This window comes from Callospermophilus lateralis, chromosome 16 (assembly GCF_048772815.1).
Source record: "Callospermophilus lateralis isolate mCalLat2 chromosome 16, mCalLat2.hap1, whole genome shotgun sequence".
Taxonomy (NCBI): domain Eukaryota; kingdom Metazoa; phylum Chordata; class Mammalia; order Rodentia; family Sciuridae; genus Callospermophilus; species Callospermophilus lateralis.
This window is the reverse complement of record NC_135320.1, coordinates 29,388,326-29,532,504: the sequence shown is the minus strand read 5'-3', so window position 1 is coordinate 29,532,504 and position 144,179 is coordinate 29,388,326. Positions and strand designations below refer to the sequence as shown.

At 36.3% G+C, this 144,179-nt stretch overlaps 1 protein-coding gene across 1 annotated transcript; it reads left to right on the top strand.

Annotated features, from left to right (window-relative positions):
* Nucleotides 1-60,528: 60,528 nt before the first annotated feature.
* On the top strand, nucleotides 60,529-143,976 carry Rab2a (RAB2A, member RAS oncogene family). Its single transcript, XM_076835979.1, has 8 exons — nucleotides 60,529-60,668; nucleotides 91,193-91,264; nucleotides 101,991-102,058; nucleotides 109,434-109,516; nucleotides 109,924-110,016; nucleotides 118,625-118,736; nucleotides 141,650-141,718; nucleotides 143,705-143,976. Exons 1-8 carry the CDS (start codon nucleotides 60,623-60,625, stop codon nucleotides 143,798-143,800), a joined length of 639 nt encoding a protein of 212 aa, XP_076692094.1. The 5' UTR covers nucleotides 60,529-60,622; the 3' UTR covers nucleotides 143,801-143,976.
* The last annotated feature ends 203 nt before the right edge of the window (nucleotides 143,977-144,179 follow it).

Sequence of the window (144,179 nt, the reverse complement as noted above, 5' to 3'; positions counted from 1 at the left end):
TGGGGAGAACAAGTGTTCCTAGAAGGATTCACTCTCTCAGGAATCTAACCCACGGTGTATCAAGGGGGAGATTCATTCACATTGTAGAGTTCTTTCTTATTTCTTTCTGTCTTCCCCATTTCCCTTGCTGCTCAGACAACAATTGAAACAAGAAAAATGTGAGGAATTTCCTCTCCCTATCCAGATGCCCACAGCATCTGATTACTACTCAGAAAACCGGTTTGATCTTTATCAAGTAAGGGGATAATCATTTTGTGTATGCCAGGTGTGACACCTGCAGTCTTAGTTACTTGGGAGGCTGAGGCAGAAGGACTGCTTGAGCCTAGGAGTTTGAGTCCAGCCTACCCAATCAACCTAGTGAGACTTTCCCCCCAAAATTTTGTATATAACCCACATACAAAATCCACATCCATATTTCCTTTTTTTAAAATTTTTTATTTTATTTATCTTTTGGTAGCAGGCATTAAACTCATGAGGCACTTGACCACTGAGCCACATCCCCAGCCCTATTTTGTATTTTATTTAGAGACAGGGTTTCATTGAGTTCCTCAGTGACTCGTCATTGCTGAGGCTGGCTTTGAACTCAACGATTCTCCTGTCTCAGCCTCCCCAGCCTATTATAGCCATGCACCACCGCACCCGGCCCATATTTCCTTTTTAAATCATTTTATTCTTGCAAGTATACATTTAAGGAGTTAGTGAGGCTTAGTTGTTGACGTGGAGAGGGTTTTTTTCCCCAATAGTTTTGGTGAGATTATAAGGAAGTTGAACTAATGAAATATAGATGTTGAAGTATGAAGTAATAACTTTTCCTTGGCACAAAATTAACTAAATAAATATGAGTCAAAATTAATCTATAGCATTAAAATCTAATCTGTTTTTAAACATTGCCTGCCAATACTACAATATTGAAATATAAATACAACCATAAATGAACTTTCAAAGTTATTTTCATGTACTTACTTAATAAATATCAACTCAAAAAAAAAATTGCTATGCTGCCAGATACAGTAGCGCATGACTATTATCCCAGTGATTCAGGAGGGTGAGTCAGGAGGATAGCAAATTCAAAGCCAGTCTCAGTAACTTAAGGCTCTAATCAATTTAGTGAGACCCTGTCTCCAAAAAAAAAAAAAAAAAGGTGGGGGGCGGGGGTGTTGTGTGTGTGCATGTGGAGGCTGAGGAAGTGGCTCAGTGGTAAGAGCCTCTGGGTTCAATGCCTGGTACCAAAAATAAGAAAAAAAAATTGCTATGCTGAATTCACTCAGTTATCTTTAGGTCATCTGGTGACAGTTTAATCATCTGTGTGGGGTGTTGGATTTTAAGGGCAAACACCATGCTCACTTTTCCACACATGGTATGCTGTGAACATATGGTGCAGTATGTGATTTGCTAAAGAGCTGCTTGCACATAAGGTCTGTTGAATGAAGATTTCTCAGACATCTATAAGGATTCTGCTAGTCCTGCTGTTAAAATATATTCTGTAGATTTAAAATATATTCATGGAACTGATTCTTCTGAGTTTTCATTTTCTGGGACTGGGCTTCTCAATATGCCAAGTTTTATGGGTTTTTGTTTTTGTTTTCGTTTTTATTTTTGTCTTTTATGCCGCACATTTCAGGAAATCTTTTGATGTCCCCTAAGTTCTCAATAGAAGGACACCCTTCCCATCTGTTGTCCTGTCTATCTCCTCTGTAAGTCCCCTGCCACGTTACCAAGGCAACACTACCTGCTATGACACCATAATGAATGGTTGCCCCTACACTATACTTCTGATAGCAAATGCAGAATTTCAGAATCATGACTTTCAGAATCATGACTCTTTATCCTCTGAATTAAAGCATTTTGTTTAGGAGTTACCTGTCTGGTTATGCAGTATACATTCTCAAAGGACATCTTCATGTTCTTTCCTTAGTCCTTAGCTCTAAGCTACTACCATCCCCATATCTCACCCTAGCAGACAAAATCTCCCACACAAGCATAAGAAATGCTGGGGATAAGAAACTACCAGTGGGAAGACTCATGCCAGGGGTTTACCAACTTTAGTATGCCTTGAAATCCCCCAGAGCTACTTAGCAATAATACACCTTAATCTGCCTCTCTCAATTCTGATTCAGTAGCTGTGGGTTGGTCTATAACAGTTTAAGAAACAGTGGTCTATATTTCTTAATTCAGATCCCCCAGCATTAAATAGACAGCGTTTTTCAATGCATAGGACTTGGGTTTCCTGCATCAGCAATGCTGGGGTATTTGATTGCAAGTGCATGTTTCTGGGCCTCACCTCCTGAAACATAATGAGAGCATAGGGTCTAGGGAGCTGTATTTTACTCAGCATGCTATGGTGATTCTGATGAGACTAGAGAGATCCATCAGACCTCAATCCAGATTCCACTCTGCTACTTAGGAACCATAAGCATGTTATTTTAAACATCTCTGTATCTGTTTCATCTATAAAAATCAGGTGATTATATCTACCTCGTGAAAGGATATTGCATATTAATCAGAAGACATGCATTTTGGGCTGTTTCTATAATGCAGCTAGAGGGAATATTTAATAGCGTAAGGCAAGACTCACCATATACCCAAGAAGCGGGTGTCATTCAGTGGTAGAGCATGTGCTCAGCATGTACAAGGCCCTTTATTAATCCTGAACACCAAAAACAAGGGCACAACAAAACAGAAGTACGTGTGTGTGTGTGTGTGTGTGTGTGTATACCCAAATCCAGCCATCATTTCTGAGTGATGATGGAATCTTTTTAAGGGCAGCCAACTAAAAGGAAGTAACACTTTCTAATCAGGAAATCATGCTATAGAACTCCTACAGTTTCAAGAGACAGAGCGGAGAATCACAGAAATGAGGACATAATTAAAATATTTCAATCCATAAAATATTTTATATTTTATCCAAATCTGGATATTTTGAAAAAGAGTTACACATACATAGTTCCAGAAAGGAGATGAACTGCTACCTTGGAGAATGGCACTCAGGCTGACTTTCTCCTGAGTACATTCTAGGATTAAAAGGAAGAACAATTCTATCAACCAAACTTTTGTTTCCTGTAGTCAATTCAAGAATCTTGTTCCTTTCCAAATGCTATTTTAATGCCACATCCATAACCAAGAATGAGATTTACCCACCATAGAGTTGCACTGGACAATTCACAAATGTGAGTCCACAAAGGCAAGACTATCATCCTGCTTATCTGGAGTTAGGGGAAAAGCAAAGCATAATATTCTGATTCCTCTAAAATTGGAAACCAATTTTAGGGTGGTGGGATCCTGTTGAGTTAAAGGCTGCTCTTCTTTTCTAAATGGCCCTTCAAAAATAAACACCTCACAAGAAAGGACTCTCTGACAGTGGCAGTGGCGACCATAAACACCCCAACCCTGCACACGGACCTACCTCCTCAACTTGAGGTGTGTGGAGAACAGAGAGCATGGCGTTGAGAGTAACACCACGAAGACAATTAAATAACTAAAAAATAAAACCTTTGGGGAAGGACTAAAGGAAATAAGATATTTAGCCTAGAGAAGAGAAGGCTGAGGAATGACCTAATTATAGGCTTCAAGTACAAGAAGAATTAATCTACTGCAGATGGTGACCAGCTGTTTTCAATTCCCATTGAATACAGTACAACAGAAAATTGGCTTAGAGGGTAATAGAAAGGATTTAGGCTAGATAAAAGAAGGAATTTACTGGTTTTTGAGGGTCACAAAGGTTAAGAGGAGATAGGCTCTATTACTTAGGAGGTGACAGCCACTCCTTCTCTGAGGTTTCCAGCCTTGGATTGGTTTGTTCAAGTGCATTGAGGGGGAAAGAGCTTTATTCTGTTTCGGAGAAGGCCAGCCCAATTCTGTGGCTGTTCACTACACCTATGCATTTTAGTCATTTGGCATCATCTGATTATATTTTTTTTTCCATGTGTCATTGCAATCACACCAAGTGGCATCTATCAAGTGCCAAGTGAATGCAGGGCATGATGAAAGAAAAATTCATGGATTCCACTTTTTTACCTTTAAACTTTTGCCATTGTACAATTGTAAATGTTTATTAAGTGTCCTCCGAGTGACAGAGCTATTCCAGACATAGGAGGATAGCCAGATGGATAAACTCTGTCTGTTCTCAACAACAGTGGAGTGTGTATCTTTTGGATATAGCAAGGAAGCTATGTTAGATAGGTTGAGGAGCTTAAAAGACACACAGCCCCTCCAAGAGATTCTGGTATACTTTTAGTGGTATATCATTCTGATACATTCTGCCAAGTTACAATCATCACAAGCAAGTTGAGAATGCTCTTGTGCAAGTTGAGAAAGCCTTTTTTTTAACTCCAAAGTAGAATAAGAAATACACTTCAAGTCACTGTCCATACACTCACATGCACACATATACACATACTCACATATACATTTCTACACACATGACTGGAAAAAGATTTCACATAAGACCACTTCACTACTAATTTTATATCCAGTTCTATTTTTAATGAATTTACTTATTTTTGTAGTTCTGGGGATTAAACTCAGGGCCTTGCACTTGCTAGACAAGCCCTCTACCACTGAGCCACACCCTCAACCCATATTTTATACTTTTAATACTGGCCAACTCCCACTCAATTGATTTCACAACTTTTAATTGATATTGACTCAGATCTTTAAAAGCACTGCTATGGTGAAGATGGCCCCTCTGCTCTCTAGGCCTAAAATATAAGAACTCATATTATCTCTCAATCATGGGGCAATAGGTATCATATGTGTTGACACAAGAAAAAAAATAGGCCAAGGATCTCTCAGCCTCTGTTGGTTGTATAATAAAAGGTTAAAAGGCATCCTACAGGTTTATATGTGTCTCAGATCAAGTCACCAAGGCAGAATTGCTAGAGACAAAAGTCCCTATTAGTAATAAAGCACATGTTTGTTGAGATTGCTTTCTGAACACGAGGAATCCATCAGGGTGCTAGAGGTGAAGAGTTGACTGACAAAAGTTATGGGGATTCAGGGTCCTAACAAATAAGATGAATGGAAGTTAGGAAGACACCAAGCAGTAAGAAGCCTGGCAATACAGAGTTCTAATCCCAGCTGCATGGCTCATTGGTGCTGTGGATCTGAGTAGGTCACTTAATGTCTCAGGAGACAGAATAACAAAATCAGCTACAAATGATAGCAGGTGCAGCTCAGAGCACAAGGAGGACTGAAGGTCTATTTGTCATTTCAACCTGGAATAACGACGCTGCCTGTCAGTGTTTTCTCTTACTCCCTGAGGAACTTTCTCCTTCAAATCCTGAATAAGGGCTGAAAACAGAATATTTTGTAACAGAGGCAACAGCAAAGATTAGGTGACAAGGACCAGCTGATCATCCATCAGTGAGTTGCACATGCATATGAGCCTCAGTTTCCTCCTCTGTAAAATGAAGAGAACCAGACCCATAAGAACAGGAATGATTTTAGCTTAAGATTGGGCCAGGCAGGGGTACAAACATCAGGGTGCATAAAGTCAAAGTTTCTGCTTTATTTTATTACACTTGGTGAGCATACCTAGTGGTCAGAGGGTGGCCAAAGATCAAGGCTTGGCAATCTAAGAGGGAAACACACACACACACACATATACACACGTATATATTATTAAATGGGATTGCACTCAGAGAAGTCATAATTCCTTCTTTCAAGAGAGCTCACGGATTAGAAAAGTAGTCAGTGGAGGGAACAGATAACTAAAACATTATGCAAGCTTTGGTAGAATCACAGACAATAAAAAGTTGGAGGGTCTGTCTCTAACCACAACTTCCTATATTTCCAGTTTGCCCTCTCTATCACTGATTCTTAGTAGTGGGTCACACAGCACATTTTCTCCCAGTGGCGAATAGAAAGGTGTTATGTATTTTTGTATGTTAGATGACAGAGTAGCACTATTGGCATGTCCCTTGGTGACTGTGGAATTTATGTTATAATGGAACAGGTAAAGAATAGACCAGTAAGCAAATAAGTAAACAATATACCAGATGGTGGCAAGTGTTTGAACCAATCATGAAGGAAGGAGAGGAGTCAGAGGATGGTTGCGGGGTGGCAATTTTATATGTGGGATGGTCTTTGAAAACCTCTGTAGAGCAAATGTTTACCTGCATAAAGTAATATAGAGAGACCATGTAAAACTCAGTGAGAAGAGCACTTTAGGAAAAAGGAACAGCAAATGCAAAGAGTCTGAGTCCATAGTGTGCTGGGCAGATTGTAGTAACAAGGGGGCTAGAGGAAGATGAGCAAGGGGAAGAAATGAACATGGAGAGTGTCAGCAAGCGGCAGATCATGGAGGACGTGATAAGCCCCAATAGACTCTGAATTTAATAAAAAGTAAGGTGGAAAGCCATTAGAAGATTTTGAGCCGGGAGTGATGTGATCTCATTAACAGTTTTTAAAGATCATTTGTGGAAAATAAACAGAAGGGGCAAGTCTAGAAGAAGGAAAATCAAATTTAATATCCCAAAAGAAGGATCTGATTGACCAAACGCATGGCACGTGCCTGTACCACAGCTGCCAGGGATAGAGAGTATGGCACCTGGCTTCCAAGAGTCCTGACATTTAGCACATGGTGGCAGAATCCTCCCAAACAATAAGGGGAATCAGATCCTGAAGCATCAAGAAATAGCAAATGTTCACAACACTGAACACTCAAAAGGCCTTGGTGACTGGACAAGGCAATAAAGAGAGGGACAAGTGTAGACCGAGAACAGGTTTCCAGCATCTGTGCTAAGTAGATGGTGATAATATCATTTATTTGTGAAGGCATGGAAACTAGAAGGCAGAGCTACTTTGAAAGGAGAGGCATGAAGTTCCCCTGGAGTCGTGTTAAGTATCCCCAGAGGGGAGTTGATGACATATGTCTAGAGCTCAGGGGAGTGGTCTAAGGGAGATACAGACATGGACACATTGGTACATGGGTGAGAAAAGCAGCTGCAAAAGAGACAGAGACTCATTAGGGAAAGCACACAGCTAGAAGAGAGAATTCTGAGTTCAGATGCTAGTAAATGCCAAAGTTCTAGGAGTAGGCAGAGGAAAAGTTGTAAGCAAAGGAAATGAAATAGAAAAACAGGAGAAGATGCAGGAGGAAAAAGGAACCAGGGGCTGGTCATTAACGTCAAATGCTATAGAGAGAAAGTGGGAGCCCTCAGGAAGTCTCCATGGCTCCCCATATCTCCCACGATGTAATTTTTCACTTGCTATATTCTAAGTGCTTGGCTAACCCACCTGCTGGACTGGTGTCAAGTGGTCAAGCACTGTTTCTACTTTGATTATCACTGAACCCCCCCAGGCCCAACAATACACCTGACAAATAAATATATTGGTCAACCACCAAATGGATTACTGAGCTCCAAGTAGGCAGTCCGTTCATAATCTTTACCAGATAGAACATTTACAGTGGAACTGTGATGGCAAGCTAATCAGAATTAGCTAAAATGTGAACGAGAAAGGAAGAAATAAAGAAATCAAGCCTCTAACTTTCATTAGAGGACAGGTGATTCAAGATCCTCCAGTGTTTAGGTCTCTCTGAAGAGAGGTGGACTTCAGTACATTCCTTCAGTGGGTAAAGACTGGAGAAGGAGAAGAGTTAAAAACTAGAGAAGACACCCATTAATCCCAGTGACTCAGGAGGCTAAGGCAGGAGGATCCAAAGTTCCAGAGCAGCCTGGGAAACTTAGGAGACCCTAGCTTGAAATAAAAAATAAAAAGGGTTGGGTTATAAGAACACGTGCCTAACATGTGTGAGACCCTGGGTTCAATCTCCAGTCCACAAAAATGGTGGGGGGCAGAAATCAAAGTCACTGGAAGGTGAGAGGGCGTGGGCTCAGACAGAAGGAATAACCATAAACTAGAGAAAAAGTAATTCTAATACTTGAGGAAGAGAAGTTTCTGGGGGAAAAGACAACAGAGTTTACAGATATAAAGGCAAAAGAAATGGGAATTATTTCTTCTAACTTGAATTTTGTCTATACTCTAAGAAAAGAGATGCAGAGTTTGAGGCTAACTCTACAATCTAGAGGGACCTGTTCCCCCAAGAGACCACCTTCACTTCTGACACTTTTCCAGCTAAGGGGGGTTCCCAAAACCACTGTCAGTTTTGATTTTTCACTAGAACTCAAAACCCACTGAAAGCTGTTATATTCATGACTACAGTGTACTGCAGTGAAAGGGTACAGATTAAGGCTAGCTAAGGGAAGAGATGCATGGGGCAGAATCCAGGAGGGTCCAAAGGCTAAGCTTCAGTTGTTCTCTCATAGATGGCGCCACTTCCTCCTGGCAGCAGGGTGTGACAACCAATATTCACAGAATATTGCCAATGAGGGAAGCCCACCGAGCTTGGTATCAGAATTTTCCTTAGGCTCATGTGATTGACCTTTAGTCCAGCCTTTCCTAGAGGTCAAACCATTACCTGTAGTCTCCAGCCCTGCCAAAAACAATGATGCACCATGGCCTGAAGCCTCCATCATTACTCACATAGTTAGGCTATCAGGTGGCCACAGTCCTCAGGCAAACAAAGACACTCCTAACATACAGAATATTTGGAGGGTCTAGGGATTTTATCTAAGTAGCAGAGGACAGAGGATAGTAAAGCTAAGTCTTCACATACTCAACATACTATGTTGATACAACCTGGAATAAGAAAAGGGACTTGAAAAGGATGAAGCTTTGAATAGTTAATATAAGAAACAGAAAGAGGGGGCTGGGGTTGTGGCTCACAGTAGAGTGCTCGCCTGGCATGCGCGAGGCCCTGGGTTCCATCCTCAACACCACATAAAAATAAATGAACAAAATAAAGGTATTGTGTACAACTAAAACATAAATATAAAGATTTAAAAAAAGAAACAGAAAGAGTCAATGACAAGGAGAACTGCATAATAGTGAAGGATAACCAGTTGAGATTATTTGCCTTCGGCAGAGAGGAGTACTTAAATAATCCATGACTTCTGTTCAGTCTAGATGTTTCTCAGCCTACAGATGAACAGTGCATTGTATTGTATTTTCATAAATAATGTATGATCTAAATGTCATCCCCTAAGTACACCTGTGCCATCAGTACCTCTATACATAATAAACACGATTTATAGTTTATCTGTTATAAATATCAGGTGTAGCTTGTTTAGGTTATTCTCCTGATTCCTACCAACAGGGATCAAGTCAGATAAACAAACATTTTTGAGAAATAATTCTACAAAGAGAAATGCATTATTCTAAGAGTCTCTGATTGCAAAGATGAAAATTATAGAATAACTATTGACAAAATACAAAGTTAAAACAATTTAGCTTAAAGACATTTATTGGCTTTATTTGTGATTTAGAATCAAGCAACACTTCATTCCATAAAAAAGACCTGAAAGATGTTGACAGAGAAAAAAAGAGGATTGGTTGTTTCAAAGATACTTTCCTCATAAGGTGGGAAGACAAACAACAGAAAAATAACTGATTGACTAAGCTCAAGTTCTTAAAGTTACTTTTTTTAATGTGTGAGAATTAAAGCAGAGGATTTGGGAAATGTGGCTCTCATCTCTCTCTTCTGATATCTTGGAAAATTAGATGATAACTTAGTTTTAGTTTGGTGCTGTGAACGTTAGCACAGACAACTCTATTTTCACTTTTAGTGTGGTCTTTTGGGGTCCAGGGCAGAAGCTTAGTCCAAAACAATGGTCTTCTGTAATTTTTATATAACACCACACTCAAGTGGCTCACAATCTATTGAGAAAGACGTGACATAAACAACTTGGGATTTTATAATGAAAGCACAAGGTTTAACGTTCAAAAAAATTCCCTATGGAATAAGGCAATGTGACAAAATTCAAGAAGAGACTCCCGAGACCATTTTATTCACCACCATATATCCAGCTCCCAGAAAAAAAAATGGCACATAACAGCCATGAAATATGCCCTCATTACATGTTCTAATGAGTGAATGAAATATTTTTTTAAATTCAAATATATACATAAATCTAAAATACAAGTAACAACGAGATATAATTAAAATGTATGAATTCGGTATTTACTGTTCATCCTTTCTCAGTAAAAATTGTAAAAGATCTCAGCCAGAAGTAGTTACATAAGAGTCTGTCCTGATTTGTGGCCAGATCTTCCTCCTTCATACTATGGTTTTTCACCCATCAATTTACAACTGAATTACTATATCAGTCAGCTTTCTGTTGCTGTGACAAAATAACTGAGAAAATCAACTTACAAGGAGGAAAGATTTATATTGGCTTACAGATTCGGGTTTTAGTCCAAGATCATTTGGGAACATGACAAGGCAGAACATCATAGCAGGCAGCCCAAGGTGGAAAAAGTTACGCACCTCATGACAGCCAGGACACAAAGAGACAGAGAGGAAGGCATGTGGGTCTCAATGTCTCCTTCAAGGACACACCCCCCAATGACCTAACTTCCTCCAAGTAGGCTCCATTTCCTAAAGTTTCATCAGCTGGGAACCAAACCTTCAACATGTGAATTTTGGGAGACATTTAAAATCCAAACCATAATAGTTGCACACTACTTTATCATTTCTGCACTACTATTATCATTGCACAAGTTTGTACCATATAATAAACACTGGACACAAAACTTCTCTCAAACAAGAGGGATCTGAATGCCTATGAATGTCTTTAACACTTTTTTTTTTTTGATAATTGACATGAGGGATTATAAAATACTCTGTTTTTTAAAACTAGAAAATTAAGTATTTTGCAGATTCCACATAGCCTAAGAGACCATTTCAAATATGCAAAAATGCTGTCATCTATGGATGTATCCTATACTCTAGTGTTGAAGTGACAGTAATTTAGGATCACATAATTTGGCTCAAAACTTTAGCTTACCATGAAAAGAATAATAACTTCAGAGATGTAAATATGAAGTAATAATACAGTGCTCCTCTCCCCATCTTGCTTTCTGCCCCCAGTTAAGATTAGAAGAAAGGTAGGGAATGATACCATTCCCACTAAAACAATAAGAAAATAACAATAAAATAATAATCCAATATTTTTCTTCACAGTATTGAAAAACTGAATTCAACCAAGTATAAAATAGCAACATTCTGGGGGAGGATGACCACTCCTATATGAGCAAAGACCAGATGCTCTTATTCTCAGGCACAATTTTCTAGTTTAGGCATGGACTAATACAGAAAGCAACCAATGGAGGGACCATGTGCAATACTATGATGGTTCAGAATCACAAAGACTTTTATTTATCTTCCTAACTACCCATTTCTATCACACTAGACTTTGAATAAATTGTGGTATTGGAGGCCACAAACTAAGCTAGAAAGCAGAAAGAAATCTTATAGTCTTACCGCACTTAGATTCCAAAGGCTACATTAGGGAGAGACAGCATGTTATCCTCAAGTTATCAGAAACTAGAGGCAAACAAAAACTAACCAAAGTGGCTAAATATTCCCAACCAAGCTAAATTCCTACTTAAATTATAGAGACTAGCCTTATACCCTAGATCTAAAGGGAAAAAGAGACTAGTCTTCATACACTATAATATGAACTACATTAGCACTTATTATTTTTTATATATACTATCAGGCACACAATAAAATATTTTGAGACATGCTGAAAAATGTAACCCATCATCTAGAGAGAAAAAACATAAGTAGAAGCAGACCCACAGTTTTTCCAGGTATGGGAGTTAGCAAACAAAAACCTCAAAATAACTATTATAAATATGTTAAAGAATTAAAAGAAAAAGCAGACAAAACAACAGAATTTTAAGTGAGGGATGAAAACCATTAGAAGCAATATATATATATATATATATATATATATATATATATATATAATTGAAAAATAAAATATCTGAATTGAAGACTTCATTATACAGGTTTGACAGCAGAAGTATCAATTAAAACAATACATCTTTAGAAATTATTCAAACGGAACAAATGTACAAAGTAAATTAAATTTAAAAGATCAGAGTCTTAAAGGTTTATGGGACAGTATAAGAATCTAACACATCTGTAATTGCAGAGACAGAATGAGAGGATAGAGGAATAAAAAAGAAAAAAATATCTGAGCAGATAATAGGTGAAATATTCCTAATGTTGATTAGACATCAGCCTTAGGTCCAATAAATTAATTGACCCCAAGTAGAATGAATTAACAAACTAAAAAGCAAACTACATCTACACAAATCACAAAAAAGGAATAACCAGTCATTCTAACATTAGTCGAAAGAAAAGAAAAAAGGTGAAAAGATAACCCACAAGAATGAAAAAAATAATTCACAAATTATATATCTTTTAAAGGACTAGTATCAAGAATATAAAAAGAACTCATACAACTCAACAATAAAAAGACAAAATAACCCAATATAAAATACAGGCAAATGATTTGAATAAAGATTTTTCCAAAGTAAATATACAAAGGCCAACAAACACATCACTAGGTGTTCAACATCATTAGTTATTAGAGGAATGTAAATAAAAAACACACAAATATTATATTCCCACTAGAATGGCTATCATCAAAATGACAGATAATAGGTGTTGGAGAGCATTTGAAGAAATTGCTTGTGGGAAACACACTTAGAAATTCCTCACAAAGTTAAACATAAGTTACCACTTGAAATAACAATTCCACTCCTAGATATATACCCAAGAAAGTTGAAAACCCATGTCCACACAAAACTTATACACTGAATTTTTCATTGTAGTAATATTTATAATAGTCTAAAGGTAGAAACAACTCAAATATCCATCAAGTGGTGAATAGATAAACAAAATGCATCATTGAACAATGAACGGTTTTTTAGCCGTAAAAAGGGAAAAAGTGCTGATGTACACTACAACATGGATGAACCCCGAGGGTTTTATGCAAATTGGAAAAAGCCAGACACTAAATGCCACAGATTACATGGTTCCATTTATACAAAATATCTGAAATAGGTGAACCCACAGGGACAGAAAGTAGATTGATGGCTGACAGGAACTGGTGGTTTGGAGAGAGAGATACAATGATACTTGCCATACAAGAAAAAATTAGACATGGGATTTCAACAAAATTTAAAACTTCTCAGCATAATCCCAGCTACCCAGGAAGCTAAAGTGGAAGGATCACTTTAAATCAGTCTGGGCAACTTAGTGAGACCCTGCCTCAAAATAAAAGACAATGGGGATAGACTATGCTCAGTGATAGAGAGCTTGCCTGGTAAGTGTTGTCATGTGTGAGCCCCTGGTTTCAATTCCCAGCATGGTGGAGGTGGTGGATATTTCAAAATACCAGTAATAAAATAAAATGGCATCCTACATATATATATTAGGGATTAAATGGATTAAATTAAATTTAAACCCCTTAAAACTATATGGGAATACCATTTTTACATCTTTATGTATATTTTCCTGGGAAAAAATCTATAACTTTTATTAAACTCTCCTATGGCTCTATGACTCAAAAAAGATTTCTCCTAAATTATGTCCCTCCAAAATTTGCACACTGAAAACTCAAACTCCAATGTGCTATTTGCAAGCAGGTGCCTTTGGGAAGTAATAAGATTTCAATAAATTCATGAGAGTGGTGCTTTCATCATGAGATCAGTATCCTCAAAAGAAGAGGAAGTGAGATGGTCATTCTTTCCTTCCCTTCCCTTCCTCCCCCCAGCTCTCTCAATGCAGATAAATAGGAAAGTTCATATGAGTACAAAATGGAGAAAGCAATTGTTTACAGGCCAGGATGAAGGCCCTCCCTAGGAACTGAGTCTATTGGCATCATGAACTTGGACTTCCCAGCTTCCAGCCCAGTCTATGGTACTTTGCTGTAACACCCCAAGCTAAGACTGATAGGACAAAAATATTTTATAAATAAACAGAGATATAAATATAGATAGACAGACTCATATTCAGAATATATAAAGGACTCCTACAAGTCAAGGAAAATAAAATGCCCAACCAATAAAATACAGTGCAAAGATCTAGAACACACATTTCCAAGAGATGATATCTGAATGGCCAATAAGCATAGGAAAAAGTGGTCAACATTAGAGAATAGGGAAGAACAAATTAAAATCTCCACAAGATAGCAGTGTATGTTTACCAGAAACACTAAAATTAAAAAGATTGATAATGTCCAGGGTTGACTAAGTTATGGATGAACAAGAATTCTCACTCATTATTGATGGAAGTGTTAAATAAATATAATCACTTTGAAAAATTGAAAGTTTCTAATATAAGTTTCTAATAAGTTAAATATCCCCTATGCTGTTTCTCTTATTGAGAAAATTAAATGAGATAATGATGAAATCTCTTGGTTCACAGTAAATTTTCAATAAACACTGATAGTGTTAGTAATAGGACTTTAAAATTGTAAATGTCTTCTCCAGTTACAGCTGATATCTGACCGACTGCCTGGAATGTCGTTGTTCAATTGTTTTGTTTTATTTTGTCTTTTGTAGTACTGGAGATTAAATTCAGGGCCTTTTGTATGCAAGCTCAGCTCCTACTGAGGTCCATCCCCAGACCTTTTGCTTTTATTTTGAGGTATGGCCTTAAACTTGAGACCCTCCTGCTTCAGCCTCCTCAGTACCTGGGATTACAGTCCTGTGCTACCACACCCAGCTCTGTTTATCCATATCTCAACCACCATGGGTTATACCTTCAGAGTGGGAAACCTGATGAACTAAGTTTGTCTGAGTTTTGGAAAACTACCCAAAAACCTGGAACATCTAAAGAACTGATATCATTCCTAGAGTTACACAGTCAACTCACATGTAAAGAGTACATTTTCTTCTGTTGATCTTGATGCAATTGTTTTGATGGAAATCAAACATTTAATTCTTAGAGTATTTTTACTTACTCTTACCAAGAATTAGTCATAACAGATACCCACTTTCAATGGAAGGGTGAGAATGGTATGAGGGAGTGAAAGCCAGCAATATTTGCTTCATGTATTACTTGGTAAAGGACATTTTTACACTTTGGTGCATCCAAATATTCCCCCATTTCAAATTTTTTACACCAAAATGTTCTGTTCTCTTTCCAGTCACCTACTCTGGGAGACATACTTATAAGACACTTATGGATTCTGCAAGGATGTGCAACATTTGTCTCTTACACCAGGAGGCTTAAAATACAGTAAAGAAGGATAGGCTGGTGTATCATTATCTATTCCCCCTGAAAATGAGCAAAGGATCAATATCACATGTGGTCCCAGAAAGTCCCACCATGAGTTTACTAAAAACATATGCAAGTTTCATGAGTCTTCTATGATTGTCACCTACATCTTGTGTTGAAGTCCTCAAGCTCGCCAACAGCTAATACTTTGATTTTACAGTCTCTTCCAAAAATCCTGGAGACTTCAAGGGGACCATGAAACCCCTTAAAAAACTATATGGGAAAACCATTTTTACATCTTTATGTACATTTTCCTGGGAAACAAATCTATAACTTTCATTAAACTCTCCTATGGCTCTATGACTCAAAAAAAGATTTCTCCTAAATTGCGCTTTGAGTATTTCTGTGACCTCTCATTACTTAACTGGCCGTGGTTATAACATCAATGGCAAAAAATGTTAAAATCACAAAGATGAACCAAAGGGTATTAATCAACAGATTTGGTTATATTTGTTGTGGACTGTGGCTTCAGAATTCTCTTAAGTCTCTGAGTATTCCAATGACTCTGATGGGCAGGTTTGAAATAGAACTGAAAACATAAAGTTTAATTGACTTTACTCCAAATTAAGCATTAAGAGTGTAATTAGATTTCACCTTATTTAGTAAATAGCCTGAGACATTTATTATCATGTGCCTTAAGCTATTTACTTAAACTCTGTGCCTCAATTTCCTCTTTTATAAAATGAGAATATAATGAAATCCACCACAAAATTACTTTGATGATTAGATGAGTTAATTTATAAAGTACTTAGACTAGTTAGTGCCTGGCACAAAGTAAATGATATAGAAATGACTTATAAATAAATTCTTTTGGTTTCATTGCAAAGCCCAAAGATTTACATTTGTCTATGTTGTTGAATATATGCAACTGAAGTTCTTGACAAATTCTCAATGGTTGAGTTCTTATTAAAAGTTGAAAAGAAATATTTAGTGTATGAGGAAGCTCCTCTAAAGGGTTAGAAGTCCATCCATTTCTTATATATTCTAATTTATGTTAGATTAGGTCTCCACTGAGATTCTCACACCATCTTGGTACTTACTCAATAGTGACTTTTGTTGAATTCTGCTTGTTTATGCCCCTGCTGTGTCTAGAGACCCTTCAAGAAGCAATTATTCTCTCTGTGTGCTTGTTAGGAATATCAGTGGGATGTTGTTCACTCTAAAAGACCCACAATTCTTACCCAGGCTACGGCACCCACCTTTCTGCCCACCCATACCTGCTGTGCATATTAGCTAATAATAGCTCAGAGCTATACCCTTCTCCAGAAAATGGCTCTCTCCTGACTAGAACCTCTTCATCTGGAGGTGTCTGGCAGATGACATACCTTGTCCCACTCTAGTACATAAAAGTACAAAATCCCAGCTTCCCTGCCTCAAGGCAGGACAACTTCAGGATGCTTTTCAGACTAAAGAGCCCATTGTGGGAACAAGTTACCTTCACTGCTAAAACCATCTTTTCAAGAATTCTTTTCTGCTCCATTGGGCTTCTTTCTAGCTTCTCCTTAAAATTCCTCCTCACTAAATTATTGGTGCAAGAAACATCATCTTTGACTCCACTACTCAAACTAAGACACCCATTTTGCAATAATATCATATACTAGGAAGGAGGGCAGGGTTTATTCCCCAAGCTTGATGGCCAGAAAACACCATTCTCCACTACGTAAATTCTTGATTTTTGTCTTATTATCCCCATTAATTATTTAGCCATACTATCATCTTTAATTTAGTTGCCCTGAGTCTCAGAACCCAATTTTCAACTCACTTCTGTTATTTTTGAGTAGCTACTTTACCCTTAGCTCTTTTTCTTTTTTTAACTGTTCTACTTTCTCGTTGCCCAAATCAATCAATATATGCCTTGAACTAGGTGAAATATAAATAAATTTTAAAAGAAGCAGTGACTGGTTTCATAGGTTTCCTAATTCTTGTTCTACAATTTGTATTCGGTGTTGTTGTCCAAGGCCTACCCAGTTGTCAATCTCCTTCCAGTGACAGCACTCCCAATTGTCTTTCTGAAATTGCAATATTCTGGATTCAAGTCATGTGGATCACATGCACTTGACTCCACTTTCTTAGTCCAGGAGGGAGCCTGGCCTACTCAACATTAAATCAGTATCATGGTTCTCTGGTTACTAAATAGGTTTGGGGACAGCGAAGTAGAGAGTGCTATTAAAGCCAAGGTTCAATTCTGCAATTTTCTAATGAAATAATGGGAAGAGAACACTCTTCTTTCCCCAAAACTCCCTCCTGATGTTGCTGAATTAAAAAAACAAAACAAACAAACAACAACAAAAAAAAAACATGAGCTAGAAGTGATAATCACCACCCTCCTACAAGGGAGAGGCTGCCTGAGATGGAGCCATTGCTGGGAAGAGCAGAGACAAGGGCTGGAAGGAGAGAGACTATATATTAATGTCATCATCTGAGTCCCCCTTTTTTCCAGTTTTGTGCTCCTTCTCCTAAATTCAACTGGAGTCATATTTCTGTTACTTGCTTCCAAGATTCTTAAGGAATACACTAGCCATTGTTATACAGTAAGACCGGCATGAAAACATAAGGTGCTTCTAACAGTTAAAAGGAGGAGATCCTTTACGGCAGGCCAGAGAGAGGCAGCATTCTGTGTCACTCTGTGACCTGGTACTCAAGTTCTGAGCCAAATTCCTGCTCCTGCATGGGAATCCCTGCCATTGTGCCTCTTCAGAGCTCTAGGCCTCAGATTCAGAGTAGATCTCTCAATTACTCACCCACACAGGACTACCAGGTACCCTAGCAGGCACCATCAGCACCCACGCAGAACTTTCTGCCACCCACCCACGCAGAAATCACAGACACCACTTCCATGCAGGACATCCAGCAGCTTCCCACATGCAGGAACTCTGGCTGCCACCTCCGTGTGGGCCCCCATCTACCAACATGGGGCTCCCCCAGTCACTGCCATCTTGGGACACTGCTGCAGCAGTGGAGATAGTCCCCTATGCACAGTAGCCTGGTTGCACCTAGGAACCTCACACAGGCTCTGAAGTCAGCTGACAGCCACACACCACACAAGCTAGTCTCTGAACTCATCCTCCAAAGCCATTGCTCAGCTCCCCCTCCACACCCCAACAGCCCACTACTGAAAGCAGGCACTTCCATCTTGGGCCACTTCATGACCACCTTTATTGGGAGGAAACTCCCAGTTTGGGAACTCCGGTTGGCCAGGGTGTATACTGTTTATATTGGGACCTGATAACATTGTCCTACACTTCAAAGGAGAGGTATTAGATCCTTACAGGGGTACTATAAACCTATAGGGTACAAATGGTAACACCTTGGATCAAAAGAGCTAGAAGGGAAGACACAAAAGCAGTATGAAAAGACAAGGGAAGAAAGTGTCCCAAACATATCAAGATACCACATTATTAGAATCCATGGCAAGCACAGCAGAAGAAATTATTCAGAAGGAGTTCAGGATGTACATGATTAAAATGTTCTGTGAATTAAAGGATGATATAATATAGCAAATACAGGCAGCAAAAGATCATTTCAATGAAGAGCTACATAAACAAATAGGAAGCAAAAGATTACTTCAATAGGGAGATAGAGGTTCTAAAGAAAAAGCTATCAAAAAGCCTTGAAATGAAAGAAACAATAAACCAAATTACAAGCTCAATTGAAAGCATCAGCAATAGATTAGACCACTTGGAAGGCAGGACCTCACACAGTCAAGACAAAATATATAATCTTAAAAAAAGAATGTGGACAACACAGTGAAAATGGTAAGAAACCATGAGCAGAACATTCAAGAAATATGGGACATAAAAAGACCAAATTTAAGAGTTATTGGGATAGAGGAGGGAATAGAGTTCCAAACCAAAGGAATGAGCAATCTATTCAATGAAATAATATCAGAAAATTTTCCAAACATGAAAAATGAATTGGAAAGCCAAACTCAAGAGGTTTACAGGATGCCAAATGTACAAAATCACAACAGATCCACACCAAGTCACATTATAATGAAAATGCCTAACATACAGAATAAGGAGAGAATATTAAAAGCTACAAGAGAAAGGAACCAGATTACATATAGGGGAAAACCATTTAGATTATGTGGAGATTTTCAACCCAGACCCTGAAAGCTAGAATATCCTGGAACAACATATAGCATTCTCTGAAAGAATCATCTTATATCCAGCAAAATTAAGCTTTAGATTTGATGTTGAAATAAAAACCTTCCATGATAAACAAAAGTTAAAAGAATTTACAACTCAAAAGCCTGCACGACAGAACATCCTCTGCAAAATATTCCCCAAAGAGGAATTGGAAAACAGCTATGAAAATCAGCAAAGGTAGATATTACACTAAAGGAAAAACTAATCAAAGAAGAAAACAAGTCAAGTAAAAAAAAATGGCTGGGAATAAAAATCTTGTCTCAATAATAACCGTGAATGTTAATGGCCTAAAGTTACCAATCGAAAGACATAGACTGGCAGATTGGATTTTTAAAGAAGACCCAACAATATGCTGTCTCCAAGAGACTCATCTCATAGGAAAAGACATCCACAGACTGAAGGTGAAAGGTTGGGAAAAATCGTACCACTCTCAATGACTGCGGAAGCAAGTAGGGGTCTCCATCCTCATATCAAATAAAGTAGACTTTAAGCCAAAGTTAATAAAAAGGGATAAAGAAGGACATTTCATACTGCTTAAAGACACCATTCATCAACAAGACATAGCAATAATAAATTTATATGCCCCAAACAATGGAGAATATACATTTATCAAACAAACTCTTCTCAAGTTCAAGAGTCAAATAGACCACAATACAATAATTCTGGGTGACTTGAACACTCCTCTTTAACCACTGGAAAAATCGTCCAAATAAAAGTTGAACAAAGAAACTATAGAACTCAATATACAATCAATAACTTAGACTTAACTGACATATATAGAATATTTATTTCATCCTTCAATGAATGATTACACTTTCTTTTCAGCAGCACATGGATCTTCTCTAAATTAGACTATGTATTTTGCCACAAAGCAACCCCTAGCAAATATAAAAAAGTAGAGATACCACCCTGCAGTCTATCAGATCATAATGATTGAAATTAAAAGTCAATGATAAAATAAAAAAACAAAAACTACTCCAACACCTGGAGACTAAATAATATCCTACTGAATGAACAATGGGTTGCAAAACACATCAAGGAGGAGATTAAAAAATTCTTAGAGGTGAATGAGAACATAGATTACAATGTATCAAAATTTCTGGGACACTATGAAGGGAATACTAAGAGGAAACTTCATTGCATGGAGTTCATTTTTTAAAAGAAGAAAAAGTCAACAAATAAGTGACTTAACATTACATCTCAAAGCCCTAGAAAAAGAAGAACAAATCAACACAAAAAAAAGCAGAAGAAGACAGGAAATAATTAAAATCAGAGATGAAATTGAAACAAAAGAAACAATTTAAAAAATTAACAAAACAAAAAGTTGGTTCTTTGAAAAAATAAATAAAATTGACAAGCCCTTAGCTATGCTAACGAAGAGAGAGAAAACTCAAATTAATAACATACTTGATAAAAAAGAAAATATCACAACAGACGCTACAGAAATACAGAAGATAATTAGAAATGATTTTGAAAACTTGTATTACAATAAAATAGAAAATATTGAAGGTATTGATAAATTTCTAGAGTCATGATTTGCCCAAATTGAATTAGGATCATATACACAATTTAAACAGATCAATTTCAAGCAATGAAATAGAAGATGCCATCAGAAGTCTACCAACAAAGAAAAGCCTGGGACAGATGGACACACAGCCAAGTTCTACAAGACCTTTAAAGAACTAATACCAATACTCTTCAATTTATTTAACAAAATAGAAAAAGAGGGAGCACTTCCAAACTCACTCTATGAGGCCAGTATCACCCTGATTCCAAATCCAGGCAAAGACATATCAAAGAAAGAAAACTTCAGACCAAAATCTCTAATGAACATAGATACAAAAATTCTCAATAAAATTCTGGCAAATTGAATACAAAAACATACCAAAAAGATAGTGCACCACAATCAAGTGGGGTTCATCCCAGGAATGCAAGTTAGGTTCAACATACAGAAATCAATAAATGTAATTCATCACATCAATAGACTTAAAGAATCATATGATCATCTCAATAGATGCAGAAAAAGCATTCAACAAAATATAGCACTCCTTCATGTTCAAAACACTAGAAAAACTAGGGATAACAGGAACAGATCTCAACATTTTAAAATCAATGTATGCTAAACCCCAGGCCAATATAATTCTAAATGGAGACAAATTGAAGCATTCCCTCTAAAAACTGGAACAAGATAGGGATGCCCTCTTTCACCACTTATATTTAACATAGTTCTTGAAACACTGGACAGAGTAATTAGACAGACAAAAGAAATTAAAAGGATATGGATAGGAAAAGAAGAACTCAAATTAGCATTATTTTCTGAAAATATGATCCTATATTTAGAAGACCCAAAAATTCCACCAGAAAATTTCTAGAACTAGTAAATGAATTCAGCGAATTAGCAGGATACAAAATCAACACACATACATCAAAGGCATTTCAGTGACAAATCCTCTGAAAAGGAAATAAGGAAAACTACCCCATTTATAATAACCTCAAAATAAATAAATAAAAGACTTGGGAATCAACCTAACAAAAGAGGTAAAAGACCTCTACAATTAAAACTACAGAACACTAAAGAAAGAAATTAAAGAAGATCTTAGAAGATAGAAAAATCTCTCCTTATTCTTAGATAGGCAGAAATAATATTGTCAAAATGACCATACAACTGAAAGCATTATACAGATTTAATGCAATTCCAATCAAATTCTCAATTACATTTCTCATAAAAATGTAGCCATGAAAAAGAAAAAGTAGCCATGAAATTCATCTGGAAAAATAAGCGACCCAAAATAGTTAAAGCAATCATTAGCAAGAAGAGTGAAGTAGGTGACATCGCTATACCAGACCTTAAACTAAACTACAGAGCAATAGTAACAAAAACAGCATGGTATTTGCACTAAAATAGACTGATAGACCAATAGTACACAATAGAGGATACAGAGACTAACCCACATAATTACAGTTATCTTATATTAGACAAAGTCATCAAAAACATACATCGGAGAAAAGATAGCCCCTTCAACAAATGCTGCGGGGAAAACTGGAAATCCATATACAACAAAATGAAATTAAACCCCTATCTCTCACCATGCACAGAATTCAACTCAAAGTGGATCAAGGGCGTAGGTATTAAATCACAGGCCCTGCATCTAATAGAAGAAAAAATTGGCCCAAATCTCCAGCATATCAGATAAGGCCCCAACTTTCTTAACAAGACTCCTACAGCACAAGAATTAAAATCAAGAATCAATAAATGTGGCCACTCCCCGTGCCTGCAAGGTAAGCGCACCTGCCACCCACCGGCAGGTCAGGCCCAGCAACCTGCGGAGGGGCACAGCTGCCCCACGCGCCTGCAAGGTAGGCGGAACCGTGACCTCCGACAGAACAGGGCCAGCGGCCCGCCAGACACATCGCCCCGGTTGGGGGAGGGGCAGAGCCGCCGGGCGCCTACAAGGTAGGCAGACCTGCAACCGACAGACAGAACAGGCCTAGCGGCCAGCAGAGGGGCAGAGCCCCTGCTCTTGCCTGCAAGGTAGGCGGACCTGCGACCCACCAGCAGAACAGGCACAGCAATCCGCAGAGCGGCAGAGCCACCCCCTCCGCGCCTGCAAGCTAGGCGGACCTGCGACCCACCAGCAGGTCAGGCCCGGCAACCTGCGGAGGGGCACAGCTGCCCCATGCGCCTGCAAGGTAGGCGGAACCATGACCTCCGACAGAACAGGGCCAGCGGCCCGCCAGACACATCGCCCCGGTTGGGGGAGGGGCAGAGCCGCCGGGCGCCTACAAGGTAGGCAGACCTGAGACTCACCAGCAGATTAGGCCCAGCAACCCGCGGAGCGGCAGAGCCACCCCCACCCCCGCGCCTGCAAGGTAGGCGCACCTGCGACCCAACAGCAGGTCAGGCCCAGCAACCTGCGGAGGGGCACAGCTGCACCACGCGCCTGCAAGGTAGGCGGAACCGTGACCTCCGACAGAACAGGGCCAGCGGCCCGCCAGACACATCGCCCCGGTTGGGGGAGGGGCAGAGCCGCCGGGCGCCTGCAAGGTAGGCAGACCTGAGACTCACCAGCAGATTAGGCCCAGCAACCCGCGGAGCGGCAGAGCCACCACTCCCCGCGCCTGCAAGGTAGGCGCACCTGCCACCCACCAGCAGGTCAGGCCCAGCAACCTGCGGAGGGGCACAGCTGCCCCACGCGCCTGCAAGGTAGGCGGAACCGTGACCTCTGACAGAACAGGGCCAGCGGCTCGCCAGACACATCGCCCTGGTTGGGGGAGGGGCAGAGCCGCCAGGCGCCTACAAGGTAGGCAGACCTGCAACCGACAGACAGAACAGGCCTAGCGGCCAGCGGAGGGGCAGAGCCGCTGCTCTCGCCTGCAAGGTAGGCGGACCTGCGACCCATCGGAAGAACAGGCCAAGCGGCCTGCAGAGGGCCTGAGCCGCCGCCCGCTCCTGCAAGGTAGGCAGACCTGCGACCACCGAAAGAACAGGCCCACCGAAAGTACAGGCCCAGCGGCCTGCCGGCGTGGTAGACACATTGCCCCAATTGGAGGAGAGGCAGAACCACCGCCAAAGCCTGTGAGGGAGACTTTGCAACAATACAAGAGCAATATAAATATATAGGGGGAAAAATCAATAACACAACAGTTTCACCAAGCAGAAAGAAACACGATCAGTATGAACAGACAAGGAAAGAAAGGACCACAAGCAATGCAGGTCAACTCAACTTTAGAAGAGGTAATATCTGCAGCAGATGGAATGTCAGATAAAGAATTCAGGATATACATGCTTCAGATGATCTGGAGTCTCAAGGAAGACATTAGACAGCAAAATCAGACAATGAAAGACCACTTCGACCACTTCGACAATGAATTACATAAACAAATCCAAGAAGCAAAAGATCAGTTATACAGGGAGATAGAGGTTATAAAAACAAACAAACAGAAATCATAGAAATGCAGGAAGCAATAAACCAACTTAAAAACTCAATTGAGAATACTACCAGCAGAGTAGAACATTTAGAAGATGGAACATCAGACAATGAAGACAAAGTATTTCAACTGGAGAAGAACATAGACAGCTCAGCAAAACTGTTAAGAAACCATGAGCAGAACATTCAAGAAATATGGGATAACATAAAGAGACAAACTTAAGAGTCATTGGGATACAGGAAGGTATAGAGGTCCAAACCAAAGGAATGAGCAATCTATTCAATGAAATAATACGAGAAAACTTCCCAGACTTGAAGAATAAGACAGAATCCCAAATCCTAGAAGCCTACAGGACGCCGAATGTGCAAAATCATAAGAGACCCACACCTAGACACATTATAATGAAGATACCCAACATACAGAATAAGGAGAGAATTTTAAAAACTACAAGAGAAAGGAAGCAGATTACATTTAGGGGTAAACCAATCAGGATAACAGCTGATCTTTCAACACAGACTCTGAAAGCTAGAGGGTCCTGGAATAACATATTTCAAACACTGAAAGAAAATGGGTTCCAACCAAGAATGGTGTATCCAGCGAAATTAAGCTTCAGGATGGAAGATGAAATTAAAACCTTCCATGATAAACAAAAGTTAAAAGAATTTGCAGCTAGAAAACCATCTCTTCAAAACATCCTCGGCAAAATATTACAGGAAGAGGAAATGGAAAATATCAATGAAAACCAACAGCGGGAGGTAGTACAGTAAAGGGGGGGGGAAATAATCAAAGAGGAAAACAAACCATGTTTAGTAACATAAATAAACAAATATGGCTGGAAGAACAACCCATATCTCAATAATAACCCTAAATGTTAATGGCTTAAACTCACCAATTAAGAGACACAGGCTAGTAGAATGGATCACAAAACAAGACCCAACAATATGCTGCCTTCAGGAGACGCATTTGATAGGAAAAGACATACATAGACTGAAGGTGAAAGGTTGGGAAAAATCATATCACTCATATGGACTTCGGAAACAAGCAGGAGTGTCCATACTCATATCAAATAAAATAGATTTCAAGCCAAAGTTAATCAAAAGGGATGAAGAGGGACACTACATACTGCTCAAGGGAACCATACACCAACAAGACATAACAATCATAAATATATATGCCCCAAACAATGGTGCAGCTATGTTCATCAAACAAACTCTTCTCAAGTTCAAGAGTCTAATAGACCACCATACAATAATCATGGGAGACTTCAACACACCTCTCTCACCACTGGACAGATCTTCCAAACAAAAGTTGAATAAGGAAACCATAGAACTCAATAACATAATTAATAACCTAGACTTAATTGACATATATAGAATATACCACCCAAGATCAAGCAGTTACACTTTTTTCTCAGCAGCACATGGATCCTTCTCAAAAATAGATCATATATTATGTCACAGGGCAACTCTTAGACAATATAAAGGAGTAGAGATAATACCATGCATCTTAACTGATCATAATGGAATGAAATTGAAAATCAACGATAAAAGAAGTAAGGAAAAATCATGCATCACTTGGAGAATGAACAATAGGTTACTGAATGATCAATGGGTTATAGAAGACATCAAGGAGGAAATTAAAAAATTCTTAGAGATAAATGAAAACACAGACACAACATATCGCAATCTATGGGACACATTGAAAGCAGTTCTAAGAGGAAAATTTATTGCTTGGAGTTCATTCCTTAAAAAAAGAAAAAACCAACAAATTAATGATCTAATACTTCAACTCAAAATCCTAGAAAAAGAAGAGCAAAACAACAGCAAAAGAAGTAGAAGACAAGAAATAATTAAAATCATAGCTGAAATTAATGAAATCGAAACAAAAGAAACAATTGAAAAAATTGACAAAACTAAAAGTTGGTTCTTTGAAAAAATAAATAAAATCGACAGACCCTTAGCCACGCTAACAAAGAGAAGAAGAGAGAGAACTCAAATTACTAGCATACGGGATGAAAAAGGCAATATCACAACAGACACTTCAGAAATACAGAAGATTGTCAGAAATTATTTTGAATCCTTATACTCCAATAAAATAGAAGATAGTGAAGGCATCGATAAATTTCTTAAGTCATATGATCTGCCCAGATTGAGTCAAGAGGAGATTGACAACCTAAACAGACCAATATCAATTGAGGAAATAGAAGAAACCATGAAAAGACTACCAACTAAGAAAAGCCCAGGACCAGATGGGTATACAGCAGAGTTTTACAAAACCTTTAAAGAGGAACTAATACCAATACTTTTCAAGCTATTTCAGGAAATAGAAAAAGAGGGAGAACTTCCAAATTCATTCTACGAGGACAACATCACCCTGATTCCTAAACCAGACAAAGACACTTCAAAGAAAGAAAACTACAGACCAATATCTCTAATGATCCTAGATGCAAAAATCCTCAATAAAATTCTGGCGAACCGGATACAAAAACATATCAAAAAAATTGTGCACCATGATCAGGTAGGATTTATCCCTGGGATGCAAGGTTGGTTCAATATACGGAAATCAATAAATGTTATTCACCACATCAATAGGTTTAAAAATAAGAACCATATGATCATCTCGATAGATGCGGAAAAAGCATTCGACAAAGTACAGCATCCCTTTATGTTCAAAACTCTAGAAAAAATAGGGATAACAGGAACATACCTCAATATTGTAAAAGCAATCTATGCTAAGCCTCGGGCTAGCATCATTCTGAATGGAGAAAAACTGAAGGCATTCCCTCTAAAATCTGGAACAAGACAGGGATGCCCTCTCTCACCACTTCTGTTCAACATAGTTCTCGAATCACTGGCCAGAGCAATTAGACAGACGAAAGAAATTATAGGCATAAAAATAGGAAAAGAAGAACTCAAATTATCACTATTTGCAGATGACATGATTCTATACCTAGCAGACCCAAAAGGGTCTACAAAGAAACTAATAGAGCTAATAAATGAATTCAGCAAAGTGGCAGGATATAAAATCAACACGCATAAATCAAAGGCATTCCTGTATATCAGCGACAAATCCTCTGAAATGGAAATGAGAACAACCACTCCATTCACAATATCCTCAAAAAAAATAAATACTTGGGAATCAACCTAACCAAAGAGGTGAAAGACTTATACAATGAATACTACAGAACCCTAAAGAGAGAAATAGAAGAAGATCTTAGAAGATGGAAAAATATACCCTGTTCATGGATAGGTAGAACTAACATCATCAAAATGGCGATATTACCAAAAGTTCTCCATAGGTTTAATGCAATGCCAATCAAAATCCCAACGGCATTTCTTGTAGAAATAGAGAAAGCAATCATGAAATTCATATGGAAAAATAAAAGACCCAGAATAGCAAAAACAATGCTAAGCAGGAAGTGTGAATCAGGCGGTATAGCTATACCAGACTTCAAACTATACTACAGAGCAATAGTAACAAAAACAGCATGGTACTGGTACCAAAACAGGCGGGTGGACCAATGGTACAGAATAGAGGACACAGAAACCAATCCACAAAATTACAACTATCTTATATTTGATAAAGGGGCTAAAAGCATGCAATAGAGGAAGGATAGCATTTTCAACAAATGGTGTTGGGAAAACTGGAAATCCATATGCAACAAAATGAAACTGAATCCCTTTCTCTCGCCATGCACAAAAGTTAACTCAAAGTGGATCAAGGAACTTGATATCAAATCAGAGACATGGCGTCTGATAGAAGAAAAAGTTGGCTATGATCTACATACTGTGGGGTCGGGCTCCAAATTCCTCAATAGGACACCCATAGCACAAGAGTTAATAACTAGAATTAACAAATGGGACTTACTCAAATTAAAAAGTTTTTTCTCAGCAAAAGAAACAATAAGAGAGGTAAATAGGGAGCCTACATCCTGGGAACAAATCTTTACTCCTCACACTTCAGACAGAGCCCTAATATCCAGAATATACAAAGAACTAAAAAAATTAGACAATAAGATAACAAATAACCCAATCAACAAATGGGCCAAGGACCTGAACAGACATTTCTCAGAGGAGGACATACAATCAATCAACAAGTACATGAAAAAATGCTTACCATCTCTAGCAGTCAGAGAAATGCAAATCAAAACCACCCTAAGATACCATCTCACTCCAGTAAGATTGGCAGCCATTAGGAAGTCAAACAATAACAAGTGCTGGCGAGGATGTGGGGAAAAGGGTACACTTGTACATTGCTGGTGGGACTGCAAATTGGTGCGGCCAATTTGGAAAGCAGTATGGAGATTTCTTGGAAAGCTCGGAATGGAACCACCATTTGACCCAGCTATTCCCCTACTCGTTCTATTCCCTAAAGACCTAAAAAGAGCACACTATAGGGACACTGCTACATCCATGTTCATAGCAGCTCAATTCACAATAGCAAGACTGTGGAACCAACCTAGATGCCCTTCAATAGACGAATGGATAAAAAAAAATGTGGCATTTATACACAATGGAGTATTACTCTGCATTAAAAAATGACAAAATCATAGAATTTGGGGGGAAATGGATGGCTTTAGAGCAGATTATGCTAAATGAAGCTAGCCAATCCCATTAAAACAAATGCCAAATGTCTTCTTTGATATAAGGAGAGTAACTAAGAACAGAGTAGGGACGAAGAGCATGAGAAGAAGATTAACATTAAACAGGGATGAGAGATGGGAGGGAAAGGGAGAGAGAAGGGAAATTGCATGTAAATGGAAGGAGACCCTCACGGGTATACAAAATCACATACAAGAGGAAGTGAGGGGAAAGGGGGACAAATATAAGGGGGAGAAATGAATTACAGTAGAGGGGGTAGAGAAAGAAGAGGGGAGGGGAGGGGGGGAGGGGGGATAGTAGAGGATAGGAAAGGCAGCAGAATACAACAGACACTAGTATGGCAATATGTAAATCAATGGATGTGCAATTGATGTGATTCTGCAATCTGTATACGGAATAAAAATGGGAGTTCATATCCCACTTGAATCAAAGTGTGAAATATGATATATCAAGAACTATGTAATGTTTTGAACAACCAACAATAAAAATTAATTAAAAAAGAAAAAAAAGAATCAATAAATGTGATAGATTCAAACTAAAAAGCTTCTCCTCATCAAAAGAAACAATCTACAGTTTGGGAGCAAATTTTTACCACTTGCACATCAGATAGAGCATTAATCTCTAGGATATATAAAGAACTCAAAAAGCTAAGCACCAAAAAACAAATAGTCCAATCAACAAATAGGCCAAGGACCTGAACAGACACTTCTCAGATGAGGATATACAATCAATCAACAAATATATGAAAAAACATTCATCATCTCTAGCAACTAGAGAAATGCAAATCAAAACTACTCTAAGATATCATCTCATTCCAGTCAGAATGGCAGCTATTAAGAATACAAATAATAATAAGTGTTAGCGAGGATGTGGGACATACATTGCTGGTGGGACTGCAAAATGGTGCAGCCAATATGGAAAGCAGCATGGAGAAAAAACTTGAAAAACTGGGAATGGAACCAGCTATCCCATTCCTCTGTCTATACCCAAAGAACTTAAAAACATCGAGTGATGCCCACTCCTGGAGCCACACCTTCCTCATCTGAGCAGAGGTAAAGCCTGATGTATTGCAGGGTACAATAACTGTTCAGTACCCCTTTACTCAGGACTTAAAGGTGTGCACATAGCTTCGTTCCAGAGTGGCTCCTGACAAGGAACTTTTTCTTGTGTAGCTTGTTCTAACATTCAGAAATCCAGGGATTAAAAAAAATTGTCACAACCTTGCCTTTAATAACACATTTGTGTTTCTCTATCTTGTTACACAAATTTGAGAGGTTGTGTTATACCTCTTGAGAAAATAGAAATCTTACAGCAATTTTTCCAGCTAGAGTTATTTTACAACATTCCCAAGTTAACCACAGTTTGCTGAGAGAAAAATGATTTTATGCAAAGGAAAGAATGGAGTTGAGAACTTAAAGTAATTGGCAAAATGGGCTTGTCTTGATGAAGAGAGTCTTATGTTAAGGAAGACAAATAGACTGTGTCACTCTCAACGTTCAGGAGGGATAACTGGCGGGAGTGCAGCAAGGGTGATTATTGCATGGAGTTTTAGTATTATATTACCAGTCTCCATACTTGCTTTGGGTAGTCCTAGAAGCTATGAAATTTACTTTCATCATTTTTGTTTTTGTTTTGTTTTGTTTTTGTTTGTTTGTTTTTGTATTCTCTGCCCACGAAGTCTAAGAAATAGAACCAAACACCTGGAAATTTAATCATGTTTTTTTATTGGTAGATCTTTTAAGTCTATTGTCAAATGGACTGAGTTTGAATTCCAGCATTATCGTTTACTAATCCTGTATCCTTACAAGTTAAATAGCATCATCACACTGAAGCTTTCTTTTTTGTAAAATGAAGATAATAATGGCACCTCTCTCATAAGAATAAGTGAGTTGATGCATTAAAAGTGCTAGGAATAATGTTTGGCACATAGTAAGCATTTGATAAATGTTTACTTTAAAAAGTGTTAGTACATTAAAAATACTAGGGAACTAACCTAATTAAGGAGGTGAAAAATCTCTAAACTATTAAAATTATAGACTACTAAAGAAAGAAATTAAGAAGATGAAAATTCCTCCTATGTTCTTGGATAGGCAAAATTAATAATGTCAAAATGGCCATACTACCAAAAACATTAACAGATTCAATGCAACCCCCATAAAAATACCAATGACACTTTTCACAGAACTAGAAAAAAAATAAATTCCATTGGTAGAATAAAGGACCCAGAATAGACAAAACATCTTTAGCAAAAAGAATGATGCTGAAGGCATCTCAATACCTGATCTCAAATTATTCTACAGAACTATAGTACCAAAACCAGCATGGTACTAGCATCCAAATAGACATGTTGACCACTGGAATGGAATAGAAGACACAGAGACAACGCACATTCTTACAGTCATCTGATAGGATGCCAAAAATATATGTTGGAGAAAAGATAAGATAGTCTTTTAAACAAATGGTGGTAGAAAAACTGGATATCCTTTTGTAGAAAAATGAAACTAGATCCTTATCTCTCACCCTGCACAAAAGTCAAGTCAAAGTAGATCAAACTTAGGAATCAGACCAGAAACTCTGCAACTGTTAGAAGAAAACATAGGATCAACTCTATCATGTTTGTGCAGGCACCAACTTCCTTCACAGACTCCTGAAGCTCAAGAAATAAAATCAAGAATCAATAAGTGGGATGGCATCAAATTAAAAAGCTTCTACACAGCAAATGAAGTGATTAATAAGAGTGTAAAGAGAGAGCCTATGGAATGGGGGAAGATTTTTGCCAGCTACTCTCTGACAGGATTTATATCCAGAACTCAAAAAGTGTAGCATCAAAAAAGCAAATAACCCAATCAATAAATAGGCAAAAGAACTAAACAGACACTTCTCAAAATAATAAATATAAATGGCCAATAAATATAGGAAAAAATGTTCAACCTCATTAGCAATCAGGGGAATGCAAATTAAAATTACACTGGGATTTTGTCTCTCTTCAGTCAGAAAGGCAATTATCAAGAGTACAAATAATAATAAATGCTGGTAACAATGTGGGGGGAAAAGTACACTCTCATACAGTGTTGGTAGGACTGCAAATTAGTACAACCAGTCTAGAAAACAGTACAGCAATTCTCAAAAAACTACAAATGGACAACCGTATGACCCAGCTATCCCACTACTTGATATTTCTCCCAAAGAACTAAAACCAGGAAAATATAAATCCAACTTTAAAACAAAATCAGACTACTACAGTGAGACAATCACTTCAAGATTTATAGCAGTACAACTCACAATAGCCAAGTAGATAGATGAATGGATTAAGAAAACACGATTATACATAGATGAATGGATTAAGAAAACACGATTATACATACACAATAAAGTTTTATTCAGGCATAAAGAAGAATGCAATTATGGCATTTGCTGGCAAATGGGTGGAAATATAGAGAACATCTTGCTGAATGAAATTAGCCAGACTCGGAAAATCAAGGGTTGAATGTTTTTTCCCCCATATACAGACACTAGAGGAAAGCAAGGGTAAAAGAGGGGAGGGGCAATCTGATGTCATAAGGACAGAGGAAAGATCAGTGAAGTAGAAGAAAAAAATTGAAGAGGAGGGAGGAGAAATGGGAAAATGGAGGAAATGCAGAATGAATTTGACAACATTATTCCATGCACATGTATAAATATACCAGAGCGAATTCTACTGTTTTGTATGTCTATAAAGTACCAATTAAGTTAAATAGATAAGTAGAAGGAATACCAGTAGAATAGAGGAAAGGAAATAGGAGGAAGAAGTGGGAGGGAAAGAAGAGGCACTGGGAACTGAAATGAAGCAAATTAAATGTCATACATGAATGATTATGTCCAAATGAAGCCAACTATTATGTATAACTATAATATACTTAAACACATTAAAAATGTATTAGTAAATTCAACAATGGCTTAAGGAAATTAATAGCCAAGTTTCATGCACATAAGAAGTTTGGGGCATATCTAGATTCAGAAGCTACAACAGCCTTGGGATTTGCTCTGTTCCCACCTCTTAGCTCTGCTTTTCCATCTTCAGTCTCAGGCATGCTTTTCTTCATTAGGCCCCAGCAGCTCCAGATTCACTTTCTGCAGCATAATATAAATGCAAACAAGCTGTCTTCCACACAGCTCAAAGCAAGGTCCTAGAATTGAGTCATGTTCAGCCACAATGGTTCATGTACCCTTCCTCAAGTCAACTAGAGAGAATGGATACAATTCCCTCTGAGGAATAGCCCCGGACAACATGCTCATCATGGAACTGGGGGTGGAATCAACCCTAGAGTACATGCACAGGAAGGGGAAGTGGGTCAGCCCTTAAAGAACACAGGGATTCTGTTGTCAGAAGGGAATGGATGCTGGGCAGGTAGAGCCACAATGTCAATCTACCACTGGTATACATTTTTTCTGGTAGCTTTTGAGTCACTGGACTGAGGGTTAGCCTGCTTCCACTCAGTGATGCTACCCTCATGTCTAAGAATAGAGCTCGGTGCTGGAGCTGCTGCGGGTTGGGTTATCCGGATGTTTTTTTTTAAAGAATACTGTAGAGATTAACCTTGAAAAAGATAGTAGGGGAATAGGATAGGGTAGTGAGAGCAGTCAGGTTGCACTGCTGTCCCCAGCGCAATAGGGGACAGTGTAGCCTAAGCTGACAACAATCACCACCACCACCATGGGGAACTCTGGAGCTACAATGGCCCAAGCTGGGCAAGAGAGTTGGCCCTTACAACATGGTATCTATTCACAGATATGCACCACCTTGGACTGGGAGGAAGATATTGGTTAAGGCAGCTTTCAATGGAAGTAATTCTGAAGAGGCCTACAACAAATGGTTGCCTGAACTCAGCAGTCCCAACTGGGTGGGGGGGTGGTCCACAAACCACTTATTCCTTATGGGGAACTGAGGCCACACACATCAAAGATCTCCATGGGAAAACCCACGTAATAGTAGAGTGGCAAAGGTTGGCCTCAGGTTCCCAAAATATAGAGTGTACACCACTTTAAATAAAGATTTATTATGTTCTCACCTAGTCAGTAAAAGGTTTTAGTTAAAATTACAAAGCTGACTTGAGGAAAGTATTGTACTTTGCCACAAGTGCCAAAGTTCTGCTAGGGCTCTGCTGGAGGGCAAATGTTGTGGTTATATCCTGTGGGAATTCTGAGTCAGCTGTGGATGGTAGCTGTCTGCAACCAGGATACCAATTTCAAGGAGATAAAGGTGAGCAGAGAGTATGTGCAACCTGGAAGTGTTTATGACTCCCCAGGTTGTAACTAATAGCCAGCCCTAAGGGCTTAAGGGTTCAGTTATGTAGTTCAGGCTGAATTCTCTCTCTCGATTGATGTGATGTTTAGACAGAGAATGAACTTGATCTTTTCCACTGCCCAGCTAATGACTGTATCTCACAGACCTTCGGATTTCAACTGAAGAGTTGTCAATCCACACAGCATGGAGGTGCAGGTGGGAAAGTTGATCCCTTAAGTCAGTGTTGAAACAGCCACACAAGGTAAAAGCTAAGAATGGCTTCCTTCACCTTCCAGGTTAGTCATGACTCATGATTCATGCAGGGTGGCAATGAAAGATCATTGAAGTATGAGAAAAAGACAAGAAAAGAAAGAGCTTAGATGACATGAACTTGTAGGAGTAAGATAGTGAACATCACCAGAAATTTAATATATTTGAAGCAGTGGTTGATTAGAACTAGAGGTAGGAAAATATTCATCTGAAGAGCCAGTAAGACTTATATAATGAGCAATTTTAAAGACTTAAGAGTTTATGCATTAATCTCCAACTAATGATGTGTTTGGAAATGGATTGTACATTAGAGATGAAAATGACTCACCAGATGACTCACAGACCTGTGAACCCCAGACTTCACCATTACTTAGAATATGTTCTTACTTGGGACAAAGGTTTCCAACCTAAGGGGGTTTTGTTTGTTGATTGGTTGGTTTTTGATTTGGGTTTTTGAGTGAACCCAGGCGCATGAGCATACTATGCTCTACAACTGAACAACACCCATACACACATTAATATTTTTTACTTTCTCTAAATTAGAAAAATGCAAGGACATATATTTTCAGGTTTTTTATTTTTTTAATCATTGTACATGACTTTGCATATAAATTTGCTTAATGGACTGAAAATTTGAATTCAAGGAATGTAAAATTATCAATGCCAATCTTACTATATATGCTGTATAATCACAATAGTTCAGGTGACACAGAGAAGACTAGATTAAAGGAGTTGGAGTCTCTTAGATAAGAGGAATCTGGATTCATTCCTCAGCTCTGTCACTGCTGTCTGCATAGCTTTAGGCAAATTTCTAAATCTCTCTGAGCTTGTTGATCACCTATAAAATGAAGATAATAAGGATCCCTACCAAATAAGGCCACCATGAGTATTCAGTGAGATAATGTCTTCAAAATGGTTAGCAAAGCACCCAGAAAGCATTCTTATCTACTACAACAGTGGTCGCTGTCATGGTTGCTACTGTGGTGTTATTGTCATTGCCATCATTATTGTCACTATTATGGAATATCCAAGCCTAAAGAGTAAGACCCCTGCAAGCAAAGGGAACATTCTCACCCATGCTTCAAGAAGTAGCTATTCTCTAACCTTTCAGGAAAATTTTGCCATCTAGGAAACAGGAATTAAAGTTGGTTGAGTGAAAGAAAGCAACAGATCTACATTAAAGTTGATGATGGATTCAGAAAACCCAAGAACTACCCCGGTTTCTGGTTAAACATCAATGCCAAGACAGCCTTGTTACCATATATCAAGTGTGTGGAAGCGAAGGGAAATCTCTTGCCTTACCAGTTGTGTGAGAGACGAGGATTCCCTTCTTAACCTTGGCTAGACATCACTCCCTGATTTCTGTGAACACAAGTTTTCTCCCTCTTTATGTTCCAGAGTAGTGGGACAGAGATTTGTTTTAATTTTGCACTATGAATTACTCTTGACTTAAGCTCTCTTAGTATTCCAAACCTTTTGACTGCAGCACAATCTGGATTGTTGTAAAATGAAATATTAATAACAAGTTGGTATGATTTGAATATGAGGCATCCTCCCAAAACTCATGATTAGATTATGGATGCCATAACTTAAATCAGTGAGTTAGTTCATTTGATGGATTAATAATTTGAAAGGATTACTGTACTAGGTGGTTACTGTGGGCAGGTAGAACATGGCCAAGGGAGGTGCGTCACTGGTGTCATGCCCTTGAGAATTGTGTTTTGTTCCCTGGTTCCTCCCTTGCTCTGATTGCTTCCTGGTGACCATTTACAGAATGGCTTTCCTCTGCCATGCCCTCTGCCATGATCTCTGCTTTACCTCTGGTCCAGAGCAATGAACTAGACCAAGCATGAACTGAAACCTCTGAAGCCATGAGCCCAAGATAAACTTTTTCTTCTGTAAGCTGTTCATGTCAGGTATTTTGATCATAGTGCCAAAAAGTGTGTGTGTGTGTGTGTGTGTGTGTGTGTGTGTACTAGGTACTCAGGAAAAATTAGTTTTTTTTTATTTTTTAACTGATTTTTTTAAAATAAATGACAGCAGAATGCATTACAATTCTTATTACACATATCTAGCACAATTTTTCATAACTCTGGTTATATATAAAGTATGTTCACACCAATTCATGTCCTCATACATTGTAATTTTGTGGGTTAGTCTCTGTGTTCTCTATTCTGTACTATTGGTCTACCAGTCTGTTTTGGTGCCAATACCAGGTTGTTTTTGTTACTATTGCTCTGTAGTATAGTTTAAGGTCTGGTACAGTGATGCCACCTATTTCACTCTTCTTGCTAATAATTGCTTAAGGTCTGAAATAGTTCTGTACTGGGTACTCAGGAAAAATTAATTTTTTAAAAAAATTTTAAAAACTAATCTAGTAAGGAATTATTTGCTATTATTTACATGCCACAAGTGTACACAAAGAAAGTATTTCAGATGCTATGATTAAAGTAAGTCTGGGAAAAATTGATTTTACTTGGGTACATTATAAAATACTTGGTACTAAAGGTGAATTTTAAGTCTTGAAAGATGAATAAATGATCACTGGGTGAACATTGGCGTGAGTGAGAGTGGCAAAAACACAGTCAATGTGACAGAATCATTGTTATCAGAATCGCAGGTCATTCATAAAATTTAGGAGATAGAAGTTGAAAGAAGAAAACAGGTTTATTCAAAGACAGCCCTGAGGAAAGCTAATGGAGATCATTCTGTCTCAAATCTCCATCTTTGGGGAGATTCAGAGGCATGAATAACTTTTATAAGAAGAAAGGGGGTACAGTGGGACAAAAGGTGGGATATATACGTATGTAGACTTTGCTAAACAGTGCTCACCAGAAAGTATGTTACAATCCTCGTTTTTCACCCTTTCTAAAATCTGGTGCCAGCCCAGGTTCTAGGATCAGTTTCTTAGTTTCTATTCTTAACATGAGGAAGTTCAGTTGCAGAAAACCAATTTAAGAAATGGGAGATTGGGATTTTAATTTTAAACGGGCTCTCTTATATCAAAAATATGCTGACAACAGCCTACAGTATCTAAGTAATTGCAAATAGCTTGGTCTGGCCAAAGCCTACATAGAGAGAAGAAGCATTAAATGAAGTAGAGCAGTATGTGGCCTAGTCAACACACGAAATTGGTCAGCATAGCTGAGACAAGAAGGGAAAGAAAACATGATGTTCAGGAAAGAACTTCAAGGAGCAACAACACTGAAGGTCTGAGCAAAACAAAAGATGACCAGGGCAGGAGGGCAGGAAGGGAGAGAATATCAATCCCAGGAAAGCTGTAGATGGGGCCATGGACAAACCCTTCCAAAGAAATAGTAGGATAATCAACAATATTAAATGACATAGAGAAATCAAGAAGATAGAAAGTAAAGAGAACTCAGAAAAGAACTTGGAAAACAGGTCTTTGGTAATATATCAACAGTTTCAGGGACACAATGTGGGTATAAACTTGGCCCAAGTCAAATGCAGACAAAATCACTATAAAACAAAAGTAGAAATTATAACGAGAGTTGGTAAGTGTGGTGGGGTTGTGTATAAACTGCTAGAATTATTAATAGTATGATTTCTGTATCAAAGTTTTTAATATGCTCATATTCCTTGATCATCCAGCTACTCTACTTCTAGAAGACTAAGACAAGGAAATTGAAAATAATAATAATATGTGTATATATGCCAAGATTTAGCTATAAACTATTTATCTGAATCTGAGTTTAGAGACAGATTCTACTGTGTTCTGAAGGACTTGGCTACTTACGGATAAAACTAATAGAAGGGGACATGGTCAAGGATAAGAGATTTTGCTTTGTTTTTATTTTAAAATGAGTCTCTTCCATCAGAAAAAAAGTGAAACAAGAGGCTTGAGCAATCAAATAGTGTCATAGTACTGCCTGAGAGACACTATCATGGAACAGTGTTGGAACAAATCCCAGTCATGCTCAAAGCCTCTATGACTCATGCCTCTCTGAAAGAAGAGTGCAGGACCTGCCACATTGTTTTGTTCAGTCTTTTTCCTTGGTGTCGCCCACTCACACTTGGGTATTAGTTAGAACAGGGCTTACTCATTCCCGACTGCAGCCTGAACTCTCCTGCTCCATGCCTCTGCCCAGCCCCCTTGATCTAGAATGCTTTCTCCTCTCTCTTTCTTTTCAAGTGAGAAGCAAACCTTAATTCCCCTGCACTCTCCCACTCTGCCTGTATCTCTTTCACACTCATGCAGCTACATACTCAGTTACCTGTAGTTCTGCTCTCCCTCTGTAATCTTAACTTCTTAGGCATCTTTATATCCTCTACAGTGCCTAAAATAGTGCCTTATGCCTGTTGAGTTTCACTGAAGATGGCATCAGACTGAGGTTGTCAAATTGTGGTACATCCATAAATGGGAATACTCATATTGTGATCTGATTGCTAAATTAGCTTCAGAAGCAGACCAATTATAGGAAAGAAACTACAGTAATAGTCCATCACAAAACTTAAGTTTTTGCACCTTAAAGGTAACAAGTAATGAAACACAGAAATGGTCTACCACCAGAGCCCAAGTATACATGTAACCAGATTAAGATTTATTTAAACAATGTTCATATTCTATTTCTTCTCCTTTAAAAGCAAACAGGTGTTCCAAATATGTATCTGTTCTTAAGGATGTTTACAGGGACAACTATCAGTTTTTATTTTTACTACTAAATATCATGTCAGCATATTCTGTAAGAGACTTAAAAAAATAGGAATTAGTGCTGTGAATCATGTACTGGCTAACTGAGTGGTGCATTGTTTCTCTTGTTCTTTTTATAACTTTCTTTTCTTTTTTTTTTTTCAGTGCTTGGAATTGAACTTAGGGTATCACACATGCTAGACAAGTGCTCTACCACTGAGCTACATTCTCAGCTACAAGTTGTTCATGTTTTAGCTATAAAATGCAATTATAACAAAGTACAATTAGTAGAAACACACAATCCATATCAATCCTTCTTATTAGCTGAGTGACCTGGAAATTACTAAATGTAGGTTATGCAGTAAATGTCTTTTAAATTTCTTGTAAGTCATTCTTGTTCATGTAGCCACTCAGCCTTCCCACAACTTTTGGACTTTTTTGGGTCCCATGACTAGGTCATTCTGGAAATGTGGAAGTTGCCAAGAATGAGGGTACAGTTGTGTGGAAACGGGAGATTCTTAGGACAGTATAACAAGGAAGATTCAACCAACTTGGAGTCAAAACTCACAATTCTGTTCATGGGTGAGTGGGATCTGACAAAGTCACAAAGCCTGTTTGGTTGCATTCCACAAGTGTTGTAAAAGGTCTTCAGCTGTAGTCAGGAGAGTAACCATCTTTAGAAATTAGGAGGATCATAAACCTAAAAGTGATGAATAAAGTCAAAACAGTAGTTATAATCATCAAGAGTAAATGAGGGGCTGGGGATATAGCTCCATTGGTATAGTGCTTGCCTTGCATGCAAAGGCCCTGGGTTCACCCCCAGCACCACACACACACACACACACACACACACACACACACACAAAAAGCAAAACAAGTAAATGAATAATGAGGAGAAAAGGACAGAAGAGGTTGAAGTGAAATACAGGAAGAATGAAGGTTCCATTTGTCCCACCCATTTTGTGTTACTATTACAGCATACCACAGGCTAGGAAATTTATAAAGAACATAAACCTATTTATCAAAAGTTCTAGAAGCTCAGAAGTCTAAGATCAAGGTGCCAACATCTGGTGAGGGGCTTCTTGCTGTGTTCTCACATGGTGGAAGGTGGAAAGGTGAGCAAAGGATAATCACTTTGCCCTCCTATGACAGAAGAAAGAAAACCCAATTCTGCAAGTTCCTGTTGTAGCAGCACTAATCCATTCATGACCGTGGAGCCCTCATGACCTGAACACCTCCCAGTAGGTACCACTTTGTAACATGACTGCATTGGAGCAGGGAGCAAAGTTTCAAAATGAATTTTTGAGAGAACAAAAACATTCAACCCATAGCATCTTTGAAGACTAAGAAAGAACAGTCCGAGATAAACAGAAAACCAGACATCATGATGTCATGTTGTTTGTGGCAATCAGTCTAAAATGCCAAAGAGAACCTATGAGGCAAATTAAAGAGAGCCACAAATTATTTTTTACTCCTTCCATCAGTAAGTTGGGTTCTGTACCCCTTCCTCTTAAGACTGAGTAGGTTTTGTGACTGTGTTGTCCAGTGCAACACAGTAGAAGTGATACTGTGCTTCATTGTCAGGACTGGGCCTTAAGAGACCAGCAGCTTCTACTTGTGATTTCTTTGAATGTTCACTCACAGAGAAGACTGACACCACAGGAGAAGTATGACAACTCTGATATCATCGTTGTGTGAAAAAGCTATGAAAAGAGAGAGATGCCTAGCCAGTTCTGGCTGTTCCAGCCTTCCTGGCCCAAGCATCACCTGCTCAGGTTTTAGTTGCCATCTCACTATTTTACTATACAGGTAAGAGCTGATCTGTTAAGCCCAGTCAACCTACAGAACTATGAGAAATCAATTTTTTAATTATTTTAAACAACTAAAGATTTTGATGATTACTTATGCAGTATTTTATTTTAACCCCAACTAGAGTAACACCAATTTAGCATATATTAATTCATTTCTGATGCTAACTATCCAGAGTTGGCACAGACCCCCAGGATAAGGACTAAGTCCTCCTCAATATGGCTTGCACTTAAATCCCTCCTACAAGTTTGCGGGGGGGGGGGGTTGTTTTTGTTTTTGTTTCTGGTAGGGTGGGGGGGTACCAGGCCATCCATACTTCCAATTGGCGGGATAAAATTCAAGGGTTCTTCCAATCCTTTCAGGTTTGATAATTTGCTAAAACAACTCACAGAACTCAGAAAAATGCTATATTTGCAACCATAGCCTTATTTTAAAGAGTACACATAAGGCAAAAACACAGAGTCTCAGTGCCCTCCCACTGTGGAGGCAGGACATATCACCCATTCAGCACATCAATGTGTTTACCAACTTAAAGACTCCTCCAAGCCTTGATGTCCAGAGATTTTATTGGGATTTCATTATAAAGGAATGGTTGACTAAATAATTGACCACATGATTAAACTCAATCTCTGCCTTTCCTCTCTAGAGTGATGGTGAGCCAAAATTCAAGGATCATATGTTAAGGTCTCCAGATCAATCCTTCTCACTTGATCTGAGGTGAGAGGGAAGCTCCTCAATCCCTTCCCCCATGTTGGGGGGAGAGAGCACCATATTCCTGCAACTCTCTTGAAAATAGTGAAGAGATGGATGATCTACTAACACTGGCCAGACCAGTTTTGGGCCAATTCCTTTTGCAAGCCCTGCATAGTGGCACCTACTGTTAGTTTCTGAGTCATTAGGCCATCTTCAAAATCTTTATTTGCCTTTAAGGTTTTGTTCCACAATGATTAGCAGAAAAAGCAAAAAGTTCTTTGTTTTTATAGATAATAGAGTCAAGAAAAAAGAGAAAAATAATAATATAAATATGACAAATACATAGTTGCAAACAATGATGAGTTCTATGAAGGAAGGGTTCACTAGATAGGGTAAACTTTGTTGGCAACAATGAAACATGCCTCCTGTTATTTTATTCTTCAGTAATCTGAAGTTTAGGGGAGGGCACTGAGACTCTGTGTTTTCTGGGTTTGACCACACAAATTAACTTTCACCATTGGGACATTATAAACATATATGTTAGCAAAAGTTTGATTAGGCCTCTTGGAATGTAGTTTCTTAGAATCTAGTTGCCATTCTGTGGGGAGAAATCAAGCAATCACATATAGGGGTGCACATGAAACATAACCAAGGGCACTGACCCATAGTACCAGTGAGTTGCGTAGGTAGTCAGCAAGGTACACCAGCCTTGTGATTTTCTGTCTCAGCACACTAGCCAACCCCTGGCCAAGCAAAGCAATCATGAGAAGTAATAACCCTGTTAGTATTTAAACCATTGGATTTTGAAGTGGTTTGTAACATATCAATAGATAACAAAAACGCAGGGATATGAGAATAAAAATAAAGGAACCATATAGTCCAGAAAGGTGGAGCAGCCTTTCCAGGGAAATCAATGATCTGCATGGAATCTCAAAGAAAATTATGGGTTAAATTCCAGACAGAAGGAGCAGTATCACAAAGACCTGTGTTTGATGGGCAAAAGATGCCTTTAAAAGCTAAATGAGAGGCATTTTTTGTGTGTGAATTTTTCCTAGGAAACAGATAGAAAGCAAATACGTATGCATACACATTTTATTTATTTCATATAGTCATTGTATGTTTAAGAAAGAAATGAAAGCCCAGAGCTAAAACTGTTATGTCTATTCTTGTTTATTAATATAGACTTGCTATTATGAGCCATCTGTGACATGAACACATTGTGCTGGGACCATCTGTAATGTTCCTAATCTAATGGTTTAAATGATGGCTCATGGCCTCATTAGAAGATATTAGCACCTCAAAAAAACATTTGTTGGAAATGCCAAGGTACTGATCCTTTCAGGTTCTATCAAGTGGCTACACCATAAACTAATACACATAGGAACAGGAAGAAAGGAAATCAACTGACATTGAGCCCCTTCCATGAGCCAGAACATTTCAAACTCTTTTTTTAATCCATTAATCTCTCAGTAATCTCATGAGTGGGTATTATTATTCCTTTTTTTAAAACTTACTAAAGAAAGTAAGGCTTTCAAAGCTTCATTAACCTGCCCAAGATCATACAGCTTGAAAGTAGCAGAGCCAAGATTTAAATCCCAGGCTCTCTGCTTCAAAGCCTATGATCTCTGTAGTAGCTGGGGTCGGCTGCCTTCCCTGCACCCGCTTCCCCTTCTTTCTATACTTTTGTCCAGACACTGGTATCCTTCCATGAACCAGTGAGCTAATTCAAGGGTGGGTCTCTCGTCTACAGCAGTATTTCCTAGCATCAGGTGCAATTGGCATATAGGGCTGCCCAGTTCTTTGCTCTTCAGGGCCATCACCTGCATCTTAGGAAGTTTAGCAACCATGGCCTCCACTTGCAATCATTCTAATAATCCAAAATGCCTACTGCACACCTGCATGCTAGAGTTCTGCTTGAGAACAGCTGGTCCACAGCTGTGTCAGTGATGGGTTCAGGAATTTACCCTACACTTGGTAAGCCAACCACCAAAGGGAACTTCCTTGCCACAAGAAACTGTCCAGGAAAAGTAGTTGGGCCAATGAGGTGTAAGAGAAGGTTTGTTGGGAAGTTCTGTGCACAAAACTTAGGTACTCTGGGAAGAGCACACCTGAAAGAAACAGCTTCTTAGCCCTGGAAGTTTTCATATATGATGCTGAGACCTGGAACTCCTCAGAATGTTACTGCCACCCTTAGGTGAACCCAAAGCAGCTCTTAGGAAGACAGTTATGGTGCAACTGACCACCCACCCATCTCTCCACCTTTTCAGTTAAATAAACCAATAAGTCACCTGTATTCTTAAAGCCAATAAAATTAAATAGTAAATCCCCAATGTTGGGCTTTCAGTTATTAATCAAGGTAAATGTTCTATTTGATGTCACCTTCTCTTTAGGCTCTTACTCCCTACTTTCTCTGTTTAGAGTAGAGGATATACCCATTTGGGCCAGTGGCTCCAAAGACACAGAAGAAGGTATAGATTTCAGTTTCAAACTTTCCCAATTTTCTACTTTTTACTTCAATATTTTTCAGTGTATGTCTTCCATATTGCTTCCTCCTCAGTAGAAGACATTTCTTTTCTGGCTCAGGGTGGATTCTTTTGTTCAATATCTTGGTCCCACTTCACTCTACCTCCTCAGAGTTCTCTCTGCATCCTATATTTCTTCTCTGGTTGATTCTCCAGCCTCTCCCTTTGTATTGCCCTTAAGTTACATACATATCCCTAGACCTTTTCCCTGGGTAATCAGCCCTTCCTCAGACTAACATACTTTATCTGAGGCACTTCCTTCTTTATGCCCTTCACAGCCAAGCTCCTTAAAAATGACATCTTGACCAGTTGCAGTGATGCACACCTGAGATCCCAGTGACTTGGGAGGCTGAGGCAGAAGGATCAGAAGTTCAAGGCCAGCCTCAGCAATTTAGTGAGATCTTCAACAATTCAGTGAAACTCTGTCTCAAAATAAAAATAAACAAAAAGGATTGGGGATGTAACTCTATGGTTAAGTGTCCCTAAGTTCAATCCTCTGTACAAAAAAAAAAAGTATCATATTGGTCGGCTTTTCCACTTCCGCACATCTGTATTTCCCCTTAAATTAGTCCTCAAGTTGCTGTTTTCTCATTGAAAATTCCAATTCTTTCAATGAAACTAAACGGCTATGTTCACTGATTTATGTCCTAAATGTTAAACCCAATAAGCATTTTCATGTTCTTGATATCTAATCTTTCAACTAAATGTGTTAACCAGTGCTCCTTTTAAAAAAAAATCTTTCTTTGCTGTCTATACTACCACTCTCTAATAAATGGTATTAAATAAAAAATATAAGGGGACAATTCTTTAGGCCTACTCCTGCATAGGACCCCAACAGAAAATCTAAGTAAAGTCACTTAGGCTAAAGTTCTAGTCCCCAACCTGAAATTAAACTGTTTATCTGACTGTCTCAGAATCCTGTATTACAGAGATAACAGCAAAACTTCTCAAAAAGGCATGATAAGGAAGTTCTTTCGGCTTTAATCCTTACACACAAAAAAGTAATTAATCAGTTATTTTTCTATTATTCTACCTTCTGGTTTGCTTTTCAAGGAAAGTAACTTTAAATGTCCAATTCCCTTCTTGGGGCTTTTCTTTGTTTGGTTTGTTGGTTGTCTCTATATTCAGTTCTTTTTCTGTCTATAAAACCAACCTCTTCTGCTTGCTTATTAGAGAACTTACTCTATAATATAGAATAAAGTGTCTCCCAGTTCCAGAATAAAAGATTAAGCCAATTAAGATCTTGTAACTAAATTGTTGTAACTTTGTCCTTTGACAATAGTTCTCAAACAAAATAAAACACTACCTAATTTTCCTAATTAGACAAAAAGTAAAGTGTATGAAATATTTAGCGACCTAAAACAATAAGTTATCCATCTGACTCTTGGGATGATCTTTCTGGGGAAGAAAATCCCTGATGCCTTTAATCATCTCACTTGCTCTCTCATTTCAGCAATTGCAACCATACCCCTCTGTCTCACCTCACCTGTATGATATTTCTATATTGACCTCTGAGGACACTGCCTAATTTTTTAAAATCTCTCAGTTTACTGCTTCTCAATGCAGTTTTGAAGCTCATGCTATGAGGTGCCCTGCCCTCCCCCATCCCCTTTTTATAATTCTCAAAACCACCTGTGATTAACATTATAGTCATTGGGTTTTATAATGACAGTTCACCTAATAGCCAGTAAACCTATGAACTTGGTTCTGTTCCCCCAATTTAAGATTAAGAGGGCTGAGATTGTGGCCCCGTGTTAGGGTGCTTGCCTAGCATATGTGAGGCACTGGGTTTGATCTCGGCACCACAGAAAAATAAATAAAAATAAAGGTATTTTAAGAAAAGAGTCAACTCTTTAAAAAAGATTAAGAAACCAAGGCACAGATAAAATATGTGGTGTGGCTAGGTTGTATGGCCAATAATTAATGAAGCTGGGGACTGTAAACTAAAGCTATGAGATAACTAAAGATCCACAGTGGACCCTGAGGCTAGAACTTGATGGTAAGATCACTGAGTTTATTAAGGCATCTAAAGTGACTTTCCATCAGAAGTGGGGTCAGCTATAGGACCTCAAAAAAGGAAGATCTTAAAGATAAAAATTAGTATTATCAGGCTGCAAGTGTAGCTCAATAGTAGAGCATTTGACTAGTATAAACAAGGTCCTGGATTCAATTCCCAGTGAAATTATCTATTGAAACACAAATCAGGGGAGCTTTTCACTTATCCAAGTGTTTGGAATTGGGTAAAGCCATTAGGTGAGGGTAACAAATGTCTTCAGAGGCCAAAACAGAAATATCATTCAGGTAAGGTGAGACAGAAGGGTGTGGTTGCAATTGCTGAAATGAGAGAGCAAGTGAGATGATTAAAGGCATTAGGCTTCAGAGATTTTCTTCCCCAGAAAGATCATCCCAAGAGTCAGATGGATGACTTCTTGTTTTAGGTCGCTAAATATTTCCATACACTTTACTCTTTGTCTAAGATTTTTTTAAAAAAGAAGAAGCCGCCTCGTTTCATGAATTTTGCATTTCCCTGTCTCTGGGGCAGTGATTTCTCATTGCAATTTGGCTTTCTGCTTTTAAAAAGCATATTTATAAACCAGGTTAATATGAGTCCATTCCTGAAAGTTGGATTCACGCTTGATGTGCAGAGAAATCAAGTCTCTAAGCCTGATTTACTCCATCTACCATCCTGTGAGTTCTCAGGAGACTTAATATATCCCTTCTTTGTGAACATCATTTCTTTGTGGAGGGCAAATATGTTTTTCTTATTTGTTATATGCTGATAACTTCTAAATTTGTCACTGGAGGTCAGAACTCTCATTAGACAACCAGATCCAGTGCCCAGCACTACCATTTACTAGCTGTCATGACATGAGAAATTATTTAACCTCTTTAAGCCTCAATCTCTTTCTCTGCAAAATAAAGACATTTTAAAAACCATGTATCAAGTTTATTGTGAAGGTGATTTGATTTGTTACACATTTTATTTTTATTCATTCATTTCTTATTTGCAGCACTGGGGAATGAACTCACGGCCTCATGCATGCTAGACAAGTGCTCTATCACTGAGCTACTTCTCAATGCTTTTTATTGTTTAATTTGAGAGAGGATCTCACTAAGTTCCCTGGGCTGACCTCAGTCTCTGGCGTAAGTGGGAATTTGGTGTGAACCACCATGCCCAGCAGTGACACATTTTAAATTGTAAACATATAATGAATTTTAAGAATTGTCAGACACTCAATAGATAAGTAGGTAGAGGACACAAACATATAATCTATCATAGATAACTGCAAATGTTTGTTTAGACATGTGAAAAACATTTGCCCCCATGGTAATATGAGCTATGTGATATATATTGTTATTTATCTCTAGCTCAGTCAACTCCCACTAGTTCCTCATTCAAATGTCCAATTGCTCATTTGATGTCTCCACTTGAATATTGTTTTAGTCTATTTTCTGCTGCTATAAGAAAATGTCAGGCTGAATAAACTATAAACAGTAGGCATTTATTAGGTTCATGGTTCTAGAGACTGGTAAGTCCAAGGGCATGGCACGACATCTCACAAGAGCAGAGAGAGTATAAATATGCAAGATGGTGGGATGGGGCAGAATTTATAACACACACACCTAAACCTCTCCCACAATAGCAACCTTAATTCATTCAGGAGGGCAGAGTCACCCCTTAAAGGCCTCACCTCTCACCTGTTAAAATAATGATTAAATTTCAATATGAACTTTCATAGCACATAATCTACTAGCATCTTAGTTCTGTTCCAAACTGAATCTGTGATTCGCTCCCTCTTTCCCATAGGCCTGCTCTTCTCTTATCACAATTAAATACATTATGCTCATCAGAAAAAAAAATAGTTAGAAATCATAATTGACTTTTCTCCTTCCTAGTCCTTCCACGCACACTCTGTCAACAAGTTGGATTTGGGGGTGGTACATGTATCTAAGTGCCAGAAGGAAGTTATCTGGTTAAATGCCTCAGGAAGCTAGGGTAGGCAGATACTTTCCCTTTTGCTTCACACACACACACACACACACACACACACACACACACACACATACACACAAAAGAAAAAAAGAAATTCACTCTTCTAGAAGTTCACCTCCCTAAAAAACATTAGCCAAGCAAAAGTAAGAAAGAAAAGAGCAAGTGCCAAGTGCCTAATTTGCCTAGACACCCATGGTGATTTGGGGAAAGGGACAGTCTAAAATAGCAATATCTCCTCTTTTTCTGACTCCTCGACCATTCTTGCTCTCAGCCAGCCTCCTATGGCCATGAGACCAAAAACTAAATAAATAAATACAGTTGGCTCTCCATATCCAAGAATTCAGCATCTGTGGATTCAACCAACAAAGAACCAAAAATACTGGGGAAATAAGTTGCATCTGTAACTAAAGATGAATAGACAATTTTCCTTGTCATTATTCTGTATAACAGTATACAGTATACAGTATAACAACTATTTACATAAAATTGACATTATATTAGATACTAAACACAATTGAAAGATAATTCAAAGTATAGCTGAGCATGGTGGTGCCTATAATCCTAGCAACTTGACAACTAAGGGAAGAGGATTACAAATTTGATACCAGTCTGGGTAACTCAGCAAAAAGCTTGTCTCAAAACAAACAAACAAACAAAAACCAAAATGGGTTGAGATGTATCTCAGTAATGTCCTACCATGTACAAGGCCCTGGGTTCAATCCCTTGTACCAAAAAAAAAAAAAAAAAAAAAAAAGAAATGTTTGCATAGTCTACTTATAACTGCTATGCTATTTTATATAAGGGACTTGTGCATTTTCAGATTTTAGTATCCTTAAGTCCTGGAACCAATCTCCCATAGATACTGAGAGGCAACTGTGTCTTTGTGCTTCGGAATTTAAAATGGGCAAGGTGTTACTAAAGTGCAGGAATCAGGGCAGGGGTTCCTTTTCTCAGAGTCCAAAAAAAGCACTGAGACTATTATTGCTATACTTTGGATCTGGAATGTTCCCTGAAGACTCATGTGTCGAAGGCTTGGTCCCTAGCTGGTGGTGCTATGGGGAAGTGGTGAAAACTTTAGGGAGTGGGGCCTCACAGGAGAAGGTTGGTCACAGGGGGTGAGCCTTTGAAGGGTTTTTGTTTTTGTTTTTGTTTTGGGGTTTGTTTGTTTGGTGGTGGTGGTGGTGGGGTTTTTTTGTACCCAGGATTAAACCACTCAGTCACATCTCTAGCCCTTTTAAAAAATGTTTTGAGACAAGGTCTCCCTTAGTTGCTGAAGCTGCCTTTGAACTTGTGATACTACTGCCACAGCATTTTCTTTTTTGTCCTAGAACTTGCTTGCACTCATGCTCTTGCTCTTTTGCACATACACGCAAGTGGACTCTATGTCGCCCTGCCATTGTGCTTCTTGGTCACCAGGAGGTGAGTAGCTCTTTGCTCCACCACATATTTTCTGCCATGACGTCCTGCCTCATCACAGGTCTACATCAGTTGGGCCAAGCACCTATGATCTGAAACCTCTGAAATCATGAGCCCAAATAAATCTTTCTTGTTTTTTTTTTGGGGGGGGAGGGGCAGGGGACAGAGGGCAGTATTTTATCACAGTGACAGCTGACTAACATGATTATTAATTTTCAAATTTTATTTCTTCCTTTAAATGAACTACTGTTCTTGGTGTGTTCTGCAAAAAAACTTCTATAATTTAATTCTGTATAACAGGGTAATTTACATTAATTATATCACTCATCTTGATTTCTTTTATTGCATATTCTATTAGTCTTTATGAGTTCTTTGTTTCTAATAGAAAAAAAGGGTTTTAGATTTTGTTTTTCATGCTGCTGGGGATCTATCATAGGGCTTAAAGCATACCAGGCAAGCACTCTACCACTGAACTAAATCCTCAGCCCCAAATCTCTAAGTCTTTAACAAATAAATTAAGAGTCTTCAACTTATTATTTCTAATAGAAACATTTCAGTGTATTTAATATTTATATATTTATATTGTATTTTATATTTATTTATATTTTGTATATTATATATTTAAGCTATGTAAGTTTTTGAGTAAATTTTCATTTTATTTGTGTTTGAATTTTCTTCCCAGCCTATGAAAATACATACTTGGAGTTGAAAACCTTTATAATAAGGTAGAACTTCTAGTAACCCGCATACATTTGGACATTGCAATTGTGATAGGCAGCAATCTAAGATGACTCCCAAGGTCCCCATCCTCCGGTTTACACACACTTTCTCCAAGTTGCTCAGTCAATCACTACTTAGGTACAGCTATACAGGGATTTTGCTGTTTATTTATTTGGTGTTGAGAACTGAACCCAGGAGTACGTTAAAATTTGAGACAGGGTCTTGCTAAATTGCTGAGGGTCTAGCCAAATTGCCAAGGCTGGCATCAAATTTGAAATCCTGCCTCAGCCTCCTAAGTAGCTGGAAAGGCATGAGCGAGCCACCACACCCAGTGTTATAAAGGGATTTTGTAAGAGGCAAGTAATTTTCCAAATCAGTAGATCTTAAAATGGGGAGATTATCTTGGGTGGGCCAGAGTAATCAGCTGTGGCCTTTTTAAAAGACACACCCTACTTGACAGTTTCATAGCAAAAAAAGAATTTTAAAATGAGGGAAACTCCCTATGCTGGCTTTAAAGATGAAATAAGCCTTGTGCCAAGGAATGCAAGTGACCTCTAGTTGCTAAGGGTAGCTCCCACTAACAGCCTGCAAGGAAATTAACAGTGAGAAACTGAGTGCTAACACAACATGTGATATTGGGAAAAGACTCCAAACTGCAGATGAGATGGCAGCCAAGCCTTATGAAACCCTGAATAGAAAACTCAGCTACACCATACCCAGACTTCCATCCTAAGAATTGTGATAATAACTAGTATTGGTTTTAGTTACTAAATTTGTGGTAATTTCTTATTTAGCAATATAAAACTAATCCAATAGGATGTCATTATATTAAGATATGATCCCTTCATCATAGGATGCTGTCAATCAGCACAGTAGAGACTGCAGTATTCCTGGAACCCATTTCTACACCAGATAGCTCCTTATAATAAACAATATAGACACAAGTGACCAAGGAAATATATTCTATATAACTATTATACTCCCAATTGATAATCTCCTGTAGATCATTATCATTAAAAAAATCTAAACACAAGGGAAACTGTAATTGATTAAAAATTAAAATGAGAGACATCAGAATTAACTGAGCAAGGTTTAAATATTTTACTTTTTACAATTTTTATTTAAAAAATAAAATTAATCATGTGGTGGCCTTGAAAGAAGTTCATGCAAATGAGGAATCCTGAGCTTAAGCCTCATTGACTTCAGAGTAAATCTCTGTCTCCATTCTTAGCACCTGACATATAAATATCAGGTCTCAAATATTCTTTCTTATATGTGTTTTAGTCAGCTTTTTCACTTTGTGACTAAAAGACCTGGCAAGAACAAGTTGAGGAGGAAAAGTTTATTAGAGGCTAGTGGGTTCAGAGGTCTCAGTCCAAAGATAGCCAGCTTCATTCCTCGTGGCTCAACGTGAGGTAGAACATCATGGTGGAAGAATATGGCAGAGGGAAGCAACTCACATGAAAATCAGAAAGAAGAGAGACTCCCCTCACCAGATACAAAGCATGTACTCCAAGGCATGGCCCCAATGCCACCTCCTCCAGTCACAACCTTCCATCTTCAGTTATCACTCAGTTAATCCCATCTGAGGATGACTCCACTGAGTGGGTTTAGGCTCTTATAACCCAATCATATCTCCTCTGAACCTTCTTCCATTGTCTCACACGTGGGTTTTAGGGGACACCTCACATCTAAATCATAACATATAGTTACATTAAATTAATCCTTCCATAGATTGTACTTAGGTGACTTGGTGAGTTTAAGTTTTTGAAAAAGTCTCTTTACTTGAAGGATGCCTATAAACTGAGTTCACTTTCAATATTCTGTGTCCTGAATCATTTATAATAAAATATATACTACACACATACATACACACACACACACACACACACACACACACACACTCCTCCCTCTCTCCTTATCCTCTCTCTCTCTATCTATATATCTATATCTCTTATCTATCTATCTATCTATATCCTCCATACTCTGCTTGTTTCCAGAGAAGAAAAGGTAAACAATTCATTTTTGTATTTCAATTAGTAATTTGATAACCTCATTTTATTTTTTAAAAAGACAAAATAGCTTATCTTAAGGTTCATATCAGACTATCTTACCTTTAATGTTTGGATTTAGTGTCTGAAAGAAAAGAAGCAGTTTACAGAAATGCATTCAATAAATTCACAGAGTAGAATCTAGTCCAAAAGAGGTTTTTTCCTATAACCAATTTTTCCAAAAAAGAAATGAACAAAAAGTATACTTATGTCAACGCTGAACAATCTACTCTTTCTAAAACATACTTTTGAATTATAATTTGTGTCAAATGCAATATGAAGAAAGTTAAAATGCCAATCTACTAAGAGTAAAAATGTTCTCTATCCTTAGTTGATTTTATTTCAAGACAGGGTCTCAAGATCCTCCTGCCTCAGCCTCCTGAGAAGCTTGGATTACAGGTGTGAACCATCACATGCTCTGTTGTAAACATTCTTGAGACTTGATCTCCAGATTCCTTAAAGTGAGAAATTCCTTCAAGTGAGATTTTCTTAAAGAGAGGTAGAAGATTGGTAATGATTCCTGGCACAAACCAGACCTAAACTTGATTTTTAAATGTGAGTCCTAAAATATAATTTCACTTTTTAAAGAACATACTTATTCTTTTAATAATGACTTTTTTTGTTGTTACTTTGAGATGAAGTCTCATAATACTATGCAGGCTGCTCTTGAATTCCTGAGCACAAGTGATCTCCCGCCTTAGCTTGCAAAAATCACTTACTTTTAGAAAATAAGTTTGGAAAAATATACTCCTGTTTTCTTTAGGTTAGAAGTAAGAATACATTCCAATTCTCATTCCAATCCCAAATTTTCCATACCAAAGGATTCCTACCAGTCAACACAAGACATAGAACACATTAAAGATAAATGGAGGGTTAGGGGTGTAGCTCAGTGGTATAATGCATGCTTACCAGGACCCTAGGTTCAATTTCCAGCACACACACAAAATAAAATAAAATAAAATAATAACTGGAGAGTAGGGTTTGAAATACTTGCAAGGTCTGGTCTCTGTTGCCAAAAACAAATCAACAATTCAGACTATAAATATTGCTGATGTTATATGGTTCTATAGTAGTCAGCCTTTTAATACACTTGGATACATGTGTAGAGAATCTTCGTTATGGTTTGGATTTGAGGTGTCTCCTGATAGATCATGTGTGAGGCAATGCAGGAGTTCAGAATTGAAATGATTAGATTTTGAGAGTGGTAAGCTAATCAGTGGATTAATCATTTGATGAATTAATAATTTGCATGGATTACTGGGTGGTAACTGCACGCAGGTGGTGGGATATGGCTGGAGAAAGTAGGTCACTGGCAGGGTTGGGGGAGAGGTGGCATGCCCTTGGGGATTATATTTTGTCCCTGGCTCCTCAATCTCTTGCTCTGCTTCCTGGCTGCCATGAGCTGAGCAGCTTTCCTCCTGGATGCCCTTTCACCATGATTTTCTTCATCATCCTGGGCCTAGAGCAATAGAGTTGGTTAACTATGGACTGAACCTCTGAAAACATAAGCCTAAATAAACTTTCCCCCAAGGTGTTCTTTATAGGTATTTTAGTCAAAGCAACAAACAAACAAACAACAACAACAACAAAAACTAGCACAATCATACGCCTGCAGTTTAGTACATAGATTTCTCCTAGTAATAAAGTACTTTTCAGAGTGTCTTCAAATTTCTCTCCAGTATTTATATTATGTAAACAACCAGAATTATTATCTTTATTGAACAGATGATGAAAAATTTGGAGAAGAATTTCTCAAGGTCACCTAGTGACATGGAAAAGACATTAATTTAGGCTTCCTGGAATCCAATGTTGGGCCTTTCTCCAGAGCACTTCTTGATTGAAAATACAAGGCAAATCTTAAGGACTTACCAAAAAATAATTAACACTATTCCAGTTCTTAACTCACTTTAAAGTTTTTAAATAAGATAGTCATTCAAAATATTTATATAGCTGTATTTTAAAGCACTATTTTATAAAGTGAACTTTTAAAAAATTTTTTTAGTTGTCAATGGACTTTTACTTATATGTCGTGCTGAGAATTGAACCCAGTGCTTCACACATGCTAGGCAAGCGCTTTACCACTAAGCTACAATCACAGCCCAAATGAGCTTATTTTTATCCAGTATTAATTAGTCCTCTGATACACACATCTATGTTGGTCCCTTCTTTACTATGGTCAACTCACTGATAAAGATTCTTCTCTCATCTGCACAAACTCATTGGTTAATTAAGTATTGGGGGATTGAACCTAGGCCTCACATGTATCAGGCAAGTGCTATCCCATTGGTGTATGTCTCTAGTCCTTTTATTTTTTATGGTTTCTTATTGTTTTTTGTACTGGAGATTGAACTCAGGGGCACTCAACCACTGAGCCACATTCACAAACCTATATTGTATTTTATTTAGAGACAGAGTCTTACTGAGTTGCTTAGAACCTCACCATTGCTGAGGCTGGCTTTGAACTCACAATCCTCTTGCCTCAGCCTCCTCAACTGGGGGATTACAGGTGTGTGTCACTGTGCCCAGCTACTCCTTTTATTTTATTTTGATATAGGGTCAAACTAAGTTGCCTAGGCTAGTCTGGAACTTATGATCCTCCTGCTTCAACCTCCCAAGTAAATTGGGATTATAGGTATGCACCACTGTGCCTGAAAGAAAGTGAGTTTGATAGCATTAATTTTTGATTGTTCAAGTAAATTTTTGAAGGAAGAGCAGAATAGAATAGAAGGGGCAGATATAGGTCTTGAAAAGAGAAGTCAAAACAGGGACCACTAAGAATGTTGCTCAATTACAATAAAAATGGTAGGTCAGGCAGAGGAGAAAAACAAAGGGCAATGAAGAGTACTGATGCATTTGAAAGGACTTGTTAAAGCAATAACTATAAAAGTTTAAAAACTATAAAAACTGAGCCTTGAAGGCTCAGCTCAATTGACTCTCCCTTTGTAAAATCTACTGTCATTTCCCAGAACAAAATCCCTCCCTAAAATAATATAGTACTTCTGCTGTAGCCTTCATCAGGCCAAAGCTTCTCATGACTTAGCAGAAAGGGACTCTCATCTCCTGTAAGACCGGTCAATGTTGGGGTCATTTAACTCCTACAGTTCTTATTGACTAGTTGGAATAGAGGAAAAGGAATGAGTGAAGGCAAGGGACAACGGCTTCAGTGTTTGTTATCTACTGTGTGTCTGATGTTGTGCTAAACACACTATATATATAATCTCATGGGAAAATTAAGCCTTGGAGAATTCAGTAATTTATCCAAGATCACTCAACAGATAAGGTGAAAATCAGGATTTGATTCTAATTTTTCTTCCAAAATTTGTACTGAGCTTAATAAGTGTTTGCTGGAAAAACAGTCTGTCATGGTATTTAGAAATGACTGAAAGAAGGCATTTCACAGTAGTTCTTAATTATTTCTAGGTCATGATTCTCTGCATGATTCTCTCCCATAAAATTGCACATATTGCAAATACATACATCATTTTGCAAGCCATTTTAGAAGGGCTGGCTACAAAACCATGGAAGCCAAGGTAAGAAATTCAAAATTGCAGTCTTCCAAATCTTTCTACTACCTCAACCCTCCCTTCTCTTTTTCACAATCTGAGAGTAATCAAACACAGAGGAAGTGAAAACATGCAAGTTTAGTTGGGAGCAGAAAATGTTCAATTGTAATATAGTATTATACTTTGAAATGTCACAGAGAACACTGAAAACTGTAGTCTTAACAATCTTTATATTTCACAGTATAACCTTCTGACCATATGACCGAAGACTGTGACGACATTATTGGAATTCACACACAGTGATAATAGCTGAAAATCAAATAGAATGGAAAACTCTGAATATACTACCATTTAAGAAAAAAGGAGTTTTCTGGGGATATAGTTTGGTTGGTTGAGTGCTTGCACCACATGCACAAGACCTTGGGTTCAAACTCCAGCACTAAAAGATTTTTTAAAAAGTGTGTGTGTGTGTGGGGGGGGGGCGTATTTATGTCACTTTATTGAGGGAATTTTTTTCTGGAAAATGAGTTTGGATTTTATGGGCTAAATAAAATGTTTTAAATGATATTTATGTGGTTTTATTTATATCTTGTATTGTTTCTAAGATTTAAAAATGTTTATATGGTGAGAGAAAATATCACAAAATATCATGACCTACCTGTGGGGGAAAAGAGACTTAAAATATAGCCAGGAATGAAGCTTATTTTTAAACATGAATTTACAAAATGTTTAGATCCTTCCTCCCTCAAAGCTTTATGTTGTTGGTTTTTGTTTTTGTTTTTGTGGTCCCAGGGATCAAAGGAAGGACTGTACACATGCTAGGGAAGTGCTTTATCACCGAGCTACACCCCCTAGCCCATCCATTATCTTATTTGATACTAAACTGACTTTGTGAGGCAGTTATAATCCATATTTTCCAGGTAAGAAAACAGGTTAAGGGAAGAATTTGAAAATCAAGTCCTTACTCTTTTCATTCTTTGCAGCAAATGACTATTACAGTTCTTAAATACAAATACATAATGCATTTCAGTTCTATGTGGTAATAACATACATTTGATGCCCTGACATTTTCACGAGGGAAGCATTATTACCTCCTTTACAGGTGGCTTTAGATCTGGAGGTTGGATAGACAGAAAACTAAAGAACTTCAGACATGGAATAGCACTTTTAAGTAATAAACTTTAGCACCACATCGAAGTACTTAGAGATCAATGATTTGTCACAATCACCCAGTCAGTGGTAAGGCCAATGCCAGAAGCCAGGTTTCCTGAGTTCTTTTCTTTACATTGAGTATCTATTTCTAAGATATTTGTTATATACTGTGTTGGTCAACTTTTCTTTTTTCTTCTTCTTCTTCTTTTTTTTTTTTTGTACCAGGGATTGAACCCAGGGGCGCTTAACCACCAAGCCACTTCCCCAGTCCTTTTTTATATTTTATTAGAAACAGGTTCTCACTGAGTTGCTGAGGCTGGCTTTGAACTCATGATCTTCCTGCCTCAGCCTCCCGAGCTGCTGGGATTACAGAGAGGCATGCACAGCTGGTCAACTTTTCATAAGTACCTGAGAAAAACAAATTAGGAAAGATTTATTTTGGCTCATGGTTTCACAGGCTTCCATCCATGGTCATTTAGCTCCATTGCTTTGGGCCTGAGGTGAGGCAGAACATCTTGGTACAAGGACATGGTACCGCAAAGCTGTTCACTTCACGGCACTGGGAAGCAGAGAGAGGGGAAGGAGCCAATGAATAGATACAGTTCCGAAGGGCACATCCAAAGTGACCACTTCTTCCAACCATGCCCATCAGCCTATAGTTTCTACCATCTTCCAGTCCATTTGGGACTGATGAAAGGATTAATATCAAAAGAATTAATCCACTGATGAGAACAGAGTCTTCATGATCCAATCACTTCCCTGAAATCACACCTCTGAACATTGTTTCAGACCAAGTCTTCAACAGATGAGTCTTTGAGGGAATACTTGATATTCAAATAATAATATATAATCTATTTTGACTTTCTTTCCCTTCACATTTTCCCTTGTGGCTACTAGGTAAAATTCCATATATGTATTAAGGAGGCAAGGCCAGATTAATGGCATGGTATAAGGGACTTCTCCAGCAAGACATCTCTTTGAACAACAGGGGTATGAATGTTCTTGGTTCCTAAAGATGGTAGGCTTATGTAACATCCTGGGAGTTGTCCTGTTAAGCCTGCAGTGGTAGGGCTGGGGATGTGGCTCAGGCGGTAGTGGGCTCGCCTGGCATGAGTGGGGCCCGGGTTTGATCCTCAGCACCACATACAAACGAAGATGTTGTGTCCGCCAAAAACTAAAGAATAAATAAATATTAAAAAAAAAAAAAAAAGCCTGCAGTGGTAAAGGCCATTCCTCTGAGAATAAGAACTTGGTTACTTTATCCATCATACAGGGAAAACCTGGGTGAAGCCACTCAAGAAAGAAAAAACAGCCTATGGAACCTGAAGTTCTTGGACACACACCTCCTCTGCTCCAATCTAAAGACAAGTGAACCTGATTATGCAATTTTAGGTTAACTTTTCATGTCAAATTCTTGTGTCCTGCCTGGCTATTTTGGAGTCTGAGTCTGAAGGAACTAAGTTGAGGTCAGCCTGGATACCTTAGGAAGACCCTGTCTCAAATTAAAAAAAAAAAGCTTGAAAAAGGGTTGCAGATGCTGCTCAGTGGTAGAGCACTTGTTTGGCATACAGGAGGCCCTGGGTTCAATCCACAGTCCCACACATAAAAAAAAATTTAAAAAATACATATTACTGTGTTCTATCACTAAATCTTTAGTCAATTCCCTTCCAAATAGTCCAGAAAAACCTTGTGAGTTCATACTTGGCAAGCCATCCAACCATTCAGGAACCAACCACAGCCAGCCCAACACAGTGGTGTCAGTAGTAATCCCTGAGATCAGTAAGGAGAGATCCCTAGTGGGAAAAGAGTATATTAGGCAATAAGAACCAGGGCCACTAAATCCCAGTCACTTCTCTTCCATCAATGATTCTCTTTCCATTGCCAACAGCAAATGTTAGTAAATTAGCTTCTTTATGAAACTTCAGATTTTAGCAAATTAATGCAACTTGAAATTTCCTGAATGGATCCATGAATCTTTGCATATTCTGTTCTTCATGCTCAAACTTTGGTTACTTTCCCTAGACTTTTGTCCATTTGATAAACTCTTATTTAGCATTCATATTTCTGAATGAATGATTCATAATTCAAATACAATCTACTTTAGGTAATCTTTGCTGGTAACCTTTTTTTGTCACCAAACCCAAACCTGTCTTCCCTCCAACCCTCCCTACCCTTTTCCCCATTTTGGCTATGTTGGGGATCTAAGGGCCTCGGGCATGCTAGACAATGGCTCTACCACTAAGCTATGCTCCTGGTCCCCAAACCTGGACTTCTTAAAATGTGTGTCTTCAATTGCTATGCCTAGGAGTGCGTGAAACAGTATGCATTGGTACATTAGTTGAATGAATGTCATTTTGCTTTTTCCTTTAACAGTTTTCAGTAGATAATTCATGAACCCTGCAAAAAAGATTCAAACTGCACAAAAAATTCAGTGAAAAGTATAATTTTCTCCCCATTCTCATCTCTTCCCTTAGTCCCAACCGCCCCCCTCAAGTTTATTATGCACATATGGGTATTTAAGTGTATTCCTTTATCATTCTTTTATACATGGTAAACAAAAATTCGGCTGCAGATGCAGCTCAGGGTAAGAGTGCTTACCTAGCTTTCCTGAGTAAAGAAGCCCTGGGTTCAATACTCAGCACTACAAAACAAAAACACCCATATTCAGATAAAATAACATATACGTTTTATGCACATGTACATAAACTTTGTGTGTGTGTGTGTATGCTTTAAAATGTTAGGTGCTGCGGGGGTGGGGGGCTCCCCTAGCACATGCTAGGCCCTGAGTTCAATCCTCAGCACCACATAAAAATAAATAAAGGTGCTGTGTCCAAATACAACTAAAAAATAAATATTAAAAAAGTTAGGCACGTCTTATACATTTATACACAAGAGTTTGATTTGTATTCACGTAAGATAAATCAGGTTTATTTTTAAAACTTGAGGCAGTGTAGTATTTCATGGAAAGGATGTACGACTTACTTCCATCTCTGGTTTATAGTTTCCAATTTACAAAAAACTACTTCCATTACTACTCTCAAGGCCCACAAACAGAAATATCAACGCCCCTCACCCCACTGTCAGTGGCTCCCACATTATCAAATATCTTTTCACCATCTCAGGGCAGGACCATCCCAGGGCAGGGTCCTGAACCGAACCGAACGTCACCCCTGCCTTCCCACAAAGTGCCCGGGCCTCACCGAAGGGCAGAAGGCTAGTCGCCCGCGCGCGGATTACGACGGAGCCGAACAACCCCCACCCCCGCCGCGGCTCCGGCCCCAGCGTCTCCGGGCCGCCTTAGTAGCCAGCTCAAACGTGCCAGAACAGGCGCCCGCCTCGCCCCGTTCAGGGTCGCAGGAGACCCGGCGCAAGGGGCGCGGCTGGCTCGGCGCGGGGCGGGGCTCCGGCGGGGCTAGGCGGGGCTCCGTCCGGCGGGGCGCGGCCGACGTGCAGAGCTCCTCCCCTTTCCTCCGGCGGCGCCGGCGGCTGCAGCACTTCCGGGTCGGCGCGGAGGCGGGGCGGAGGCGCCGAGGCGGCTGTTATTGTTCGGCTGGGCTCAGCCGGGCGCTGTCTCACTCGGCTTCGCGGGTGTCAGTTTGTACCGCTTCCTCTCGGCCCCTCACTCCCAGCGGCTGACGGCCACGGCGGCGACAGCGGGCGGGGCCTGGCGTTTCGAGGCAGCGGCGCCGGGGTGAGGGGCGCGGAGGAGGAGCAGTAGCAGGAGGAGGAGCCGTGTGCCCTGGCACCGAGCGGCCGCGGCCATGGCGTACGCCTATCTCTTCAAGTACATCATCATCGGCGACACAGGTGAGGGCTTCGGGCGCGGCCCAGCAGCTGTCTGCGGCCCTTGGGCCGGGACCGAGGGGCAAACGGCGCCTTGCGGCGTCGCGGGCGCAGACTCCACCCGGCACCTCCCTCCCGGCCGCGCCGCTCCATTTCCGCAGTGCTGGAGCTGGTGACGTGGGCACTGGAGCGGCCGCGGCCTGGTCTGGCCAGGCCCGGTCCGCGGCCCCCGCCCGGCCAGCCCTCCAGCCGAAAGCCGCGGCGGCCGTTTGCGATGCCGGTTTCGGGAGACTGTGTGACAGCAGTGCCGCCCGGCACCGAGCCGCCAGGGCCCGTCTCAAATCACTGCACTCCGTCTCTAGGGCCTCCTTTCTTGGGTCTCTTCGCGGCCCCAGAGAAATAGGGAGGCAAAAGAGAGCAGAAGGTGATGTGACCCTAGTCTTGATTTTTCTGATTAGTCCCATCTTCTCCGACCTGCACGCACCCGCCCAGGCCTGAACAAGGCGCTCCCTTGGTGTAGAACAGCCAGCTGAATGGAGAAGAAACCCTTTTTTTTTTAAAAAAAATTATTATTTTTAATACCCTCAACTCCCAAGTCAATAAGTTGCATCACATGAATAAACGAGTGGGTAATCCCTTTCGGGGTCATTAAAGCACCAAAGAGTTCTGGCTACTTTTGCCACGTGTAAACTGGGTTTTTTTTGACCTGATAGTAATGCAAGGCCAATCACTGCTCTGGGTGCGTGCGTATGTGTGTGTATGTTGGGGACGCTATTTCAGTCGTGTCAAGTCTTGGGTCGTAACTACTAATTTTCTGGTGACCTCATGTCCATTAGAAGCAGAAGAAAAGTCAATTATTTTCAATTAAAATAACATCCTAGTATATTTCACAAATATATCAGCAAACTTGTAAAATATTTTTAATACCTGCGAATATGGCATTACTTGGAATCTAATAATAAACATAAGACTGTTCAGGTGTTATAACTATTAATATACCAGAGTCTGATTTCAGTGGTTACTCTTGCACAACTTTGGACCCCTTGCACAACTTTGGAAATGTAAGCAGCAACTTGTAGTTGTGCTAATATGTAGCAGGTTCTATAAGTAACTATGGAAGCATGTTGTTTGCTGCCTAAGAGAAAAACTTTCTTCTATAAATGTGCTTTTTTTCAGCATTTTTGGGTGGGAGTGTTGCATGTGAATGGAAACTGATGGCTTTCTATATAAAATCCTGGGTAAAAGCAGTGTTTTCAAAATGTTTGGTAACAAAATGTTGTGGTATATTTGGAAAGAAAGGAGGGTTCTAAAACCATTTAGATTATTTTAAAAAATGAGATTGGGAAGGTGTCAGATTAACTATAAGATGAGTAGGTTTGAGAAATGGAAGAGTAACAGATTATTTTAGCAGTAGCAAACATGCAAGTTTAGACTTTGCAGATTACCTTTCAACTTTTTTTTAATTTTATTTTTGTGGTAGTGATACTGGAGATCCAACTCAAAAGGACCTCCTCCATATGAGGCAAGTGCCCTACCACTCAACCACAGCCACAGCATTTCAGCTTTTTTTTATTGAGGACCTACTATGGGTAAATAAAGGATTGTGCAGGGAGAAGTGTGGCTATAGTATTCACAAGTTAGTGTTCCACCCTCATGAAATATGTACTTGTCCAAAAATTCCCTATGCAGTTCAAAGGGAAGGCATACCTTTCTCTGCATTGCTGCTGTTAGGCATTGAATATTGGATACTTGACTCTGTAAAGTAGCATTTTCTCCCCACTGTCATTCCACCAGTACAGTTCACTTGTCAGTTTAATCTTTCTGAAATGTGTCAGGTGTCAGGAGGCAACTTCTTTGTTCCCTCATGGTTTTTCAGCTTGAGCTTCAATAAATTCCATATTTTAGTTCCTATTTATTTTTCTAGCTTTCTTTCTCTGTGTTTCCCACCTTGCCAGTAGAGCCAATGACTGGTTTCTGGGATTTTCCCCAGGCCCTGCTGCTCCCTCTTCTTGGAGTATCTTCTTGTCACAGATTTTTTCTTGAGAAAATCTGTCAGTCCTCCTCAGTCTTATCCAGGTCTTCTGTAAGGCCTGCAGAGTCAGCATTTATTGAGCTCTTACTATAAGCCAAGATTTTCCTAATGTCTGGACTGGAAGTGACTGCCACTTTTCTGCATTTTTATTTCTTGTTTTGTATCATTCTTCTGATGTTAATCCTAGTCTGTTTTGTTTTATGGGTAATTGTCTAGGCATCTCTATTTGATTATGTATTTTTTTAAAATTTTATTTCTTTTTCTTTTCTTTTTTTTAGTAGTCGTGTTTGAATAGCATGCCTTTATTTTATTTATTGCTGTATGGTGCTAAGGATCAAACCCAGTGCTTCACAAATGCTAGGCAAGCACTCTGCAACTGAGGTATAGCTTCAGCCCTCGAACATGTACTTCTTGAGGGTAAAAAAGTGTTTTGTCTGACTTTTGTTTCAGGGAAGAGCTAGTATTAAGTAGGCCTAATATATTTAATTAAATTAATACAGAAGAAGCCAAAAAGTCCACTATATTCCTATTAGTATACATTAATAACTCTACAGAATTTTTTTAGTCAAGTCTACCACTTTCTTGCTTACTGACTTTGACCCAAATCCTTTACCATTTCCTTAATGCAAATTATACCCATAGTTGTAATGTGACTCTCCCCACCAAAAGATGACATTAAATCAATAGTTTGAGTTCCATCTTGATTTTTTAAGAAGTCATAGTGTGAAAAACATGCAACTTAGAATGAAGGAAATCACTAATTTTCCTGTCTTTCACTTTCCCTAATCTTGAAAATAGTCATTCTTAGCCATTCCTCCTCTTAGTCCTATGTGTTATTAAAGGATAAGTGCTTTGATTTCTCAAAAGAAAGAAATCATGCACATTTTTCCTTTTTAGGATTCCCTCTTTTAAGGAAGGTGCTATTAACACTTCTATATTATGATATTGTTGAGTTGTTTTTTTACAGTAAGACCAAATGCAGCTAAATGTAGCTTTTATTTTCATAGGTAATGTCTTGTTTCTGAAAAATAATTTAGGAAAATATGTCATTTAAATCTAGATATAAAGTGGAAAGTGCAAGCCTGGCCTAATATTATAAGCAGATAATTATCAAGAGAAAAATTATAATAAACCCGTAATTTGTTGCTCCTAAAATTCTGGCATCTGTCTACCATTTTAATCTCATCACTAACCAGGCACCTCAGCCAAGCACTCAGTCAGGAACCAGGTTGTACCCTTTTATCTGAAATGCCCCTTCTTGTCCCACCTGGGGGTGAAGGGGGGATATTATGTCAGAACCTTGTCACCTGGCCAGTTCCTATTCAAACTGTTTTTTGTTTTTTTTAATTAGTCAATGTTTTTTAAAGATAGAAGCAAACTCCATTTCTTTTCCTTTTTCTTTTTTTTTTTTTTGGTAGTGCTGGGGATTGAACCCAGGGCCTTATGCATGCCAGACAAGCACTTTACCAACTGAGCTATATCATACCCAGCCTCAGCAAACTTCATTTCTTTCTGTTGAATTATATTCTTTTCTTTTTTTCTCTACTCTTTCTTCCTACTCCCACTTGCATTTTAAATAACCCTTTTGTTAGGATAGCTTTTGATTTTGTCTTAAATATAAAGGCATGCCTTTTGGTGAATTTTCTTTTCTTTTTTTTTTAAATAAATTTGCCTGCCATCAGGGAAGTTGCTGCAAGGCATAACTGCAGAGGTGATGTCTGAGCTGAAATTAGAATGATGTGTGTGAATTTGCCTTATGGGCAAGAGGGAATGTTTGTATCTCAGGGAAAGTACATGTTTGCAGCTCAAGAGAGTAACCTGGGTAAAAGATTTGGGTGCTTATCACAAAATGAAATCATTATTATCTGAGAGTTCATGATCTGAACTATTGAAATTGGGAGGTTTTGTAGGGAAGCAAAAAATCTCATAAAAAGCAAATAGTTATTAGCGAGCTTCCACTCACTGATAGTTAACCCCAAACTTTCTTCCCTGCATATTTCCATCCACTTCCTTTAGCATCAGGATTTGTTGATTATAACATGGTTCAAGTAGTTAAAGTGAAATTACATATCATACAAAAAAATGAAAACTGTTGTTTATTTGGTGAAAATTATTTGGGAGATTTGGTATACAGGCAAAACCATTGACACACAGGAATCTGACAGAGTTGCCCTGCTAGAATGAAGTACCTTGTGGTCATTCATAGTGAATATTGACAGAGGAGAAAGTGTAATTGTGATGGGAGCATTATCAGGAAAGGAGATTAAGAAGGAGGAATCAAAAGAGAAAGAGAGACAGGACACAGTCACAGACTTCACAGAGGAGTCAGATCCCAGAAAAGCAGATAACCAATGTCAAATGCAGAAGCCAGGGATTGTTGGTTAAAATGTTAGGAAGGCAAGAGTGCTTTGCCACACTGTTAGATTTAAGAAGTGAATGAGAAGCCAGGCATAGTGGTGCATGCCTGTAGCCCCAGTGGTTTGGGAAGCTGACTCAGATGGATCATGAGTTCAGAGCTAGCTTTGGCAACTTTGCAGGACCCTGTCTCAAAATAAAAAGGGGCTGGGGATGTGGCTCAGTGGTCACACACCCCTGAGTTCAAGCCCTGGTATCAAAAAAGTGTGTGTGTGTGTGTGTGTGTGTGTGTAGAAGAAGAAGAAGTAGATGAGAGAGAGAAAGCAAGTAATAAAAATGTAAGGTATAGTTTCATTTATGTTTTTTTTTTAAAACTGGATTTTTATTTATACCATGTAAATATGCAGAAAACATCTCAAATACACATTTAACAGTTACAGTGACTTCTGGGGAGGAGAATAAAATTGTATGTTTATACTGGGAAAGTTGGTATTGGTGAAATGGGGCTTTCTATATTGTGGGATTCCTCACAATTTTTTTTTTCTTTAAGTTTTAAGCCATATCACATATGGTACAGGTACTTTTTTTTTTTTTTTTTAATAAAGGGAGTATTGGGAAGTTAAAACTAGAACCATAGTATGAGCTATTTCATTGAATACAAAGTGTGAAAGGGAAGGAAGGAGTGAGATGTTTAGACAGATAATATCCATCTTCCTTGTCGAGTGTTCTTGTCCTTTTTGTCCCATTCCAGTCCCTCTTTACCATGAAATTAATTTTTCTCTTGTATCTCTCCCAGTGTTCCCTCCCCTCCATGTTATCTCTAGGTCGTCTCCTCTTAACAGTAGCCAGTAATTTTGCTGTTTTCTTTGAACAGACCCAAATTTTACCATCTCAGCTCTTTTCTCCTCTCCTGGCCCAGCTTTTTATTCTTTGCTCATCCTGTTTCTGCAAGGCTATGTCCTTTGCTACAAAGATTACAGCCACATGTGAGCCTCCCTTGCCTGCTCCCTAACTTGTAGTTTTCTACATGAAACTTTTTCGCATAATTTCATCAGTTCTGTTTATTTGCAAGTTTTAAAATACTCTAGATTTTAGCTGTTTTTCTCCATGTGTAAGTAATAGATGTCTGGCAAAAAAAAAAAAAAAAAAGATTCCCTCTGCTACTGTACACAGATACTTACCCTCTTTTAATTCCTGTGGTGTTTCTCAATTTTGGTCTTCTCAGATATTACATTTTAGTAGCTTTACAGTAAATCCTAGCTATATTTTTTTAAAATGTATTGTTTTTAGTAGTAGTACTACAACATTCTTCTGCTGGTCAATCATAGTCCTTTTTTTGCCTATTTTTTCTAAAATGAATTCTTCTTTTCTTACTGTTAAACTTTCTCCTTTCAAACTTTTTCCTTTCTGGAATTTCATTTTAGTAATCCCTAAAGTATATCCATCACATTAGCTTTTCACAGTGTCTTGGTAGTATATTCTCATAAGGAATACTTCACACATTTTATAGTTCCTATTTCACATTAAAGGCTTATTATCTTTTTTTTTTTTAATTAACCTTTATTGGGGCTGAAATTGTGGCTCAGTGGTAGAGCATTCACCTAGCATATGCGAGGCCCTGGGTTCGAGCCTCAGCACCAAATAAAAAATAAATATATAAAATAAAGGTATTGTGTCCAACTATAACTAAAAAATAAATATTAAAAAATGAAATAAATTAACCTTTATTTCTTTTTGTTGTTGTTTTTAATATTTGTTTTTAATGTGGTGCTAAGGATCTAGGCAAGTGCAGTGGTAGCTCTGGAGTTGAGCTACAATTTGAGCTGAGGCTTGTTATCTTTTAATCCTTCTGTACATCTTTAAGATTAATATTTTACAGATGAAGAAACTGAGGATGTTTGGAACCAATTATTTTTGTAAGAAAAAATAGAACAAAGTGTACCATGCCCTTGAATACAGGATGGCTTCACTCTATTCCCCTTTTAGCTTCCCTCCTGCCACCTCTTAGTTTTTCATTTTCATAGCTGTGATGAAGCTTTATGTTTCTTCAGTTCTCGTTTCAAAATGTTTTCAGGTATTGATGACAGTTACTGTGTTTATGGCCAAAACTGAGGAAGAGAGGGAGAAAAATGAATATTGATGTCTACATGTTGCAGCCAACTCCTTCAAGACAGGATAGTGTCTGGCACAGAACTTGTGCTTCAGTGAATGATGAATTTGTGTGTTAGGTAGGCTCTGCTGAGAAGACTGCATTCTTTGACTAGTTTATTCCTACTTGTTTCTAAAAGGATTTAAGGGCATGTGTATAAAAATTTATAATTTTTTGAATGATAGTGGTAAGAAAAGGTATGTTTTATAGTGCTACCATAACAAACTACCAGAAAATTAGGGGTTCAAACAATACAAATTTAACTTGGGATTGATTCGGTAGTTCGGAAATCCAGTATGTTTCACCAAGCTAAAATCAAGGTTTCAGCAAGGTTGGATTTCCTTTCTGGAGAGTTGTTGCTCATTCAGATTGGCAGAATTTGGTTCCATGTTGTTATAGAGCTGCCATTCATCTTTCCTTGCTAGCTATCATCTGATGACTTTAGCATTTAGAGCTTATGGAAATATCTGCATTTTTTGGTCAGTGGCCCCCTTTTTCCACCTTCAAAGGCAGCCACAGTGAGCCATATCGTTCTGTGTTGAATCTTTATGATTCATCTTGGGTTATCTCAGCTCTCTAATCTAGGAAATGTTCTTCACTTTTAGGGACTTGTGATTAGATTGGGCTCACCTGGATAATCTCTCCGTCTCAAGCTCTAATTCTAATCACATCTGCAACTTTCACCTTATAGTGTAATGTTTTCATAGGTTCCAGTAATGCAGGTGTGGACATCTTTTGGAGGGCCTTATTCAGCCTACAGCAGAGGCCAAAGAGCAAATGAGATAGTATGGTTAATCAAAAGGGACATTCATTACTACCTGAAGTGTATAATACGAAGTTGTACGCACCTCTTTGAAGTGGACACTATGCTTAATGCTAAGCAGTGCAAAGAGACAATCCTAATCATTTACCCTACTTACAGTCTCCATTTTTTAAAAGTATGTCCGTGCATATACTTAACTCCTGATATTAGTTTTATAGGGCGTATTCTCTGATGATGTAACTCATTAAATTTGAATAGTAATGTTACTGAAGTTTCATACTTTTTACATGAGGAAAAGGAGACTAATAGTTTTATCATGCTGCTAGTAACTGACCAAGCTGGAATTTGAACCCATCTCTTTCTGACCCCAAAGTCCATGATCTCTTCCATATCATACATACTTCTTGATTCCCACAAATTTTATATCAGATCTCTTCCTTTGGCCTTCTAATTGTTTGTTCTGCTCAGTTGCTATGGAGGTACGTAGTCCGTAAATTCCCTTTACTTAGATAAGACCTTTACTCATACAAAACAGAGTAGAACTGCCTTGTAAAAAACTCTTTATCAGCTATGTGACATGGGCCACTTTCCTGAATCTGGTGTCTTCATCTATAAAATAGGACTGAATAAATGAGATTAGATGTGTAACAGTGAGTTAAATAATAAATGGTTAGTATTTCATATTTACTTTTTATCCTGCTTCCTTGAATGTTTCTGTAATTTCCCCATATGCATTTGAAAACCTAACCCAAATTTGACCAATGCTATAATGTCTGAATAATGCTGATCAAAGCAAAAATAATTTATTTTTCTTCTTTGTGTACTCTAATGTGTTGATCACACACGCACATGCACATACCCCTCTGCTTATCTTCCTCATTTGTGGCCTTCTGGTACTTGAAGGAGTCTGCTATCCTTCACTCTTCTGTTTCTTTTCTAGTTGATTCTGGTATTTTCTTATACCTGCCCTATTCCTTGGTATCTAGATGTTTTACGGAAGGCTATTTACATTAGTGAGATAGTTTATCAAGATTCATTTTATCCCAGGTTTATATATTTATAGCAACTCTGCTTAGTTTAATGGATCTGACCATCTAAAGCCATAGTGATTTATAAAGATTGACAGTTTTGTCCTAGGATCTATTTGTTGCAAGGAACAGAAACCCACTAGCTCAGAAAAGAAATGTAATAAGAATTTAAAGAAGGTTTATATGAATCCAAGAAAAACTGTGTGTTAGCTTCTGTCACTGTGACAAATACTAGAGAAAGTCAACTTAAAGGAAGACAGATATATTTTGGCTTACATTTTCAGAGGTTTCTGTTCATGGTCATCCGATTACACTGTCTGGGCATGTGGTGACGCAGTACATCATGAAATCATGTGGAGGAGCAAAGCTTGCTTTTTTTTACTGTGGCCAGGAAGCAGAGAAGGAGAAAGCACGTGGGCAGAAGGGACCAGAAGTAAGATATACCCTTCCAGGGCAGCTCCCAGGGACCTACTTCCTTAAACTAGGCCCACCTCCTACAGTTTTCACCACCTCCCAGTAATCCATTCAATTATGAACCCATCAATGGGTTAATCAGTTGATGAGATCAGATCCCTCGTAATCCAGTCACTTCCCCCAGAGCCGCACCACTGAGGACCAGTCCTTCAGTACATGAGCCTTTCAGGGACAGTCAGAATCCAAACTGCAATACTGTGTAAACACATCTTAGGCATCTGAACACTCTGAAATCTTTGTTTTTCACTTTTGGCTTCTCTCTTAATCCTTGATATAATTTAGAAATGTGTGTTTGAGTCTTTTTTATATATTTATGTTTTTCCAATCTTTCCATTACTGAATGCTGACTTTATTTTACGTAGATCAGAGAATATAGACTGTAAGTATTGATCTTTCAGTTTTATTTTATTTTGTTTTGATTTGTGTGGCATGCTGGGAATTGAACTCATGCCTTCCAGCTTGCTAGGCAAGCACTCTATCACTGTGTTACATCCCCAACCAATTTGTTCAGTATTTAAAACTAATTTTGTAGCTGAGTATTTGGTCAGTTTTTGTAGATGTTCTATATGTGCTTCAAAAGTATATTGTTTGTGTGGTGACTTCAGGTTCATTAGATTAGCTAATACATGTCCATTAGGACAGCTGTTGGTATGGATCATATCTTCTATGTAGTCATTTGTCTCCTTTTTTTTTTTTTTTTTAAGTTTTGGGGAGAGATGGTAAAATTCTCCATAAATCACTTGGCCTTTGGGCTGAGATCAAATATAAAAATCCAGTTGGGTGTGGTGGCACATGCCTATAATTTCAGCAGCTCGGAGGTTGAGGCAAGAGGATTGCAAGTTCAAAGTCAGCCTCAGCAAAAGCAAGGCATTAAGCAACTCAGTGAGATCCTGTCTCTAAATAAAATACAAAATTGGGCTGGGGATGTGGCTTGGTGGTGAGTTCAATCCCGGTACCTCCCCCCACCAAAAAAAAAAAAGTCTAAAAATCCATTTTGAAAGAGTATTTCTTGTAGTTCTATCAGATTGGTCCCCTCCCATAAATTTGGGGGCTAATTCATAAGGTAGGTATAGAATCTGGAAACCCTCCATCTTACTCAATTATTCCTTTGTCATTGTTTCCCTCAACTTATTACTTAATATGACATTAATTTTGAATATTATCTGAATGTGGTGTGTGCTTCTTTTTCTTACTTTTTTGATTAATTTTAGAAAATAAACATTACTGCTATAGTTGAGACCACTTATATACCCTTCACCTCTCTTTCCTACAGGTAATCTCCTGAATTTAATGTTTATTATTCCTGTGTAAATTTTCAGATAGTTGCTATATATATATGTGTGTGTCTGTAACAATATATAGTATCTTTTGTAATTTTTTCCGAATCCATATTAACAGGATATTACTTTACTTTCTCTGAAACATTTTTGTTCAGCAGTATTTTGAGAGGTTTATGTATTAATGCAGTTTGCTCTGTTTCATTGATATTAATTGCTTGATTGGTTTAATTACCACCACCCCTAGTACTGGGGATCGAACCCAGGGTTTTGGCATGCCAATTAAGCACTCTACCACTGAGTTATAGGTCCAGCTATGATTGGTTTAATTTTAATTTTGTTCTGTTTGCTATACCACAGTTTTCCCTATCCCTTTACGTATAGTACTTTAGGGTAGTTTGCTTTTGTTATAAAAGAAAATACTACGTAGATTCTTCTTGTGCTGCCTTTTTGAGATGTGTGTTATAGTTCTAGAAATATACCTTACATTGGAATTGTGAGTAGAAGATATGTACATCTTCAGCTTTACCAACTGATCTGTCTTTCCAAAGTACTTATCAGTTGACTTTCATTCTATGTCATTTTTTGTTTTGTTTTTAGAGCCTATGGTTTTCTTTGCAACTCATTGTTTTTGTTTTGTTTTGTTTTTTAAATTCAGTCTGAGGTTCTGTGTTGTAAAGGGAGAATTTAATGCTATTACATATATATTGTAATTATTGAATGGATTTACTTCTACTATCAGGTACCACCCTGGCTCAGTCAGATGAGTAAGGATCAAGGCATAGATCACAGGTATGCCCACTCACCATGGGCTTTTGATTAGAGATAGGTGTATATCCCACACAAGAAGCAATGTGATAGTCACATTTCCCATGATGTATAATGTCACCTCTTCTAAGACATAGTAGAAAATAATCTAATGGATTTTGGAATCAAACAATTAATTCCTAAGTTTTCTGTTTGAAAATTGGTATAGTACCTGTGCAGTGTACCCCTATCACCAAAACACAAGGTCCCATTTTCCCCACTAACTTTGTAGCTGTCTTTGAAATTCAAATGTCAATTATTGGTTTTCTTCATTTATTTATGGTTGATATGTCAATGTAAGTAGTTTATTCATGGTTGCTCTGCTGCCCCCAGTATTATTAAAATTGATGGATGACTCTCCCTTTTACATTTATCCATTCTTAGCAATAACTGCTATGTATCTAAAAGTCAAATAATATATTATTCTAAGTCTTCTATGGTTATTTTAGCTTAGATAGCACTCTTATAAATTTTCCAATAGTCTAGTATTTGTAATTAGAGCATTTTGATTAGTGTGGTAGTTCTGCTGCTTGCTTATTTCTTTGGTCAAGTTCAAACCTCTTCATCTTTAGTGTTGCCATCTAGAAAAGCCAATAGTGCTACCTGGCTTATCTACTTTACAGGATTTTTGTGAGCTTGAATGTAAATAATATGTACAGTTGCCTTATAAGCTGCAAAGTGCTGTATTAATAACATCTTAGAGATAATTTTTTTCTGTTGAACTTCCTAAAATTAAGTTAGGAGGGTGAGTCTTGCCTATGGAAAAAGCTGTTCTGTTGACTTTAAACCGTAATTGCTTGATTTGAAGGAAATAGGATTATGTGGAAACTATAAAATGGCAGCTCTTTGATGCAGATGTCCTCATGAACCACTTTAAGATTTAAAAGACTGTCAAAATGGAGGTACTATTTTTTTTTTTTTAACTAGTCTTCAGGAATGATATGACCAGTAGTCATCTTCTATGTTGATTTCTTCTATGCCCACTCTTGTTGTTTTTGTGATACCACTTCATTGATTTCTCTTAATTTTGGAGAGAGTCAGCTTTGTAGATTACAGAAGTTTTGGGTATAAATGAACCTATTGATCATTGCTTTTTTCTTTTTTTCTTTTTTCTTTTTTTTTTTCTTTTCTTTTCTTTCTTTTTTTTTTTTTGATGGTACTGGGAATTGAGCTACATCCTCAACTCTTTTTTATTTTGTTTTGACATTGGGGCTCACTAAGTAGCCAAGGCTGACCTTAAACTTGTGAACATCCTGCCTCAGTATCCTGAGTAGCTGAGACTACAGGTGTGCATTATTGATCCTGGCTGATCAGTGCTTATCTTTTTGGATAAAGCTTTATTTAGTGTTAAGAGTATATATGACCCCCAGCCCGCCCCCGCCCCCCAAAAAAAGAGAGTACATGTCCCAGATCACTTGTACTCAAAATGTAACTTGATACAAAAAATTAATAAATAGCAAATGAGTTACCCATTACAAATTGAAACAGTAGTCATATGCCTGGTGAGTTGATTTACTGTTCCTACAAGTAAAGGTATTTGCTAACATTTTTTTTTTAAGGATAATCTTTGTCACTAGGTATAGAAATTCTATTGGTTTCATAGCTGAATATGCTTATTTTAATATTTATTTTTTAGTCATAGGTGGACACCGTACCTTATGGTGCTGAGAATCAAATCCATGCATGCCAGGCGAGCACTCTACCTCTGAGCCAAAACCCCAGCCCCTGAATGGACTTTTAACTGATTGAAAAACTATATCCATAAAGGGCTGTCCAAGTACCTAAGCTTGAGGGTACATGCACCTACATGGTTATGGTTTGTTTGGTTTTTGTTTTTTTACATTTAACATTGGCAACATTTTAGATAAAATTCATAATAGTTGAAAAAGCTAGTGTGTAATGTGAATTATAACAATCTAAAATGGCCTTGGTAACTAGAGTGATTGGCTATACTTAGTAAAATGAAATTAAATAAAAATTAAGTTAAAACCCTGTATTTACTTTAAAAGTAGCTACTATATCCAAGCAAGATTGAAATCTCCTGGTTAGATAATAGCACATGTTTAAAAACTTTTAAGTTTTACATGACTTGATTTGTATGATTCAGACTAGTAGTAAAGCCAATAAATGAATAAATGTGATGCTAGGTCAATAAAAGTATAATGTACCAATAAGGCAGATAATAGTTCTGCTCTGTCAGACCTGATGCAAGTCAGTTATAGAAAACCTCATTTTGGAGACTTCTATAAACTCGAGTCTGTGCTTAGGAAACCAAGGATATTATGACACCTCTATCAATTATAATGTTTTGTTCTCTTTTTATGGTTCTAGGGATTGGATCCAGGGGTACTCTACCATTTAGCTACCTCTCCAGACTTTTTTTTTTTTTTTAATCATTAATTTTGCCACAGGGTCTTGCGAAGTTGTTCAGATTGGCCTCAAACTTGTGACCCTCTTGCATCCTGCCTCACACTCCCAGATAGCCGGGATTGCAGGCATGTACTGCCGTACTTGGTTCAACCATAACATTTTAGGAACATAAGAATCACTGAAACACTTTAAGAGAGAATTATAATGACTTTTAATATTGGATGACTGTCATAGAAGAGGACTTAGACTTCTTGGCTTTTCTTGAGCAGAACCAAGACCATTAGTAGAAGAGAAATGGATATGGGCTCTATATGAAATGGAAAGAGTTTGTTAAATGGTAAGTTGGTTTCTACTGGAGCTGTTCAGGCAGGGGTTTGGCAGTCCTGCACAAATGGCAGAAAGTTGAGGTTGGCTTTTTTTTCCTTTTAAAAGTAATTTAAGATACTTTGGTAGGTAGCAGTCCTTGTGTTAGAGTTATTGAAATGAACAAGACTATCTTACCTTAAAGGGGAGACCAATTTGCTACAGTAATTACAAACAATGTAATGGGCATATGTGCAAAGTACTTACGGGAACATGGAGAGGATTTTTTTTCTAACTGGAGTGAATGACTTATAACAGACTTAGATTTTCAGTAAAAACACTGAGAGAGAGAGCACCTTTTGTATGCTGAATACTATTGTGTGGCATGGATGTATGTGTGTTCTCAAAGTAATCCTAATAGTTGTTAAATCCAATTTATAAATGAAACATTGAGACTTGCTGTACCTTGTTTTATAATTCCCCACCTAATAGTCCTGTAGAATTAGTTTGTGTTCTTGCCTCTCTGTGTATTAGTTATGTGAGAAATGAACTGAGCTCTTACAGTTATTTTATTACCAGGAATGTTACACAAAGTATGGTGGTATTTTTGTCAGAGTATAAGAAAGTTAGGGGGACATGAATGTAAAACTAAAGAAATTTGGGGACAGTACTGTGAAGAGTATTGTGTGACATGGGTTAAGGGGTTAGTTTTGTCTTCCAGACAACTTCAAAGAGGAGTCTTATTCACCATTTTCTAATTGGGATACATTTATACCCTTTACTAAGACTTTGTACAGCAATTATTGAGCCTCTTTTGCCATTTAAACTTCTCCCCCTACCTTTCCTCCTCCACCTTTTCTCTTATCCTTTCTGGCTTTAAGTTTCTTTTGTTGATAAATTTCCAGGCAAAATTAAGAAGTCATGTTGGATTTAAGTGTGAATATGTGAATTTTCAGCCCTCATTTTATTAAAAAGTAACTATGTTTTTGAGTAAAAAAGGGAAATTAAAATATACTTGATAGTGCATTAGTTTACTTTTGGACTTCCTTGTAATTTTCTTAGCAGACCAGTAATTAATAATATAACCATTTTGGGACATATAGAAGTGTTGCTGGCTATTTAAATGACAGAAGTGGTTGGATGAGGTCAACAAAATTATTGTTTGCATAGTGTTGGTATTAAAATAGGGGGTTTTGTTTCATTTTTTGAGATATTGGGGATTGAACCCAGAGGTGCTTTACTACTAAGCTACATCCCCTGCCTTTTTTATATTTTGTTTTGAGACAGGTCTTGCTTAGTTGTTGAAGTTGACCTTGAATTTGTGATCCTCCTGCCTCAGCCTCCCAAGTACAAAAATAGGTCTTTGAAAAACTTACGTCTTTCAAAGGTCCGGTCCCTCTTTGTACTTTACATATGTAAGCACAGTAAACAGTAGTTTATGTATCCTTCCAGAAACTTTCTATGCATCTGTAAGCCTGAGAGAGTATTATGGGTACAGACATGCATGCTTCTGTCTGTCTGACCCAGTCCCACCAATAGATACAATTAGTACCTTTTCATACCTTTATTTTTTTCACTTTAGGCTAAGTCTTGGGTATCCTTCCATATCACCACATATAAATCTAACTAATAGCTGAATTGTAATTAATTTAATCTGTTCCTGACTATGTTAGTCTGGATCTGTGGTAGCCAAAAATAGAAACCAACTCTGGTTAATTTAAACAGAAGATTTTTTTTGAAGATTGACTGGTTTACAAAATTGGTAGAAAGGCAATAGAATTAAACTTGAAAATGGGCAAAACCAAGGAAGACCAGACATAGTCACATTCCTAGTGTCGTTATATCCTGCTTAAGATGATGCTTGGTGTATCCTGCTGAACTCTATTGGACTTTCTCTACTATAGCCACCATGAATTATCTCATGATTGACTGATATTGCAACATTCCCTCCTCAAGATTCCAAGTTCTGAACAGGAGTATCTGATTGGCTTAAGTTAATGTCTCTACCCTAGCTGCCAGGAAACTCAAAGAAAAGTACTTGGGTTCGAGATTGCCAGAAACAACAAATGTCCACCTACACCTGTTGAAGAATATTGTTATAAAGGGTATTATGAGCATTCTTCTACATTTGTGTGAGAAGTCAAATTTCCAGTTGGTATTTACATTTCCTTTTGATAGACACTGCCAGATAACCTTCCATTAAGAATATAGATTTAAGGGGCTAGGGTTGTGGCTTAGAGGTAGAGTGCCCGCCTACCATGCGTGAGGCACTAGGTTCGATCCTCAACACCACATAAAAATAAAATGAAGATATTGTGTCTACCTATAACTAAAATATAAATATTAAAAAATATATATAGATTTAAGAAGAATTTTAATTTTAGCTTGGCATGTACTTAAATTCAACAGTCTAACCTCAGCATTGATTATGTGTATAACTGATGGATTACTGTTAATTTAGCAGTTTCATTTTATAGTTTCATTGTTATTGTTAACATCACTCCTTTGACTTTTATTAATCTGTCAATTGCAGAAAATAGTTCTTATTGCTTACAGCCTTTAATTTTAATACAGACCATTCATATCATAACATACAACTTAAAGATCATGTATAATAGATTTATCACATAATAATTTATTTTATACTTTTACATCTAAATTCCTTCATTCCTTAGCATCATGAAAAAGTATTCTCTCCAAACTACTATAGTGAAATGTATTTCTAGGATGCTGTAGTCTTTGTCTCTGAAAGGTTTGGAAAAGTGATGAAATTAAAATATGCTAAGATACCTGACTTATTTAGATGACCTAACCAGAACATTATTATTTGGGATAAAGTCAGCATCATGGAAATATTCTTTTTATAAACCTTCCTTCATTAAATTTTTGCCCTGCAATTTCTCTTTGAATATTTCTTTTTTTCCTTTTAGTATTGCCACTGTCACCTGGAAAGTGAGCTGTGACTTTTTTTTTAAATTAGAAATATTGATTGCAAATAGTAATATTTTAGAAATAACAAATTTAGTTATAATTCACTAAATTGATTTCATGACTTAACTGGTTATGTTTACTATTTTAAAAACATGCTGGAGGATCTCAGTGATCCCGACAAACTGACATTCTCAGATTTTGAGAGAGGTCCAGTGGTATAACGGGAAAATATGATTTAGAATTTAAAAGGTCGGGTCTGAATTTTAACTCTATCTTTTTTATTTATATTAAATTGTCAACAAATTGTTCAATTAGCTTTTTTTCTTTGATGCTTGTCTTTGTAAACATTAATGAAAAGAGAATAGAAATACTTTAGATTTCTCACAGTTGATTTATTTTACCATGTATATATCATGGAAGAGATTTTTCATTGAATATGAATTCAATTATTGCCAGATTTGTTTTCTGTAAGCCACAGAATAAGGTATATTTTACATTGCAACCCAGAGTTCAGATATGTGTACAAAGTTAAATATGTATATTTATACTATAAATAAATATAAGTATTTATTTATATTTCTAAATAGTACTTCTAACCTTGTGGGGTAAAGTCAAATACTTGTATTTTGTCATAGTCCTTTTTAAGTACTAGTTATAATCTACTAAATTGATTTCATGACCTAACTGGTTACCCTGCATGTTTTAAAAACATGCTGAAGGACCTCACTGATTCTAACAAACTGACATTCTCAGATTTTGAGAGGTAGATGTAGTTCAGTTTCTTTGTCCTGATTCTACTATTAAAAATAGTGGGAGACAGCCCCATGAGTTGGGAGGAACAAAAAGAACAGGGATGCTATTTTGGCCGTATTTTGTTATCTTACTTTCTCTTAGCTTCAATACTTCTAGAAGTTACTCTCTGAGAAAATTAGTAAATGATCTTTTTTTAATTTTCTAATTGTTAAAAGATTTACATTATTAAACTTTTGTGTTTATACAAATATTGCACTTAAAGATAAACCAGGTCTTCCAACAACTTTACTTCAACTTCACAAACTAGAATTGACTTTTCTTTTTTTCTTTTTTTAAAATTTTTTATTAGTTGTTGATGGATCTTTATTTATTTATTTATATGTGGTGCTGAGAATCAAACTCAGTGCCTCACACATGCTAGGCAAGAGCTCTACCACTGAGCCACAACCCCAGCCACTAAAATGGACTTTTCTTATTAATAGATGTATTAATTATACCAGATTTAACAATCAGAGTCAAACTAGAAGACAGAAACTACCCAGAATTTTGAACATGCAAGTTTAATATAAAGAATCTATTAAGCAAGGGATTAGAGTAATGGGTAGAATTGGCTAAAGATTGGAGAGAACTCTAAAGAATATAGTAATAACAGATGGTGGAGGGACTGGCTACTATCTCTGAGACTAGGCATAGCATGGAAGAAAGGAATCCAGGCATCCAGACTTCATTGAGGGGGCATGGCTGTGTCCACTAGATGGCACAGAAATTTACTGAGGGACTGAGATGGACTCGGATGAGCTTCCACCTGCATTCTAGGGGAAATGGTGCTGTGCCTGGAAACTCCAGCAGAGGCAGCTGAGGGAGTGATGGGGACAATTGGCCATAGAGAGGTGCCAAGTGCTGCTGCCTTCTGCTGGATCTCAATTGTGCCTTCCTCAAGGGATGTTCCAATCTCAGTAGCAAGATAGTGAGAGTGGATTTGGATCTCTGAAGCAGTCAATTGAGAAATGGCGCACTGATATATTCACGAGAACTAACCTCGTCAAATGAAAATTACACTTAAAGGACAGATGATGTCAGAGATGCAATTCTAATTTAGCACAGTCATATTTTCTTTCTATAGCATATTATTCAACCTGAAAGATCTACTATTGAATCAAATGTTTTTTGAGAAGTTGATTTTTTTTTTTTTTTAATGTAGACTAGAGCTGGGTGTGGTGGCACATGCCTGTTATCGCAGTGGCTTAGGAGACTGAGGCAGGAGGATCATGAGTTTAAAGTGATCCTCTGCAACTAAATGAGTCCCTAAGCAACTTAGTGAGACCCTAACTCAAAATAAAAATGGGATGGGGATGTGGCTTAATGGTTGAGTGCCCTTGTGTTCAGTCCTGGTACACGTACCCATATGTATATACATACACTAGAATTGTTATATAGAAAAGAAAAGTCTAGATTTTGTGGTATCTTTGGTGAACATGAACTACATTACTTTAATATTCACTGAATATTTGCTTTCTAAGCCAGTCATTTTTACAAAGTAGTTTTTTAACTATGGAAAAAATGAAATGTCACTGTTGCTAAGGAAGGAAGCTAGGTGTATAAACTGACAATAAAAGTATATGTGTAAGTGCTTAATGAAGTATGAATAGAGTGATATGACTTTAGTAGATAAAGTGTTAGTCTACATACAAAAAATGCAGACTTGTTATCACTTTATGCTTTTTATGCTCGCTCTCATTTCTCACAATAGTTGACAAATAAGGTAGGTGATTTGTTTACCATTCTACACACAAATGGGGCCTAGAGAGCTGAAACAGCTTTTTCTGTCAATGGTCATACATGTGATTCAAATCTATCCATTAAATATTGTCATCTCTTAAGTTGGTGGTATACTTTGAAGTACAGAAGGTAAAACCAAATGTAAAACACGGACTAGATACTGCGGTGAAGGATTTTTTGGGAAGTTAAGATATGTCCTTATCCTTAAGGATTAAAATCTAACAGTGCTGACTGAATATGAAAAGGGTTCTAAATGAGGAACTGGAGAAAAAAAACAAAACCTTTCCATTTCATGTGGTTGGGAATGCCTTTCCTCCTTAGAAAGCTATAAGATGGCATTTGAGTTAGTTCTTGGAAAATGGATAGGATATGGGAATGTGGCTCAATGGTAGAGTGTGCAACAAGCTCAAGACACTAGGTTCGATCCTTAACACCAAAAATCAAAAACAAAAGTAAAAAATGAGACAGAGAAGAGAAAAACAGAGAGTAAACAAGTACAGATGGTTAAAAAATAAAATAGGAAAAAGCAGACACCGGTCAGACAGTTATTGGATATAAGGCTGGAAAGATGAATCCACTAAACATGTTGTAGGTATATGTTGTTATAGGTTAAGGTAGAGTTTGAATTTCATTCTTTAGATGGTATAATGCATTGACTGGAATTATGCTTAATGACTGGCATACATTCTGAGTAATGTATCACTAGGCAATGTTATGTGGACATTGTAAAGTACTTCACAAACCTAGATGGTACAGCCAGTTGCTCCTAGGGTGCAAACCTCTAGGAAGTTCTAACACAATGCTAAGCATTTTATGTCACTAAACATATCTAACCAGAAAAAGTGCAGTAAAAGTATGATATAAAAAAATAAATGGTACTTGTAGGACTGGGTGTGGTCTAGGTAAGTGGTGAGTAAATGTAAAAGCGTAGGACATTACATTATTGTACACTTCATAAACACTCTACATTTCGTCTCTCAATCTACAAATATAGATTTGTTAAAAAAATCTTCAATGATATATTAATCTTAGCTTACTGTTTTACTTTATAAACTTTAATTTTTTAAACCCTTTAAACTTTTTTGGTAATGACACTTGTCTTAAAACACCAAAACATTGTACAGCTGTGTAGAAAATATTTTTCTTTATCCTTACTCCATAAACTTTCTTCTATATAAATAGTTTTAACTTTTTTGTTAAAATAAATATAAGACACATGCATATATATCAGTCTATGCTTTCACATGGTCTGAATTGTTAGTATTTCTATCTTTCACCTCTACCTCTTGTCCCACTGGGAGTTCTTTAGGGGCAATAACAGCTATAGAGCAGTCATATGCTTTGATTAAAAATTACTTCTTCTGAAATTCTTTCTGAAGGGCCTGTCTAAGGCTATTTTACATTATTTTTTTAAAAAATAATAGAACAAGTTTACTCTAAAATAGTGATAAAAAGTGTAGCAAATACATAAACTAGTAACATAACTGTTGAATGTTTGAAACAAACATTGAAGTTTGTTTATACCATCATTATCACAAATCACTTTGATTGATTCATTGCACTGTGCCATTTTTTTATGGTAGCTGTGGTGTTATGACAGCTACAGTGTCACAATAGGAATTTTTTTAACTGTTATAATTTTATGGGACCATCATCCTATATGCAGTCCGTCACTGATTGACACATCATTATATGGTACATGACTGTATATTCATATTGTAATATAGCAGCAGAGATAGATATTGACAGTAACCCATCCTTTCTCATATATTCCTCATCTACAGTCAAATGTAAGATAGATTAGAAAGATGGAGTATAGTTATGATAGTGGTCAAGATGAGAGGTAGTTATGGTAGTGAAAATGAAAACCAGGTTACAAGTAAGAATTGGAATTAACACTGAAGGATGTTATAGAGTGTGAAAAAGAATTAAAGATAAAGGTAAATTGTTTTAATCAGCTTTTTTGCTGCTGTGACTAAAAGATCTGACCAGAACAATTGTAGAGGAGGAAAAGTTTATTTAGGATCTCACAGATTCAGAGGTCTCGATCTATAGACAGCCATAGAGCACTTCACAAATCTAGATGGTGACAGCTGGCTCTATTCTTCAGGGCTCAAAGTGAGACAGAACATCATGGCAGAGTGTAGCAGAGGAATGCAGCTCACAGAGTGAGAGATGCTTGCCAGATACAAAATATATACCCCAAAGGGACTCCCCCAATATTCACCTCCTCCGGCCACACTCTCCCCATCAAGGGATTAATTTACTGATTGGGTTAAGGCTCTCATAACCCAGTCATTTCTCCTCTGAACCTTGCATTGTCTCACACATGAGCTTTTGGAGCACACCTCAAATCCAAACCATAACAGTAATTTTTAGATACTTTTCTAAGGATTATAAACCTCAAATACAGGCTTTTTCATTTATTTTTTAATAAAATAATGCATATACATCATAATGAAACAGTATGAAAGGACTGAAGATTAGATATGGAGATAGAAGATGACATCATAAAAAAGAACAATAAGTCAGGAGAAATACAAAGGTTAAAACTTGAGGAAATCAACTCCCCAAGTGTAGGCTGCAGTGGTAACTTCCTTCCAAAGAGTATTGCATGGGATGGGGGTTGTTCCTTATACTAGAGAAACTTGATATACTACGTCAGCCAAGTGATGAAGGTAAACGTCAGTGATCAGTCAGTTGATGTCTGTACCCTTGTATGATGTGATAAAATGGCACTCTATTCCTGTGGTCTTCCTCCCAAACACCCAGAACCCCATGAATAAAAAAAATAAAACAAATGCCAGCACAGGATTATGCTACAGAATACAAAGGAGTACTCTTTAAAACTGTGAAGGTCATCAAGGACAAGGAAAGCCTAAGAAACTGCACATGTAAGAGGAACCTAAGGAAACATGACAACCAAATATAATATGTTATCCTGGGTAGGATTTTGAAGATAAAAGCTAAGGAAAAGAAAATTGGAACTTTGATAATTAAAGGCAAAACAATTCCATAGAGTATAGGAGATGAAACAAGCTATCAGGTCTTCTCTCAGGATTGTATTTCCATTGTGGATTCTCAGTAAAGAGTTGCTGAATACATAGTGTTCTTGCAGCTCTGTATAAACCTACATTTTAGGTCAGTTTTCTCCTTCAGGGAGGCCTGATTATTCATATGTTGGACAGGGCACAGGTCTAGATTTAAATTCCTAGAGTCCTTGCCACACCCAGAGTGAGCAAGTAATCATAGAAAAGTGTCAGTGTTGCTTCTTCTCCAGCTTTGACAGTAAATATTATGTTTTATCACTGAAACCAGACAATTAGTTATTTTCTATACTTAGCCAGAAAAATCTTCATATTTACAAATTAGAAGAACACCTAACTCATTTTGTGAAAGGGAGTATATATTATTGGAAGTTTCCTAGTGAATATAGCAGTTGAGTTACATATTAAAGAGGAGTAGCCATTAGCTAAGTGGACAGCTCCTCTCTGGGTATTGGAGAAAAAACATTAAATATGTGCAAAGGCCCATTGTAGCGAAATATTAGTATAAGGGAACATGGATTTTTCAACTGAGGTTATCTGCTTTACTTTGATCACATCCAGAAAAGTGTTTTAATATTGGGGGTACTTTAATACTAGAAAGAAAGAGAAATAGTAGATGATATGCATCAGGGAGAGGAGGGTCAGTTTTCCATAACATCTTATTTCCTTTTTTAATTGATTCTGTAACAGCTCATCCAGCCTTATCAGCATACTTGTTTCTATACTTTCCAGTTCCAAGGGGAAAGAGTCTTAGATTCTTCAAGCTACCTTTCCCTTCACATTGGAAAGTGTCTTGGGAATTTTCTTTTATTCCAATCACTAAGTTTAGTTCCTAAAACATAATACACATACATATTCTGGGTTTGTTTTTGCTTTGTACGTGGCAGGAGAGAGGGTACTAAGGTCAAACCCAGGGTCTTGCGCATGCCGGACAAGTGTAGTTACATCCCCAGCCCATCACATTTAGTATATTTTGAATAACTATCTTTTCCCTTCCCTTCCAGCTTTCACTGACGGGTAAATAAAGGCTCCGTATCCCTGTTTTCTTTTCCTTCCATCACTCACTATTTTTTGTATTTGTGTCATGTTACTGATTGTAGAAGGAATTATTATGGACAGAATCAGCAGGACTGGAACACCAACAGTGTAAAAGTTTTTAAGGAGACAGAAGTAAATGTAAGATGACTATTAGTGTATTGGTTTCCTAGGGATATTGAAACAAATTATCACAAATCTAATGTTAACATTACAATTTGTTCTCTTACTATGCTGGAATCCAAAAGTCTGAAATTAGGTCACCAGAGCTTGCTCTCTCTGAAGACTCCAGGGAGAATCCTTTCCAGTTTCCAGTGGTTTCAGAGGTCCTTGTTGGGCAGCATAACTCTAATGTACGTCTCTGTCTTCACATGGCTTTCTTCCATGTCTCCATCTCTTTAAGGATTCCTGTCATTGTTAGGCTCCACTTAAATCCAGGATAAGTTTATCCTGAGATCCTTAATTATTTTTGCAAATATTCTTTTTTCAGATAAGATCACATTATGGATTCTAGGGTTAAGATTTTGACATCTCTTCTGGGAGCATATTATTCAACTGACTACAATCAGCCATTAGAGCAGTAGATAGTTAAAATAAATGAAGGCAAGTGCTCATTTAAAAGTGTGAGGATGATATTATGTTCAACCAACAGCATGAAGTCAATTCTGATGTTATTCTTTTTAAAAGGAAAGCAGGGGTTATGGATATTCAATTAATTTTTAAAAATATATACTTAAAAATTTTTGACACTGGGTCAGGTGAGTTTGGTTAGAGATTTTGCTTTTTTTTAGCTATGTTCAGCTTGAATTCTCACTTTAATATTTATTAAATTTTTAAATTTTCAAACTACTTTCACATTTTATCATTTGAACCTTACATTCTTTGATATAGAAATTCTGTTATCTTTTTCTTGGTTTATAGGTGTGGTAATGGAGCTGAGTTTCTATAACTAATTTGACTGAGGTCACAGGTTATGAAATAATCTAAATGGGTTTAAGCCCTGACATAGCAACTATAAAGTCTGTCTTTGTGACCTATCATGCTGAGCGTGTTAATTTTCTATTTTCAAAGGTTAGACTTTGTTTTTTCATGTTTCTCTCTTTAATATTAGCACAAAGAAGAATAAATTTGTTTGCAAAATAAACTCTAATATTTAAATCATATTTACCACATCTCTTTATGATCTGTGTTTTAAGTTTTCTCAATTCTTTGGTATGAATTTAAAACTGAGAGTTCTTCAGTGGGTTATTGTAAATCCCTGAGATAGGTTGTTCCTTCACAGTATTTTTGTTTCCCTTCCCTCCTCTCTTTTTTTCTTCCTTCCCTTTTTTATTAGGATGAATGGTGTATAAATTTTTTCTTAAGCAGTTAGCAATCGGCCCTCATACTTTTCACATATTTTACATGAAAGCTGTTTGGCTTCAGTTTGTAGAAATAAGGCCATCACTTTGACTTTTAGGAATCTTGAAATTGATGGAAGTTATTTTAGGACAAGGAAAATAAATTTTATTAGAATACTTAGCATTTACTCCAGTGTTCTTGTGGGGAAGGATTTGTTGCCTAAAAAATCACTTGTGAGCTTACTGCTTAGATCTTTGGATCCCACCAAAGACCTTCTAAATCTCTGGAGTGGGCTTTAGGAATCTGGATTTTTAATATGCACTTCATATAATTGTTAGACACTCACTTGATATTTAGGTACTCAGCCAACTCTCTGTGGAGAGACAGCGACTTCGTCCCTGAATAAAAGGAAAAGTAAAGGTGACCTCATGGTAGAAACTTTAACCTCCCACTGTTATTAGCTTATTTTAATTGAAGAGAGGAAATGACATCCATGATACCCACACAAGACCTTAAAACTTGTTTTTTACACAACTGGAGTTTTTTATGTAAATTTTTTTGATTTGTATATGACAGCAGAATGCATTACAGTTCTTAATACATTTATAGAACACAATTTTTCATATCTCTGGTGTATACATAGTATATTCACACCAATTCGTGTCTTCATACATGTACTTTGGATAGTAATGATCATCACATTCCACCATCATTAATTACCCCATGCCCCCTCCCTTCACCTCCAACTCCTCTATCCTATTTAGAGTTCGTCTATTCCTCCCATGTTCCCACTCCCTATCCCATTAAACAAATATTTTATGAATACTTGCAGAAGGGATCATTCTGGGTACTTTGGAGGATGAAAAATAAGATACAGATCTTGCCTTCAAGAAGCTTTGTTTATAAATTAGATAAAAAACAGGCATTTGGATATGCTTGGTGTCACACAGCTGTAATCCCAGCTACTTAGAATGGAAGCCTGAGACAGGAGGATCACAAGTTTGAGGCCAACCTTAGCCAGGGAAGTTGGTGTGTTTTGAGTATGGGAAACTTGAGCATATGTATTCTGAGGAAAAGATATGTATGTATTCTGAGGAAAGGATTTGATAAAGAGGTAAGTAATAAAGATGCAAGAAAATGTTGATAGATTTCACAAACTGGCAGAAAGGGATGAAATCTAGTTTTGAATAGTAAAGGGATACATCTGAAGGATGTAAGGAAAGGATAGATTACCTGGGCATCTAGAGAAAGCTTAGGGTAAAGAAGTGAAAAGTTAAAAAAAAAAAAATCCATGTTGGATTTTTCTTTTTCATTTAAATGGAATAATAATGCCAGTAAATTTTTAGGTAGTTCTTTCTATGTGTTCTAAGTGCTACATATGTTAACTGATTTAATTCTTAGAACTTTGTGATATAGATATTGTTCTTAATCTCCTTTTAAGAATGATACAGGGGCTGGGATTGTAGCTCAGTGGTAGAGCACTCGCCGCCTCCATGTGAGTTACTGGGTTTGATCCTCAGCTCCACATAAATAAATAAAATAAAGGTATTCTGTCCATTTTTACAACTAAATGTATTTAAAAAAAAAAAAAAGAATGATGCAGTCAGTAAATGGATGGAACTGGAGAATATCATGCTATGTGAAATAAGTCAGTCCCAAAAAACCAAAGGCTGGTTGTTCTCTTTGTTCTGTAATCCACAAAAGGGAGAGTTAAGAGAGGGAGAATAGGAGTTCATTGAATTAGACAAAGGAAAATGAAGGGAAGGGAGAGAGGAGAGCAATAGGAAGGACAAAGACTTAATCCAACATAACTTTTCTATCCCTGTATTTGAATACAGGACCAGGGTACATCATCATCATGTACAGCTACAAGAATAGGATCCTAATTAGAATAAGTTATACTCCATGTATGCATAATATGCCAAAATACATTCTACTATTGTGTATATCTAAAAATAAAAAATTAAATTTAAAAAAAAGAAGAAGAATGATACAACCAGTCAGCAGTGGTGTATTCCTATAACCCCAGCACCTTAGGAACCTGAGGCAGGAGGATTACAACTTCAAGGTCAGCCTCAATAACTTAGCAGGAATCCCTCAAAATAAAAAATAAAAGGATCTGGGAATATAGTTCAGTAGTAAAGCCCTTCTGGGTTCAATCCCCAGTACCAAAAAGAAAAAGAAACACAACAAAGGCCTACTAGTTTATCCAAGGTCACCCAGGTAGTGCTTTTTAACCAGTACTGTACTGATGGTTCCATCAGAATCTCTGGAGGGATGAGTCCTGAGCATCAGTTTGAGGTTTTTCTGGTGAAGACTCAGAACTAGAAAGTGATTTGCAGTGGGAACTACTTCACATGAATTGCTAGGGGAAGGCATCTGTTATGGTGAAAAGCCAATCGTGGAAATCTGTCTGCAGGGAGAGGTTGTACAAAAGCCTTGAATGTTCTGGGTATAGAACGTGATATGAGCCAACACTCCCATCACATGCCAAATTTAGTCTTAATCAGAGATCCAAGCATAAATATTTTTTAAAAGGAAGAAAAAGAAAACTAGGATAGTTGCTTTTTCTTTAATTTTTCATTCTGTGTAGAAAAATGACTAGCAGAAATGCAAAAATAACCATTTAAAAGAGATTACTAGGGCTGGAGATGAAGCTAAGTGGTTGAGTATTTGTTCAGCATATGCAGACCCTACAATTCCCAGCATTAGAAAAATGAATGAATGAGTGACAAAAGGAATTCTTTCTGGGAGGTTTTTGTAAAGATTTAAATCCAGACTTTTTCTTCATTTTAAAAAGAAAGAGTTTTGAAATATGTCAACCTTAACTGAAAACATTTTGTTCTCTTCTTGATTCTGTATGCCTTGCCTTTTTGCTGATTCTTCTCATCCTTTATTTTTTTTATGCTAACAAGTCTTAAATTTTTGTCTGTATCCTGAACACCCTTCCTGAAATGAAGATTCATAGCCAGTTGTCTACTCACATTTGCACTTGGATGTCTAATTGATTATAGGACTGAGAATTAAGATGAGAGAAGGGTATTCATGAAGATATTTCAGAGAGAATCCATGAGATAGATTGGTGAACCTTTTGAGGGAGATAATGAAGAGGAGGAATTAAGATGATTCTGCATTTCCTGTTAGTATGATACATTAGGACCCAATTCTGGAAATTAGGAAATATGGAGAACTTGCATTTTGTTCTGTTGTCTTGGATAAGTTGAACCTAGGATTGGTTGGGAAGAACCAGTAGGGAAGGATGGTAGGGAAAAGAATGAATTAGGTTTTGGAAGTGTGTGTTTCAGGCCTGAAGGAATTAAAGTGGAAATGTTCTATAGTAAGTTGGAAATAACTGGAATAACATTAAGATGGTGGCAGTAGAGCTGAGGTTGTGGCTCAGTGGTAGAGCACTTGCCTAGCATATGTGAGGTTCAATTCTCAGCACCCCATATAAACAAATAAATAAAGGCCCATCAACAGCTAAAAAAATATTTTTAAAAAAGATGGTGGCAGTGGAGATGGGTTTAATTTATAAAAGTAGATTGAGGCTTCAGGACTAGATTGTTCCTCTTAGTCTAAAAAGTGTGGGGTAGAGTAAGGTGTAAACAAAGGTGAAGTATAGAAAACCCTCAGTATTTAATACAAGATTGCATAAAAGAAGAGAATTAGTTGTTACAGAATAAAGACATTCAAGGAGATAATTATAGCCTGACAAAGCCAGAGGAGCTCATTCTCAAGGAGGCTTTAGATTAATAAATTTCATAGATTTGGTTATGGGTACAAGTAGATCCTATTTATGGGTCAGATGTGTTGAAGACTAAGAAAAAATGCTGGCTATTTGACTTAGCAATTTGGAAGGGCATTGGTGAGTATGACCATACACCCCTGTTTGTTAACAAGTTTACACAGAAATAATAAATACTAAATAAAGTAAGCTATCTCTGTAACCGACCCCCACATAGTCTATAGATTTGTAAATAAGAACACTTGAGAATCACTATAATGACACTGTATAAATATTCTCTATATTGAAAAATAAATGATTGTCTAAGGAAAGAATATGGAGTCTTGAAAGTGTAGAAGCAACGAATAAGCATTTTCTATATTTAACCGGCACTTAGAGTAAAAGTGGACTTTAATTAGAGTGGTATGTATTTTATTGTAAAGTAGGAAAGGTTTTTCAGGCTCTTCTGTCACTTGAGGTCCCTCCATAAAACCTGTGATTTCTAAGTACAATTTTTTATACCATATGGAAAAATTAAGATTATTTCCTATAGTCATAGATTTTATGCATAGAACAAATTCCTTTTGTATACTTGGTAACAGTCTTTTAACTTAGAAAAATTGGTCTTCAATCCTGTACCTGAAGACTATTGAAAAGAGTTAAAAATCAGATAAAATGATGAGTTTGACTTTGGACTTTTTGTAATATAAGAAAGAGAAGACAACTCTCCAAGGTCACATGTTTGAAAATTCCAATATCTTTTCAGTTAACTAGAATACTAAAATATTCATAAAACTTAACAATCATAAGTTACAGAAGGTGTCTTTGATTTGTTGCTGGATATTTTGGCAATCTTAATAGTGTTTGACATTAAAAGCAGTCATTGAGCAAAATTATGAAATGCCTTCACTGTGCCATAGGGTAAAGGCAACAAAGGACAAGATATTCTCAGTCCCTTTTCTCATTGAATTCATAATCTAGAAGAAGTTGAACAGTCTAGTTTAAGTGACACTTCTTCAGAAATACCTTCTCGATCTATTTAGTTTAAGTCTTTTTCACTACTCTTCCTAATGTCACCTTATTCTTTCTTTCAAGTTGCAATCATTATAATTATTCAGATTATAATTCATCTCTATATTTGGGCATATATCTGGGTTCATTCTGTGTAATTGCTCCACCTGTGCTAGACTGTTAATTCCATATGTAGGAATTATGTCAGTTTTCTTCACTACTATATCTTCAAGTCCCTAATTCAGTGCATACTAAGCATTCAATAAAGACTTTGAATGATGACTGCCTTTTGTGTTTGGTAGAAGTGCAGGATGCTGTGACAGGCTTAGTCTAGTGTGAGGATGAGGAAATGTTTCTTAAAGAATCTGAAAATAGGGCTGGGGCTCAACAGTAGGGCACTAGCCTTGCATATGTGAGGCCCTTGGTTAGATTCTCAGCACCGCCTATAAATGAATAAAGTTCTATCAACAACTAAAAACTTACTTTAAAAATATTTAAAAAAAAAAAAAAAGAATCAAAGTAAGTAGGAAGAAGATGTGAGTTCAATATCTAATTTTTTTAAAGGACAAGTGGGATGAATATAGAAAATTTTACTTTGAATTTGGGAATGTAGAAGTTATTCATAACCTTAATAAAGGTATAGTGGAATGAAGGAATGCAATTCAGATTACAGTTGGTCATGAAATGAATTAGTAAGAACTCAGAACAAGCACATTTTCTTAGAAAAGTAGTTCTCAAATACTTATTGCTGGTTTGTTTGTTTAGGCATATGATAAACTAATATAAGAAATTGGTGTACTTTAAATATTTTCACTGATGCACACATACACAAAAAAGTAAATGAAAACTCTACTGAGTGGTACTGTGGTAGAGGCTACTAGGAGGGGCTAGTTGTCTTCTGGAAGTTCAGCTACCATATCTTTCTTTCATATTGAAATGTTGAATAAGTTAAAAAAGCTGAAAAGGGCCGGGCATGGTGGCCCACGCCTGTAATCCCAGCAGCTCAGGAAGCAGAGACAGGAGGATCAGTTCAAAGCCAGCCTCAAGAAAAGTGAGGCACTAAGCAACTCAGTGAGACCCTATCTCTAAATAAAATAAATAGGGCTAGGGATGTGGCTCAGTGGTTGAACGTCCCTGGATTCAACCCCTGATACACACACATATACACACACACACACACACACACACACACACACACACACACACACACACACACCAAAAAAAAAGAAAAAGAAAAAATGGTATTTGAGAAATAATGGCAGATTGTTTACTGCATCCAGAAACTCTTGCTACCACTTTCTATGTGCTTTTGTAAAGTGTTTCTCAATTTCTGTGAATTTTGTCTGTTAACTATTTTTTTAATTTCCAGGTGTTGGTAAATCATGCTTATTGCTACAGTTCACAGACAAGAGGTTTCAGCCGGTGCATGACCTCACTATTGGTAAGTTTTATAAAAGAGATAAGCATTAAAAGTTTAAAATAGTTTAATATGTAAGAGGATCCATTCTATTAGTGATGATTCCAAAAGCAGTGAAAAACTAGATTTCTTTTTTTTTTTTTTTGGTACCAGGAATTGAACCCCGGAGTACTTAACCACTGAGTGGCATTCCCAGGTCTTTTTATGTTTTATTTAGAGACAAGAGTCTCCTTAAGTTGCTTAGGGCCTGACTAAGTTGCTGAGTTTGGTTTTGAACTTGAGATCCTCCTGCCGTGGCCTCCCAAGTTGCTGAGATTACAGACATGTGCCACTGCTCCCAACTGAAACTAGGTTTCTTGTGCAGTTTACTTTCCATCACTTTTTTAGAAATATGAGAAGTAAAAATCAGTATTACCGAACTTTCTACAAACAACGCAGAAGACATTGATATTTAAGATTTCAGTTGTATTTAATAATTAAACAATTGAGGATAAACATAGAATCATGGTAGGAGTAGAAACTGTGAATCCATTTGCTGGATTGCCACTGTTTGGTTAAACCTCTTCACTGCTCCATTTCTTACTTTGTCTTTCAGAACAGTGAAAAATCATAGCCATACCAATCCCACAAAGTTATTGTGAGCATTAAGTAAATAATAAGTATAAAGCATTGGAACAGTGCCTGGCTACATGATGAATATTATAGACTTGCCTATAAAATTGTTAGCCAAGAGAAACTGCCATCAAGCAATTATGACTAGTAAATGAAATCGTTACTAGTAAGAAACAGTTAGTAAATATTATCTGTTATTATTTAAAATAGTGATACTATTCATTTTTATTAATATACAATGCTATAAAAGGGGTGACATCCTCAAAATTTTAGGTTATCATACCATTTTAGGATTCTTATTTGTTCGAAAGTATATGCTGAAAACCAAGGAATCTAGCTAACTGACTATTCTACAGCTATAGCCCATTTAACTACTAGGAATTAGTTAAATATGAAGAAAAGGGGTAATTGGGAATCTAGTTACTCATTAATATAACTGATTGCTTAGTGAATCTTCAGTCACTGCTCATTTTCTATGGATTTTAAGTTACCATTTATAGCATATTAATTTTCATGTCCTACACTACACATTTTCAAAATACCAAAGATAGAACTTATTGATCAGTGTTATGGTTTGGATATGAGATGTCCCTCAAAAGCTCACGCATGAGACAATGCAAGAAAGTTCAGAGGAGAAGATTGGGTTGTGAAAGTCTTAATCCAGTCAGCAAATCAATCCTTTGATAGGGATTAACTGAGTGTTAATTGAGGTGGTAGGATGTGGTTGGAGGAAGTAGGCATTGGGAGTCCTGGCTTTGGAGTATATATTTGTATCTGGGAAGTGGAGAACTCTCTTTCTGCTTCCTGATCAAAATGTGAGCTGCTTCCCTCTGCCACACTCTTCTGCCATGATGTTCTGCTTCACCTCAAGCCCTAAGGAATGGAGCCCACCTTCTGTGGACTAAGACCTCTGAAACCTTGAGCCCTCAAGTAAATTTTTCCTCCTCTAACAGTTGTTCTGACCGGGTCTTCTAGTCACAGCAGTGAAATAGCTGACTAAAATAATCAGATTATTAGATCAGTGAATAATTTCAACCAAGTCATATGCAGTTGGTAGATACATTGATATTTTTACTAGCAACTCCTGTTAATAAGAATATTATCCATAATTTATATTAAATTTGATATTTTCCAAGTATATACAGTGATGATGGGTAAAATAGGTAGTACTATTTAATACTGGCCCTATGATTTTGTTAGCTTTTGTGAGCTTATTTTTGTATAGGATCTATTCTTTGTTCAATACGTTTTAAACATTGGTAGCTAATTTTAAAGTCCTAAGACAATTAATCAGATTTTTTTGTTGTTATTGTTTTTTTAAAATTAGAACACTAAATAAAGTTTTCTTTCTTTTCATTGAATCTTACACATAAGTTTCTAAGCTGTTTTTGGCATACCCGATGGAGAGAATGGATCTGAGCATGCTGTCAGAAATTGGCATAGGCTATACTTGTAAGAGAGATGAGGGAGCAGATCAAAGAAAGTTGTTTGGAAAACTGTAACTCATGTAACTGCCAGCTGGCTTCACTCTAGATTTACTGATGGCAGACACTGGGAAGTAGTAGGCTAAAAGAAAAGAGAAGCCAAGGATCTTTTTCTACTTTTCTCTCAGCCTGGATTGACTATATGTTCTCCATTAACTCCATCTCTAGCCCCTCCCTGCTTGGCAAGCCCTCAGGTAGTCTGGCTCTTGCTTGCACTTTGATAACCCTAATTTCTCCTTGCATCCTCTCAGCCTAGGGACAGTAGCAGCTTCTTGTTAGGGCAGGAATCAGTGGGTTGATTCCCTTTCTCTTTGGGGTGTTTTTTTTTTTTTCTTTTTTCTTTTTTTGCTCTTCCTTTACTATAACCAACCCCTACATTAAATTCTCCCAGTATTTAAATACTTAAGTGTGGTTGCTGTTTTTCTGGTTGGACCCTGACCTATATACTTTTCGCCACCTCTCTAACTCTTCAAATTATTTGTAAATATTAGTATCCACCTAACTCAGCTTAAGCCAAAAGGAGAATTTATTATTTTTAATATTTAAATGTCCCACAGAAACGAAGGAGGGAAGCAGCCTAGAACCAGAGTTTATAGCTCTTAAAGAGGAGACATAAGAAATTTTGTCTTTTTCACATTCTTCTGTTATTTTCTCATACCTGCTTCATTTTTCTTTCTTCCTATTAACCAATGTGTTTGGTTTCCCAGTCTCTATGGTGGGAAAGAGTTATTATCAGTAACTTGGAAGTTCATATCCCATTCAGGAGAGCAGAGATTGTTTTAAACTCATTTCCAAGTTCCCTGTGGAAGAGAGTTCATTGCTTCAATTGGTTCCTTGTTTTGTCATCTCTGGCCTAGGGTCCACAGTCACTTTGTACAACCTGGTTACCAAATTGGTAGTAATAAGTAGAAGTTTTGATGAATAGTCATAACTAACACTGTAATTCCATGATATCTAGTTATCCTAGCTAGTCATCGTGTCCTTAACTTCTGTTTACTGTAATGATCAATTCTGTACTTATAAGCCTCATACCTAAGCTCTTGATTCTTCTGCCGTTTCACTCTCTCTCCCACTTACTTAATACATAAAAAATAGTAAGTCCAATCAAACCTTAGTTGCTAGCTCTTCCCTGTTTTCTCAGTACATGCCATTGACTTGTCTGCTTATTGAAGTTTTTTGTTTGTTTGTTTGTTTGTTTTTCTGGTGCTAGGGATTGAACCCAAGACCATGTGCACGTGAGGCAAGCATTCTACCAACAGAGTTATATCCCCAGCTCTTGAAGTTTTTTTCTAAGCAAATTTACATATGCCAAACTATAGTCCCCATTTATAGGAAATGAGACTAGTATATCCATGCTTGTGAGGAATTATTGTTGACTGGAAAGGAAGAAATATAAAAAATACTGGAAAATAGCTAAATTAGAGTAACTGTGTAGGCTCTGAGTTTCAGCATGAGCCCAACACCAACTTGAGTGGTAAATAGTCGTGTCCATAGTAGGTCATGCTTTAGAACTTCTTTGTTTATGATCAGAATCATTCCTCCTCCAAAGACAAAGTAAATCTTACAGGGGATGGATATAGGTAGTCCTATCTTTTACTTGCTATATGTGTAGGGAAACTACATCCAGTGGACTTTTCATGAAGTAGATTATATTTTTTCTTAGAAACTGTTAGAGGTCATGGTACAGCTGGCTCTAGCAAGAGTCTATTATTTTAAAAATGTTAGACACCATCAACACCTCTTTTAAACTAGAATATTATTTCAGGTCCTATAAAGTGAATGTAAAGTGACTCAGAATTTAAGATGTTTCGGGGCTGGGATTGTAGCTCAGTAGTAGAGTGCTTGCCTAGCATGTGAGAATATTTGAGGTAGTGATACTTTCTTTAAAATCCATAAATTTCTGTGAAGCAAACAACTATAATAGAGTTTGCAATTCATTGTTGATGTTGATAATTATGCTTTTCCCACTGAAGACTGTTCTATAAAGTCAAGGCTGACCGTTCTTCTCAGGCTGTCTTTCTGCCATTACAGCTTATGTAGTTATATATAGTAAACTCAGTGTATTCATTTACAGTCAGTCAGTCAGTCATTCAAGCTGAATGTGGGCCAGCAGAAGCAGTGAGTATTGTTAATTACTGTTTCTGCTTGTACACATACCCTCCTTAACATTTTTGGAAACCTCTATCATGGCAATTTATTTTTTCAGACATAAAAATGTCAGGTCATTAGTACATAATTTCAAAAGGAATATGGGAATGTTTGCTAAGATAGGCATAAACAGTATCTTGACTGCTGCATACTTGCCTTTGCCTGAGAAATAGATGATGAAAAATTTAAGATTACATCATGACAAAGAAAGTGTTAAATGATGGAAAAGAGGAGATAAAAGATCATGAAATACTGTAAAATACTCTTTATTCTTTCACTATCTCGGTGAGAATCATAAGATATAAATCAAAGAAGTTTACAATAACTTCATGTACACAATAACATTGAAAGTCCAGACTAGAGCCCTGAACCAGCTGCATCAATATCATATGGGAGCTTGTTTAAAAGTCTGCTGAGGGTTTGGGGACATAGTTCAACAATGGGGCACTTGCCTATCCCTAGGACCCACCCACACCTCTCAAAAAAGCAAAAACCAAGTAAGCAAAGTTAAAAGAATCTGCTGAATCATAATCTACGTTTTAACAGGATCTCCAAGTGATTCATATGAACATTAAAGTTTGAGAAGCACTGAAGCAATGACTTCACTACTAATCATGCAGCTAGAAAAACATTCTATATCATCTGCCTTATACCCACATATGATCACACACCCACACATATCCTGACCTCTTTGTTCCTTTTTCTTCCTCTCTTCCAGTGAGTGAATTATTTTTAATTTTTAATTTTTTGGTACCAGGGATTGAGCCCAGGGGTGCTTAGTCACTACACCGTATCCCTAATCCTTTTTAAATTTTATTTAGATACAGGGTCTCATTTAATTGCATAGGGTCTCACGAAGTTGCAAAGGCTGGGTTTAACTTTAGATCCTTCTGCCTCAGCCTCCCAAGCTGCTGGGATTGTAGGCGTGTGCCACTGTGCCTGGCTTCCTCCAATGATTTGCTTTTACACTACCTTAGCCATATACTCTCATAGTCACAATTAAAACATTGTCATTACCAATATTAGGAACCATTTCAGAATTTTACTTTAGTACTCTGGTTATCTGACTCTCTCTCTCTTCTGATTATCTGACATTCTTCCAGCTCGCTCTCTTTAGTTCCTAAAGCTGACATTTTTCAATTCCATAAATCTGTAATCTGTTGATCATACCATCTTTTCACTCTAACCCCTCTTCTTACTTCCCAGCTTATCAAACTTTAATCCTAACCACTATGTCATTAAAATAATATCTGCCTATCTCTCAATCCTCTTGCTTCTTTGTTTTCTGTGGCTAACCTATAGGTTTACTCCAACTTCTATTCCATGTCTGTATGTATACAACTGTATATGACTGGGAAAAAACTGATGACCATGCTAGTCTCAATTTAATGTCTTGGACACTAACTTCAAGTGAGCCTTAGTATTGCCTGACAACTGCACTTTATTTCTAATTCATTCTCTTTCTGCTTTCCTGTAGAAATATATTGAATCTTCTTGCTCTTTAAACATGCAGCACCTTGCTTATTTTTACTCTTAGTTGATAATCTTGGTTTCTGTTTCACTCAGAAAGTTAGAGATAGGTTGGAAGAACTTTTTCACAGGTTCCAATCACCATGTCAACCATTTACTGTCATTGAGCCAATAAAGTCAGCCTTTCCCGTGCTACTGTGGAAGAATTCTTAAGCTTCTTTTTTCTCCAGACATTCTTAATTTTTTTCCTTTTTGATGGTTATTTTGCAGGATTCTATTTTCTTTTCCAGCTTTCAATTCTCTTCTTTCATTTTAGCAAAATTCCTCAGAAAGAATAATCCCCATTTTCTGTCTTCAATTTCTCTGCACCCATTTCTTCTTGAACTCTCCCCAGAGTTCCCCTTACATCATGTATATATCCATCTGTGTATTCAACATCTCCTCTCTTAGATGTCTGGTAGGCCTCTTAGACTTGACTTGTCCCAAATTGCTCTCCCTACCCATGTACTAAAGTACCCATATCTCTCTCTCTCCACTCTTGCCTCTATTACAGCTTTAATGTTTGTGAAACATAAAGGCAACAAATGTTTATTTTTTCAAGTTTTTTTTTTTTTTTGGTGCAGCTGATCATTTTTTTCTTTGTATGTTTAAGAACTATTTCTTTGTACTGTCTTTGAATTATCTGTTATATTTTTGTCACTTTTACTATTAGCCTTTTTTTCCTTCGTTAAATTTTTTAGCTAATATTTATATCTTTAAGTTGTATTTTTATAATTTTTGACAAAATCTCTAGAATAATTTCAAGTTCAGGACATTTATAATATTTTTTTCATAGTAATTTTAATTCCTTTAGTGTTTTTACCATTAAATATGGTATTTGCTGTTTTGTTTTCCATAGGAAACAAAGGACATTACTTTTCATATCAAGCTTTTCATTGTTTCTAGAATTAGGAAAAATCAAGCCATCTTTCCAGAAGCCTACATTTTGAACCTCCACAATGTCTAAATAATAATGAGGCCTAGGGGCCAATATATTTCCATGCCAGTCTGACAAAAGCTGGGACTGCCTGTTTGCTTGATAACACTTCTCTCTGATTTGGCATTATCACCGTGTACCCCAGCATCCTGGAGGTTTGGGCCTTGACATTACAAGGAGGCCCACGTGATCATGCCCAACTCACCTGGGGAAAGAAGCCACATTCTACCTCTGCACATCTCTAACCTTCACAGTTACTTGGCTCTGACAGGTCCCCTTTCTCATCAAAGCTGTTATTCATTATTAAGTGGGATGTAATTTTAGAAATTCTGTTGTATAATATGAAATAATAATAACAATAACTCATGTTCTGCATACTTACTGTGTGTTGGACACTGTTCTGTTTGCTATCTAGTAACCTTTTTAACCTGGACAGAAAAAAATTCATGAGGTTGGTATCGTGAATACCTTTTTACAGGTAAGGAAACTAAGAGGCAGAAAGGGTTTAATAACTTTCCCATGATCATTCAACTAGTAGGTATTGATTATGAGTAATTATCAGTAAATGGTTTAATTATTGTATAAGGATGATAATGATTTAGAGACAGTTAGAAAAAGTATTTTACTTAAGAGCATTTTGTTCCAGAAAGTTGGATCCTATAACCTATTTTAAAAAATAAGCTGCACTCCCTGACAGTGTCATGTAAATGAGGTCTTGACTTTGACTCAACAGATAATTTCTCTGTCAGCCAAATTGGCTATTAATTGAAAATGGAAAAGAGTCTCAGTGGCATACAGGTAATAGTTTAGCTCATTTTTAAGATAAAGAAATCTTTCTAAATGGGATTCTCAAACATGTATACCTTTAAATGGAGGAAAAAGACACATTTTTTAACAATCCAGTAAAGAAATAAGGTTTTTGCTTTTTATATTTGTTTCTGAGACTTTGAGCATACATTAGATTTTAGTATTTTCTTTTGCCACATAGAATGTAAGGGTGAGACCTATACAGGACCCAGTTTGAGAAGGTAAGTGGGAATGGGTTATGTTTTTGATGCTGAAACCAAAGCCTGTTTCTGTTGCATTCAATAGGAAAACAAAAGTCATGGTTTCAGTAATTAATGCTTGTGTTTTGTATTTTCCTACCACCACTTGGTGTCTTATGCCTAAAAAATATAGTAGCCTTTTATCTGATCTCTGCATCTTGTTATTTTTGTTTCCTTCTTTGTCCTCATCCTATTGAGAAATGAAATTAAAACATCAATCATATTATGACACTTCCCTGCTTTAGAGATATTCTTGATTTTCATATGACAAGTTTAGAGGCAAAATCTTTGTTTAAAGATTTAAAGCTTCACCAACCTCTATCTACCTACTTTAAATAAAGAGAGAAATATACCTAGGCTTAGTATAAGGGAATATATATCAGAATGTCTGAAGTTGCATGTAGATTCTACAGGAAGGTGGAGATTTGGAATTAGGAATGGCAGTAACAAAGCCTCTCAAAGGCCAGGAAGTAGAAGCTGCAACATCAGTCCTGCCGCAGGAGCAGTCTTGTTAGCCTTTCCTCTGCTGAAATGGAATAGTCACCAATCAGTCTTATTATTTTTATCCCTGTCCTCCAGATGTCAGTTCCACAGAGGTAGCATCTGCTTGCCCCTGTTGCCTTGCATGCATACTCTTGGTATCAGGAGCATTTGTGTGTTTGTTTCTAATTCATAGTTGTTTTTTGGTCAAATCTGACATTGTATATTGAATTGAAAAAGTCTTAAATCCCAGTGAATAATGTAGTTGTTTTTTGGTTATGGTTGAAAGCCAGCTTACTCATACAGTGGGGAAAAAATATAATTTCTTTCTAATTTGTGAATACAAACATAGCTTTATGAAAAAGCTTCCACTATGTCATATATCTTGTTGATATGTAGAATTTTGTGCTTTAGTACATTCCTTTTAAATACTGGCTGTTTTAAAAAACATGTATGCCATAATTATCCCCCTATTTCTTCCCTTAAGTACTTTAATTTTCATGTCATTTGACAGGGTGATTTTGTGGATGTCACCTCCTGGTGGCACAGAACGTGGGTTGAGAGGATTCTACACACATACGTACACAAACACACTCACACACTCTCTCTCTCATGCATATATATGTATATATATATATACATATATATGTGTGTATATATATATATATATTGAACTATGCATGTACATGTGTAAATGGTTTTCTGGCATAATTTTGTACTTTTTTATTTTTAATACTAGTACATCATGATTCCTAAGTCTCTTTTTTCTAGGTTTCCTATATTTGCAAGCTCAAAAAATATGAATGTCACCATTATTTTCTTGGTATTATCTACGCCCCTATGATGGAATAAGTATTAAAATATAGAATGAAAACCCACATTAAGTTATATCATGGAAGGACCAATTAACTGTCTATCTCACCCTCCGAATCACAGTTGAAGGAGTCATAGATGATACTGAAATGAATTTCTGACGCAGGCAGTATGCTCTTCCATGGTAAACTAGAAGCTATTTTTCACACAGAATATCCGACATCTGGTTTCTGGAGACCATGTGTGTCTTCTCACCTTTGACTCTGATCTAAATACCGATAGAATATATTTCAGGAACTGATGATTTGATGTAAGTGATAGACAACTCTCAGAGTTGTCGTCCCATTTGTTTGCTATTATAAAATTATCCCCTCTTTTTCTCCTGCTTTGATATTTTCCAAAGACATAATAATATTTGAATATTTTCCAAAGAGATGATAAATATAAATAAAAAAGGCAAAGGAGAGAACTTGTAAACAGAAATTTTGTATTCCCTTTTACCTACAGTTCTACTTCCTGAATTTGCCTAGAATTATAGTAATTGAAAAATGTATGCAGAAAGTTCATTTCAGGGCTGACGTTGTGGCTCAGTCATAGAGCACCTGCCTAGCATGTGTGAGGGTCTGGGTTTGATTTTCAGCACCACATATAAATAAAGAAAGAAAAGGTCCATCAACAACTAAAAAATAAAGAAAGTTCATTTCATCATTCATTAGTGTAAACAAGGAAACAACCTAAATTTGTAGCAATAGAGCGTCAATTTAGTAATTCATCTATATACAAAGGAATATTGTGCGGATAGCAAAAATAATGGTGTAGTTCGTTTTTATTGACTTTAGGAATGATTGTGATAGGGAATAAAGTCTCTGTGATAGGGAATTAAGTGTATTACTTAATGGAAAGCAAGTTGCAGAAAATAGCATTTAAATGCACACAATTTATGTAAAAGTGTGTACTAATTCTGCATGTGTATGTACTCATGAAGAAGTGTCTAGAAATATATCTAAATAGTGACTTTCATCCACTAGTGCACAGATTTGGAGGGGTTTTTTTTTCCCTCCTAGTTGATTCCCCTTTCTGGGAATCAAGATTATGTTGAAATTTATCTCTGTTCTTTTTAGAATGATGTTTTTACACAATGTTAATGTACTTCTTAAGAAATTTTAATATTTAGTATACATTACTCAAATATAGCTCTTGAATTGCTCCTCCCACTACCCCTTACAAGGGATTAAGCCCACAGGTACTTTACCAGTGAGATACATCTCCAGCCCTTTTTTTTTTTTTTTTTTTTTTTTGAGAACAGGGTCTTGTTAAGTTGCTTAGAGCCTCACTAAATTGCTGGGACTGGCTTTGAACTTCAGATCCTGCTGTCTCCCCCTCCAGAGTTACTGGGATTACAGACATGCACCACCACACTCAGCTTGAATCACTTCTTGTTTTTGTTACTGAGTCTTTGAAACATGAAGGCCACAGTTGGTTTCTTGATATTGGCTATGTCAGACTTCACTATCTTCATATTTTAATTGCCTTTAGCTTATGTCTTACCAGCACCTCTGTCTTAGTCTATATATTTTCCAAGGATAGCAGATTTTTTGTTAAAAGTTTATCTGTATGTCACAGCATAGCATGTCCTGGAAATTAGAATTCATATTTTAATCTTTGAATGCAAAATATATTTCAACTAGTTTATTTAACAAATCATTTTCTGTTTTGTGTAGGTGTAGAGTTTGGTGCTCGAATGATAACAATTGATGGAAAACAGATAAAACTTCAGATATGGGATACGGTAAGTATTTTAAAAGTACATTGTATGACCTCAATAAAGTTGTTTTATAAAAGTACATTGTATGCTTGTTTTGTTTTAATGTTACTTTTTGCTTGTTATAGTTTTTTACATACTAAAATTCTATGGCCATAAAGCAAAATATGATAAGAAAACTGGTTTCTCCTATGCAGTGATTTTGCAGCTTGGTCTGCAGGTGTTGGGTATTGGTGAGCATATCTGAGTGAATGCTAAATGAAGTGAAGCCTAAATGAAAGTGCTCTAGAAACCATACTTTTAAGAGAAATAATTAGCATGTCAGAAATATACATATGTAGTAAAATAAAATATCAATTGTGTAGGGTAACTTATCCTGACAACTTATTAATTTATTTTATTTGACTTAGTTCCAACTACTTGAAGCCATTTTGTCCTAATGCAATAACTAATTCTGTCATTTGTCACTGTTCATTGAGCACCTAGCATATGCCATGCTGTATAGATTTTAGTGGTGGTTTCTTATCTAAACTACTGAATACAGAAAATAATTTGAGTGGCTGTTTTCTCTATTCACCGATCTTAGATTCTTAAAAATGAAGTTACTATATAAATCTGTTAATGTCCTAAGATAGCAGTTTTCAAACTTTTTGGTTTCAGCCTCTGATTCATTTTAAAATAACAGTAATAAACTTGTTACCTGTTAGGATAATCACTGCAACTTTTATGGAAGTTACATCAACTACACACACATAAGACTGACTTGTCATGGATACATAATAGCTATTGAAGGAAGGAATCACGAGAATATCTAGTCTTGGTCAGGATTCTCAAGACTAAGCAAGTTGCTGGAAGGGTCCTAGGTTTCCTGATACATGCTATATATCCCACAGTTGGCCTTTAAGTGGTAAACCCTGTGTCTCGGTCCTGCTCTAAGAGTTATGCATTAGACTCAGGGATCTTGTACTTTCTGACCTCTTCTTCATTGAAGATTTATACTTTTACTATTTCTTAGGAGTTTCCTCCTAAGCATATAGCATCTCAAAACATTTTTTATTTACATTCTCTAAAGCTACTTAATTTCAAAATTGCATGGAAAAGAGAACATAAAATGAGTCATTTTCTTTCCGAAAGGTATGAAATTATGATCACCAACCAAAAGGAAGTTTTTGTTTTCAGAATTGATTCATACAAACGAAATTGCTTTCTTATAACATTGTGTAGCACACATTCAGGGTAGTAGCCTGAACCAGGTTATTTGCTACCCTAATAAACACATTTTTCATATGTTAAATACATAAATACTTGCTTTGCTTGAAATGCCTTTTTTTCAGACTTTTTCTATTTAAAGCTAGCTCAGGTGTCAACTCTTTCAGAAGCTTTTCAGATCCCCATGAGAATAACTTATTCTTCCCAAAATATTTTATGCATATTTTATTAAAGTTCTGGCCCCATTGTCATCTTATGTTTTTGTTCACATATTATCATCAGAATAAGCATTGTGAGAGAAGGGACCAACTCTATCTTGTTCAATTTTGCATCTTTTGTTCTTAACTCAGTCACTGATAACAGTGTTTAGTAAATTTTACTGAATTAAGTATAGAATTAAGTGAAGTACATAGCTTCAAAAAGGAAAGGCTAATATAATATTAACCTTTAAACAAAACCACTTGTTGTCTGTAGTTTATTCTACTTTATTTCACAGTTCTTTTGTACTTAAAGTGTTCCCTTAATTCTTGTTTTGAGAAATTTGACTCAACGATTCATTCCAATTGTCTTTTATAGGTTTAATTTATCATCCTTCTTTTGATAGGAGCTTTTAAAATTTTTTTCTTTCAGCTTATGAATAGATTTTCTTGCATTACAGATCTTTCAGAAGAAATCTAGAATAGTTGCTTATGCAATTATGAGAGGAACATAAAAGAAAAAACTCATTTTGCCTGGGGTGGGGGCAGAAGACTAGCTTTCTTCTTTGTTTAAAAGAGAAAGACTTGAGTACTTTTGAAGAAATCATCACCACCCTAAAAAAGAAATTCAGGGATCCTAGAATGCAAAGGACAGGACTTTAATAACCAGTGACCTGTTCTAGATTTTAAGGACTGTTTCAAAAAAAAATTGTTAACTTTTTTTTGAAAGTGGTTTCTTATAGATTGTTCTCTTACTTTCATTGGTTTTCTTTTATTCCTTACTTCCAAAACTCTGCCACAAATGTAATCATGATTAAGGTTGGTTTCACATTTAGTTTATATCTTAGTGAAACAGGGTTTCCCAATACCAAGTTTAGCAGTGTTTCTATACATTTGTATAGATTATTGCATTTTTAGTTGTGAGAGTCATGTCTGTTCTAACTGAGGACACTGAAAATCATCCCAGAGTTCTCTTGGCAATATTAGCCAAGTGTTATGTATTAATTCATCCTCACCCCATGGCCATTTCATATATTAGGATGTTTGTCATTTATTGTATATCCATTTTCACTTCCCCCCAAAATTGTGATGACGTGTTTTCCTTGCAAAATTTTCACATTCGCCATCTTTTGTTTGTTTTCTTTTTTAACCTCCCCCCCACTTTTTTTTTGCAAATTGTAAAAATAGCTGCCAGCAGATAACTCCTTGGAGGCCTGAGGCCATCAGTCAGTTTCACAGCTGGAAGCAATGATAGTCTTATCAGTCCAGTGCCTCCTTTTTGCCCTCTGATGAGTGACTTTTTTTTTTTTTTTTAAATCAAAAGCCAAAGCCAGATGTGTCTATTTCAGGATAAGTCAATGAAGAAACATAAGTTGAACCTACTTCCTGTTCATTGATTGGTGGATGAAGGACAAAATGAAGTCTGTTCTCCCTATTAAACCCTAGCCAGACTTGATTCCCCCATTTTACCCTTATTCATCGTTTGTCTTTTATCACTTTTGCCTTCCCAGTATATCCAAATAAATCTCCCCCATCAAAATTTGTAGTATGGGTTTTTTAGTTAAGTATCTAGAACATGTGTCTGTTCAATTTCCCTATAAATGTATATTTTAGATTTACAAATATTTTTCCCATCAAATATGTATTGGAGTATTGACAGTTATGTAGAAACTTGTATGCCAAAATTCCTTGTTAATGAATCAAAGCTTTTCTTTGTTGTGTGTTTTTGTTATTCTTTTGAAAATCATGTCAGTTTATTCTTTTGACTTCTTATTTTAAAATGGAATAATATTTTGTTTTAATCTATTAGTAAGGATGGATATCCAGAATGCAGTAGGGCCAAGGGAAGGCACGTGGAATTCTAGGCTGGGAAACAGTCCTACTTCACTTTCTGCCTATCATCGCTGCTCTCTTCACACTTCCACTCCACCCCATCTCCATTGAGAAGTTTAGAGATCCTACTGTTTTACCTCCTTTACAGTTGTTCAACCTTTTCTACTCTAGTGATTACCCCTCACCTGTGGCCTTCAGTTTCTTTTATATGGCAGTATTTCAAAAATCTATAGTGGAGATTGATTATATCCTCTCCCTGCCCCCCTCAAGTAAATATTCTGAATATTTAAAAGCAGTTAACTTGTATTATTTTTTCTAGATATTTCCAACCTCAGGACCTGATTTAGTCCCCTTAGTAGGTTTAAAATAAAATAGCCTAGGTTGGTTTTCTTACCATCCTTGCTGTGAACATAGGAATACTAAAAATCAGTTTGATTCTTAACTCTAATGGTCATCTAAAACAGAAGTCTTGTGCATGCATATAGATTTCAAAATTTTTCACCTCAGTGAAATCAATTCCCTGATTATTGGTCTACATTTTAAAATTGAATCTATTTAGTGAAGTTCCTGAAATATAATGCTTAGTCAGTGGACAACTTATTTGGCTATTTATATTTTTTCCTTTTTGGTTCTTATCTAGTCTACATAACTGGAGTTTTTAGATAAATGACTAACAATGAAAGTAAGAGAAACATTACTATAATATTGATTTTCACAAATCTTAACTTTTTAACTTTATCGGTTCTTTGGGATCAATCAGGATAACATATTTCAGTGCCCACTGTAAATATACTTCATACTCTGATTTAGGCTCTCAAGGAGAACTAAAAGAAAATTGCATTTGAGTGATGTATTAATTTTGTCTAATCAGTGGTATTAAGATCACATGAGAGTGCTTTTGGATTTTTTTTTTGAGAAAAGGGTAATTGTGGACTATTGTAGACAAACTTCCTAACTTTGTGAAAAGTTTAGGAGTTTGAACTAGTCCTCTAAGGAAATAGAAATTGGATAAGTAGAAGGAAGAGAATAACAGTTTTTGAGACAGGGAGTTAGGAGAGACAGCAAAGCAAGAATATTCAGACTATAGGCAAAATCTCTGGAGGATGAAAATGTATGATCAAGACATATACTCAGTAAGAAAAAAATGCTTTAGAGACAAGTGAAATGAGATTGTTGAGTTTACAGCTTTAACTCAAGTTACTTAAGAGATTTTTGAGCAATAGCATAATGTGTAAAGTCATGTTTTTGTGGAGGTATAGTTGCCAGCCTGTTACTACAAAATTTGAAATCAACAGAAAGAGCCAGTCACATGGGAACACCAGTTTGGGGGAATCTTTATATGGTATTGGAAGTAGTTTTTTAAAGGGCTTAGAGGAGCAAGTTTGTTTGATTTAGCAATATTTAAATGGAAAATGAAGGTCTGTAAGACTCCTTTTGCACAAATGTTTCATGACTCTGCTTTTAATGCTAAGCATCACTAAATGAGTATGCCCATTATCTCTTGAAGCAGACTTGATCTGCTCAACTTTTGTGTATATCTGGGTATATTGTTGGGTTTTATTTTAAGAAGTCAGACAGCCTTGTTGTAAGCTGAGAGAACCACATGGTCCATTCAGGCTACCCATAGCTCAGGTTTATTTGTTTTTTGTTGCTATTCACTTAGTCATTCCTATTTTCATTAAATGCATTTTTCTTTTGTATCCCGAGCTTCCATCAGAAATTTCTTACTCTTAACCAATATTTTATAGTTAAAGAGGATCAAACATAACACCTATGTTTCCTGAATTAACATTTTTCACAATGTAAGTCAATCAGAGTTTAGACAGGTATGAAAGTACTTTTTAAAAATTAGATTATTTCACTCCAATATCAAAATAGTTAACATCAGACTAGCTTTATGCAGTTAGTTTGTATAATAGTTTATTTACAGTTAGAGAAACTATATTAAAACACTTTATTGGACCAGTTTTATTTCAAGGCTGCCAATTCCCTTACCATAAACCAGGATATATAATGGTCAGGTCTCAAAAATTAGGAAACTATTTTTAACATAGATCTTCATTTACTACAGAATAACTATGCATTTTAAGAGGCATACTTAAATTTATAGTCTTTGATTGAAATGTGTGGGTTTTTATTTGCTTGAAGTTTTGTCTGATTTTGTATTAATAGGCAAATTCCAGATTCAGTGGCCTTAGTATAAAGTGGTATGTTGTATAAGTTATTTCCATATTGGAACATATTTTTTTGTTCTCTGAAGAACAATTCAGGAAGAACAGGAATGTTTTTTAAAAGTTTGCTTTTCTCCTTTTCCTAAGTTTATTTTCCCTTTTACTGTTTTACAGTATCTTATCTGAAGTGTAAACATTAAAGGTTTGAAGTCTTTTAGTAGTGCTTTTCTACCAATGCATTCATATAATTCACCCCACAGAATTTTCCAAGGATGTTGTTTTAAAGGATTTTTACCTTCACTTGATGGTTAGCCTTGAGAAATATGATATCTAAACATGATTTTTATATTGAATTTGTAAAATACACCCATTTTGTATTGTTTACCACAGAATCCTTTCTTGGTATATATGATTCATAATAAAATAAATCTTTTAAATATCTAGTTCTTAGTTTTCCCATTAAAGAAGGAATTCTCCTAATATTTCCATTTTGAACTTGGATTTGAAGACTTTTTTGAAAGATAATACTCATTAAAGGTACATACATAAAAATTAATTTTATGTTCCTGAACGGTGTCATATGGTTTTTTAACCTGTGTAGAATGAGTTGGTTATTTTTACACCTTTTTTTTTTTTCTCATTCACTAGCATAAGATCTGATTGTAAGTGCTAGAATTGGTTACCAAGAGAGGATCTGATTGTTAATTTCTACACAGAAGAAGTTATTTTCATTGAATGTTAGCATGTCTTTTTATTTAGGTAAGATGGAGTACTGACCCATTTTTTGCAGTTGACTAGGAAATTAGGATTTATTCTTTCATTTATCAGACTCTCTCTGAGTGCCAGCTGTATGCTATCCCCAGTGATGGGCACTGAGGGTAGAGGCATGGGAGGGAAGGAATATAGTTGGAGAGCCCACAAGAGCAAGGTATTACAGAGTAGTAAGTGTTAGAATCTGCAGATTATGAGCTTGTCTCTGTGCATTACAAGGGTGGGAAGGCTTTAGATATAACTTGGAATGTCAGAACTCAACATGTGAAACAATATTTTCCAACTGCAGATTTTAAGACAAAAATTGTTAAAACTGGCTTGTTTACTTAATTTAAATGCTTATTTTTCCTTAAAGGTAAAATGATTAAAATTTTAAGAAGCACTTTTAATAAGAACTCTCTCAGTTTAAATTCAGGCAATAGTCCTATCCCTTTTTATCCTTTCTTACAAAGCAGAATGCTAGAACCATGAGTTAGAGAAATTACCTAATTTTGTTTAATCTCTGGTGTGTGTTTCACAAGTGGATATAAAGATGACTTTACATCCTATTGCCTTTTGACAAGCATTGTATATCAAATGCAGAGAAAATTGATTAAGTGTGGAGGAAAAAATTAAATAAATTAAATTCAGAACCATTTTCTGTTTTTCATAATAAAATGATTGCTCAAAGAATTCCATCTTATGACTGTTGAAAGCTCACTGCAGTTTATGATATAACTGATAAAATCTGCATCCTTGGCCTTCCAACAACCTTTACACCAGCAGATGGTGGGCGTAAAGATGTCATTCATCATTTATTTACAATGGGCTTTATTTATTCTAGTGTCAACAGCTGCCCCAGGGAGTGGGTTATTGAATTCAAATGTGAGGCTCTGGGTTATTTGCTTCCTTTCAAATTTGTCTTCAGAGCTTAGTTGCTAGGAGTCCATTCTGTGCTCTAATAATGATTCATGTATTGTGAAACCATTCAGTAAATTGGGTTGTCAGGGATTGCCAAAAAGGGTTAGGGGTCTTTTTTCGGGTGGCTAAACCTAGGGTTGCAGGAATCCTGTATGTGCATCCTAGTGACTTGAGCAATAGTGATATTGACTTTTTTCCAGAAACTGGTGAGGATTTTCTCTCTCTTTTTATGCACCTCTTCCCATATTTTCTGTATGAGTGACATGAAAATGCAGAAGACAGAGTTTTAAAGGAAACTTCCAATTTTTTCTTTTTTCACAGGCAGGGCAGGAGTCCTTTCGTTCCATCACAAGGTCGTATTACAGAGGTGCAGCAGGGGCTTTACTAGTGTATGATATTACAAGGTGAGTACTTGTCAGTTCAGTTCAGTGGTCAGTGCAGAGATTATTTCTAAACAAGTATGGTTGCACTAATAAAACTAGCTTTGTCTTTATGCTCTGGCTTACCATGAAAACTATTTATCTTGAATCAAATTTAATTTTACTACAGAACTCTGCAGCAGAATTCTTTTTCTTACTTAAATAAATGCCCTGAGTTATCAACTTGGTAAGATTATTTATTTGTTGGAATTTTCTAAGTGTGGTTACATTTAATTTCTAAACTGAAATACAATCACTGAACTCCAAACTCAAATTTTGTACTTGCAAACTGTTTCTCATTATATAAGTGGGATATGGCAAAAAATGGTTATCATTGTGCACCACTAAGAAAAATACTTTGAAAATGTAATCAAATTATTATTTATGTTTAGGAGAGATACATTCAACCACTTGACAACCTGGTTAGAAGATGCCCGCCAGCATTCCAATTCCAACATGGTCATTATGCTTATTGGAAATAAAAGGTAAAAGGATTAAATTAGAGGTTACTTTGCATTAATGATGGACACTGTAGATTACTGTTTGTGTGACTCCTTTTCTTGTACATTTGCCTACATGTAAGTAAATGGCTTTTTAAATTTAAAAATTTTGGAAATTGTAAGGTAGTTCTTTTGGCTTCTAAAATACAAATAAGTAGCTCTTTTGAAAATTATCATTAATCTGAAGGAGTTTTATCTGGTTACTAATTTAAAGTAAAACCCAATGATTTATTGGAAGGACGGGTGACTATTAAGTATTGTCTAAATTGTTTCAGAAAAATATTTCCCTTTTCATGACTTAATGTGCATTATAGGAATTAATACAATGTAGAGATTAATCAGGTATCTTTCTAAAGTTCTAAAACTCTTAATATTGTTAAGAAAGTATTACATTAGTACATTTTAAGCTTACTTCCTTAACTTTATATTAGTGTCATGTTAATTTTTTTAAGTCTTGTTTTACTTAGAGCATTATCTGCAGTAAACACGTTTGCATATTAGGCTTAAAATGATAATACACAAGAAAACATAGTTGCTTGGCCTAAGTTTCTACACTTCCAAGAGTATGGAAAAGTTTTTACTAATTTTAGTACATAATTACGTGATAACAAAATTTATGTTTTTAGAATGCTAGACACACAGTTCATGGATTCCTTGGGTTTATAAATAAAATAGATATTGTTAAAAGAAAATATTAGAAAGAAAATCATGACTCTCATGAAAATGAACATGTCAAAGTTTTTTTAATCTCATTGTTAATTGAGAAAGCAATAAGACTTTACAACTAGTTCAAGAGAGAACTCTTTACTGCACATTTATAGTCAAATAAGGAATGCTGAAATTTATTTAAAGATGAATGCAAAAATGTGAGGGGGAAAAAAACTTACAAAGTGACAATTGTATTCCACAGGGCACAGTCTACATTTCTCTGGATAGTGATTATTTTTATTGTTACCAGTTTTCCACAAGTTAACTCTACAATCTTTTAAAATGTATGTGATTCAGTTAATACAATAATTAGAGGAAGATTATAACATTGAATTCATATGAGAGGAAAAAGTATCAATCAACAATCTAAACTTCTACCTAAGAAACTAGAAAGATAAGAGCAGTTAAACTCAAGGTAAGCAAAGAAAGGGATGATAAAAAGAAAACTAATGAAACTAAAAGCTAGTTTTTAGGAAAATAAATAAAATAGATTCTAATCAGGGAAAAAGACATATCACCAGTATCAGGAATGAAAGGATGACATCTCTATAGTCTTCCAGGTTCTAAAAGGAAAAGAAAATATATTGATATTGTAAACGGACTTAAGTAAATGGAGTAGTATACCATATTTGTAGATTAGAAAACTAAATTTCTTTTCTTAGGGGATTAAACTTATAGGGATTTTACTTCTGAGGTATATCATCAGAGCCTTTTTATTTTTTATTCTGAAAGAAGTTCTCACCAAATTGCTTAGGGCCTTGGTAAGTTGCTGAGGCTGACCTCAAACTTGGTGATCCTCTTGCCTCAGCTTCCCAAGCTGTTATTACAATCATATGCCACCATGCTCAGCTTAGAAAACTAAATATTTTTAAGATATAAATTCTTCTCAAGTTTATCTAAAGGTGAACTGAACTTCCAGTCAAAGTCCTTCATACTTTTTTTTTTAGTTTTAATATCTTTTTTATTTTTATGTGGTGCTGAGGATCGAACCCAGTACCTCACATGTGCTAGATGAGCACTCTACCACTGAGCCGCAACCTCAGCCTCCCTACACACTTTTTTGAGGGGAGCTAGATATTGACAAGCTGAGTTTAAAATGTATGCAAAATTGCAAAAGCCATAAGCTAGCCAAAACAGTTTTGACAATGAGGAACAAAATTGGAGGATTCACCAGTTTCCATAATACTGATTTCAAGATTTATTATAAAGCTACTATAAGTACTTTAGTCTGCTAATGGCATATGTTAATTAGCTTTCCTAAGAAAAGTAAAATAAAAGGAGGAAAGTTGTATTTATTTTGGATTACAGTTTCAGAGTTTTCAGTCCATGGTCACTTGCCTTCATTGCTTCTGAGCTTTTGTGAAGGCCATATATTATGGTAGAAGCATATGGCAGAGGAAAGTGCTCATCTCATGGAAGCTGGAAAACAAGAAAGGAGGGATCAGGGTCCTATTATCCCCTTCAAGGGCACACCCCCAATGAGTTAACTTACTTCCAACTATGCCCCACCTCCTAAAGATTCCATCACCTAATAGCACCATAAGCTTTTGGGGAACATTTAAGTTCCAAAATAGAATAGTCAGAATAGATTAGTGGAACAGTATAAGGAGTTCTGAAGAGTAAATCAATATATATGTGGCAAATTAATTTATTGACAAAAGTGCTAATTCAGGGAAGGGAATGGGTAATTTTTTCATTAATTGTGCTCAAACAGGTTAATAGTCAATTACAAAAAAATGAACCCAACCCTTTCCTTAAAATGTATGTGAAATTGCAAAAGCCATAAGCTAGCTAAAACAGCTTTGAGAAAGAGAAACAAAATTAATTAAGTAGATCACAGTACTAAGTGTAAGAGCTAAAACTATTTTGAAATTTCTAAAATAAGACAAAATCTTAATGACCCTAGTTTGGGCATAGATTTCTTAATGAGACCAAAAAAAAAAAAAAAAAGAAAGAAAGAAACATGAGCTATAAAAGGGAAAAAAGTCAATAAATTACACTTCAACAAAATTAAACATTTGCTCTCCAAAAAATAGTTACAAAAATGAAACTGAGGGTAGTAGCATACTTGTGTAGTCCCAGCTATTTGGGAGGCTGAGACAGGAAGATCACAAGTTCAAGGCTAACCTTGGCAATTTAGTGGGACACTGTCCCAAAATAAAAAGGGTTAGAGATGTAGCTCAATGGTAGAGTTCTATCCCCTGTAACTTAAAAAAGGCAGGGGGTGGAGGGGAAGGTTACAAAAATGAAAAGGCAGACTATAGACTAGGAGAAAGTATTCGCAAAACATGTATCTAACAAGGTTTTTTTTAAATTTTTTTTTTAGTTGTAGATAGACACAATATCTTTATTTTATTTAATTTTATGTGGTACCTCACATGTGGAAGGTGAGTGCTCTACCACTGAGCCACAACTCGTAAGTATTTTTATCTAGAATATATGAAGAATATAAGAATATTATCACAGTTCACTAATCAGATAATCCAGCTTTGTAAAATAAGTAAAAAATGTGAATTGGCACTTCAGTAAAGATATACTGCTAATTAAGAACAAAAATCACATAGTCATCTCAGTAGATGCAGAGAAAGCCTTCAACATAATATAGCAGCCATTCATGATAAAAACACTGAAAAGGGCAAGGGCTGTAGCTCAGTGGCTGAGCGCTCACCTCACATGCGTGAGGCACTGGGTTCGATCCTCAGCACCACATACAAAAATAAATAAATATAACAAAGATATTGTGTCCATCTACAACTAAAAAAGAAATTAAGAAAAAACTAGGAATATAAAGAAATTAACATCATAAAGGCTATATACAATGAACCCAAAGGTGACATCATAATGAAAAGAGAGAAAAAATGAAAGTATTTTCTTTAAAATTCAAAACCAGGCAAGATGTTCACTCTCATCACTCTGATATAATACTAAAAATTCTAGCCAGAGCAATTAGGCAAGAAAAAGAAATAAAAAGGATAAAAAATAGAAAAGAAGTAGTAAAATTATCTGTTTGGTAGATATGATTCTATACTTAGAAGATCCAGAAAGCTTTACTAGGATACTGCACGAACTAATAGACTAAGTCAGTAAAGTAGCATGTTACAAAGTCAACATAGATCACTTTACTACATTTCTTTAAATTCTGTGTATCAAGTTTACAGTTAGCCCTCCAGATCCATGGGTTCCTCATCCATAGATTCAACCAACTGTGAACTAAAAATATTAAAAATAAATTGAATCTGTACAAAACATGAAAAAAAAAAAACAAAGTCAACATAGAAAAGTCAGTAGTTTTCCTATATACCAATAATGAATCTGCTGAGAAAGAAATCAGAAAAATAATCCCATTCACAGTAACCTCAAAAAATAATAATTATAATAGGACTAAATCTAGCCAGTGAGGTGAAAGACCTCTAAAATGAAAACTATAAAATATTGTCAAGAGAAATTGAATACTAGAAGATAGAAAGACCTCTCATATTTGTGGATCAGCAGAACTAACATCCTTAAAATGACCATTCATCAAAAGCAACATACAGATTCAGTGCAATTCCCATCAAAATACCAATGACATTCTTCACAGAACTAGAAAAAACAGTCCTAAAATTCACTTAGAAGAATAAAAGGTACAGAATAACCAAAGCAGTTCTAAGCCAAAAAAATAAAATGCTGGAGGAATCATAATACCCAGTTTCAAATTGTACTACAGAGTTACAGTAACAAAAACTATGTGGTACTGGCATAAAAACAGATACATAGACTAGTGAAACAAAAAAGAAGACACAGAGACAAATCCACACATCTACAGTCATCTGATCCTTGACAGAGGCACCAAAAACACTGTTGGAGAAAAGACTGCCTTATTAATAAATGGTTCTGAGAAAACTGGTTATATAGAAGAATGAAACTAGATCTCTTTTCTCTCAGCCTGAACATAGTCAACTCAAAATAAATCAGAGACCTTGGAATTAGACTAAAGAGTTTGCAGATCCTAGAAGAAAATAGAGCCAACATTTACCATATAAGCATAGGCAATGGCTTCCTTGGTAGGACTCCTAAAGCTCAGGAAATAATGCCAAGAATTGATAAATGGGATTGCATCTAATTAAAAAGCTTTTGCATGACAAAGAAAAAATTTAAGTCTTAGTGAAGAACAAACCTACAGAATGAGATAAATCTTTACTAGCTACTTTTCTGACACAGGATGAATACCCAAAGTATATAAAGTACTCAAAAAATTTGCCATCAAAAAACAACCCAATGAACAAATAGGCAAATGAACTAAACAGACACTTCTCAAAGAAATACAAATGGCCAACAAATATATGAAAAAATATGCAACATACTTAGCAATTAGGGAAATGCAAATCAAAACTACACTGGGATTTCATTTCACTCCAGTTAGAACGGTAGCCATCAAGAGTACAATTAGTTGGACAAGGCTCAGGAAGCAAGAGGATTAAAGGTTGAAAGCCAGCTTCAGCAACTTAGGAAGGCCTTAAGCAACTCAGCCAGACCCTGTCTCTTCATACAATATAAAAAGGACTAGGGATGTGGTTCAGTGGTTAAGTACCTTTAGTTTCAATCCTTGTTACAAAAAAAAAAAAAAAAATCAGAATAAACCTGAGTTTTTCCAGTGACTCTAATTTTAATATATGGTATTTTTTTGTATGCCAAACTGGAGTCTTGTCCTTTGTATATGTGGTAATGTTGATTTCATAACTACACTTAAAACATATTTGCTATGATTAAAATACAAAATAATTTTTTAAAAATACAAAGAATAATAAATGCTGAAGAGGATGTAAGGGAAAGAAACACTTATGTACTGTTGGTAGGATTATATGGAATTCAGTAAGGACATTCTTCAGAAAAACAGAAATGAAACCACTGTATAACCCAGCTATACCACTCCTCAGTATTTATCCTAAAGAATTAAAGTCACCATACTGTAGCCATGTGTGCATACCCATGTCTGTAGAAGCGCAATTCACAGTAGCCAAATATTGGACCAGCCTAGGGGTGTCTCAGCGGATGAATGTAATAAACCAAACTCTGAAAGCCAAGAATAATGTGTTTTCTCTCATGTGGAAGCTTGAGAGGAAAAATGAAAAAGAGAGGTTGGGGGGTCTCATGAAAATCAGAAGGCAATCAATAGAGGAAAGGGACCAGTTAGAAGAGGAGAGGGAAAGGGGCACTACCGGGGGAGGGTGTTGACCAAATTATATTGTCATATCATGTACATGTACTCATACATAACAACAAATCCCACTATTAAATGTAATTATAATGCACCAATAAAAATATGGGGAAAAAAAGTATCTACTGCCGATGGGAATCTAGAATGGATGCCCACATTTTTAGAGTCTCATTGGAAATTAAACATAAAGCCAGGTGTGCTGGTGCATACATGTAATTCTAGCTGCTTGGGAGGCTGAGACCAGAAGATCATAAGCTTGGAACCAGCCTGGATAATTTAATGAGGTCCTGTTTCAAAATAAATTTTAAAAGGCTGGGTATGTCGTTCATTGGGTTCTTGCATATAACATGCACAAGGTTCTGGGCTCAGTCCCCAGTACCACCAAAAAAAAAAAAAAAAAAAAAAACTGAGGGAAAGTAATTAAATATATCCACTGCCTAGCCATTGTACTCCTAGATGTTTACCCAGCATAGATTTATTTTCCCATGTCTATATAAGGAATTGTACATACATTTGTAGTAGCTTTATTTGTAGTATCCCAAAACTAGGAAAAACTCAAATGTCAATGAATAACTGTATAAATAAATTGTGTTACAGCATTATAATGGACTACAACTCAACAATAAAGAGGAACGAACTGTTGATATATGCAGCAAAGTGGATAAATATTAAACAGTTATACTGAATGGAGAACAGATACTGTAGGACTACATTATAGAAAATGCAGGCTTAGTCTGTGGTGGCAGAAAGCAGATGATTAGTTGCCTAAGATATGGGGGAGGAAAGGATTATGACAGTGGATGAAAGGAACTTGGGGGGACTGATGGCTTTACAGGTACATGTGTCAAAACTCAACGTATAAAATAATAAGAGAATATTTGAAGAATAAACATTTTTCACTTTTATCTTGCCAGTTTTTTCCTTGTGCCTTGGAATATACTGGTGGCTTTAAATTTGGTTGATGATCACAAGGAGCTTATAATTCAATGTGTAAAGGAAAAATGTAGTATATACACAAGAAATGTTTCTGATGACTGTAGATGACTGACCCTTCTGTAAGTGATAGTATAATAAATGGGAAAGAAAATAGAAATAAATGGGGTGATTATTATTGGTTGGGGTGAATTGGGATAGACATCAAAACAAGGAATAAGCAATTTTTGAAGTAAATGCATTAAGCAATAGGGAGCCAGTGAAGGGATTTGAGAAGAGCAGTGACCTAGTCAGAGTGACAGATGACACAAATTTGCTGACTGGCATTATAAATTGGTTATACAAGAAGTAGGAAATAGTTTTAAAAGATAAACGTTTTTAATAGTAAAAGGAAAAAAGAGCATAAGACTTAAAAAATGACTTAGGAAAGACAGACACATAAGTAATAGAAAACAACTTAGGTGAGATTTATAGGGAACGCAAAGTCAAAGACAGCAGTTTGATTTTATGCCTGGACAACTGAGGACATGACCACTGTTTTGGAAAGCAGCTTGTTACTACATAATGTTCAAGTACAATGGCTTTTGGGTTTTTGTTTTTGTTTTTTTAAGAAAATATGTTGTCTATCACAACCTAGTACATAAATTGAGTATGCAATTAACGTGTTTAACAAACATTCCATGAAACAATGGGTTATATACACTGATATTTTCTATTATGTTTCTTTTTTTTTTAAGGAATTCTGACTATGGCCCACTGAAGTGATTTTACAATTCAGTGAGTCATATTACTGTTTGAAAAATACTACCCTGGAAAGGCTTTGGCGCATGTACATGTACACACACACACATACACACAGAATTTTTTTACACATGTGTGTATGTGTGTGTACATGTTCATTGTAATAAATGAAAAATTTAAAATAATCATGTCTGCTGGAAATAAAAATAAGTTGTGTGTTCATTTAGTAGAATATAGTACAACAGTAAAAAATTTGAAAACTAGATCTACCTATATTATATGTATAAATTTGAGAAACGTAATGTTAATTAGAATTAAGTTGTAGAACAGTAGCTACATCTGGATTTTTGTAAACATGCCAAAAGTACTTTGTGTTTATGATTATAAACATGAATATAAATATAAAAACGTGCATGAGAACGAAAACACCAAATTCAAAATAGTAGTTTCTTTTTAAGTAAGAAGGAAGACAGTGGTTCCAGGGATGCACAGGCACATGGGAGATGATTCAACTATATTTGTTGGTTTTATATCTTAAAAACTGAAGTAAATCCAACAGAAAAGTGTGTCAAGGCTATATAGAATTTCATGGGTGTTATATCCTAAAGTAAAAATAAATATTGTATAATAGTAAAGCTTATAAACTTTTACAGTAGAATATACTCATAAGAGAAGGTCTAATCCCCACCCCACCTTGCCCAATACAATTTTAGTATGACAAAAATGAGTAGCATACTTTCATCCAGAATTTCTGGCTTATACTTTGTTTCTTCATACCCTCCCCACAATATTTTTGCTTTTAGAAGAAACTGATAATTAAACCTACTGAGATTTATAACCTAATTAATGTTTCCTTAGGACTATGGATTTTACTAAACAATTTTTCTGTAGCTTCAAGGAATTGGGTAGACAGTGTCTTTTTATCACACTTGTAGAAACTCATCTGTATACTTTGCACAGATGTCTTTCCTTGTACCATGTTTAGTAACATGACCCTTTCTGTCCCATGTTTAGTGATTTAGAATCTAGAAGAGAAGTAAAAAAAGAAGAAGGTGAAGCTTTTGCACGAGAACATGGACTTATCTTCATGGAAACTTCTGCTAAGACTGCTTCCAATGTAGAAGAGGTAAATAAAAGGCCCTTTTAAATATCTATCATCTTTTCACATAATAGAAATGTTTCATATACCTTAACATTTATTTCTTGGTGTTTATTTCCTCAGTTTATTAGTCTCTAATAGTCCTTCAAAATCATCAAGTAGAAAAATTTCTTCTTTTGAAGTGCCTTCTAGCATTCATCTTCCAACAGACTCTTAAATTATATTCTTGAGTCTTACTAAAAGAAAAAAGAGGCTAAGAATATGAGTAACTTACTCAAAATAGTGCTTAATTTCCTCCTGGATAACAGCGTGTAAAAGCAGCTGCAAAAGGAAGACAATTGAAAAAGTCTCATCATTCCAAGGATAGCAGAGGACAGGGTCCTAATAAGCAACAGCTAGCACTGTGTCTTAACATAGTAAGCAGTCAGTAAATATTTATTTACAGTGATACTTGCAGCTTTTCCAATTAACCCTTGAACCCAGATTTATTGATGTATTTGTGGTATGTAGAATCAAACCTTACACATGTTAGGCAAATGCTCCACCACTGAGCTATATCCCCAGCCCCCCAGAAATTAAGTATAGTAATTCTGCATCACTGGTCTTACACTGAAGAACTCTTAGATAAAATATTATTCTTATGTATAGTTGATAAGATGTCCTCTGTTATTGACAATAATTATGACATTTCACTTCATACAGCGCACCCAGTGAAAAATCCATTTTACTCTTGTCCAACTTCAAACAGACAAAACTACCTGTTTTAGAGAGGTGTTCTTTTGTTAGATATATTACATTTGAAACCATAAAGGAGCCAATGTGGAAGGAGGAGAGGCATTCAATATATATCTGAAACATACCCTAATTTATTAATTATTAATAATGTGTATCTTAGGGATTTTTTTTTCCTTTCTTTTTGGTACTGGAAGTTGAACTCAGGGACACTTAACCACTGAGCCACATCGCTAGCCCTTTTTTATATTTTATTTAGCAACAGGGTCTCACTGAGTTGTTTAGGGCCTTGATAATTGGCTGAGGCTGGCATTGAACTTGAGATCCTCCTGCCTCAGCCTTCCAAGCTGCTGGCATTACAGGCATGCACCACCATGCTGGCCATCTTATTGATTTTTAAGAACCATAAATACAACATTGCTCCATTTTAACAACAACAACAAAATACTACTATGAAGTCAAATAATAAGGCATCAACTAATGGAAAATAATTTTAGATTTCTAATTCTGTCTCTAATGCCTTTGTGTTCATTTATTTAACAAATAACAGTACATTTTTATTTATAATCAGTAAATTACTGTTTTCCCTTTTGCTGAACATTTAAATGAAATATATTCCATGGCTATTTTGGCAGCACTTACTACAAAAGTTCTGTATTTGTGGTTAATAAAATACATGTTTATATTTGGGTGGGAATTTGCCTTACTCATGAGTGAACATCATTTTACTTTGTGAAAATTAATTTACCTCTCAAAAGCTAATGACTTTTAAGAAATAATTTGACATGATTTTATTTTTATAAAATTCATAGGTAAACATTTACAAATGTTATCCTTGCAGTTTTATCTAAAAGATAAAACAAAAATACTTTCTGATAAAGTATTTTAAGAAGACAGAGGACTGTTCTGTGCTCTAAAAAAGGGTAGAATCAACCTTAAATTTCTTAATCTGATTTAGAAATTGATGAAAGGTCAAAATAATAGCCAAAAGATATCTGCTTATGGGAATATGGAGTATATTTATTTTTTTATTTCTCCTGGTAAGTGCATCTGTTTAAAACCCTGGATATCATATATAAAACCAATACAGGAATATTCTAAAAGATGAATAGAAAAAGGCAGACCTTTGTACTTGAATCACACAACATTGATTTTCCTTGGTTTTTGTTTTTATCTCATACTTCAGAATAGGTGCTAGAAAAACTGACAAGCTAGAATGACCAATGGGGACAGGGCAAAAAAAGCCTTACTGTGGCCAAAGGATCAGGAAAGTAAAATATTGGTAAGGTAGAAAATAACTATTCTAATGTTAATTGAGGGGAAAAAAATTGAGGTACCATATCCATTATTATTAGATTGTAAGGAGGTTTTCCCACTGTCAAACGGCAGTAATGGGGTAGCACCACCACCAGTACTTTTCTGTTCAAGTGGTATCAAAGGAAACCAAAAAGAGCAGAGATTTAATTATGATGCAGAGTCTCATAACAGTATGCAACAGGTTTCAGGGGAAAATTTCTTGGATACCTAGAACCAGGAAGATCTCAAATAGGAAAAAAAAAAGCAGACTCCAATAGTGAGATGACAAAGATGTCAAAATTATCTAATGATTTTAAAGTAGCCATCATGAAAATGCCTCAGCAAACAATTGGAACATGCTAGAACAAATGAAAAGTAGTTTTAGCCAACAAATAGAAAGTTTCAGCCAAAGAAATATAAGAAGCAGTTTATGGTGCAGACATGGACAAGTTTGAGGACCACATACACAACCAGTCTGGAAAATGGCACCGAAATAGCATTAAAAAGCCCTAATTACAAAGATGTGTATCTCTTAAGGAGGTAAACCCAAAAATTGTGAAAAACGTGCATTTTTCCAAGAAGCACAAGAAGAAGGGCCTGAAGATGATGCAGGCAAACAGCACCAAGACCACAAGTGCATATACTGAGCCTGGCAAGGTCTTCATAAAGCCCAAGGAGCTTAAGTCTGGAATCTCCCAAATGGTGTCACCTACAAGCTTAATCAACTTGCCTACATCACCCACCCCAAGGTTGGGAAAAATACTCATGCATCCATTGCCAAGGGTCTCAGCAGTTAGATTCCCAGCAGTGTTCAGGCTCCCACAAAGGCCTCATAGGAAAGGCCAATTTAAGAACAAAAGCACTGGTGTGACTTCTGGGCTATTATCTGCGTGGAGCTGGTGTCCTCCTACTATGCTTTTTGTATAAATAAACCTTAGGCAAGGTTGCCTCTCCTCCTCAGGAAAAAAAAATATATAAAAAGAGCAAAAGGGGGCTCAGTGGCAGAAGGGAAGGGACAGAGGAAAAAAGTAGCAACTAGATGATAACACATTAGAAGCTACTCATTCTAAACTGCAGAGACGGACTGGAGGTGTGGCTCAGAGGTAGAGTGCTGGCCTAGCATGTGCAACCTGGGTTTAATCCCCAACATCACAAAAAATAAGGAATAAGGGCTGGGGTTGTAGCTTAGCAGTAGAGTACTCGCCTAGCATGTGCAAGCCCTGGGTTCGATTCTCAGCACCACATAAAAATAAGTAAACAAAATAAAGGTATTGTGTCCAACTACAACTAAAAAATAAAATTTTTTAAAAAAAAATAAGGAATAAATAAACAAGGGTCCTAAACTTCAAAGACAAAAATGACTGGGGGAAAAGAGTACCTCAGGGACTTTGGGGATTATAACAAACATTTTTGTGATGTGTCATCAGTCCTGGAAGGATAGGAGAAAGAGAATAACTCTAAAACTTCTAAGATTTAGCAAAAAGAATAAACACCTACAGATTCAAGGAGCGAAGCCAACCCCAAACTAAACATTTTTTAATAGCAGATCTGCCATAAAAGAATGGCTAAAGGAAATTCTCTAGTGGAAGTGAAATATGAAAGAAAGATATCTTAGAACACTGTAATGAAAGAAAGAACACAGTAAACAAAAATATAGACAAGTATGATAGACTTTTTTCTTCTTTTGAGTCGTGGTTACCAACATAGATGAGAATATTATAAATTATAGAGGTTAAAGGATGGTAAGATTTCTATATTTCATTTGATTTGGTAAAAAGATACTGGTAAACTTTAGTAAGTTATATATCTAGTGCAATAGCTACATTGAGCTACTACTTAAAAAGTTATCCAGAGTTATACACTAAAAAACAATAGATAAATCAGTTTGGAACTCAAGTGTTTAACCCAAAGGAAAATTGGGGATAGAGGGGAATAAAGTAACAGATTTAAGCCTTAACATGTCTGTAATTAAATGTGAGGTAAGTGATCTAAATCCACCAATCAAAAGACAGAGATTGAGAGAGGATTAAACAACAAGACTCAGTAATAAGATATCTATAAGAAACTCATTTCAAATATAACAGTAAGGTAGGTTAACAATAAAATAATGGAAAAGATATACAAATGTCGATTAAAAGAAAATAGAAACAACTATATTAATATCAGAAAAAGTATATTTTAGAGGAAAAAGAAAATTACCAAAGACAGAATAGGATATTCCATAATGACAAAAGAGTCAGTTCAACAGGAAGACCTAAAAATTCTAAATGTCTGCACCAGACACAAACTCTAAGACATGGAAATCGAAAACTGATAAAATGCAGAAAAACAGACAAGTCCACAATTATGGTGGGAGACTTTATTTAATCTTTTAGGTGCCTCCACAGAACATGTATGAAAGTAGACCACACCCTGGGCAATAAAGTAAATCTCAATATTTGAAAATGATGAAGTCAGAGAGAGTGTATTCTTTAATTACAATGGGATTAAAAAAGAAATCAATAACAGATACCTGAAAAGTCTATAAATGCTCAGAAATTAAATACACTTCTGTATGTCAAAGATAAAGTCTCAAAGAATCTTTATTTGAGATAAAGAAAAATCTCCTACCAAAATCTCAGTAATATGTTTTGTAGATGTAGGCAATATTATAATAAAATACATATGGAAAGGCAGAAGGACTACAGTAGCTAAAACAGCCTGAAAAAAGAATTAAATGAGATGAGTCAAGCTACACTTTGAACTAAATGAAAGTGAAAATATAACATGCAAGGTTTGTTGAATATTCAAAAATTAATCAGTGTAGCCCACCACTTAATAGGGAAAAAGAAGAAAAATCAAATGGTCATAGCAATTGATATAGAAAAAGCATTTGACAAATTTCAGCACCTATACATTTTTAAAACTCACAAAAATGAAAATTAAGGAGGACTTCCTCAGCTGCTTAAAAAGCATGCGCGCGCGCGCACACACACACACACACACCACAAACTAATGTTATACCTAATGACAAAGGCTGTATACTTAGACCATTTAAATCAAGAACAAGGCAGGTGTGTCTGCTGTTGCTGTTACTCAACATATTGATGGAAATCTGAAGCAGTGCAGTAATGCAAGAAAAGGAAACAAAAAGCTTAGAAAGGGAAAAACAAGACTGTATTTGTGGATGATGTGATTGTCTCAGAAGAAAATCTCAAGGAACTCACAATGGATAAAAACCTCCCTGAACTAATAAGGCAGTTCAACAAGGTTGCAGGATATAAGATACATGTATAAAAATCAATTATATTTCTGTATGCTAGGAATGAACACATGGACATTAAAATACTATTTCCAGTTGCGCAAAAATAAAATTAAATTAGGTCTAAATCTAAAAGTGATATTTACAGGTCATATATACCAGAAACTACAAAATACTAATGAAGGAAGTAAAAGAAGAGCTAAATAGAGAGATATACTGTGCTGAATGTTTGGAATACTCAGTCTTACAAAGATGACACTTCTACCAAACTGATAAAAAGATTTAACATTATTTCTACCCAAAAATCTCAGTAATATTTTTTGTAGATGTAGGCAATATTATACATATGGAAAGGCAGAAGGACTAGAGTAGCTAAACAGCCTAAAAAAAGAAGAATTAAATGAGTCAAGCTATTTCAAGTTTTACATGGCTATAGTCACCAAGTATAATGTGATATTGGTAAAGGGATTGACATATCGATGGAACAGAGTAAATAACCCAGAAATCCATTCCCAAATATACACAAATAATTTTAACAGTTTCAAAAGCAATTCAGTGGAAGAACATAGCCCTTTTTATTATTATTATTATTATTATTATTATTATTATTATTATTATTATTTTGTAGTTGTAGAAGAACAGCATGCCTTTATTTTGTTTATTTTTATGTGATGCTAAGGCTTAAACCCAGTGCCTCACCCATGCTAGGCAAGAGCTCTGCCACTGAGCTACAGCCCAATCTAGAACATAGCCTTTTTAATAAGTGGTGCTCTATCAATTGGAAGTCCATAGGGGAAAGGAAAAAAAAAAAAAAAGAACCTCAAGCCAATTCTCCCGGCTTATACAAAAACTAACTCAAAATGAATCATGAACTTCAATGTAAAACATTAAGACAACTATTGGGTCCCCTCTCATCCTATGAGAACTCTATTTTTTTGTTTTTCCAATTTGAATAAATCCTGCCCTTTTACACTCAAAAAAAAAAAAAAAAAAAAACATTGAACGTTCAACCTTTTAGGGAGAAAGAAATACAAAATCCTTGGGACTTAGACCTAGGCATACATATCACCAAAAGAATGTTCACAAAACGAAAAAATAATAAATTAGCCTTCAAAATTTTGTGCTCTGTGAAAGACTGTTGTATAGATAAAAGACAAATCTACAGACTGAGATAATATATTTGCAAGTCACATCCAACAAATAATTAGTAGGTAGAATATGAAAATCCTTAGCTGGGTGTGGTGGCACATCCCTATAGTCCTGTTACTCCAGAAACTGAGGTGAGAGGATCACTTGAGCCTAGCAGTCCAGGGCCAACCTAGGCAATATAATGAGACCCCATCTCACAGTAAAATAAACTCTCAAAAAGAAATAGTGAAAAACAAAACAAGGAGAGAAATGAATTACAGTAGATGGGGTAGAGAGAGAAGATGGGAGGGGAGGGGAGGAGGGATAGTAGAGGATAGGAAAGGTAGCAGAATACAACAGTTACTTATATGGCATTATGTAAAAATGTGGATGTATAACCGATGTGATTCTGCAATCTGTATTTGGGGTAAAAATGGGAGTTCATAACCCACTTGAATCTAATGTATGAAATATGATATGTCAAGAGCTTTGTAATGTTTTGAACAACCAATAAAAAAAACAAACAAAAAAAGAAATTCTATCTGTCCACATCACCTGTGTTTGTAAAAAAAAAAAAAAAAGAAATAGTGAAAAACAGAAACAATTCAACTAGAAAATGAGCAAAAGACATGGGCAGACTTATTTTTGTTTTTGTTTTTGTTTTTTTTAGTTATACATGACAGTAGAATGTTTTTTGACATATTATACATAGATGACATATAACTTCCCATTCTTGTGGTTGTCGATGATGCAGAGTTACTCTGTTCATGTATTTATATATGAACATAAGAAGGTTACATCTGCTTCTTTCTACTGTCTTTCCCATCCCATCTCCACTTCCTTCTCCTCATTCCCCGCTGTCTGATCTGGTGAACTCTACTCCTCTCTCCCCTGGTGCCCTCCCATGTATTGTGAATCAGCATATACATATCAGGATATTTTTGGCTTTTGTTTTTTTGGGATTGGCTCATTTCTCATAGCATGATAGTCCCCAATTCCATCCATGTACCAGCAAATGCCATAATTTCATTTTTCTTTATGGCTAATATTCCATTGTGCATATGTACTACATTTTCTTCATACATTCATCTGTTGAAGGGTACCTAGGTTGATTCCATAGCTTAGTTATTGTGAATTGAACTGCTATGAACATTTATGTGACTGCATCACTATAATATGGTGATTTTAAGTCCTTTGGGTATATGCCAAAGAGTGGGATAACTGAGTCAAATGGTTGTTCCATTCCATTTTCTGAGGAATCTCCATGCTGCTTTCCATAGTGGTTGTATCAGTTTGCAGTCCCACCAGCAATATATGAGTCTGCCTTTTCCCCCTGCCTCCTCACTAACATTTATTGTTACTTATATTCTTGAATATAAGGGGCAGACACTTCATCAAAGAGCATATACAAATGGCAGGAAGCACTTGAAAAGGTATTCAGCATCACTAACCATTAAGGAAAATGCAAATTAAAATTTCAGTGAGGGCTGGGTGAATAGCTCAGTGATAATGCACTTGTCTAGTATGTGTGAGGACCTGGGTTTGACCCAGAACTGGAAAAAAGAATAAAGGGAAAAAAAAAAAAACTTTTACTACATACCTATCAGTATAGCTTTATATAAAAAAAAAGGTGATGGCACCAACAAATGCTGTTGAAGGTGTGGAGAAAGAAGATCACCATACACCACTCGTGGGAATGTAAAATATACAGCCACTCTGGAATTCCAAACAATTTGAAAGTGTCTTTAAACATTGAACATGCAACTACCATATGACCTAACAGTTGCAGCCCTGGGCACTTGTTCTTGAGAGATGAAGACTTATGATTACACAAAACCCATACATGGATGTTCATAGCAGTTGTAATCATAAAGGCCCCAAACTAGGAAAAACTAGAGACATTGAGTTGAAGACCATTTCAGTAACTGAATGGTTGGATAGAGTATGATACTCCACACCATGAAATAACATAAAATGAGAAACTGCTATACATGCAACAACCAATCTCCAGAGAACTAAGCTCACTGAATAAAGTCATTTCCCCAATGTTGTACACTGTGTGATTTCATATAAATAACTTTCTTGAAATGACAAAATTAGAGATATGGAGAACTGATTAGTCACTACCAGGTTTAAGGAGGGTATTGAGTGGGAGGGGTGTGGGTGAGGCATAAAAAGACAAAACGTGAAGGATTGTGGCGATAGGAGTGATTTGTATCCTTTTCATAAATTTGGTTTTAATGCAATGTGCTATAGTTTTCTAAGTTGTAGCTCCTGGGGATGATTAGATAAAGGTCACATGAGATCTCTCCATACATGGGTGTATCATTCCATACACCCATATATGAACCTAGAGTTACCTCAAAATAAAAATATACATACAGCTTAAATTTAATCCTTGATAACCATTTAAAATTTAAAAATATAAAAATTCAGAATGAAGAAGCCTCAACACAACCACAGTAAAATATTAATTTGGAAATATGGAATGGTTATAAAGATCAAATTAGATGTTTGTGAATTTATAAAGAGTACAACATTTATTTTTCAAATAATTTGTGTTAAATATCACTCTCTGACTAGTCTGTCACATTTCTACACAAAGCAAATATTTATTCAACCAGGTCCCTTCATGCCAAATGATAAGTATTTACCATATGCCTAAAAAAATAAGAGTTAATATTTTTGTCAGATTTTGAGCACAGTATCAGTAAGTAAAGAACATTTTTATGACGATATGCTCTTATGCATTAGCGTATTTTTCTTTATTCCCCATGTTAAAGCATTTTTGCAGGCTTATAGTAAAGTTGATGAAGCTACTGTTTTAAGTCAGTTAATCCATGTCACCATGTTAAAGGGGTGGGGGGGTTGTAAACCCCATATATGCATTATCTCAGAATCCTTTTTTAAAAATTAAATTATTTAGGTGTTGGGGTTGTGGCTCAAGTGATAAAGTGCTCACCTAGCACATGTGAGGCACTAGGTTTGATCCTCAGCACCACATTAAAAAAAATAAATAAAGATATGATAAAAGTAAAATAAAATAAATTATTTAAAGATAATGGTGTTAGTTAATTAACAGACCATCTGATCATGGCTTAATTTTAGAAATTTAAGGATATGTGATTTTTTTTATTAGATTAAATCTAAATGGTACAGTGATGATGTTTCAAACCTGGACCTGTTTCCTTTTGCTGTTATGCTATAGTATTTATTTTTAATCAAGATTCAGTTATTGCAATACAAGTAGAAACCATGAAGTTTAACTTGTATATCTTTTAAAATTTTTTTTTTTTTGTAGTTGAAGATAGACAGTGTGTGTGCCTTTATTTTATTTGTTTATTTTTTCTGTAAGGGATTAGATTATTTGCAGTATAAGATAACACCATTGTTTTAGCATTAACTATGTTGTTGCTGCAAATGGATTTAATCTATATAGACTCACTGTTTACTATTAATCAGCTTAATGATTTCATTTGTGCAGGATCTGTCAAAGGGAAGAAGGAGCCAAGTGGTGTTAGAGAGACATGCACATATTGTTTCCCACAACAAAGAATTATCTGGTCCAAAATATCAGTAGTATTGATAGGAAAGATGATGCTATGATTTTGAGATTAAAAATGCTTCATTTTTAATGATGACCTGAGGAAGGAGTAAGACTGAAACATACTATTGTGGAGTGACATCCCTGTAGGCTTATTGTGACCTGTAAATCATAAAATGGGAATCCTGGACTGTTTCAGCATCTGCCCTAGTGATATTGATACCTGGATCCAAGTTCATTTTCTTGCTGGCCCACACTGATGACCTCCTCCTTTCCAATTTAGGTACCCACCAGCATTGTTCATAAGAAGTACTGACTTGTATATCTTTTCAAAATAAAAAATTGTAGTTGAAGATGGACAGTGTGCCTTTATTTTATTTGTTTACTTTTATGTGGTGCTGAGGATCAGACCCAGTGCCTCACATGTGCAAGGCAAGCGCTCTGCCCCTGAACTACAGCCCCATCCCTGACTTGTATATCTTAAACTTTATATATATATATTTTTTTAATTGTAGCCTCCTTGGTGTGCCAGCTGTTTTAGCTCTTATCTAAATGTACACCACCAATCTTGAAACAGGATCTTAAATTTAAATGGCACCCAAGATAATACTTTCAGGTTAATTTCTAAAAACAAAATGACGGCTGGGGTTATGGCACAGTGGCAGAGCACTTGCTTCACATATGTGAGGCACTAGGTTTTACTCTCAACACTACATAAAGTAAACAAAAAAAAAAGATATTGTGTTTATCCATAACTAAAAACATTTTTTTAAATGATACCCTAGTCTGCCTTGATATAGAGGTAAGACTTTCTTAGCACTACACACACACACACACACACACACACACACACACACACACATACAGAAGGGGAATCAAATGTTACAGTAATAATATGTGTGTGTGCAAGTGTTAGTTTCGAGTATTAGGTTTAAGTATATTTCTAAATTAAAAGTTATAATTTTCAAGTTATGAAAATTGTTTTCATATTATGAAAATTATCATAAATTATTTCATGTTATGATAATGAAGTTCATTGCTTTTTGAAATGGACTTTAATCAGTTTTACACAACTTGGGATGACTCCAAACATGCTATTTCCATTTATCTTTTTGATTATTCACCAAGGAAATGAACCTATAAATGTGATAGTAGATGTACCTGACAAAGTTCATCTCCCAGTTATCAAATAAAAAAGCCAATTTCAACCAAAATTTTCTTGTTTATGTGGTATTCCTATAGGATAGGAAACAGAAATTCATTATTTACATTTTTAGTGCCTGTTAACTGATTTTTTTGAACACAGTATTTGGATGTTACATATGCTTAATAATAATAAGGCATTCCAGGGGGCTGGGGATGTGGCTCAAGCGGTAGCGCGCTCGCTTGGCATGCGTGCGCCCCGGATTCGATCCTCAGCACCACATACAAAGATGTTGTGTCTGCCGAAAACTAAAAAATAAATATTAAAAAAAAAATTCTCTCTCTCTCTCTCTCTAAAAAAAAAAATAATAAGGCATTCCATTATTTGTAGGACACTTTGTCAATATTTTTTCACATATATTGTTCCAGTTTTCACAAGGAACACAAACCCAGATATTGCAGTTTTGTGTCCATTTCCCTTTTTATTATGCCACATAGTAGAGAATAGCCATAATGAAGATTATTTGATACTTCCCCAAGTAGCTTTCATTAAAACAATCACTTTTGTATAGCTTTCCATGGGCGAATGAATCTGGGAAAAGCTCTTTTAGGGAACCAGAATTCGCAATAGTATATTAATCTGAGAATCCCATGTTCCTTGCTGACTTTTATTTAACCCAGAGTTTTCAAAGCACAATTCCAAAAAATGGAATTTGAAGTAAATTACATAACATCTGGTGACATTCCACAACCTGATGTCTCTAATTTTGCTTACTCTCTTACTTCATGGTAACATCTATATTGTGATAGGAGGGGTAAAGTCTTCTCTCTCCTTAATATCTCATAAAGGATTGTTTTTAAGTTGTCTTTTAGAGCAGTGCTTTTCAAGTGCTAACATGTATATAGATCCCTAAAAGTCCTGGTAAAGTGGAGATTTTGATTCCATTAAGTCTGTGGTATGGCCTATAAGTCTGCATTTATAGCAAGCCCTCTGTTACTACCAGTGTTGCTGATCTGGGATCACTTTCCAAGAAGCTGAGGGGCTGTGGAGAAGTCTAGTGTGCTGTTATCTAACAGGAAAATCCAGCTGAGTGCTCTCCCCTTATATCTCCTTAGACATATTATTGCTTCAGAGCTTATGATCTTCATCTGTGGATTCTTGATGCCCAGCATATAATTATATAACCAAGTTTCAACCATCTTAAAAATAAAAAACCTGTCACTCCATTTCTCCTGGACATGTTTGTTCCCTTTCAGCTTCCATTAAGAGCTATCTCTGTTTCCCATTTTTCTTAACACCTCATTTCATTGTCTGACTTCCTTCACCATGGACAAGTCTTCCTGGGCCTTCTAATTGCCACACCTAACAAATGCCTTTCTGTTCTTTCTTTAAATAGTCTCTTGGGAATGATTGATAATTTCGACTGTTCTTTTATGTATAAAAACAACTTCCTTAGCTATATATGATACCATTTTCATATGCTTCTCTAGAATTCTCCAGACTCCACTACAGATTCTTCTTTCTGTGGTAAGATACCACCTAAATGCATGACTTCAGATATCCCGTTAGGCTGTGTATTCAGGTCCACACTGACAGCTGCTGCCTAGATCTCTCTGCATGAGTATTCTTCAGACCCTTGCAGTTTTAACACATTCAGATTTAAAGTGAAAACCCTTCTCTAGTCCATAAATCTTCTGTGCTTTATATGTTCCCTTTTCTTTATCCTTTCATATGGATTTATTTGATACTGCTTTCTACCTGTTACCTTATTGTTTCTACCTGTTAAATATTGCTCTATTTTGTCCTCTATCATAATTGTCTCCTAATTGGGCTTCCTGTCTTCATTCTTCAGACTCTACACTAATATCTATGCGACCTTTCTATAAATGAAAATCGAAAGCCACTTTCCAATTTTATTAAAACCACACAGTGGTTCCCCACAGCTTCAGCATCAGACTCCTTGGTTGTCAGATAAGGCCTATTGATTGCCAGACCCCAACAGTGTGCTTTCCATATTAAACTAGAACTAATCAGCTCTCTAGTACCTCTCCCCCTCCTCTATAAAAAGTGTTCTCTGAAACTGAAATTCCCTTCCTTTCTACCTGATCCTTCAAGGATGTGGTCAAATCTGATACCTTCTTTGGAGTGTCTTCAGTGACCTCTTTCCCGTTTCCCTTTCACTATCAAGTACCACACACATAAGCACATGAATTGGTAGGCTCTTTTTTCTGTGCTCATTCCTCTGTCACCATAGGCATGAATTAAATCTATTTTTCATATCAGCCCACCTTAAGGGCAGAGTTCCGTGAACATACAGACTTGTTTCATTTCCACACCCCCAAAACCTAATGCATTGGCTCCCCTATGTAGTAGATAGCAGAAGTTTGTGTGACTAATATTATTTATTTATTTCAACTTTGCTTCTCTTCTTTCAGTCTTCAATTGGTTATACTTTGGTCCCACTTCTTATGTGTAGTGGAAGTCTGTCCCTAACATTTCTGTCCTCAGCATTCTACAGCATGAGAGTTTGGAAATCCAGATGAACAGATTGGTTCCTCCTTTGAACATTGCTTCTTCAGTAGCTACCTGTGGTCTTTGTGGTTTGAAAGGACATTTTTAGATGCAGGAATGTTTGTCATAAAGATTATGGAAAGCTAGGGAAAGCACCCTTTTCCAAAAGCCTTTGCCACCTTTTTGAAGATTATTTAAAAAAAAAAAAAAAAAAAAAACCTAGAGTGATGTATTTACTTCTGTAATTCCTTCCCTGTTTTTCTTTGCAATTTCTCTCTAACTTAAAAGCTTTTTTCCGAGTTACCAAAACGTATTATATTTCCTCTGTGACCTCTGTAGGTATAATACAGATGATTGAGGTATAAACAATTAAGAAACTTGATTTTTGTCAAACAGTTTTGTCAAGTATTCTTCTCAATCTTTTAGCCATTTGATGGGGGTCTTTTTTCCCTTATTAATCAAATTTTTCCTAAAATTAAGATTGGAATTTTTTGACATGATATTTTTGAGACAAAAATTATAAGAAATTGGTGAAGGAATGTTTTCCCTAACCTGCTGTAGTCTTTGCTAAACATCATGACACAGATATAGTAATTAAAAATGTAACAAGTGCTTACACTATTGGTAGGAATGTAAATTATTAAAATGAATCAGTAACTCTGGGAGGCTGAAGCAGGGGGATCACAAGTTCAAGAACAGCCTCAGTAAGTCAGCAAGGCTCTAAACAACTTAGCAAGACCCTGTCTCAAAAGTGGAAAGATGAGGAAGTGTAGTAAAGTGCCACTGAGTACAATCCCCAGTACAAAAAAAAAAAAGAGAGAGAGAGTATGAAGGTTCCTCAAAAATTAAAATAGACTATCTTATGATCTGAGAGTCTCTTTCCTGGGTATATATACAAAGGAAATGAAGTCAGTATGTTGAAGACAATCTTCATTCTGGTGTTTATTGCTTCATTCTTCATAGTAGCCAGGATAATGGAAGCAGCCTAAGTGTCCATCATCTGATGAATGAATAAAGAAAATGTAGTACATATATGTAATGAAATACTATTCAGCCATTAAAAAGCTTGAAATTCTACCATTTGCAACAACATGGATGAAACTAGAGATCATTATGTTAAGTGAAGTAAGCCAGACATGATCTTACTGATCTGGAATATGAGAAGTTTGATCTCATAAAAGTTAAGAATAGAATGGTGGTTATCAGAGGTTGGGGAGAGTTAGATAGGAGTAAGAAGTTCTGGTGTGCTACTACCCATTAGGGTAACTATATATATTATATATATTTTATATATAAAATTAGAAAGGACTTTGAATGCTCTCCCCATAAAGATATGATAAATGTTTAAGGAGATATATTTAACCTGATTTAAACATTGTACAGTGTAAACATTATCAAAAACACCATATGGTACTCCATAAATTATGTGTCGTTTTTACATTTTATGTATCAGTTAAAGTAATTTAAGTTTTAAAAACTCAAGTAGCTTTAAAGTTCATTGTAGTAGAAATTAAAAATAAATAAATGAAAAGTCAGGGCTAAACCTTGCTGGCTTAGCTGCTAAAGTACCAAAGATCCTGAAAAATGATAGCTGAAAATATAGCCAGCTAACCCTAAGACAGATGGCACTAACCTGCCAAGCTACCTAAACTGACAGGATAGATGAATTTCTTTGGAGAGAACACATGACTTAATGAGACATTACTAACTAGAAAGAAGACTAATTTCAAGGTCCCTTGCTTGTGCTTATGTTCTGTAGTAGTACTTGGAAATCTCCAGACTTAATATGCATTGAGAAGTCATCTTACTTTTTTGGAGCTTTGTTGTAAGTGGTGAATTAGGTATTTTTAATAGCTGAAATGTGAGTATAAATAAGCCTTTATTGCCCTCTTAACCCTGTTCTTATTGTCGAAGCCAACAGGACTTCACACCAGAAATCTGATCTGGTTTTATCAGGCTTCCACCATCCCTTAAATATAACTTAGTTTAATATTTACAACTCTCTTTCACATAATAAGACTTTGCTGACTAGCTTTAGCTTCTCCTCCTCTAAACTGGCCACCACCCTTGGGAACTTCTTAGATGATCTAAACACTAACTCTTGAAAGGTGGATCACTTTCTGTACTTCTAAACCAAGCTAGCTAACACATCCATATTGTATATCCCCTTATTTTTCACATATACCTATACTATTTATTCATATGTAAGCATGCAATTATATAGATTGCCAACTGCCAACACTTTCCCAAATGTAGATGACATAAGCATTAAAATTTCATCTAAAATTTTTCATTTCCTCCTAAAAGCCTAATTTTCTTCCTTTTTAATATACCTCAATTCATGGTATACTCTTCCATCTCAAGTCACTTAAACCAAAAACAGAGTCGTAAGCACCTTGCCACTTTTAACTTGTCATTTACTGAGTCCTGTGTATTTCTTCATGGTAGATATTAAATTTGATCTTTGCTTCCATTCTTGTGGCCACCATCTTATTACATCAAACTTTGTTTCTTAGACTCCTCATTGGTCTCCATATTGCTAGTCTTGCCCTTTTATAATTCATCCTCCAAACTATCCTGTTTCTGTCCCTCACCTGCTTTTTACCTTTTCAGGATTCTTTGGTACCTTTAGGGCCACCTCTAAAATCAGCTCACATGCCATCCTGTCCCCACCTTCTAACAGAATTGAGCTTAAAAATCTCAATTTTTCCTCTCCTCAGTTTTCCTAATAAGTGAGTAGAAGCTTGCTTATCCTGCAGGTCTTCATTCACAGGGCTTTCCTTCTCAGAAATGGTCATGACTCTTTACTTCTCTAAGCAAATGGAGGTTTTCTTTCTATTCCAATTTTAGACTTGCATATATCCTGCTTTTTCACACCCTTGTGGTAATGCACATATTTACCTGAATAAATACACATATTTACCTATTATCCCCAGTGCCTGGTCCAAATCAAAAACTGGGCAAATGTTTACTGAATGAAAGAACTCCGTTACTAAGGAGTTAAACATCTTTGTTGTCTCTGACAGAAAGTAGCAACAGGAAATTCTTAAACACTATAATCCCCAGTCCTTTCTAATCTAATAATTCCATATTCTTCCCCCAACCTCTTTATTCCTCTGCTAAGATTTTTTTAAGGGAGGTGGAGTTTACTGTGGATTTAACCTTGGGCCTTGCATGTGCTAAACACACACTCTACCACTAAGCTCTCTCTCTGCCCCCATGCTAAAGTTCACCAAGACCACCTCTTTTTCTTTTTAATAAGTAGTCACCGGTGGTGTTAATTTTTGTAAAAGGTGGAAGGAGACAGAAACACAAATAATCACAAATTATGTATACTTCCAAAAATAATCCTAGAAATCCAAAATAATTTCCAGCTAGGTTTTTGAAGGATGTGGAAAGTATGCTTTTTATGTTCAATTTAAACTGACATAAATAAAAATTTCTTTGTCTTGTATTAAAGGTGATACTAATAAAGGAAAGGTAAATGTGATAAAAAGAATATTAGATTCTAATTCTGCTTCTGCTATAATGGTATGTGATCTCAGGCATTTCACTTCTTTTTCTGCAGCTCAGTCTTGTCTGTTTAATGAGAGTCATTATAGATCAGTATGTTTAACTGTGGCCCTCTTTCAGTGAAACACGCGAAAACTATATGAAATAAGCAAAAACAAAACAACTGTACATTGGAATTGGGGATACTGTGGAGAATGAGGGGGAAAGGAGGAAGAGCTTCTCTTTCTGCTGGGCTATCCCTCCTCCCTTCCTCATCCCCAAAGGGTAACCCCAGTAAAATTAGTTTGAAGTATGATTTGAAAGCCATTTTAATTTAAAGGTGTGTGAGTTTTCTTCCACTGAAGCTAAAGCAAGTAGAATCAGAACATTTTAAAGTCATGGAATTTGAAATGCTTTAAGCTCCCTAGTATTATATTTTCTCTAATCTTCACAGGGCTTTCCAATTTTTACATAATACTTAGGTCTTTTCACAATATACCTTATTTTTTAGGGCTCACTCTATACGTGATGCGTTGCTAGGTCATTTCTTTAAAGCTTAGTTTTATTTAATCAAGACATTCGACTTGACTAAGGAGCGTTGATCGCTTTTCTCTACTGTACAGTGTTTGTGGGGCATATTTACATTTAGCACTGTACTTTCTTCTTCTGTTGCTCCTATGTGTTATAGCACCCAAACATTCATGATGAGAACTGACATACATTGAGTACTAACTACATTTCAAGCACTATTGTCAGTACTTTACATTAATCCAACAATTCAATGAAGTAGCACCATTAGCATCCTTATTTTATAGGAAAGTGAAGTAGTAGGTCTCAAGCAATGCAAGCTAATAAGAGGTAACACTGGAGTTGCATCTAGAGAATCTAGTTTTAGAGCCCTGCCCTTAGCCATTCTGCTGGTTTTATAGGCATAATTTTATTCCATGACTACAGGTTTTCTTGAAAGAAAAATTAATTTTCAGTATTTGCATACATAATTTGAATTTTTTTGCAAAATAATGAAAAGCTATATAAAACACTTAGTATAGTGACTAACCCCTAATAAATACTTTTTTAGATATTGGTTAGTATTAATTTAGGTAAATGGACACCTTTAACTGATTTTATACAGCATTTCAGTTGCATCATGTTTCCTAATTTAAAAACTAAAAAGTAACTTAGAAGGTACCTTGCTCTCAAGCATATGTTCAGATATTTAAATAAAATTGTCCAAGGTAGGGCTAGGATTGTGGCCCAGTGGTAAAGTGCTTGCCTAGCATGTGTGAGGCACTGTGTTCAATTCTCAGCACTGCATATAAATGAATAAATTAAATAAAGATCCATCAGCAACTAAAAAATTTTTTTAATTGTCCAAAATACTTAGATATCATAATTTTTATCTTGCCACCAGGTGGCAGCATGCTGCATAAGGAAATAAGGGAACTTAAAATTTATTTTCCATATATTTCCTTAAAAACTGGCTAAACCTTAATAAAAACAGTGTTGTGTTTCCCTTGCCTCTGTTCCCTCTAGTCAGTACTGAAGACCCACTCAACAAGCCATGTGTGGTGTACAGTGAGAGCTGCCTCAGCTCTGTCCTACATTATTCCTCTATCAGTTAATGCAGAAAGTTTCTTTTCCCTTTTGTTGTTGTTGTTATTGTTTCTGGTACTGGGTATTGAATCCAGGAGTGTTTAACCACTGAGCAACATCCCCCGTCCCTTTATTTTTTATTTTGAGAAAGGGTCTCACTAAGTTCCTGAGACTGGCCTCAAACTTCCTATCCCTCTGCCTCACCCTCTTAAATTGCTGAGATTACAGACATGTGCCATTGCACCTGGCTTTTTCCTCTGTCTTTAACTGAGAGTTGAACCATTGTGCCTAGATTCTCCCAACTAACTGTAATAGTAACAGAACTACATTCTCCTTATCCTTCTATAGGTTCCTTAATACCTAATAAAGTTCCGAACATGGGGTAACAACTTAATAGGTGCCCTTCAGTAAATGTCATTGAGACCAAAGCATACATTAGTGTGTATATTAGCTGATTGTGTATTTGGATTATAGCACATATAGAGGTTTTTGTGGTTATATTTATTTAGGTTTGTACTATTAAAATCCCTGAAATTTTTCCTTAAGTTTAGGTATTATCGGTACCATTCAGATAACTGTGTCCAAGAGTCGAATGGTGAGTGTCTGAGGTGGAAGGCAAGAGAATTAATGACTAATGAAGAAAATGATGGTAAAGGACTGACCATGGCAATTAATCAAAGTGTGGTGAAGGGGAAGACCTGGTAGTAAAATAAAGAGAGAGGCAGGCTTCAGATCCTGGAATGGCACACTCAGTGCCTGGGAAGCAAGATAATCACTAACTTTAGTTGGCTGCAAGAAAATCTGTTTATACTTCATAATTGTGGTGCTGCCTAGACATTGCTTGTTTCATGGTGCTAATAATGAAGTCATTTAACATCAGTTTCTGGGCAGAAATTTTTTTTTTTTTTTTTTTTTTTTTGCTATATATACTAAAACCTATAAGTTTTGCCTATTGCTTTCTCCCTAGTAACATCTTTAAAAAGTTGCCCCCCAAGAGATGTGTACATAAGGAAAAAGAAACCAACATTTTATGGAAACTCACTGTGCCCTGTAGATAAGTCCTTGCTAAAGATAATTGAGTTTAATAAAGGTCTTTTAAGTACCCATTTCATTTTGGGAATTATGCTAGAGATTCAAAGATACATTATGTTTAATATCTATAGATAAAGTAATTCTAAGGGAACAGCCCAGCCATTCAAATTAAATTAATTCTGTGAAGAATATTAGTAATGCCCTAAAATATTTTACCAAGCAATACTTAAAATGTATTATATTACGTCCATAAAGAATACAGTGATCTGCATGGATTACAAACATCTATACCTGGAAAAATATGGAGATTGATACTGAATAGAGTAAAATGATCATTTTTAATACCAGATAGATGTTTTATCATTATATAGATGTATATTTCGCACCTTTATTGAAATGTTTTACACTTAAATGGGTAGATTTTATCTGTGATAACCAAGGCAGTCATCTTAAAAGCTTTGTTTTATCTGTAATAAGCCTTAATAGTATTTGGTTACTGCTCATTGTATTTGGAAACTCAGCAATTTCAGTCCACCACCACACATTTTAAAAACAAATGTACTAATATCTACATTTGTCATGTTGAGTTTCACATACTAAGGACTCATTAAAATTAGTCATTAATCAGTTAATAATATACATTAAATGTTAACTTCTTGTCATGAAGTATATAAAACAATCTATTTGTATGGTATTCTCTGTGATATACCTAGAGAGGTAGAATCTATATTAGTGTCTTTAATTGTAGTCAAAAAGTTATATGACAGAATAATGTAGCATCCAAACACTATTCCATTGATACCAGATATTGTTGTGAAAAAAAATAACCATTTGTTATAATTCAGTTAAAAGAAATTAATACATCTTAAGCCTGTGTGGTACAATTTTGCTTTTAAAAGTGTTTAATATAAAGTATTAAATGCTATTTAGGCAATAAAATTATTAATGATTTAGAATATTTTACATAGCATGGATTTCTTTTTTTAATGTTTTTAAAAATATTTTGTTTTAGTTGTAGTTGGACACAATACCTTTATTTTATTTTTATGTGGTGCTGAGAATTGAACTCAGAACCCTGCACGCGCTAGGTGAGCCCTCTACCATTGAGCCACAACCCTAGCCCCTAGCATAGCTTTCTTAAGCCAGTATTTTAAGTGATTCATCAACAGTTTGGCAAAAGGCAGTTTATTTACATAAATTGGCACACCTCATAATGACTTTTGTAATATTAAATTGCTTGTTTATTTGACATTATAACTCATTTTAGGGGACCTTGTAGTTCTGCCTAGTGATACAGTGAAATGTACATATGTGGATACTCCCTAAGGAATCCCAACTCTGTGAATTTATGTATCTGTTGACTTCAGTGTTTAGTTAGCCCAGTTTCTAACAGCGGCACAGTAATTGACATGTTATTGAATATAAAGTTAAATTTTTCCTTATTTATAGAGAGAACTTCAGTTTTGAAGAATGTGAATCAATTCATAGTTGGCTGAAAGCCAATTTCTCCTTCACTTTAACTGCAGCACACACATGAAAATCGTACCTCGTCCTAAGTGCCTTGTGAATCTGCAGTGATTAATTCTTCTCATTATTTTCCTGCAAATTCTCATGACCCTCTGTGATGATTCGATCTGCCACATAGAGTTTATGCATATTCATATCTCTGTGCTCCTGCCACAGTCTTTCGAGTCTCCTTTACTGACTGGTGTGTGCTTGGTGCAGTAATTGAGCTGCAGTAGATTGATTACTCTGGGGAGCTGTAAGGCCTTTAAAGGTGAAAACATATCAGTCCTGTTAATTAGGAAACAAAAGCTCTGATCCCAAGTTCAGCAGTCAAATGTTTCCAGTGTAGAAAAGATGAAATGTAGGATTTGTTCCCCTCCATGAACTTTGTTTACTTCTTAAAATTTGAATTAGGTTCATATCAGTGGTACAAGAGAATGACTTTCTTTTATGAATGTTCATGTAATGCTAATTGAAGAAGACCTTATTTATAATGTTGATTAGTACTCTTGTTTGTCCTCTCTCAAATCTTATACTTTAGAATCTGTCAGAGTTTATACATCTTCTGTAACATTGGTAATATTCGGATAAAATACCTTAATTTTTACATAAATATGGAATGCTTATGGATTAATTTTATTATTGTGGACTTCATTTGGTCTGCAGTACTTTAACTAATTTTCAGCTTAGTACACTAAGTACATTTATTTAACATGGTATAGGATTTCAGTTGCCTTATGTCTCTTTATCATAAGTATCCTGATCCTTTCCCTCTTAAAACTATATAGTAAGTAATATATGGCCACAAGGGCCCTGTGTGGAACAGTGTCCTCCAAAAGTAAGCTAGTTTCAACATGGAGGATCATGCAGGTTATCTGCATAATTGACATACGTTGTTCTCACGTGCACTCTTTGCAAATTATGATATTCTCACCACCACTTGTGGTCATGATTTTTTCTTTTGAGATATAATTTGTACGCCATAAAATTAACACTTTGAAAGTGTGGGTTTTAGTTTACTCCCAAAATTGTGCTATCATTACCACAATCTAATTCTAGAACATTTTCATCACCCAAAAAAAAAAAAAACAAAACCACATACTCATTACCAGTCACTCCCCACTTCCTAGCCCCTAGTAACCAATACTCTACTTTCAGACTGTGTAGATTTGCCTATTTTGGAAGTTTTTGCCTATTTTGGAAATAGAGTTGTATTATATGTGGCATTTTGTTTCTGCCTTCTTTCATGTAGCATGTTTTCAAGATTCATCCACCTTGTAACATGAGTCAGTACTTCGTTCCCTTTTATGGCCAGTAATGTTCCATTATATCAGTAGCCTGCATTTTTGTTTTTATTCATTGATGGATGCAAATTTTCCTACACCCTTGCTTTGCTCTTGATTTTAGGAGGCCAGCTTTCAGTCTTCACCATTTAGTATGTGGTTTTTCTTGGGTGCTGATTATTGGATGGAGGAAGTTCCTTTCTATTCCTAATTTGTTGAATTTTTTATCTTGAAGGGTTGTTGGTGGTTTTCAAATGCTTTTTCTGCATCTATTGAGATGATCATGTGATTATTTTTGTGTCCTTTATTCTGTTAATAGGATGGATTACATCAGTTAATTTTCATAAATCTAATTCTGTGATATTGTCTAGAGCTTTTATATAATGTTATTTTACTTTTGTGATTTTAATAATATGACACAATTTCTTTATATTTCAGGCATTTATTAATACAGCAAAAGAAATTTATGAAAAAATCCAAGAAGGCGTCTTTGACATTAATAACGAGGTACATGCGTATAAATATCACTGGTTAATATTAATTTAGAATTTTTTGACTTTTACTTAGTATTTTGATTCATGGTTTTATATTTGTTTTAATTCCTAAAATGACAACCCTAACTGAATACCTGATATATATAGTACAATAGTTAAATGTTTATGTTCTAGTAGAGCATCACTTTATCTATGTAAATGGATTAAGGTAAGTGGCCCTATCCACTTATTGCAAGCAATGCAAAATAATATAAATCCCCCAAAGAGCAAAGAAAATCCACTTTTATCCACATGTCCATATGGTGTCATCTGCTTTGGGGAATAATATTCTGGTGTGTGAATGCATGTACTATGTTCCTAATGCAAGATGCTGTCTCTCTTTTCTGTTATAAAAGAAGAAAATTATTTTCAATTTGGAAATTACAGTATAGCAGAATACGTTTTCAGAAGACTAAATTGATATATATAAGTGGCAATTACCAGGGTTTTTTTTTTATTATTTTTAAATTTTGAGCCCATTTTGATCAATGTGATTAGGATGAAATGTAAAGCTTTGAAGCATGTAATTCAGAATGTTCACTAATTATCATTTTGACTTAGATCCACACTCTGTGCTTTTTCTTACTTATTTTTAAGCATTCATGTGAATAGGGCATGTTATTTGTTTATGTAAATATTTGTGCCTATGTGAAGACTTCTAGCTTCCAAAAGGAAAAGCCCAGTTCTTCCCCCATTTGCAACTAGAAAAGCATTGTTAGGAAGCTATTGCATATGGGTCTCTTGGTCTGTACATGGATGATACACTCTATTATTTGCCTCAGTAGCCTCTGCTAAAGGCAACAGCAATTTGCCTGAGGTTTCCAAAAAGTACTTGCTTTCTCATTTCTTTTTATTTGGAATAATAGAGTTTCTAAATCTTATCTTCTAGACCTGTATGGCAGTACTTCTTGAGTTAATTTAAAGGTGACACCATTCACAGACTAATGCCCTATAAATTGAACAGTAATTGGGCCTCTATTTAAAAGGGCACGTTCATTGTTTCTGTCTGATTTCATATAGTAGCTGACTGCTTTACTGTGCCTTATGCAGCTTTGATTGTAATGTGCTGTCAGAAGCCAACAGGCCGTGCTATTTATTTGGCCTAATGCCAAGTCTGACTCCTTGATTCCTCAAGAAGTTGCTACCAGCCCAGAGGGGGCAAAACCAATGAGCCATAGGGCATGCTTTTTATTAAAGAGGAGTCAAAAGAGCGAAAAGAAACCACATCAGCTGCTGTCAATACTGAGCTAGTGCCAGAAACCCCAAGGCTACTACTGTTGCAGAACAACTGCCAAGCACTATAAATCTGAGATTTACTGTGACGTAAAGTTTCCTTAAGAGCTTAATTTCTGAAGCTACTGTATTACTTTTCTCAAAGTGTTGTATTTTTAGGTAAAATCCACTTGAGGGAGTGAGGGTTAAGACATAAGTGTGAGTTTGATGAATGAAAGAACTACTCTGTGTGTGGGTTCTTGGCAACCTGCCATGTCTTTGGGGATCATAGAAATTATTGATGACACAGAACACTCATATGCCCTTAGCCTGTACAGCTGATTCAACATGGAACAGAAATGCTGTCTAGAGAAAAGATTTTACGTCGTGTTAGAACAGCAGGGGCTTTGGATATTTTTGTTCTTTAAAGATTCCTTGCAATAATTATTTTAAACAATTTCTCCATTATGAGAATTCTCTGAAAAGCAGCATTATCTGATTTCTGTTAAACCAGTACCTAGTATGATAAAGAATTATTTTCAGAAATATTTTCCCAGTGCTATTTTTTAAAAAAAATGGAACATCTCCTGAGAGATACTTTTTTGATTGTTGCTAAAATCTGCTTTTTCAAAGTTGTTTGGTAAATGTATCATTAAGAGTTAAATTAGTTTTTTAAAAAATCTAATTAAACTCTACTGTCTGATCGGATCTTCTTCTACATTTATTATTCTGTTCTCTTTTATTTCAGGCAAATGGCATTAAAATTGGCCCTCAGCATGCTGCTACTAACGCAACACACGCAGGCAATCAGGGAGGACAGCAGGCTGGGGGAGGCTGCTGTTGAGTCTGTTTTTACTGTCTAGCTGCCCAAATGGGGCTACTCACTTACTCTTTTCACCCTCTCTCCTCCTGCTCAGCTGAGACATGAAACTATTTGAAATGGCTTTATGTCACAGAAGACTTTAATCCTTCAAATTCTTGTATAACTTTGAATAAATGGTTCATGTTCACTTAAAAAGACAGATTTTGGAGATTGTATTCATATCTATTTGCATTTGATTTCTAGGTCAATTGATGTGATTATTTTTGTTAAATGTTGTCTTGTGCCCTTAACTACAAACTGAATTGTATTAAACACTACAAAGTCATCTTGAGTATTTTAAATTGGTTTGTGTAGTTAGGTTTCCCAACACCTGTGGTTACCTAATGTTTAATATTATAGA

Excerpts from the sequence above, each read along its gene's own strand:
- Rab2a (XM_076835979.1), top strand. The coding sequence starts at position 60,623 with ATGGCGTACGCCTATCTCTTCAAGTACATCATCATCGGCGACACAG. Across the intron at positions 91,265-101,990 it reads GGTGCATGACCTCACTATTG|GTGTAGAGTTTGGTGCTCGA; the intron begins GTAAGTTTTATA and ends TGTTTTGTGTAG. Across the intron at positions 102,059-109,433 it reads AACTTCAGATATGGGATACG|GCAGGGCAGGAGTCCTTTCG; the intron begins GTAAGTATTTTA and ends CTTTTTTCACAG.